Raw genomic sequence first — 144,179 nt, 5'->3', positions numbered from 1 at the left:
GACACACAAAATCATATTGAAATCAAACTGTATATTTCGTAACTTTGCTTTTCTTTTTTCACTTTACAAAAATGTGCTTTTCTTCAGTTTTTCAAAATTTTTAATTATTTTTACTGTGAGTATATATATATATATAAACTTGCCATTTCAGCTTTTTTTTACACGTACAATTCAGTGACATTAATCACTTTCATCATATTGTGCAACCATCACCACTATTTGCTTCCAATTTTTCCATCACCCTTAACAGAAGCTCAGTGCTCCCCAAATGATGACTCTTTCTTTCTCCCTTCCTCCCACCTCTAGTAACCACTAAGAGACTTTGGTCTTTACACATTTGACTGTTCTAGATATTTCATGTAAGAGGGACCATACAATATATGTCCATTTGTGACTTACTTATTTCATACAGCATAATGATTTAAAGGTTCACCCATGTTGTAGAGTGTATCAGGACTTCATTTTTCTTTATGGCAAAGAATTATGTATTTTGTTGTTGTTGTTAGGTGCCATTGAATCAGTTCTGAATCACAGTGACCTTAAGTACAACAGAAAGAAACACTGCCCAGTCTCGTGCCATTCTCACAAATGTTGCTATGCTTAAGCTCATTGTTGCAGCTACTGTGTCAATCTATCTCATTGAGGGTCTTCCTCTTTTTCACTGACCCTCCACTTTACCAAGCATGATGTCCTTCTCCAGGGACTGATACCTCCTGACGACATGTCTAAAGTATGTGATACATAGTCTCACCATCCTTGCTTCTAAGGAGCATTCTGGTTGTACTTCTTCCAAGACAGATTTGTTCATTCTTTTGGCAGTCCATGGTATATTTGATATTCTTCTCCAACACCACGATTCAAAGTCGTCAATTCTTCTTCCATCTTCCTTATTCATCGTCCAACTTTCACATGCATAGGAGGCGATTGAAAACACCATGACTTGGGTCAAGTGTACCTTAGCTTTCAAGGTGACATCTTTGGTTTTCAATGCTTTAAAGAGCTCTTTGTAGCAGATTTGCCCAATGCAATGCATCTTTTGATTTCTTGACTGCTGCTTCCATGGCTATTGACTGGGGATACAAGTAAAATGAAATCCTTGACAACTTCAGTCTTTTCTCCGTTTATCATGATGTTGCTTATTGGTCCAGTTGTGAGGATTTTTGTTTTCTTTATGTTGAGATGTAATCCATACTGAAGGCTGTAGTCTTTGGTCTTCATCAGCAAGTGCTTCAAGTCCTCTTCACTTTCAGCAACAAGGCTGTGTCATCTGTATATCACAGGTTGGTAATGAGTCTTCCCCCAATCCTGATGACCCGTTTTTCTTCATATAGTCCAGCTTCTTGGATTATTTGCTCAGCATACAGATTGAATAGGTACGGTGAAAAATACAACCCTGGCTGACACCTTTCCTGATTTTAAACCACCCAGTACCCCCTCGTTCTGTTTGAACAACTGCCTCTTGACCTATGCACAGGTTCCTCATGAGCACAATCAAGTGTTCTGGAATTTCCATTCTTCACGACATTATCCATAATTTGTTATGATTCACGTGGTCCCCTGCCTTTGCATAGTCAATAAAACACAGGTAAACATCTTTCTGGTATTCTCTGCTTTAAGCTGGGATCCATCTGACATCAGCAATGATATCCCTGGTTCCACGTCCTCTTCTGAATCCGGCCTGAATTTCTGGCAATTCCCTGTTGATATACTGTTGCAGCCACTTTTGAATGATCTTCAGCAAAATTTTACTTGCGTGTGATATTAATGATATTATTCCATAATTTCCACATTTGGTGGGATCGCCTTTCTTGGGAACTGTCATAAGTATACCTCTCTTCCTGTTGGTTGGCCAGGTAGCTATCTTCCAAATTTCTTGGCATAGACAAATGAGTACTTCTAGCACTGCATCCATTTGTTGAAACATCTCAATTGGTATTCCATCCACTCCTTGAGCTCTGTTTTTCACTAATGTCTTCAGAGCAGCTTGGACTTCTTCCTTCAGTACCATTGGTTCCTGCTCATATGGTACCTTCTGAAATTGTTGAACGTCGACCAGTTCTTTTTGGTATAGTAACTCTGTGTATTCCTTCCATCTTCTTTTGATGCTTCCTGAGTCGTTTAATATTTTCCCCGTAGAATTCTTCAATAATGCAGCTCGAGGTTTGAATATTTTCTTCAGTTCTTTCAGCTTGAGAAATGCCAAGAGTGCTCTTCTCTTTTGGTTTTCTATCTCCAGCTCTTTGTGCATATCATATAATACTTTGTCTTCTCGAGTCGCCCTTTGATATCTTCTGTTTAGCTCTTTTACTTCATCATTTCTTCCTTTTGCTATAGCTACTCTGTATTCAAGAGCAAGTTTCAGTGTCTCTTCTGACATCCATTTTCTTTCTTTTCTGTCTTTTTAATGACCTCTTGCTTTCTTCAAGTATGATGTCCTTGATGTCGTTCCACAAGCTGTCTGGTCTTTGGTCATTAGAGTTCATTGTGTCAAATCTATTCTTGAGATGGTCTCTAAATTCAGGTGGGATATACTCAAGGTCATACTTTGGCTCTCATGGACTTGTCCTCATTTTCTTCAGTTTCAACTTGTACTTGCAAAGGAGCAATTGATGGTCTGTTCCGAAGTCAGCCCCTGGCCCTGTTCTGACTGATGATATTGAGCTTTTCCATCATCTCTTCCCACAGATGTAGTCGATTTGATTCCTGTGTATTCCATCTGGCGAGGTCCACATGTATAGTCGCTGTTTATGTTGGTGAAAAAAAGTATTTACAATAAAGATGTCTTTGGCCTTGCAAAATTCTATCATGTGGTCTACTGCATCGTTTCTATCACCAAGGCCATATTTTCCAACTTGCTATCCTTCTTCTTTGTTTCCAACTTTTGCATTCCAATCACCAGTAATTAACAATGTATCCTGATTGCTTGTTTGATCAATTTCAGACTGCAGAAGTTGGCAAAAGTCTTCAATTTATTCATCTTTGGCCTTAGTGGTTGGTGCATAAATTTGAATAATAGTTGTATTAACCAGTCTTCCTTGTAGGCATATGGATATTATCCTACCACTGACAGTGGTGTACTTCAGCATAGATCTTGAAATGTTCTTTTTGATGATGAATACAACGTTGTTCCTCTTCAAGTTGTCAATTCTGGCATAGTAGACCATACGATTGTCTGATTCAAAATGGCCAATACCAGTCCATTTCAGCTCACTAATGTGTAGGATATCAATGTTTATGAGTTCCATTTCAGTTTAAAAATTTTTTTATTGTGCTTTAAGTGAAAGTTTAACAAACCAAGTCAGTCTCTCATAGAAAAACTTATATACACTTGGCTATATATGCCTAGTTGCTCTCCCTCTAGAGAGACAGCACACTCCTTCCCTCCACTCTCTATTTTTTGTGTCCATTAGGCCAGCTTCTTACCCCCTGTGCCTTCTCATCTCCTTTCCAGAGAAGGAGCTGCCCACATAGCCTCATGTGTCTACTTGATCCAAGAAGTTCACTCTTCACCAGTATCATTTTCTATCCCATAGTCCAGTCCAATCCCTGTCTGAAGAGTTGGCTTTGGGAATGGTTCCTGTCTTAGGCTAACAGAAGGTCTGGGGACCATGACCTCTGGGATCCTTCCACTGAAGCCAGCTTGGGGGCTGGGGACATGGTAAAATATACCCAAGGACTTAACTTTTGCTGAGAGCTCCATTCTTCTCTGGTTCTGGAGGTGTGAATAGGCTCTGAGGCTGACTGTTTCTCCCTGAAGAAACTGCTGCTAAACTCTACCACCAGCCCACCACAGCCTGAGGGCTCCTGGCAATTCAGGTCTAGCAAATCCTCTCCACTTCTGAGCCATCTCTCACTCCCCCTGCTGCTCAGTCTGTTTTCTAACTTTGCCTTTGATGTTCAGGGCTCCTAGCTTGTCATATATATAATTGTTTCACTTGTTTTTTTTTTTTGGTCTTTGTTGTAAAAGGGTTCACAGGAAGCATCTGACCACTCTGCCGTCTTGGCCCTGCCTCCCTGTTCCATTTCATTTTTGATGACTTCCAATTTTCCTAGATTCATACTTCTTAGATTCCAAGTTCTGATTATTAATGGATGTTGCAGCTGTTTCTTCTCATTTTGAGTCATGCCACATCAGCAAATGAAGGTCCCAAAAGCTTGACTTCATCCACATCATTAAGGTCGACTCTACTTTGAGGAGGCAGCTCTTCCCCTGTAGTCTTTTGAGTGCCTTCCAACCTGAGGGGCTGATCTTCCAGTATTATATCAAACAGTGTTCTGCTGCTATTCATAAAGTTTTCACTGGCTAAATATTTTCAGAAGTAGACTGCTGGGTCCTTCCTCCTAGTCTGTCTTAGTCTGGAAACTCAGTTGAAATCTGTCCATCATGGGTGACCCTGCTGGTATTTGAATACCAGTAGCATAGCTTCTAGCATCACAGCAACACACAAGCCTCTGCAGTATGACAAACTGACAGACATGTAGGAGACTGTATATAGGTACCACATTTTGTTTATTCATTCATCTATTGATGGACATTTTTAAGTTGCTTTCATTTTCATCTAACACTATATAACAAACATTTCTCCATGCCGTAATATATTCTCTTTCAATGTTATTTTAATGGCTACATAATATTCATATATATATATATATATATATATATACACACACACACATATATATATACTGTACATAGATCAGGAGGCAGTCATTCAAACAGAACAAGAGGATACTGCATGGTTTAAAGTCAGGAAAGCTATGTGTCAAGGTCGTCTGCTTTTATCATACTTGTTCAATCAATATGCTCAGCAAATAATCTGGGAAGCTGGACTGTATGAGGAAGAATGGGGAACCAGGATTGGAGGAAGACTCATTAACAACCTGTGATATACAGATGAAATAACCTTGCTTGCTGAAAGTGAAGAGGACTGCAAGCACTTACTGATGAAGATTAAAGATCACAGCCTTCTGTATGGATTACACCTCAACATAAAGAAAACAAAAATCCTCATAGCTGGAGCATTAAGTAACATCATGATAAATGGAGTAAAAATTGAACTTATCAAGGACTTCGTTTAACTTGGATCCTATGGAAGAAGCAGTTATGAAATCAAAAGATGCATTGCATTAGGCAAATCTGTTACAAAAGACTTCTTTAAAGCACTGAAAAACAAAGATGTCACCTTGAAGACTAAGGTGCACTTGTCCCAAGTCATGGTGTTTTCAAATGCGTCCTATGCATGCAAATTCTGAATGATGAATTTAAGGAAGACTGAAGATGAATTGACGCCTTTTAATTGTGGTGTTGGCAAAGAATATTGAATATACCATGGACTGCCAAAAGAATGAACAAATCTGTCTTGGAAGAAGTATAACCAGAATGCTCCTTAGAAGCAAGGATGGCGAGAGAACATCTCACAGTCTTTGGACATATTGTGAAGAGGTATCAGTCCCTGGAGAAGGACATCATGCTTGCTAAAGTAGAGGGCCAGCAAAAACTAGAAAGACCCTCAGTGAGCTGGTTGACACAGTGGCTGCAACAATGGACTCAGGCATAGCAACGATTGTGAAGATGGTGCAGGACTGGGCAGTGTTTCATTCTGTTTTGCATAGGGTCACTATGAGTTAGAATCGACTCAATGGCACCTAACAACTACAACAAAAACAGTATTTCGTCATGTGAGTATACCAGAGATTATTATACCACTCCCTAATTGTTGGATGCAGGACACCTGTTAGTGCAGTGGTTAACCATTTCATTACGAAATTTTAAGCAAAAAAATCTTTTTTGATGACATGTGTTTTCAGTATTAAAATGCATGCTTATTAATTGAGTGTGCTTAAATTTTTGCTTGGTAATACGGATTCTGAGAAATAAGATCTGGCAATATTATCCACCAATGAGGCAAATGGCACTTTGGCACCACCAATGTATGGGATGACAGTATACCACTGAAAACTAGGTACAAAATTTATTGCCGGCACCTTTCCATTAGGTTACATGGGAAGCCTCTGGTTTTCCAAGTATGACACAGAAAAACCAAAGTAAACCCATCAGAGCTCCCTAGCTATCACAGAGGAAAGCCGTAATTATGTTTGCAAGCCTTATCTCACAGAAATAAAGGAAAAAAGGCAAAACTTTATAAAACGAACACACCCAGGAAGCATCATCTAATAGGCTGTTCATCCTACACAACAATGAGGCTCCAACTCCAGTGTGCTGAGCTTCACGCATTTTAAAAGCAATCCAACTTGACACCAAATGCATTAGAACTGGAATAACACCTTACCTCTGAGGTCCAGGGGCATAAAAAGTGGCTGGCATACAGTTTTACCAAACCAACCAACCAACTAATCAACCAACCAACCAGATCTATTGCCGTCAAGTTCATTATGACTCATAGTGACCCTATAAGACAGAGTAGAACCGCCCCATATGGTTCTCAAGGAGTGAATGATGGATTCAAACTGTCAATATTTTGGTTAGCAGCTGAGCTCTAAACCATTATGCCCCAGGGCTCCAGCATACAGTTTAGGATAACGGTAACTTAAGCAGCTCTGCTGCTAACTGAAAGTTCAGCTGTTAGAACCCACCAGCTACCCCACAGGTGAAAGGTGTGGCAGTCAGCTTCCATAAAGATTACAGCCTTGAAAACTCTGTGGACCAGCTCTACTCTGTCCTATAGGGTGGCTAGGAGTTGGAATCAACTCAGTGGCAATGGGTAATTGTTGGATGACTAGGTCATTTATATAAGTTGTTGTTGTTAAGTGCTGTCGAGTCAGTTCTGACTCATAGCCACCCTGTGTACAACAGAATGAAACACAGCCCAGGCCCACGCCATCCTCATTATCATTGTTACACTTGAGCCCATTGTTGCCCCCACTGTGTCAATCCATCTCGTTAAGGGTCTTCCTCTTTCTGGCTGACCCTCTACTTTACAAAGCATGATGTCCTTCTTAAGGGACTGGTCCCTCCTGACAACATGTCCTCACTTCCAAGGAGCACTCTGGCTGTATTTCTTCCAAGACAGACTTGTTTTTCTGACAAAAAAAAAATTTTTCTGGCAGTCCATGGTATATTCAACATTCTTCCCCAACACCATAATTCAAAGCCATCAATTCTTCTTTGGTCTTCCTTATTCATTGCTCAGCTTTCTCATGCATATGAGGCAATTGAAAATATCATGGCTTGGGTCAGGGGCACTTTAGTCCTCAAAGTGACATCTTCGCTTTTTAACACTTTAAAGAGGCCTTTTACAGCAGATTTGCCCAATGCAATACGTAGTTTGATTTCCTGACTGCTACTTCTATGGATGTTGTTTATGGATCCAGGTAAAATGAAATCCTTGATAACTTCAATCTTTTCTCCATTTATCATGATGTTACTTAATGGTCCAGCTGTGAGGATTTTTGTTTTCTTTATGTTGAGTGTAATCCATACTGAAGGCTGTGGTCTTTGGTGTTCATCAAGTAAGTGCTTGCAGTCCTCTTCACTTTCAGCAAGCAAGGTTATGTCTTCTGCATATCACAGGTTGTTAATGAGTCTTCCTCCAATCCTGATGCCCCATTCTTCCCAATAAGTCCAGCTTCCTGGATTATTTGTTCAGCATACAGGTTGAACAAGTATAGTGAAAGGATGCAACCCTGGCGCACAGCTTTCTTGACTTTAAACCATGCAGTGTCCCCTTGTTCTGTTCCAATGACTGCATCTTTGTCTATGTAAAGGTTCTTCATAAGCAAAATTCAGTGTTCTGGAACTCTCATTCTTTGCAATGTTACCCATAATTTTTTATGATCCACAGAGTCGAACGCCTTTGCATAGTCAAGAAAACACAGGTGAACATATTTCTGGTATTCTCTGCTTTCAGCCAGGATCCATCTAACATCAGCAATGATATCTTACTTTCCATGTCCTCTTCTGAATTCTGTTTGAATATCTGGCAGCTCCCTGTTGATGTACTGCTGCAACTGCTTTTGAATGATCTTCAGCAAAATTTTACTTTCATGTGATATTAATGATATTGTTCAATAGTTTCCACATTCTGTTGGATCACCTTTCTTTAGAATGAGCATAAATATGGATCTCTTCCAGTTGGTTGGTCAGGTAACTGTCTTCCAGACTTTTTGGCATAGATGAGTGAGTACCTCCAGCACCGCATCCCTTTGTATTCTGTCAATTCCTGGAGCCTTGTTTTTTGCCATTCCCTTCAGTGCAGCTTGGACTTCTTCCTTCAATACCATTGGTTCTTGATTATATGCCACCTCCTGAAATGGTTGAACATCTACCAATTCTTTTTGGTACAGTGACTCTGTGTATTCCTTCCATCTGCTTTTGATGTTTCCTGTGTCATTCGATATTTTACCCACAGAATCCTTCAATATTGCAACTTGAGGCTTGAATTTTTTCTTTAGTTCTTTCAGCTTGAGAAATGCCAAGTGTGTTCTTCCCTTTTGGTTTTCTAACTTCAGTCCTTTGCACATTTCTTTATAATGATTTAATTTGCATTCTTGAGCTTGGAAACCCTGGTGGCGTAGTGGTTAAGTGCTATGGCTGCTAACCAAAGGGTTGGCAGTTAGAATCCACCAGGCACTCCTTGGAAACTCTATGGGCAGTTCTACTCTCTCCCATAGGGTTGCTATAGGGTCGCTATGAGTCAGAATCAACTCGGTGGCACTGGGTTTGGTTTTTTCTTGGTTTGGTATTCTTGAACTGCTGTTTGGAATCTTCTGTTCAGCTCTTTTGCGTCATCATTTCTTCCTTTTACTTTAGCTACTCTATCTTCAAGAGCAAGTTCCAGAGTCTCTTCCAACATCCATTTTGGTCTTTTCTTTTGTTCCTGTCTTTTTAATGACCTCTTGCTTTCTTCATATGTAATGTCCATGATGTCTTCCCACAACCTGTCTGGTGTTTGGTCATTACTATTCAATGCATCAAATCTATTCTTGAGATGGTCTCCAAATTCAGATGTAATATACTCATGGTAGTATCTTGGCTCTCATTGAATTATTTTAATTTTCTTCAGATTCAACTTAAGCTTGCGTATGAGCAATTGATGGTCTGTTCAATAGTTGTCCCCTGGCCTTATTCCAGCTGATGATATTGAGCTTTTTCATCGTCTCTTTCCACAGATGTAGTCAGTTTGATTTCTGTGTTTTTATTTGGTGAGGTCCACATGTAGTTACCATTTATGTTGTTGAAAAAGGTATTTGCAGTGAAGAAGTCGTTGGTCTTGCAAAATTCTATCATGTGATCTCTGGTGTCATTTCTATCGCCAAAGCCACATTTTCCAACTACCAATCCTTCTTAGTTTCCAACATTGCGTCACAATCACCAGTAATTATCAAAGCATCTTGATTGCACATTTGATGAATTTCAGACTGCAGAAGTTGGTAAAAACTTCGATTTTCTCATCTTTGGCATTAGTCATTGGTGTATAAATTTGAATAATGTTCTTATTAACTGGTCTTCCTTGTAGTTGTACGTATATTATACTATCAGTGACAGCGTTGTACTTCTGGCTAGATCTCGAAATGTTGTTTTTGATGATGAAGGGGATGCCATTCCTGTTCAGTATGACTATGTGATTGTCTGATTCAAAATGGCCAGTATCAGCTCATTTCAGCTCACTAATGCCTAGGATATTGATCTTTATATGTTCCGTTTCATTTTTGATGACTTCCAACTTTCCTAGATTCATACTTTTTACATTCCATGTTGATTATTAATGGATGTTTGTAGCTGTTTCTTCTTATTTTGAGTTGTGCCACATCAGCAAATGAAAGTCCTGAAAGCTTGACTCCATTCAAAAAAGGTATGTTTCTCTAGAGAAGGGGCAGCAAACTCTGGCCCATAGGCCAAATCTGGTCTTCTGTCTGTTGTTAAAATAGTTTTACTGTGGTAACAATATAAATAACAAAATATTTACCAATTCAGCATTAGAAACTCAGTGCCCCCTAAGCTAGGACCCACCTTTCTCCCCTGCTCCCTCCCAGCCCTGGTACCACTAATAAACTTTGGTTTCTATACATTTGTCTATTGCATATAAGTAGGCTCATACAACATTTGTCTGCCTGTTTTTATAATAAAGATTTATTGGAACACAGCCATGCCCATTTGTTACATATTGTCTATGGCTGCTTTTGCACTATAAAGTCACTATAAAGGCAGCATTTAATAGTTGTTACAGAGACTTCCTAAAATATTTACTACCTGGCCCTTTACCGAAAGAGTTGTGGACCCATTCTAGAGCATCAGATAGATGCCCCTTAGATTACCTGTTAGGCAATGAAAGGGTACACATAGTCTCTATTCCTTTTTTCCCAACTTTTGGATTATTTTTCTTAACACAGTGTTTCTAGCCTTTCTCTACCCTCAGAGGGGACACGTCTGCCTTAGACCCTCTGGTTGTTCGGACTTTGTGATGCCAAATCTATGAAAGAGCAAGGATGCTAGGGTAGGGGTTTTAACAGGGAAATTGGAAGAGAAACAATAGAAATAGCTGTGAGGGAAATACTTTCCTGGTGTTGTAAATCCATGTAGTCAACTAAGGGGTACAGATAAACCATCTCAGATGGCTGGGTTCCTGTGTGAAAGATTCAGGGACTGATTTGAGCTCTTGGCTAGAGAATCTGAGATGGAGACAAGCCACAGGGCACAATGCTCAGTCACTTCTTAGAGCTGAAGTCTGTCAGCAATTCCAAGACCCAGGGATTTTAGCTGTGATTTGGTTTCACAATCAATTCCCACAGACATCTTTCCAATACCACACTTATCCAATTTTTCTCTTAGCTGGTTTCGACTTCTTCCTCCTATTTTAGGTAGATAAAATTTTGCAGTCCTATCTGGATTGCAGTTCATTTCTTTCATTGTTTATTAAATTCAACTAATTTCTTTAGTGTTCGATTCCCCCCTTTCCTTGTTTGTTAATGATTACAATTCTATTCTCATTATATTGATTAAGGGACACTTTAAAATCTCAGCATTCTTTAAGGGTCTTCTTAAAGCAGTAGGTACTTATTGTCTGTGATGGCCTCACCCCACCCCTGTCCCCCATCCTTCCTATCATCCTGAGTGTGTGGTCACTTAGCCCAGCCTTTTAATGAGCCAGAGAGAGATGCCTCTCAGATCCTTTTAGGAGAAACCAGTCGGAGCTTAAGGGGGTTGGAGGTAAAGCACAGGAACATTTGGAGTTTGGTAGAAGATGGCTCCAAAAGGATTTGCCAGTGCCAGGGCAACTCAGCCTGTTTGGTCTGAGAGTAGGAACCGGGCAGCAAAAATGGTACTGTTCAGAGAGCCAGGAGAGGAAAACTCAGTGTATAGGAATAGCAACCACAGGGGCCTCAACATCTAATATTATTGAGCACATTCTATGTGCTATCTCATTCAGAAAACAGGAAGAATCAGGAATGAGCTGCCTCATATTTATATTCCAAGAATTAACAGCCTACTTGTATCTGCACCCATGTGGTCTACCATGCTACCTTCATAACCTCCCCTATGGGCTACTCAACATTTGGCTCCTCAATCCTCCCTTTTCTCTCCTTGCATTGTTATTTTTACCTCTTACTGAATGATTCATTTAAATCTACAAATGTGCTACAACCACTCCCATCTTAGACAAAACCCTCTTTTGATTACACAGCCCCTCCAGCTATTGCTGCATCTTTCTGTTTGCTTCCTCACTCCATTTTTATTTTATGCAAAGGAATCTTGTCTGTACTTATCGGCTTCCTATCCTTGCCTTTCATTCTCTCTTTAACCCACTTTAATTGGGCTTTCATCCTCAAGCTTTGCCCTTACTTTTGTTATGGCCAACAACAACCTCTTCTTTGCTGAACCCAATGGCCAGGTTCCCATTTAACCTCTCAGCATCACTGGACCTGGCCAACCACCTTCTCCCTCACCTACTTTCTCCTGTTGTCTTCTCCCATCTCCTGGTTTTTCTCTCACTGGTTGCTCCTGTCTGATCTCCTTTGATGGCTCCATTTCTTCCTCCCAACCTCTCTATAACTGTGCTGGCCTTCCCAGTGCTCAGTCTTTGTCCATTCTGTCTTTTTGAGCTACACTGTCTTGTTAGGTGGTCTCACGTGACCCATGGCATTGTATGCTTTCTACGTGCCAGTCATCCTGAATCTGAATTTCCCTTGAGATTCAAATTTTATATCCAGCTGACTATTTGACATCTTCACATGGATGTGTAGTTGTTGTTTTTGTTAAGTGCCGTTGAGTTGATTTTGATTCATAGGGAACCCATGTGACAGAGTAGAACTGCCCCACACGGTTTTCTTGGCTATAATCTTTTTTTTTTTTTTTTTAATTCTCTTATCTGATTTTTCTTCAAATATATTAGTGCCAAGTGCTTTATCTTCAAGTTCAGAAATTCTGCCTTTCACTTGCTCAATTCCGAGTTTCTATTAAGTTGTCTACTTCTGTAATTTTATTGTTAATCTTCTGAATTTCTGATTGCTGTCTATGGATTTTTGCAGCTTATTAAATTTTTCATTATGTTCCTGAGTAATCTTTCTAATTTCTTTAATTTCTTTATCTGTGTGTTCCTTGGCTTGTTCTGCATATTGTCTCATTTCCTTTCTGATGTCTTGAAGGATTCTGTATATTAATCTTTTGTATTCTGCCTCTGGTAATTCCAGGAATGCACTTTCATCTAGAAGATCCCTTGATTCTTTGTTTCGAGAGCTTGTTGAGGCGATCATGGTCTGTTTCTTTATGTGCCTTGATATTGACTGTTGTATTAGTTTATTTTATGTTTGCTTACTGTGTCGTAGCTTCTTGCTTTGTTTTGTTTTGATATGCCCAAATGGATTGCTTGAGTGAGTTAGCCTGATTATTTTTGCCTCAGGGGCTCTGATGTCCTGTCTCCCAGATGGCTAGAGCTGTTATCAGGTATATCAGTCTAGGAGTCCATTCACTTTTCTTGTATGAATTCAGCTCAGGTGTCCAGGTAGCTGATCATAAAGTGTGTGGTACATGCTCTGTCCTACAGTCTTAGAGGGGCAGAGGTGATTGGTGTAGGTACCAGTATCTGGTTGCAGCAGGGGGTCACACTCTGAACAAGGCAGGGGGCTGAGAATCATCCCTCACGTGTCTCTGAGGAAAGTGTGCCCCTCCTCCCTAGAGTGTACAGGTGGGCATGCTCTGCAGAAGGACCATGGACCCCCAGTGCTTTTGGTTGTAAGGACTGGGAGGTATGAGTTTTCCTTGGATACCTGTCATGGGTGGCTGGGTGACCTGAGTGGAGCTACTAGTCCTTAGGCCCTTGATGTGGGTAGGCGAGGACCCTGCTTAATAGGCAGTGCAGTGTCAAACATCAAACACCCACCTCTCCACTGCATAGCTGAAATGGTTGGAGTCTGGCAACAAGGGCCTATTCTCCTGAAATAGGCCCACGCAGGTCCATGCAGAGGGGAAAGGTACTCAAAGTCCATGGACCATTTATGCCTGGACAGGAGCCGCTTCTGTCCCAAGCACCCCCAGTTAGTGGAGCTGGCAAATTATCTTTTCCCCCAATTGGAAATTTATTCCTTCTCTAAGGCTGGGAAGATGGCTCTAGGTGCTCAACAGGGCCTATCTCAGGCCCCCAGAAGTCAGCCACTGAAGCCGGCGTGGGAGTGGGGCGGGGGAGGGAAAGTCATGGTAAAATATTCACAAGTACTTAGCTTTTGCTGAGAAAGCCATTCTTCTCTGCTTCCGGAGGTGTTAGTAGGCTGTGCAGCTGGCTGCTTCTCCCTGAGGAAACTACTGCCAAAAGCTAGTACCAGCCCACCACTGCCGCTCCCTGGGGAATGGTGTCTGAGGGCTCCCCGTGATTCAGGTCCTGTGACTCCTCTCCGCTTTTGAGCCATCTCTTACTCCCCCTGCCCCTCATTTCATTTTCTAAGCTTGCCTTTGATGCTCAGGGCTCCTAGCTTGTCATAAACATACTTGTTTCACTTGTTTTTTAGGGTCTTTGTTGTAAAGAGGGCCGTCATCTTGGCTCCTCCTCCCTAATTTTTTCTTCTTGGCTATAATTTTTATGGAGCTGATTGCCAGGCTTTCTCCCACAGAGTCACTAAAAAAAAAAAAAAAAACCAAACCAATTGCCATCGATTCGATTCCGACTCATAGCGACCCTGTAGGACAAAGTAAAACTGCCCCCATAGAGTTTCCGAGGAGCATCTGGTGGATTTGAACTGCTGACTTTTTGGTTAGCAGCTGTAGCTCTTAACCACTATACCACCAGGGTTTCCACAGAGTCACTAGGTGGGTTCAAATCGCCAATATTTTGGTAGCAGCCAAGCACTTAACTGATGTGCCACCAGGGCTCCTGGGTGTGTAGTAACTCACCCAGTGCCACCAAGTTGATTCCGACTCATAGCGACACTATAGGACAGAGTAGAACTGCCCCATAGAGTTTCCAAGGAGCGCCTGAAGGATTTGAACTGCCAACCCTTTGGTTAGCAACCATGTGTAGTAGGTATCTCAAATATAACTTGGCCAAAACAGAACTTTTGATATCCCCTATTCTCACACATCATACCTACTCCTTCCTTAGACTTTCCCATTTTCTTTAAATATCTACATTTACCAAGTTACTCATTCCTTAAACCTATGAGTTCCCCTTGATTTCTCTACTTCTCTTATCTCCCACATTTACTCTATCAGCCAGTTCTGTTGCCTCTGCACACAGAACATAGTCTTCACCACCTTCTCTCCTATATCTTTGTCCAAGATACCATCATCTCTTGCATAGTCCATTGCAACAACCTCCTGACTGGTTTTTCTGCTTCCACTCTTGGCACCCTCTCTTCCTGCCTTCAGGGTCTGCTCTCCATGCAGCAGCCAGAGTGATATTTTTAAACCATATATCAGATCATCCCTTCTATGCTTAAGATCTTCCAATGGTTTTCCATAACACACTTGGAATAAAGTCCAAAATCTTTACATCAACCTCCTACAAGCCCTCCTGAGACCTGCCCCTTGCCTGTCTTTAAGACCTCCTATTCAACCCATCTCCCCCTTGTTCACTGTGCTTCGGCCACATTGGCCTCCTTGCTATGCCTTATTCATGCCAAGCCCACTTCCAACCGCAGGGCCTTTACGCTCTCAGTTTCTTCTTCCTGGCACACTGTTCCCCAGATCTTTGCATGATTGACACCTTCTCTACACTGAGGCCACCTTTTTGGAGGGCTCTTCCCTGACCATCTCATCTGAAAAGGTACCTTTCATTGCATTCACCCAGTTATCCTATTGCCCTGCTTGGTTGTTTTCCTATCACTGATCAGAAGCTGAATCATAGAATGCTACAGCTGATTATTAAACCCCACACACCCCCTACTTTATTAGAGAGGAGGAAAACGAGGTCCTAGGTCTCCCACTTCAGCCTTATTCTCACTTGTGCAGCAGAACTCAATTAGGTGTTGTCACCGCTGTCACCTGACACTCTGACATCAGCTGTGGTCACTCTCAGCTTAATCCAGTCTAATAAACACAGCACCAGACAGCCTCATGAGTAGTAGAAAGAAGGCCTGAGAGATCTGTACTTCCTATTTGTGTTTACCTTTTCCAACTCTCCAGAAGATCAGAACAGCAGGCATCCTACTCACCCCTCATCTTAGGAGGTTACATTGCCCTAGGGTATCGGAATCCTTGGGATACCAAAGGGACAGTGCAAACTTCGGTGCCCAGTGTAGAGCTCTAATGATGTTTGCAGCTCTGGTGGTTTCTGTTTCTTCACTTCCAACAAAATTGAAGGAGACTCTAAACAAATTGTTGGTTAATAAATCCTTAAAAATAATTTTGATGCTAGATTACTGTGTAAGTTTTGGCAAGTAACTCAGAAGGATTTCAAAGAATTGAATGACATTGCTATAATAAAATTCCTTTCATTTCCATTTACTTGTTTATATGTACAAGTTTTCTCATTGCTTACATTTAAAAAATCAAAATAGGAATAGGATCAATGTTGAACCCTCATTGTAGTTATGAGTAATGCATAAATACATGAAATAAATTTTAAAAGCCCTTTTTATCTCATTAAGATACATTGTGAATAAAATCAACATTTGTAATATATTTATGCTTATCTATTTATGCTATTTTGATCAATTGTGTACTAACAATGATTATAATGATAACTCAGTCCAGAAGTATTTTTTTAAACTTGGCACCTTATGGTCACATAAAAATAAAATAAATTAAATTTTGATAGAGCATATATTTTTATTGTTGTAAAGAAGTACCATAGGATGATCAATAAAGTACTTTTAAACATAATATGTATTACATTGGTATAAAATTTCATGGGAGAAATGAGTGGAAATATCAGTTCAAGGAGAAAAAGCAATGTATATTTTCTGACTGTTGAAGAATTTATTCACATAGTTTTTAGATGAATGATAGTAGGAAACAATCTCTATGGTATTGGGATTTCAATGGGTACATTTACAAAGGTGATATAGCAATTTTCTTAAAAAATGTCAGTATTTACAATATTCTAGAAATGATAACATTAGTAATTAGTTATTCAAAATTAAGATGAAAATTTTAGGTCTTAACCTAAAATATGTGTGTGTTGGGGGGGGAAGGTCATAGTTTTTCAAAATTCTTTTATGTAATGTTTAAGCTAAAAGTTTTGAAGACCAAAGTCCTATAAGGACTGGGACCCTAGAAGGAATTGGACTTGCTGCTGTGGTAGTAAGGCCCACAGTGGGTGGGGCATCAGGAGGACATTACTTGAGATGAAGGTCCCACCCCCAAGGCTGGGAGGACACTGAGGCTGAGCCTCACCTGCTTCTTAAGCTACTGAGGACTGATCTGTCTCTCATGCTTGACTTTCTTCCAGATGTTAATATATAGAATCCCAATGCATTTTATTCTAAAACCAAACCATTGTGTGTGTCTAAAAACAAACAACCCCAAACCTGTTGCTGTTGAGTCAATTCCAACTCATGGCAACCCCATGTGTTACAGAGTAGAACTGCCCCATAGGGTTTTCTTGGCTGTAATCTTTCATCCACAGAGTGGCTAGGTGGTTCAAATTGTCAACTTTTGAGTTAGCAGCCAATCACAAATGGCTCGAGCCACCCAGTCTCTTCACATACTCCTATATGTATCTGGATTCCAGATATCCCTCTGCTCCTAGGTCTCATCCAAATCCAACATTCACACCCTCACCAACTACATGGCCCCCTTTAATGGCCAGGTTCTCAGGCTGACTTGCCTAGCATAGGATGCTCAAGTGGTGACTGGGACCCCCTTGACTTCTCGACCCTTGGGTTCCATTCAACAGACGGATGGGGGATTTTATACCTTTTTGTCTCTGAGCACTGGTGGGATTGGGGTTTAGGTGGTGGTGGTGAGGGGCTAGAGAGAAAGAGAGGTATGGGCCCTTTCAGTGGCTGGTGAAGATGCTAAAGCTATGTGCCAGCCACAGTCCCCACATGCCCCTCTGTGTCCAGCTGTCCTGTCTGCCAGAAGGTAAAATGTTCTCAAAGATGTTGAGGTCCCTGACTTGGGAGACAGAGCCTCTGGCCCTTACTCCCCTTGCTTCCTCCACACCAGTCCTTCCCCTCCCAGCCCTGCCTTTCCAAGTAGTCTTGGTCCACCTTCTGCATTTCATGGTTTTATGACAGGCTTTCAAATTGGAATTTGATTGTTTTTTTTCTCATGATTATGTGTGTAAGTAAATACTGATACTCTTATAGATAAGAAAAGCAGTGCTTCTGGACTTCCCAGGAAGACAATCTGGTCATTTGACTGGCTTCGAAACTGCAATTTAGGACACAGGATGTGGGTAAGGTGTGATAAGGACTGGAAGGAGGTTCTGGCTGGGTTCCCACACCCCTGGGCTGGCATCGCACAAGCTCCGTAGGTCATTCTTACCCTGGCTCCCAGTTGAACCAGATATTTGTGGGTAGCTCAGCAAAGCTATAGTAGGGGATAAGGAATGGGTGGGGAGGGGGTCCATTAAGATGCACTGGCTTACTCCTCCACTTCTGACTAGAACACTGTAGCAGCTGCCCATCCCCCAGTCTGTCTTTCAGATCAGATATGCTCCCATACACCACTGCGTCATTTCTCTTCACCCCAACCAGATACTTAATTACTCCAGCCTGAGCCTATAGGATAAGCCACATCTTGCTCCTGTAGAATCTGAGACATCAAGTCAAATTCTCAAGTACTTGTCTCCTACTCTCCAGGTACATGGGATCTTCTTGAAAACTGGTAGGAGTTGTGGTGGTATGGTGTCTTACCTACTGGAGGGTATTTACCTTACCAGATGTTGGTGAGTCAACTAAGTCATGGTGATCCCAGGTGTGTTGGAATAGAATTGCACTCCATAGGTGTCTTAGGCTGAGTTCTCTAGAGAAGCAAAGCAGGTAAACTATGTCTGTGGGTCAGGATGGAGTATTCTCCTAATTCACATGGCCACCAAACCCAAAACCCACTGCCATCGAGTCGATTCTGACCCATAGCAACCCGATATGACAGAGTAGAACTGCCCCATAGAGTTTCCAAGAATCCTCTGGCGGATTTGAACTGCCGACCTTTTGGTTAGCAGCCATAGTTCTTAACCACTATGCCACCAGGGATTCCCACATAGCCACAGGGGCTGGGAAAGCCAAGATAGGCAGGTCAGACAGCAGGGCTCTTGCTCCCAGGCTGCAAAGACTGACTAATCCCAAGATTGGCAGGCAAGATGGTAGGTAAGCTGCCAGCTCAAGCCCCAAGAACTGGAGGTCAGATGAAGAGGAGCCAGCTGCAGGATCCAGGGTGAACAAAAGCTTATGAGCCCTGCCAGAAAGTCCATTTATATTTGATGCAGGCCATACCCCCAAGGAAACTCTCTTTCAATTGATTGGCCACTCACAGCAGATTCCATCATGGAGGTGATCACATGATATCAAATGTCATCATAGAAGTGATCACATCACAACGACTGCTGAACTACATCATAACTGCCAAGCCACTGAGAATCACGGCCCAGCTAAGTTAATAACCCACCCCAGTGCCCTCGAGTCAACCTTAATGTTCACAGTAGGGTTTTTAGTGACTTTTCTTTTGGAAGTGAATAGTCAGAGGCCTCTGTGTGGGTTTGGACTGCCAACCTGTCTGGTTAGCAGCTGAGCTCTTAACTATTTCACCACCCAAGAACTCCTGCTGGAGGGTAGGCAACATTATTTCCCAGCCCATTGAAAAGCAGTCCCAGTACTCAGGGACTTCTGGTTCTATTTCGTGTTCTTGGTCAAATGGGAGAGGGTTCTGGCTCCCACATATTCAAATTATCCGATCTTTCTACTTAGACGTAAGTCATTTTTCTCTTCCAGACCAAGGACACCTAGTGCCAAGAAAGGGAGAGCTGTTATCGAGGAGAGAGCTTGGCTCTAAGCCAGGAGTAGAATAATGCTTTGAAAGTCAATTGTAGTCTTTGGCTCAGATCCAGGAATTGGAACCCTGTCCTTTTTTAACATTTTAATGTAGGGGATTAAAAAAATTATATAAATAATTTGTGAATACATTTTTTTTTTTGTAAAGAAAAATCAGACATTACATAGAAAGCTAAAGTTCCTCTTGATGCTTCCGCACCACTCCCTTTTCATCCTTCCCCAGGGAATCACTATTTTTAATCTGGCAGATATCCTTTCAGAGCAGTCTGCCTTTACGTTTTTTTCCCTTTATGTAAATGGTTCATTCTGTACTTACTGTTCTGCAACTTGCCCTTTTTTCTCAATGATTTGCCTGGATATGGTTCCATTTCAATACTTTCTCCTCTTCTTTCTTTTTAACTTAACCATGATTTACCTATCAATGTCATTAAGGAGGTATCCAGCTTATTTTGTTAAATTTTTATAAACAATGCTTCAGTAAACACCCTTGTATTTATCTTCCTTTGCATATATTATAGTGTTTATTTAGGGAAGACACCAAGTAGTGAAATTGCTGAGTCATGAGGCATGTTAAAAGAAAAAAATCAGATACTCCCAAATTGCTGTCCAAAATGGCAGAGCCAATCTTACCCTCACAGAGGTGATTTGGAATCTGCTTCCTCACAAGATAAGAGACCTTCACATTTTGTCATTCTTCCTGGGATGTTCTTCCTTTTGTACCTGGAAGGGTGAGTGGAATCGTATCACTCAGCCAGGGAAAGAGGACAATCTGTCTGCTAGGGTTCCCAGGGGCTCCTCTGCTTTCTTCCCCAGACCAGCAGTCTGCTCCATACCACAGAGTGGGTGCCCCTTGGGCACCTGCTGGTGACACCTATCCCATCCTTTGCACTGCAGTTATGAAGGAGATAGAGCTAGGAGAGGGGCTCAGCCAGGTCATAGGGTCCCCATATCCTCTTCCTTAGTTTGGAGAGCCACGAGGAAGGAGGAGAAAAGGGTCCTGGGAGTGAGCCATTGGAGACTGGCACAATTCCTTGTCACTCTCCTGACTCTCAACTGTTGTTTTCCTCAGATAAGTCATATGCTTTTTTTTTTTCCTGCCAAAAGGTTTTTAAAAATTATTAACATTTTTTTTCTGAGTAAAAATAAAAAATTAAACTGCCTGTGATTGTTAAAGTTGTGTGTCAACTTGGCTGGGCCATGATTCTCAGTGGTTTGGCAGTTATATAGTCTGGCAGTTGTACTATTTTGTGATCACCTCTATGATGAGATTTAATACAATGTGATCACCTCCATGAAGGGACCTGCTGTGGGTAGCCAATCAGTTGAAAGGGAGTTTCGTTGGGTTGTGGACTGCATTGAATGTAAGTGGACATTCTGGCAAGGCTCGTGGACTTTTGCTTGATCTGGGTTCTACAGCTGACTCCTGTTCGTTTGATCTCCAGTTCTTGGGACTCGAGCTAGAAGCTTGCCTGCAGTCTTGCCTGCCAATCTCGGGATTAGTCAGTCTTTGCAGCCTGGGAGCAAGAGCCCTGCTGTCTGACCTGCCAGTCTTGGGTTTGCCAGTCCTTGTGGCTACTCGAATCAGGAAAACCTCTATCCTGACCCACGGACTTAGGACATTCCTGCCTCTAGAGCCATGTGAACCATTTCCTTGAAATAAATCTCTCTTTATATGTATTTATATGCTTTACTGGTTTTGCTTCTCTAGAGAACCCAGCCTCACACGCTGTCTAAAAAAGTGTATAGAGAAATGTCTTGTTCTTTCCCTTGTCCCTTATTCCTCAGCCCCTCTAACGACTTTATTCGTATCTTATGTATTCTCCAGAATTTTTAAGTCAAATATAAGTATATTGGAGTGTATTGTCTTATTTTTTTCCCACCCTTTTTACATAAAAGTTAGCACACTTTAAACACTGCTCTGTATCTTTCTTTTTTTAGTTATTAGTATATCTTGGAGACCACTCCATACAAGTACAGAGAGTCCTTTCTCATTCTTTTTTTTTTAGCTGCATATTATTTCATTGTATGGATTTCTGATAATTTGTTTAGCTAGTCTGCTCTTGATTGACACTTGGGTTATTTCCAATCTTTTGCTATTACAAATGATGTGCAGTGAATACTTTTGGTCACGCGTCATTTCACATGGATGTATGTCTGTCCATAGGACAAATCCCCAGAAATGAAATTGCTAGGTCAAAGAGTAAGTGACTTTGTAGTTCTTTCAGTTATCAAATTTTCCTCTATAACAGTGGTACTAATTTAAACTCCCGTCCATAATGCTTAAGAGTGAGAGTTTCCCACAGTCTTGCCAACAGTGTGTCATTAAACTTGGATTTTTGCTATTCTAGTAGGAGAATATTTGTATCTCACGGTGCTTTTCACTTGCCTTTCTTATTTTGAGAAATATTAATCATCTTTTACTCTGCCCAAGATCTAACAGCATTTCCTTTTCTATGGACAGCCTGTTCATATCCCTTGCCTGTTTTTTTTTCTTTTTGGGTTTTTGTTTTTGTTGTTTTCTTATGTTTTGAGGGAGCTCTTTATATATTAAGCAAACTATCCCTTTGTCTGGGATATGAGACAAATATTTTCTTTCCCTGGATTGTTTTTGTGTTTTAATTTTGTTTCTGGTGATTTTGTAATGCTGAAAGTTTACTTTTACGTCATTCTTATACCCCCATGCCTTTGTTCATGTTCATTCCTCTCCTGGGAGTCCCTTTCCCTTTTCTTCCTTTTCTCTCTGGGGACCTTCTTCCCATTCTTTTAGGACTGGCTCCTATGTCACCCTCCTCGACCTTCTGTCCTTTCCAGCAGATCTCATCATTCCTCTTGCTGCTACTTTCGTGCTCTCATGTCTTCGCCTTTGCTTGTCATGTTGCCGTGTTTTTGTTTGTACGTACACTCCTCTTCCACCTAGCTAGAAGCGCCTCGCCTTTCTGGCTTCTGTACCCCCAGCTCCTAGCACATAGCATTTGCTTAATAAATATTTGCCAAATAAATGGATAGAGAAATAATTAGCAGCTGTTACCACCAATGCTCATCCCCACCATGCTCTAGCTGATCATTTATTTCCAGGTGAAGCTTATATGCTGAATATCCTTTTATTGAGAAACAGAAATAGAGAGGAGTGGGAAAGCTTGTCTTTGGCAGTCAAGGATGTGTCTAGATACTTGGCAGCACCCTGTAATGAGGAGTAGACTTCTAGCCCCACAAGCAGAGCTCTCTGAGCCCCATTTATGTTTATCCTTCCATATCAAATCAAAGTCAGTAATCAGGCACAGAAAAAATAATTTTTAGAGAAATTTATTTCAGGACCATTGAAGCAGTTCAATCATACTTTTTCATTCATAAATATTTCTATTTAAATAATCCAAGTTTATAATCTCAGCCTCGGTGAAAAGACTTTATATCAGATAGCACACTAGTTCAAAGTAAATTGGTTCCATAGATACTGAAGACTGGGATCATTTCACAGACACTGTTGCTTCTTTCCTTTCCTTGAATTATATTAAATAGATGAACTTACTATTAAATAAATAAATAAATAGGTGGCCAGTTATCAAAAGCTAGGAGTAAAGGACAGAGGGTCTCTTTGAATGTGCAATAGTGTCCGTCAGGCTGGCTTTGAGCAAATGGGAGGGGTAGGTGAGGCCTTCTTAGAAAAAGGGATCTGGTGATTGGCCCTGGGAGGGAAGAGCTAGGGGATCCTCATCACAGGCCTGGCCCTGGGGCACTAGGATAGCCTCAGGCAGCTCCTGGCTGGTGGGCAGGAGACCCTCATAACACCATTATAAGGAAAGCAACTGGCACCAGTCTAGACAACAAAAAAGTTCAGGCTGCAGCCATGCTCCAAACCCCTTCTATTCCCTTTCTGCCAGCCTTAGGGGTTACTCAGCACATATGGACTTTCTGGGTATGACTCTATTTAGGAAGAGATTTCTTCCATGGTGAAGTCAGTGATATCCTGGCCACCTCTGGTATTTCCCAGGAAGACGGGCATTTCTTCCACTTGAGAAGTGCTGATATACCAGTTGGGGTATTCGGCTGACTCAAATTCCAGCTTGTCTTTGACTTGTAGCTTGTTGAAGACAAATCGCTTTTCCATCCTCCTTTTTGGGTAAAGTTTGGGATCTACTGTCTGAAGCAAAATAGAAATAAGAACTTTCGTGAGGGGACTCTGGTAAAGATGTCCTTTAGATCAGCTAGAGAGGAACTGATAAGCAGACTTCAGGAGCAGGAACCAGACTCCTGAGTTATCTTTGTGACTGACTTTCTGTGTGGTTGTTGAGGGAGTAGAGTTTCTGGGTGGTGCAAATGGTTAAGTGCTCAACTACTAGCTGAAAGGCTGGTGGTTCGAACACACCAAAAGGCTCCTTGGAAGACAGACCTGATGATCTGCTTCTGAAGGGTCACAGCCTTGAAAACCCTATGAAGCAGTTCTACTCTGTACATGTGGGATTGCTGTGCATTGGAATTTACTTGATGGCAACTAACAACAACATTGAGGGGACTCTTATTCTTTTCTGAAGCTTAGGCCCAAGTGCTGGGGAGCATAATGTAGGTGGGGTTTAAAAAAAAAAGTAAAAAGCAGGTTAAAACTTCTAGGGCTACCTAGTTTCCAGGGACTTTTGCCATATATTTCTTTATAGCCCTGGCTAAAATGACATCAACTTGGAAACAAATCTTTTGCTGGGAAAGTTGTATGGGGAGAGTGATTTGAGGGATGGAGTGGAGAAGATGGTAGGTGTCCTTTCTCCCTTTAATTGATTAACTTCCCAAAGTATCATCTATCAAATGAGAGCAACCTGAACAATGTACACACCTTCCAATCTTAACATTGTATAATGCATTGGGGAGGTACGATAACAGGACATAATAACATCAGCAAAATGATGTAATTATCTGTAGTGGGAGTGAAAAAAACAAAAAGGAGCCCTGGTGGCTCATGCATTTAACAATTATGTTAAATTTATGTACATTTATATAAATTATCACCTAGACTGGCTCCCAGATTTTCAGGGGAGGAGAAGGAGGTTGCCTTGGAAGTAAGTGATAGAAGGGGGTTCTTTGGAGGACGCCCGAGAAGGACCCTCAGTTTCTGGTACTCACTCACCTCCAGCTGCAGGGTAGGCTTCCCATCATTCATCATACAGGACAGGTACACATTCTTTCCCTTGAGGCCCAAGGCCACAGGTGTCTTCTCTTGACTTATTTCTCCTTGCACAAAGGTCATGGAGAACACGACTGGAGAAAGAAGAGAGGCCTTGTGGTCAGGTACTTAGAGCAGTGCAGGCTGGACCCAACCGCTGAACCCCTATTTCAGGACCAGTACAAGTCAGCATTCTCTGTGGGAAGCCGCACAGTTTCCTCCCACCTAACAGACAAGATCACTTGGTTTCTCACAGAGAATCCCAGGGCTAGTTGGTTGTTTCAGAGTTTCCTCAAAGAAGGTCTGAGGGCTTCTCAGTGCCTCACAACAGTGACAACGAAGAATTAAGGGAGAGCTATCATTTAATTTTTAAATGTTGACGGAAGAAGGAAGCCATCTGGTCACTGGCCAGTGATGTACACATAGGCATGAGCAGAACAGTTTGATAATGCTGATGCAAGAAAAGAGGTTAAGTTGGGCTCCTGAAAGAAATCAGGTACCAGACCTGTTTCCGGAACACAGAGCAACAAATGGGAAGAACACGTGGGAAGAACTTGGAAGAGGAGAAGCTTAGCTGGGTAAAGTGGCTCTGAAGAGAAACATTCATTTTGGTCTTTCTTAGTCACAACTGCCTCTACCGGAGTCCCTGAGGTCACGCCCACTACTCAGTTCTAAATAAACAGGATTGTTCTTGTTCTGACCATGAGCAGGAAGCCTCCCCCACCCCCTCAACACACAAGTGATGTTGCTCTCCAAGGACAGCAGCCTTAGAAGACAGCAGGCTGCTCCTTTCAGCTGCTCCCTGACCCACACCCTTGCACTCAGGCTTTAGCCTTGAAGAAGGTAGGGTGAGAGGAAGGAAGAAAATGGCACAGTGCCAGGCAGATTCCCAACTAGTAGCTCACCAGACTGAAATATTTCCCAGTTACTGTAGAGAGATGTCAGTTCGTGCTTGTCAGTAAAATTTCCCTACAAGGAGCCATCGGATATTGGGCAGGAAGGATGTTAGAGGCAAGGGGGCAGGTTGGGATAGGGTTGGGTACCTTATCTCTTCACAATTCTAGTTTCAACCCCAACAGCAGGAAAAAGGAACCCACAGGCAATTAGGACATGCCCATCAAATGACCTTATTCAACGGAAAAATTGATATTGTACCACCACTAAGTGATTTGGCTGGACAATGGCCCTGGGTGTGCTTGAGCAGTCTAATTTCTCAGTCATGCATCTTACTGAAAAATAAATGTGCTGAGGGAATCAATCTGGCTTCATTGCTAGGGCAGAAGCAAAATTTTGTATGTTCTTTTTCTGTCAATTAATTTTTACTTATGTTGAAAGTTTGCCTTAATCTCCCACTTTGTTGAAAACGTAGAGAATAAGCAAGCTGCCAGGCGCCCAGGAAGGAAAAGCAAGATGTCCCAAGTTACCTTGTCGGTCTATATCCTGTTCATTGAGGTGAAGGGCCTGTAGCTCATAAGGACCAGAAAGCACCAAGCACTTTTGGTCTATATCCCGGAGTCTGCAGTTCAGGGATAGTACAGCTGCATCACACTCATAAGCATCGTCATAGTTGATGGGTTCTGAAATGTGGAGCATGGTAGCAGGCAATCAGAAGGGCAAGTGTGATAACATGAGGCCACAGAATTTGGCTTCTTGGATGACATCTGAGCAGGTATGGCCATAGTTTGATTATAACACTAGTGGGGAGGGAGTTCAGGGTGGGAGGAAAGATGTAAGAACACTGGATCTGGCACGATAGGATGTGGGTTCAAGTTTCAGCTCTGTTGCTGCCTGCAGTAGAGCTGCTCATGTAAAATGGTGATGGTAACAAAGTGGCGATGGTAATTGTGAGACTTGCAGAACATAATGCAAGTGAAGCCACACTGAGAATGATGGACTGATTTGCAAACACGAGTAGTTATCAAGGTCATACTTTAAGAACGATTGCATTTAAAAACCCCAAAACTAGTTGCTGTTGAGTCAATTTTGTCTCATGGAATCTCTGGGTAGATTTGAACCACCAGACTTTTGGTTAGCAGCAAGTACGTTAACCAAACACACTGCTGTCCAGTCAATTCCGACTCATAGAGATCCCATAGGGTTTCTAAGACTGTGAATCTTTATGGAAGCAGACTACCACATCTTTCTCCTGTGGAGCTGCTGGTGGTTTTGAACCACCAACCCTTCGATTAGCAGTCAAACGCTTTAACAACTGTGCCATCAGGGCTCCTTTTGTGCCACCCAAACAAACAAACAAAAATTCCAAACCCGTTGCCATGGAGGCGATTCTGACTCATAGAGACCCTATAGGACAGAGTAGAGCTGCTGGTGCGGCTGGTGGATTCCAACAACCAACCGAACTGCCAACCTTTTAGTTAACAGCTGAAAGCTTATCCGTTATGCCACCAGGGCTCCATTTTCAACTAAGAGATAATTAATTTGGTTTCTAGGCTTCTCTGTTCCACTCTTATCTTTTAAGGGCTTCAGCTTCCAGGGAGTTTAATTGACTATTGAGTTATTGACTGCAAGAAGGAAATAACTGGAAGGCCTACTGCCTCCTCTCAGCTCTCATTAAGTACCTTCTTCAAAGATGAAGGAAAAGAGGTTGGTCAGGAAGGACTGTGAGCAGGGAACCAGGATCGTCTTCAGCTTCTCCACTGCCACAATGACCGATACGACCTGCTTGAAACTCTTGTTGTAGTGTTGCTGGGAGATCTGAAGCCGGATGCCCCCATCTCCTGGAGAGCAGAGGTCCAGGTCTTGGAAGCAGCACTGTGGAGAAACCAAGGGAGTGAATGCATTAAGGTGGTCAGACCAGGAAACTACTGTTTTGACAACAGAGAAGTGTAAGGGGCCTTAGAGATAATCAACCTTCCAAAGAGATAATCTCTCATCTCTCTGTAGCCCAGAGAGGATAAGTGGATTACGGAAGGGCATGTGGCAAGTCAGAGGCAGGCTCAAAGCCAGAATGTGGGCTTTCTGATGTCTTGTATGATATTCTTTTAGAATAATCCTATTTCTATATTGCCTTTTTTATACATGCCACAGCTACACCATGAACTGTTTTATACGGTTTATAACATCTTGCATCTCTAATACTCTAACCTGATGCAAGAAGGATTCTAGGCTCTCAGAGATCACCTAGGTCATGCTCCTTATTTTTCACGTGTGGCCCAAAGGCATGAAGTGACTTGTCCAAGGTTAAACAGCCAGTTAGTGGTTTTCTTTCAACTCTCAATTCATCTTTTTGTTTATGTCATTTACATCTTATTGTCATAAGCCCCACCCCAGGTAACAAAAAACTATCCCACCCTTAGAGTAGACACATGATAATTTTTAAGGTCATTTTCTCTGAGTTACAGAGTTTGACTCAGTGATTAGTGTAGGCTGAATCCGTTTCCTAAAAGGAGAATCAAATTTGCTTTGAAGTCTTGTGGTCCTGGCTGTCTTCCTAATATGAGGCAGCAAACATTGTCACAACTGTGACTTTTCCCTCTTCCCTCCCCATCACGACCACTGTCAGTGAGTGACTTCGGTGGTGTGGGGAGCTGGGTGTGACCAAGTCAACATGCATTGCTGCCTGCACCTGTCACACTGGAAGAGGTAAAAATCATTCCATCATGAAAAACTACAGGAGCATGTTAGCCCCAGACACTTTGAGCTTTTGCTGTCAGAGCCCCTTCATGGATTGGGAGCTATCTCCATAATCTCACCTTCATCTGTTTGGGGCCATCAGGCTCAAAGAACAGGTCGTCTTCATTGTCGCTGTAATAAAAACAGAAGCATTGCTGAGCTGTGTCTCCTAAATTGGTTTATTTTTCCTCCCCTGTAGTCTCCACTGTTAGTAGAAAACTGCAAAGAGCATGAAACTCAAATCTACCTGAAGGCTTCTGGCAAGTTCCATGGTGATATGCATGGAACAGTCTACTGTTGTATGCTTAACGTATCACCATGGAAAAAGGCAAGTACCCCTGGGTGCTCCGTTTTGGATCCTGAGATAAAACCTCCAGCTTAGTGGAGTCTGTTAAAATCTGAATTTACCGTCTCAACTGAGCCAAACTTTGCAAAGGGGTCCCCTGTATCATCATCCATATGGAATCCCTTTTTCCTGTTTGCTGTATGTAGGAAGCGCCTGCAGCACAACATCTGGGAGGCCTAGGGTCCCAAGACTGCATTTAAGTGGGAAATCAGTCTTCAAACCAGGTTAACATGGAACCCTGCTTGCCATTGAAAGAGGCAGTTTGAGGGACAAATCTAGCCTCCAAGCACAGCTAACACTACTCTTGAAAGGGGGGAATCCCGCTCTTGTTATTGGTCTCGGTCTTCCCACTGACCTGTAGTAATTCCTCACATCTCCGAAGAGTTCAGGAACTGCTGCCATGCTGATTCAGAAACCTATGTAAAGAGAAGAGAAAGAGTGGCCAATTGTGGTTGCCAGTCCCCATGAGGTTTATCTTCACATTCGAGTTTCTCTCAGCGTCTAGTATGTGGCAGGTATGCAAAGAAGCAATGTTTGAATGAATGAGTGAATGCATGGAAGAGCGATTCTTTGAGTCTAGAGGAAAGCATTTGTTAGTCTAAACTCAAACCAGGAGTGTATTCGTTAGAAGCTGCCTGAGACTTGGAGCAGAGGCCTTGACATTTGTCTCTCAGGTATCAGCTGCTAGATAAGCAGAATTCATTCTCAGAATATTTCACAGATCATAGCATTACAGTACATCTGGCATTTCTGCAAACAAAACAAAACAAAACAAAACAAAACAAAACAAAACAAAACAAAACAAAACAAAACAAAACAAAAAACCCCAGCTCTCAGGCAGAGAGAGAGAGAGAGACCAACCGACTGCCCAACCGGCCCCCTTAGGACAGTTACCAGTAAGAGTTAAAATCACTATACCTGAGCAACGCAGAGAGAATCCTGGAGTGGCCTCTTGTGCCTCTAAGAGATTTGCTGTCTGACAATTTCTCCCTCGCTGTTTTATTGCCTCTAAAAGCAGAAGTGGATTGCTGAGAAATTTCCCTTTTGGTCAACTGATTTCACAACCAACTGAAAATAAAAGATTGGTGGAAACGTCTAGTGGAGGGGGCTGGGAAATTGAAATAATCCTCTAATACTTGGAAGGGCAAGTGCTTGCAAGTTATGACACATTTTACAAATGTGTCATCATGCAAATTAACACTACTTTTCTGACAACTATTATGCAGATGATGTCAATATTAAAATACTGGGTTTTCTTAGGTTAGACGAATGTTTTAATTTGAGGTCCCTGGGACAAAATGGAGAAGACACAGATAAACACATTCATGTGAGCACGCTCCCTCTCTCACATGTATCCCTCTCCAAATGGGAAGTATGGGAATCTTCCCACCTGGAGAGAGATAAACAGGTCTAAAGAAGTGACAGTGACCCTCCCAGTCTGGATTCAGGGTGCTGTTCCTACTTCTGCAGATCCTGGTAACTGCAGGAGCCTCTGGGGAGACATTGGACCTCCCTTGGAAGAGGCTGGAAACACACAGTTCAGCAGGGATGCTGGAGGGCCTGGGGATCCTTGGAGATAGGCTCGTTTAACCATTAAGACCAGGCACCAGTAACCATAGCCAATCTCATATCAAAACTATAACAGTGTTTGAGAACACTGAAACCATGTGGATTTAAGCAGAGTTTAAGTCTGGATTTTGAAAAAGTTGTGAATAAGTCATGCTTCCATGACCAGAATCCCTTTTTAACATGCAGAGGAGACATTCTGCCTAAAAAGAACTTTTCTGTTAACTGTGTAAAGTGAAGTATCATTTTTACAAGAATATTGGGTAGAGACTATATTTCTTGGCAACTTCAAGAGTTACCAGACTCTGTTTAATCCAGAGACCAGCAGAGTGCCTGCCCCAGGTGGGCCCTCACATTTGTAAAATGAACTAGTGACCAGGCCACAATCAGTGCATGGAGCCAGGAAAGGGGCTTTGTGGAGGTGCTTTGGCATACCTATATTATAGCTCTGCACTGAAGCCTTGCTCACTTTTTGGTTTCCCCAGGAGGCTATGAATTCTTTAGAGCTGGGCCTAGCATAGGGCCTCAGATGTATTCCAATAAAGGTTTCCTGCCTGAATGAGCAGAATTTGACAGTGTTTTCATTCAAAAACATTGGCTTAATGAGCATTTACAATGTTCCTACTGTGTGCCAGGTAGTGTGCTCATCCTATATTGTCCAAGGGAGAAAGATCATGAATTTGACAGGTGAGAGCATTCCAGGCACAAGGGAAATAGGTTCTACTGTGGGGCAAGGATAGCCCGGAGAGCTCGTGCACCAAGCAGCCTTTGATTTTTAATTTGGCCTCCCAGTACCTTGATATTAGGAAGGCATACACAAGAATTCCATCTTTGGCAAGTTGTATGTTCCACAGGGAATCTAAAACCTGAGTCCTGTTTAATGCATCAGTTTCTTGTGATCCCAGAGCAACCTGTTGTACCTTGGTAAGCAATAGTCACTTCCTAACTCAGAGCCTTGGTAAAATTAGATGCCTAGTCCTGGAAAGTTGTTTTATGATGATCTTCCCAAGGCTTTCTCACCCTGGAGGCCCTGTCTGGGTGGCCTGGTGGAATTCTCTGCTTTGCCTCCACAGGATTCACTCTGCAAATTAGCCACTGGTTCCCAAGCCTCATTAGAGGAACTGCCACCTTCCTCAGAGTTTTTGTGCTGAGGCCAGTGAGGCCCGGTGACTTGGTGGCTCTGTAGTCTCTCCTGAAAGGGGACACAGAGATGCCTTCAGTTCATTGGTATGATTAGAAGCTGAGGGAAGGAGAATAAAGTCCAGTGACAGGAAAGAAGGTATGCAAGGGACCCAAAGATTAGCACTGAGTTAACACCTTCTGTTTTGGGACTTGGGATAGGTCAGGAACCTTGAGTTACCTCCACTTCACCATCTTCTAATTGCAGTGTTCCAGGGCCTCAGAATCTTCTAGCTGAAAGGAGCCCTAATGCGTGTCTGGTGGAATATATTGTTGTTGTTGTTGTTAGGTGCTGTAGAGTCAGTTCCAACTCATAGCGACACTATGAGCCACAGAACAAAACACTGCCCAGTCCTGTGCCATGCTCACAAGCATTATTATGCTTGAGCCCATTGTTGCAGCCACTGTGTCAGCCATCTTGTTCAGGGTCTTCCTCTTTTCCGCTGACCCTGTACTCTGCCAAGCATGATGTCCTTCTCTAGGGACTGATCCCTCCTGACAACATGTCCAAAGTATGTAAGATGCAGTCTCACCATCCTTGCTTCTAGGGAATACTCTGGTTGTGCTTCTTCCAAGACAGGTTTGTTCATTCTTTTGGCAGTCCATGGTATATTCAATGTTCTTCACCAACACCACAATTCGAAGGCATCAATTCTTCATTGTCCAGCTTTCTCATGCATATGAGGGGATTGAAAACACCATGGCTTGGGTCAGGCGCACCTTAGTCTTCAAGGTGACATCTTTGCTTTTCAACACTTTAAGAGGCCTTTTGCAACAGATTTGCCCAATGTGATGTGTCTTTTGATTTCTTGACTGCTGCTTCCATGGGTGCTGATGGAGGATGCAAGTAAAATGAAATCCTTGACAATTTCAGTCTTTTCTCCATTTATCATGATGTTGCTTATTGGTCAATTTCTGAAGATTTTTGTTTTCTTCATGTTGAGGTATAATCCATATTGAAGGCTGTGGTCTTTGATCTTCATCAGTAAGTGCTTCGAGTCCTCTCCAGTTTCAGCAAGCAAAGTTGTTTCATCTGCACATCACGGGTTGTTAATGAGTCTTCCTCTAATCCTGATGCCCCATTCTTCTTCATATAGTCCACCTTCTCAGATTATTTGCTCCGCATACAGATTGAGTGGGTATGGTGAAAGGATACAACCCTGACACACCTTTTCTGACTTTAAACCATACAGTATCCCCTTGTTCTGTCCCAAAAACTGCATCTTGATCTATGTACTGGTTCCTCATGAGCACAATTGAGTGTTCTGTCAGTTAGTTGTGCTGTGGGGGCTTGTGTGTTGCTATGATGCTGGAAGCTATGCCTCCAGTATTTAGATACCAGCAGGGTCACCCATGGTGGGCAGGTTTCAGCTGAGCTTCCAGACTAAGACAGCCTAGGAAGGAGGACCTGGCAGTCTACTTCTGAAAAGAATAAGCCAGAGAAAACCTTATGAATAGCAGCAGTGGAATATAGTGGGATCATATATACAAAGACATAAATCACTATTTGAATGTGAATAGCAGATGAAGAAACTAAGACCAGAAGAGGTGAAGTGACTTGTCCAATGTCACAACGTGGTTGAAGTGGCACTAGTATGCAGGTTGCATGAGTCCTAATTCTTTCTGCCCGAGGGAAATTTTGGAGCTGTGGGGCAATGCCCCTTGACGCAACAGTCTTTATAGTTCTGCCACGTCTCATCCTAGCCCTGTAGCCCAGACACAAAACCTGGTCACCCTCCAGATCCATTTCAGGAAGTGAAACCACTGTGTCAAACAAACGGGTTGCACAATATATGTATCAAATCCTGTCTTCCCAAGGAGGCTACGCAGGCTGCAGAACTTCCAATATCCAGCAAGTGGAAAAAGATCTCACTATAGAAATAGTAGAACTGGGGGAGGAGGCAGAGGAGTGATGATGTAGGAGAGGGCGGTGTAGACCCAAGGAAGCAGACCAGGCAGAAGTGGGGAGCTGGCAATACCAAGATGTTATGGGGAGCACAACTTTTGGGGACTTCTTTAGCTCTTGAGTCACTCAAGGTCTTCTCTGCTACAAGTTCTATACCCTGGCAGTTCATTCCTCCATGACAGGAGGTTGGTACATTTTGAGAGCTGCAAGTACCTTGGTACCACTGTATGTCTGACTTCCAGCCTCTCTTATCAAGGCTACACTCACCCCAATGGTCTCCAATCATTTTGAACAAGAAGTGAAGCAGAATAATCATGGATTCATTCTTAAATTATAGTGTGTAAATGTAAAAATGCCTGCTCTTTGCAATGGGCCTGTTCCTTCCTTGTTCACCTTCTTGGTTAGAACCCAAAACAACCAAAACCTGTTGCCATTGTGTTGATTCTGACTCATAGTGGCCCTGTAGGACAGAGTACAATTGCCTCATAGGGTTTCCAAGGAGAAGCTGGTGGATTTGAACTGCCGACCTTTTTGGTTAGCAGCCGTAGCACGCCATAGCTCTTAACAACTGTGCCACCAGGGCTCCAGAACAGAACTAAACAATGGCTGTCCTCACCATTTTCTTTAAACCATATCTCATTCTGGACTTCCTAACATTGTTCTTTTATTATTATTATTTTAATTTTTTGTGCTTTAGGTAAAGTTTATGGCACAAATTATTTTCTTATTCAAAAATTTATACACAAATTGTGTTGTGACATTGGTTGTAATCCCTGCAATGTGTCAGCACTCTCCACCTTTCCCTTTCCACTCCAGGTTCCCCATGTCCATTCATCTAGTTTTCTTGTCCCTTCCTGCCTTCTTATCTTTGCTTTTGGGCAGACGTTGCCCATTTGGGCTAGTATACTTGATTGAACTAAGAAGCACATTCCTCAAGTGTGTTATCGCTTGTTTCATAGGCCTGTCTAATCTCTGGCTGAAAGGTAGACTTTGGGAGTGGGTTCAGTTTTGAGTTAGCAGGGTGTTTGGGGACCATAGTCTTCAGGGTCCTTCCAGTCTCTGGCAGACCAGTAAATTCTTTCTGAATTTGAATTTTTTTCTACATTTTTTTCCTGCTCTGTCTGGGACCCTCTGTTGTGGTCCCTGTCAGAGTGGTGGGTGGTGGTAGCTGGGCACCATCTAGTTGTTTTGGGCTCACGCTGGTGGAGGCTGTGATTCATGTGGTCCGTTAGTCCTTTGGACTAATATTTTCCTTGTGTCTTTGGTTTTCTTCATTATCCTTGGCTCTAGGACTGGGTGGGACCAATAGATGAATATTAGATGGCTGCTTGCAAGCTTTTAAAATCCCAGACACTACTCACCAAAGTAGGATATAGAACATTTTCTTTATGAACTATATTACACCAATTGACTTAGATGTCCCCTGAGACCATAGTCCCCAGCTCTTTGCCCCAGTAACTTGGTCCCTCAGGTGTTTGGATGCTTCTAGGAAGCTTTTATGACTTTGTCTTTGTCAAGTTGTGCTGACCTCCCTGTATTGTGTGTTGTCTTTCCCTTCACCGAGGTTAACACTTGTCTGCTATCTAGTTAGTAATTTCCCCTTCATAACCATTAAAGATTTTTTTTTTCCCTGTGTGTAAACTTTTTCTTGGGTTTTTATAATAGTGGTTTCATACAATATTTGTTCTTTTATGATTGCGTAATGCCCTTCATATTCATCTATGTTGTGAGATGTTTCGGGGATTCTTCATTGTTCTTATTGTTGTGCAGTATTCCATTGTGTGTGTGTACCATAATTTGTTTACTCATGGCATCTGTTCATGGGCACTTAGGTTGTTTCCATCTTTTTGATATTGTGAATAATGCTGCATATGTCTATTCACGTGATGGCTGTTATTTCTCTAGGCCTAACGTTGTTCTTAGGAGCCTGTCACTGCCTTCCATCATTTTCATGGATACTTCTGGTACCTGCATCTGAAGGTAGCATGTCCTGTGTAGCCATGCCTATCTCTCTGTGGATACTTTTCTCCTTTTCTTTCTGCCTTTGGGATTGTTTGGGCAGTTCAATTTTCAGTTTTTAGACTTTCACATTTTCCTGTTAGGGTGTCATCATCTTTGAGCCTGTACTCCCTCTGGGGCTTAAGTACTGAGGGAAAGGAGAGGCCAACTCCAGGGGACACTCTATTCTCCTTCCTGGTCCAGAACGAAGAGGGCTTAGATATATGAGCAGGTAGGTGGGTCTGGTGAGGCTAAAAAGTCTAGGTATGTGGCCCTCAGTGGCTTTTTCCTGCCAGTTGAGTCATTATTCCATCTTTGAGAGGTCAGTGGAACCCTGTATCTTCCTTTGGATCCAGCAGAAAGAGCCCCTGGTTGGGTAAGGTAGATGCCAGGGCTTTCCTCCTCTATAGCTTTTCTCACACATAATGGGTATGAGAGAGCAAGCCACTTATACCAGGGGTCTGGAAACTTTTTCTGTAAATGGTCAGATAGTAAATGTTTTAGGCTTCAAAGGCCATATCATCTATGTTGCAACTTCTCAGTTCTCCTGTTGTTGTGGGAAAGCAATCATAGCCAATACCCAGTTGAATAGGTGCAGATGGATTTGGCTTGCAGGTTGTAATTTGCAGGTCCCCAGCCTTATACTGTATACCATTTCTCTTAGATAAAAATTTAGAAACAATACTGAAAAAAACAAAAAAACAAAAAAACTGCTGTTTATTGAGCACCTGTAAAGTGCCAGGTACTTTTTTCTTGTTATCTTTTTTAGTTTTAGTTTTGACAAAAACCGTTAAGGTAGATAGTATTGGCCCATTTCACCTATGAGGAAACTAAGGCTGAGAGAAGTAACTTATATAAGTTCACACAGCTAATAAATGCTGGAACCAGGATTCAAACATGGGTTAGTTGGATGCAACCAGGTCCTTCTTTCTTCCTTTTAATTGTTACAAGCATTTATTGCACCACTTTTGTCCACCTAGGGACCCCTTTCTCAAGGTTCCAATGATTCTCTAAACTACATTGCTTGGCAGGTTCACATGTCTTGACAGCTAAGCTCCTAAATGTTTCCACATTGTCCTTTTAGGATTTGGATACGGTGTTTGCCCTTGTCTTTTCTCCTTTCCCCTCCTGGTTGTGGCATGCTGTGAGAATTTGCTTCTTTTCCTTCTCTCGGGGTAGCACTGGGACTTTCCAAGCCAGAGTTCTTAGTGATCTCTCTTCCCCTTTTCTAAGTTTCTTCCTTATTCCTCTTTACTTTCTCACCTGCAACTGGCAGCTACATGGCTGGATTTCCTTTCCATTTTCCTCAAGGCGCTGTTATAGCGCTGTCAAAAAAATCCTCCTTGTTTTCTATCCTTAGACTCATAAGCTTTTTTTTTTTTTTTAAGATACTAAAAGAACTTCACACTTAAAATCAAAGGATAATGTCTGTTGTGCCTACCTTCCACTACCCGGTTATTAAGTAATCCAAGGTGATTTGGCTATTTCCTTCCAGGGCTTTGTTAATTTCACTTCTTGGGACACTTCCCCTTGCTGGCTGGAATTGAGTTTTCTATTTTCTGGGAGAGGAAGTTCTCAGCAAGGCCAGTAAAGATTTGTTGGGTGCATTTGTACAGACCTAAGACTCAGGTTCTAAGTGGTTGATCTCCCACAACTACTTAGAAGTATGGAAAGAAGAAGTCTGGTTGGGTAAAGGTACCGTACAAATTCTGGCAAAACATCAATATGCATGGATAGACATTCCAGAATTTTTCAACCTCTGATTTGAGGTTTCTTTCCCTCCGTGATATTAAAAAAAACCCAGTACCGTCGAGTCGATTCCGACTCATAGCGACCCTATAGAACACAGTAGAGCTGCCCCCATGGAGTTTCCAAGGAGCGCCTGGAGGATTTGAACTGCCGACCATTTGGTTAGCAGCCGTAGTTGCAAAAATCTGCCAACACCTCATATGAGGCTGTCATACAAGATCCATTTTTCAAAATAGGTTTTCACAAGTAGTGATGTTTGGTATGATAATCCCAGAAAGGGTTTATCAAAGTTAACTTATGATGCCAGCAAGTGAAAAGTTATATGGTAGAACTAGTAGTGATTTAAAAATATCCTTCTTAGGCTAATTTTCAAAGTTTAAAATAATACAAAAGTATTTAAAGTAAAAAACAAAAGTCATTCATTCTCCTGCCCCACTACCCTCTCTTACTGTGTAAGCCATTCAACCAGGAAGTATTTTCCCAGTCACTGTCACCCCAACAACTCACCCATCCACCCATTCATCACTTACCAGCGGTTCTTCAAACAGGTCATTCTTGAGTGTTTACTGAATGCCTGGGATCTGTAGATTTTCTCCAAAGCTACTGCTACGTTCAAGCCCTCATCCCTTCTCTTGGCCATTTAAATCATCTTCTAATTGATAAGCTTGCTGCCAGTGTAAGCTTCATCCATCCATTTTCCACACTACAGTCACAATGGTCTCTAAAGAGTAAGTCTGCTGGCATCAAGACCTTGATCAGAACCCATTAATGGTTCTCTGCTCCCTTTGCAGACAAGTCTAAGCTGTGGTGCCCTGCTCCTCTCCAACCCTACGCATCAGCCTTTCCAAACTCTGTACACTGCCTTGAATGCAATCTTTTTTCCATCTTCTGTGCTTTTGCACACCTGTTCTTTCTGTTTGGAACCTTCTTCCCCTCTTTGTAGTTTGGCCAACTCCCAGTCCTTCGAGACTCAGCTATACTTCACCTCCTCAATGACAAGTCCCCTCCCCTACTTCTCAAGCTGGGTGGGTGGGCATCCGTCCTCTGTGCATGTTGAGTCCCTAACACCCTCTGCAAACCTCCATCCTTTTGTCTTGTTTGCTGTTAGTGCACCTGCTGCAGGCTGCTGTTGTCTCTCACCTCTGCCTGGCACATGGCAGTGCTCTGTGGATGTTGGTGAACAAACAATTGAAAACCAGGAGTGATCACAGCTTCCACTTTGTGCTCCCTTCCTCTGAGAGGAAAGTGTTTCCTTGGAAAAGAATGTCTTCTGATTAAAACAGAGATTTATCAGAAGCACAATGCCCACATCCAAATGAACTCCTCGGTAAACAGCCCTGTCTGTCTTCAAAGAAAATTGGGTGCAGAGTCTAAGATGGCAGATGTGGAGCTAGCCAAACCCCCAAAGACTCCCAGAATGGGGAGGTTCTTATGGGCTTGATCGAGGGCATTGTTCTCTTGGAAAACAGGAAGAGAGGTGTAGTCCCTGCCACAAAGGCACGGCTGACATCTTGCTTTCCTGGCTTGAGTCTGAGTGGTGTCTACCCGCTCTCCTGGTGCTTCTGAGCCCTTTATAAAGTGCTCAGGGACAGGGAGGTTATTGGAGCTGACACTATAACCAGGAAGAAGCGATTCCCTTGTCCTGTGCCTCATCAGAAATACCTGTGGGAGGTAAATACCTGGAGAAACACTGGCGTTTCTACCATACAGCAATTTAGAGATGTTTCCTGAGGGCTTTCCAGCATTTAGAAATTCCATAAAGATGCAAGTCAGAGATGATGGTGTGTCAGAGAAAGCAGCTTTGGCATGGTTTCAATTATTCACTCACTCACTTATTCATTCATTCAACACATTAGGCTCTCAGTTTGAGGTGTGTGTGTGGGTGTACATGGAGAATGGGGAACAGTGCTTCACTAGACATGGCAACTGTCTTCAAGGAGTTTTTGCAAATACCCATAATTTAAGACTGAATACAGCAAAGGACTGTGGCAGATGTGGAGCTCTGGTGGTGCTAACCAAATATTGGCAGTTCAAATCCACCAAGCTGCTCCTTGGAAACCATATGGGGCAATTCTACTCTGACCTATAAGGTCACTACGAGTCAGAATCAACTTGACGGCAACAAGTAACGAATGGCAGGAGTAGGAGTCCCTGGGTTGTGTTGGGCTACTAACCAAAACTCTTGTGGTTCAGGCCTATCCAGAGGTGCCTTGGAAGAAAGGCCTGGTGACCTGATTCCAAAAGTGCACAGCCATAAAAATCCTACAGAGCAGTTATACTCTGACATATGTGGAGTCACCATGAATTATCATTGACTTGACAGCAACTAGTTTGGTATTTTTGGTGCCAGGTGTATAAACCTGCTGCCAGGGGAGAGGTCACCTGCCCCTGCCCCAGCTCCTCCCTGTACTTGCTGACATGGTCCTTCCTCCCCACATACTTGGGGACATGGCCAGGACAGAGAAGGGAGGGAAATGTGGTTCTGGAAAATTGTGGGCCCTTGTTTGAGGGGTCATTTACTGTAAGTCAGAGCTAGAGCCTGAGAGTCAGGAAAGATGTGAGGCCGGGCCCCACCCTACGCTGAAGAAGGGACTGTGAGAAAGAGTTTGCTGGCCTTGGCAGCCTGGACTGGTAGGTGGAGTCCTCATGAGATATCATCAAAATTTGAAAACAAAGGTGATTCTGCTAGTCCCTTGTCACTCTCCAGATTGGGACCCTGCAAGGAAGGAGAATTCTACTGTCAGTCATCCTGGGGAGTGGACACGCTGGGGGAAGCAAGGCCCTGATGGGGCTGGAGGTAACTTTCTCTATTAGGCCTCCTGGCAGCCAGGGCAGCAACTCTGAGCCTTGGACCTGCCTGGAGCCCTCCCTGGGGAGTGAGCGCGGAGGAGGTGGGAGTGAGCTGCTCCCTGCCACGCTGAGAGTCTCCATGCTGGCAGAGGGGGTGGGCCTGGGCTGTGGGCCAGGCATGGCAGTTTTCCTTCCTGTCTCTCGTCCTCAAACCTTCAGGAAAGCCTTATTGAAGGCAGGAGGGTGGTCTCAGAGATTTAGATTTGCTATGGTGCTGAAACCTGTTCAGCATCATAGCAACTCACAAGCCTCCACTGAGAGGTGGGTAGTGGCTGTGCCTGAGGCTCATTGGCAAAGAATCTAACCTGGCCTCCCACAGGGGAGTGAGAATCCTACCACTGGCGGTGATTAAAGATGGTTGATGGAGACTTAGGAAGCTAGCCATCTCCTTGCAAGTCTCTACTCTCTAACTACTGTGTTAGGTTTTCTCATTGTCCCCCAAACAATGGAAACCCTGGGAAATGTTTCAGAGTCATTTGGTTCAGTGCCTTTGGACAGGAGAATCAGACCCCTGTGACCTGCCCAGCAGATTGTGCTGATCTCGCTGATTGGGCAACGTCCCGCCCTCTCTCACTTCCGCATGGGAGTTCCATCTGAAATGGCTTGTTCTGTCAAGAGAATGACCTTCCCCAACAGACAGTCCTGCTCCACAGGGGCTTAAAGGCAACTGAGACTTCCTGCTCCCCACTTGGTTTGAGCCCTGAGGCCGGTTTATAGCAGAGGGAAACAGCAGCAAGAGGGGCCCCTGGACTTCCCAGGGTGGTGCACCAGCTCAGACAGGTGTCAGACTCCACTGCAGGTGCCCACCTTCTGGCTAGAGCACTTCCCCCACACTGCTGAGTGCTCATTTGGAAGGATGTCGCGGTGCCCCTCCCTGCTCTTGAGGAAACCCAGGCCTCTGAAATTCCCGAATCAGCCCAGGGTCTTCTGTCTTCAGCAGACCTTGCTCAGCTCTGTCTTTAGGAGTTGGGCCTCTGCCTGATTGTCTTTTATTAATGGCTTCATTGACGGGGTACAAGTGGAGTGGGGGGGCAAAAGGGAATAAGCCCTCAGTGTTTTCTCTGAACTCATATAATCCCTACTGGCTTAGCATTGATTGATTGTCAGATCACTTAGCTCTTGTATGAGCCTGTAGACAACTGGATCTCCAGGAATTAGCCAGGCTTTGTGAAACCCAGCAAGTTCCTCGACTCCCTCTTTCCAAAGGTTGATTTTATAGAAGCCTCTATTTTAAAGTGTCAGGGATTCAGCTCAAAATCACTTTGTGCCAGGGCAGGAAAATTTGCTCCTACTTCTTTTAAGTTCCAGTTAGAAAGGGAACAATTCTAAACATGCAAACAAACCCATCACCTCAATACCCAGTGAAAACCTTTTGACTTAGTCTTCCCCAGCCAAGAAGCCTCCTTGTCATTAAGGAAGGGGTTCCTTACCCTCCCTTCCAGACTGTAAGCTCCCCCGGGGCAGCCCAAAATTGTCCATCTCTACTTCTCCTGTGACACCTTGCCTGTGGTAAGCACTAAACAAACGGGCTGAATTATCACTGAATGAAGGATTCCAGGGGACACTTGAGGGAAGGTGAGAAAGACCAGCAGAGGAATCACATACAGTTTTGCCCTTCTCACCATGTCCCCGGAAGTTACTCAACTTCCCAGCCCAGTGTCCTCATATTTACCATGAGGACAGGGGTACTTAACTCTCAGAGTTGTTTTGAAAATAAACAGGGTGATATATGTGAAAGCTCCTAACACAGGGACAGACCCACAGTTGATGCACAGGAAATGTGTTTGCCTCCCTTCCTCCTCCTTTCTTCCCCCCCCAATGACAGTGGCCTCATTTCCACTGCTGCCATTGAATCTCTGAGTTAGTGGTAATCCAACAGGAATTCCCGGTTGGGTGTGCATGTGTACAGATGAAGACTGGAAGGTCTTTCCTGGTAGCATTTACCGATAAAGAGCCTGGGACTGCAGTGAGGATGTGGAATCCTGTTGGAGTTTTTTTCATTGGTTCACTGAGGCCTTTCTCCCATTGGGTTTAGCACACAGGGGCCTGCTGAATTTCCCAGCATCCGTAACAGCTTATCATCACCCATTCTTAAACATTGTAAAAAAAACCAGTTGCCATCAAGTAGATTTCAGTTGACAATGACCTCACTTGTCAGAATCGAACTGTGCTCCACAGGCTTTTCAATAGCGGATTTTTTAAAAAGCAGACTGCCTGGCCTTTCTTCTGAGAGCTTCTGGGTGGACTTGAACCAGCAACCTTTTTTAAAAATTTTTTTACTCTCACACAAAAGCTTATGTACACCTTACTACATATTCCCAATTTCTCTCCCCCAATGAGACAGCCCATTTCCTTCCTCTACTCTCTCTTCGTGCCCATTTCTCCAGCTTCTAACCCCCTCTACCCTCTTATCTCCACTCCAGACAGGAGATGCCAACATAGTCTCAAGTGTCCACCTGATCCAAGAAGCTCACTCCTCACCAGCATCCCTCTCCAACCCATTATCCAGTCCAATCCCTGTCTGAAGAGTTAACTTTGGGAATGGTTCCTGTTGTGGGCCAACAGAAGGTCTGGCGGCCATGACCACCGGGGTCCTTCTAGTCTCAGTCAGACCCTTAAGTCTGGTCTTTTTATGAGAATTTGGGGTCTGCATCCCACTGCTCTCCTGCTCCCTCAGGGATTCTCTCTTGTGTTCCCTGTCAGGGCAAGTCATTGGTTGTAGCCAGGCACCATCTAGTTCTTTTGGTCTCAGGATGATGTAGTCTCTGGTTCATGTGGCCCTTTCTGTCTCTTGGGCTCGTAATTACCTTGTGCCCTCAGAGTTCTTCATTCTCCTTTGGTCCAGGTGGGTTGAGACCAAGTGATGCATCTTAGATGGCTTCTTGCTAGCGTTTAAGACCCCAGATGCCACTCTCCAAAGTGGGATGCAGAATGTTTTCTTAACAGATTTTATTATGCCAATTGACTTAGATGTCCCCTGAAACCATGGTCCCCAAACTCCCGCCCTTGCTACGCTGGCCTTTGAAGCATTCAGTTTATTCAGGAAACTTCTTGCTTTTGGTTTAGTCCAGTTGTACTGACCTTGCCTGTATTGTGTGCTGTCTTTCCCTAAAGTGGTTCTTATCTACTATCTAATTAATGAATACCCCTCTCCCACCCTCTCTCCCTTCCCCCTGTCATAACCATCAAAGAATATTTCCTTCTCTGTTTAAACTATTTCTCGAGTTCTTATAATAGCGGTCTTTGTCCTTTTGCAACTGACTAATTTCACTAAGCATAATGCCTTCCAGGTTCCTCCATGTTATGAAACGTTTCACAGATTCATCACTGTTCTTCATCGATGTGTAGCATTCCACTGTGTGAATATACCATAATTTATTTATCCATTCATCTGTTGATGGGCACCTTGGTTGCTTCCATCTTTTTGCTATTGTAAACAGTGCTGCAATGAACATGGGTGTGCATATATCTGTTCGTGTAAAGGCTCTTATTTCTCTAGGATATATTCCAAGGAGTGGGATTGGTGGATCGTATGGTAGCTCTATTTCTAGATTTTTAAGGAAGTGCCAAATCGATTCCAAAGTGGTGAGCCACCAATCTTTTAGTTAGCAGCTGAGCACATTAATCATTTGCCACACCTAGGGATGCCAAACATTGTTAAGTACCATCCATATAATATTTTCAAACCCTGGTGGAGTAGAGGTTAAGTGCTACAGCTGCTAAGCAAAGGGTAGGCAATTCAAATCTGCCAGGTGCTCCTTGGAAACTCTATGGGGGAGTTCTACTCTGTCCTATAGGGTTGTTATGAGTCGGAATCGACTCGACGGCACTATGTTTGGTTTGGTTTTTTAATATAATATTTTCAGAACTTCTAGGAATACAAAGATGAATTAGACTTGGTCCCTCTCTTCAGGGAGCTTGTTATTTTGAATACAATGAATTAACTTTAGGTGCTAAGGAGAGGCACTCTTTTTGCCACCCTTGTGGCCAGGCACCTCTTGGAATGACTCCATTTCTGCAATCATCACACAGACATCCTCCTCTCTAACCACAATCTCCAGCCTTCCTGCTTTTTCACCCCATACTCTCAAATTACCAATTATTTGCCCTTATCAGGACCTCTAGCACACTGACACATTCCCTCTCTAACTGCCCTTTCTGCTTTTCCTTCCTTATTCATCTAGCTGAGTTTCTACACTCCCTCTCTTCAACCATTTTCTTGCTGGTCTCCTCAGCGGCCTTCCGTTTTTCTTCCATTGTGTTCACTAGACAATTCCCCGGGGTTGGTTGGTCAGCTTCCTCTGCATCTCCATCGGGGCTGCTAGGGGCTGTTGGAGAAAACCATTTAGCTTGTAGATAGGTGCCCCATGGCTATGTTGTTACCATTGTCCACTAGGCTCTTACACTGCCTACCTGTCTTGTGAAGCTTTCTAGCCTGATGTCCACAACAATGATTTCAAATACTTGCCACTCACCTCGAATCCTGATGCCACCACTTTACACATGAAAATAGAAGCCGTAATGTGAGAGCTTCTCAGCATTTTCACCATCCTTCCAACTTGCATCACCACCTGCCCTGTCGTTTCTCTTATTTCAGGAGTGAAAGAGACTCTGCATCCTACCCAAACCCTGCCTTCCACCTAGGCCCTGGATCTCCTGCCCTGTCTTCTCAAGTACCTTGCTGTTTTGGCATCTTTCTTTTCTTCAACCTTGTACTCTCTCCTGGCTCCTCACCAGAACCTCTGGAGTCTTGCTTCTGTAAAACAAAACACAACAATAGGAACAACTTCTTCTCCACCTACTGCTTTGTTTCTCTTAAAAGAGCACCTTCACTTGTTCCCCTCCCACTCCTCAGTCTTCAATGGTTTTGCTTCTTCTCCCATCCCTTTGTCGAAACTTCTCTGACAAATGTTACCCTTGGCTGCCTTTTTCCTGGAGTCTGTGGGATATTTTCCAGCCTCATCCCCTTTTTCTTTAATTTGACTTCTCAGCAGCAGTTCACATTATTGACCATTTTCTTTCCTTCTTGAACTGCATTCCAATTTCCTACCCTAGTTTCTGAAAGACCACACTGGTTTCTCTTTGGCCAATTCTTTCTCAATCTTCTACATAAACTTCTTCTGTTCTTCCCGTGACTATTCTAAACTGAAGGTATTGTTCATTCTTCACTCTTCTCTTTGATTCCTAGTCAGTGAGTGGTCTCACCAACCACCCAGATACTTGGGAGTGACAACTGAGTCTTTCCTTTCACTCACCACTCTACTCTCTCGTTCAGTCATTTACCATGTCTTGTTCCTTTTACCTCCCAAATACATCATGTCTCTGTGATTTATTCCCTCTACCCCTGATGCTGCCCTAGTCTAGACGACCAACCCCTAGACCACCTCCTAAGTCTCCCTGCTCCTAGTTGTGTGTCCTTCCAACCAATTCTCCACCCTGCAGCTGGGGCGATGTTTCCAAAACAGATGCAGGGCGTGGCCCATGGCAGGTGCCAGTGTTTTGCTTAAAGAATGAACAAATGAATGAGTGTTATGCCCCTGTTTAAAATCTGTCAGTGGCCTGCCATGACTCTTGGAATCTAAGCTCCTTCATACAGCTTCATACAGATCCCTCAGGATCTGGCCTTTGTATACTGTTCTTTTTGGCCTTGAATATGTCATGCTTATCGCTCTACCTGGAATACCCTTCTACCCCTTCACCTGGGTAGTTTTTATTTATCTCTTGCATCTCAGCTTCTTGGAGCTTCTCCTGCCCCACTTGCTATACGGTCCCATGTCATTTCCTGCTCCATTTATTATGTAGATACTACACTTCATTGCAATAATTTGCAGTACCAATTTACATGCCCACTAGCAGCCTCTCAGGGTGCTCCATTGCTCCATATTCTTGGAAATGCTTGAAGTAGCTAGGCTTTTAAAGTTTTGATGATTTATTTGGTGGGAGTGGTATCTTACTTTAATTCCTGTTTCCCTAGCTTTTAATGAGTGCGAGCATCTTTACAAATGTTTACTAACAATTTATATTTACTCTTCTCCGAAATGTACATGCTCTTTTTTCTGCTGGATTATTTTTATTTTTCTTATTTGCAGTTCTTTACGTATTATGAATACAATTTTTTGAGATGTATGTGTTGCAAATATTGTATCTCAGCTTGTGACTAGTCTTTTTTACTTTTTAATGGTGTCTTTTAGTGAAGAAAGTTTAACATTTAAATGAGCCCAAATTTATTGATTTTTAATTTATAGTTTATGCTTTTGGTGTCTTAGAAATTATTCCTGTCCAAAGTCATAAGAATATTCTCATATATTATTTTCTAAAAGTTTTAAAGTTTTGCTTTTCATAGTTGTGTCTTTAGCATGCTTAATCAATTGCTTCCTTAGCTAGAGAACAAGCTCCACAAGGGCAGGATGGATTCACCTTGTTTCGAGTTGATTCCAGGGCCCTGTGTAGTGACTGGCACCAAGTAGGGGATCAGTGGGTAACTGCCGAATGAAAGAATGATTGAAGGTATTAAAAAAGTGGTATGGGAGCTCAGAGGGAGGAAGAGATATCCCCGAAGAGATGAAGATTTAGGGTTTAGGTTAGATTAGGATAGTGGGTCTCAATCCTCGTTGCACACTGGAATTACCTGGGGAGTATTAAAATGTACTGTGATTGAGGCTTCATCCCAAGAGATTCTCTTTGATCGGTCTGAGGCATCGTCTGGGTAACGGGAATCAGGTGATTCCAATGTGCAGTCACTGCTGAGAGCCACTGGATTAAGAGATAAAATAAGGCGGTGGTCAAGGGAACCACTTGGGATTGAATTTCAGCTTTGTCATAGACTTGCTGTGTAATTATGCACTCTTTTATTTTAACTTGTTTCTTCGTAAAAAAAAAAAATGGGCATGATAACACCTGCTTCCCATGGTTGCTGTGAGAGTTAAAGGAGATAAGTGTGTTCCTGGAATGTAGTGTCTTAATAATTTGTAGTTTTTGTTTCTTCTTTCTCAAGGAGGAGGTGGCATTTAGCCAGGCCTTGAAGGCTGGCAGGAGGTAAACATGGGGTGGCTGGGAGAGCAGAGCGGTTCAGGTGGGAGGTGTAATGGCTAAAGGTTTGAGGGGGGGAGTGGGGATGGGGTGGGAAGACACGCTGCGACTTGTGGGTAGGCCACTTAGCTCTGAAACAGGGCACAAGACAGTGGTGGGGGATCTGCCAGGAGAGACAGGTGGGGCACCAGAGTGCAAAGGGTGTGGCTTGTCAGTGTTTCCCCACGGACACTGCTGTCCTCCCAGAAGCCCAGCCACACGTGAGGAGTCAAGGTCCTGGACCTTCTCTCTATCTCCACACATATACATACACCACACATGCACACACACACCACACACATGCACCCACACAAACACACTCACGCACATCACACATATGCACACACCCCCTCCCACACACACACCACACATACCACATATCCACACACACACATCACACACACCATACATGCACACATGTACACACACACCTCACACATCACACACACCACACACATGCACATACACACACCACACATGCACACACACACACCGCACACTTACCATCCACATGTACATACAGACACCACACACATCATGCACATCACACACACACCCACGCACCACATACCACGCACACACAAACACACACCCACCACACACACACCCTACATGAACATACGCCCCCCACACACATCAGGCATGTCATACACATACCCACACACACATGCACCACACACACACCACACATGCACACATGCGCGCACACACCACATACACACACCACACACACCCACACAAACACACACACATCACACATACACACACACCCCCTCCCACACACACACCACACATACCACATACTCACGCACCCACGACACACACCATGCATGCACACACGTACCCACATACCTCACACACCACACACACACCAGCCACATGAACATATACACATCACGCACACACACACACCCTGCACACACAGTCACTCTCTGGTTCCAGGAACACAGCAGTGTATCTAGGAAAGGGTCAGCACAGGGTGGCAGTGGGGGTCCTGGGAGCAGAATGAGAGTAAAGGCCCTCACGTGCTGAATGAGGATGAGGGTTTTAGTCTGGGAGGAGGAATAGTAGGGCTTCGGAAAGGCTTGGGAGTGAATAACACCCTACCATAGGACAAGTAGGAGTCTTTTCTGTGAAAAATGGGGTGGAAGGTGGTGGTAGGACAGGCGGCTCTCACCAACTAGGCTTTAGACAGCTTCCTGAAGTGCCAAGTCTTTTACACGGTTTTTAAAAGCTCTGCAGTGGGGTTTTTATCTGGTGTGTGAGTTCATAGGTTATGAGTATAATAACAATTGTGAACTATTTGGAAAAACTCAAGTGAGTGGCTTAGAAGTTCTGTGTTGCTTAGGAGGTGGCTGAGAATGAACTCCAGCTTGTCTCTTTGTCTGCACACCAGACATGGTCACCCGCCTGTCCCAAAAGCATCTTCAATTTAAAATGTCTTAATCGGAGCTCTTGATATTCCTGCCCAACCTGTCCCTCCCCCAGTGTCCCAGTTTTCACTAAATGGTACTCTAGCTACTCAACTGGTCAGGTAAAAATCCTAGGATTTCTCCCTATTCCCTCAAGGCCCCATCTTCTGAAATAGATCCTGCCTTTATAATGCCAGTTATCTCCAGGTACCCCTTCCTGGGACCCCCATCCCTCTTTTTTCCAAACACTCTTCAATTACCTTCAGTGTGTTGTCTACCAAGTCAGGCGTGCACATAAATGCAACCAGGAGATTTTAAATGTAACTGATACCATTGGGTGGATAATTTTCTTCCTTAAACATTTTATGTTTATGTCTGAAAACACACCATCATTCTTCACTTGTCTACTAATAGGCTTTATTAGTTGACAGAAACTGTTGATAACATTAACACTTAGTTCATTGTTTTCAAACACTCGACTTTAATTTTTCTCACTATTGTTTATGGCAGCTATTCTTTGTAAGGGGTAAATTAGTTTTCCAAAACAAACAAATCTGGGGCGTGTCCATGGAGCATGACTCGTAGAGTTATACTCATGGAAGCAGATTCTTGGAGCTATCTCAGCAAGCTGGCTGGTTTGCAGGCTGCCTTGGAGGAAGGTCTGCACTGTGGGGGACCACCGAGATTCGAATGTGTGGCCTTAGCACTGCCTGCCCAGGTGTTCCTTGTTGTCATTTATCCGCCAGACATCAGATTCACAAGGAACTTATTAATAAGCTAGACTGCCAATATGCTGAATTTATGGCGAAGGCCGTATTTAATCAAGGTCATGACTGAATTTGGATAAGCTCAAATTAGGATAAGAGTTCTGACAAATACATAACATACATGAGAACTATGAGACTAAATATTTGAAATTCGGACTTTTCTAGAAAATTTGAATGTGGAACAATCATCGATATGCCTTTCTGAGAACTGTGATCCTGAAGTACCTAATATTCAAAGACAAGGGAAACAAGATTAAGAATAGGATTTCTTTATTGCCAATTTTCTTTCTAAAATCTAGGCTGGTTCTCATCATTTCCTGGATTTCATTCATTCATGGCTCCACATTATCTATTGAAGGAGCACTGGCGGAGTAACGGTTAAGCGCTTGGTTGCTAACTGAAAGGTCATGGTTTGATCTCCTCAGCTACGCGGTGGAAGAAAAACCTGGTGATCTGCTCCCATAAAGATTACAGCCTAGGAAACTCTATCGGGCAGTTCTACCCTGTCCTATAGGGTCACTGTGAGTCAGAATGGTTTTGATGGCGCACAACAACAACCAGATCAATTACTGAATAAATCGGATTACTGCTTTTGACAATATAGTTGAGTAGAGACAGGTTTCTCCTGTCTCAAAAGTGATAGGCCTTGGATAAAATAGACCTTTGAACACATTTCTGGACTCCCAGTGAGGAAAGGACATTTACGAGTATCCCCCTGTGCCCTGACCTCCAAAGTGCACTTAAATCAGAGTGGTCATAAGCAGCAGGCAAGCACACGTCGAAGAGAGGTACCTCTCTGTGATGGTTCAGAGTGTGTGTCAACTTGGGTGAGCCGTGATTCTCAGTATTTATATGTGATCATTCCAATGATGGGATCGGCTGTGAGTTGCCAATCAGTTGGAAGGGAGTTTCCTTGGGGGTGTGGCCTGCACCCGAAAATGAGCAGTTGTTCTGGCTTTTTGCTCACTCTGGATCCTGCAGCTGCCTCCTGTTCATCTGACCCCCAGTTCTTGGGACTTGAACTATCAGTTTATCTGCTGATCTTGGGATTCACAGATCTTCACGGCCTGTGAGTGGAGCCCTGCTCTCCTGCCTGCCGATCTTGGGTTTGCCAGCCCCTGAGGCTACGTGAGTAGGGAGAAGCCTCTATCCTAATCCACACACTTAGGATGTTGCAGTCTCTACAATCGCATTAGCCATTTTCTTTGATATAAATCTCTCTATACATTTATATGCTTTACTGGTTTTGCTTCTCTAGAAAACTCAGCCTAAGTTATCCTCCCAGGGAAAATGCTTACACCAGCACTGAAATTGATGGGCCTTCAATTAATGGGACCAGTGGCAAGGTGGAGGCTAAACTTGAGGGGCTCAAATCAATCCAGGGCATTTAAAGGGTGCTAAATGGGTTCTGGAAACCCTGGTGGCATAGTTGTTAAGAGCTACGGCTGCTAACCATAAAGGTCAGCGGTTCCAAACCACCAGGTCCTCCTTGGAAACCCTATGGGGCAGGTCTACTCTGTCCTATAGGGTCCCTATAAGTCAGAATCAACTTGACGACAAAGGGTTTGGTTTTTAAATGGATTCTAGGTTGTTAGCACCCCCAGCCTCCTAGCAGAAGCTAAGACAAGTCCCCTCTGGAGGCAAGCACCTCAATTCAGCCATGAACCACAGTCCTTATAGATTAAGATCAGCCATTTCTGAGCTCACAGTCCTAGTCACCGAACACATGGAGTGACACAAGTGAAAGTCAACAGACATGACAAACAATAGTTGGAACCCTTCAAGACTTCAACTGTTGCATTTACAGAATAAGAATGTAACCTCCACAATAGCAAACGTTTATATAGTACTTCCATGTACCAGGCCCCGTTGTAAGCAGTATACATATTGTGCCAGATATTGTCTCAACTCTGCACCTACCCTCTATGCCTTTCTAATTTGCACCAGATCAAGAGGTGGGAAAAGGGAGCACCTATTGTACCCTTGGCAGTGCCTCTGGCAGCACCAGCAGAAAGGGCAGCAGCAGTGGCAATCCAGGGAAGTGTCAGCTCTTGCAGCAGTCTCCTGGCTGTGGGACTTAGATAAGCAAGGTCCCTGAAGGGGCAGTGGCCAGCTGATGACCACAGACTCCTGGAGTAGCTGCCCAGCTTTGTGAAGGCAGAGCAGTGCTGGCTCAAAGGAGCCTCGATCTCTGCAGGGGAAGTAGATTTCTACTGGTCAGTTCCTGATCTCTGGGTCATGCTGCCTTCCCTCTTTTTTGGCCCTCAAGCTCTTCCGGTAATTTTGTAACCGAATTTCCTGTATTTAAATTTCTCTCTGATTGAAATATCCAGACTGGTTTCTGTTACCTGATGGGACGTTGTCTGATACACATGTAATAACTCATTTGATCCTCATCTAACTCTATCAGGGAAGTATGACAATTATCCCCATTTTACAGATGAAGAAATGAAGGTGCAGGGAAGTCATTCACTTAAGGTCACACACCTGGTCAGGGAAGGTGCTGGAATATAACATACAACATAACCAGGTAGGCAATGTTTAAAGAAATAAAAGATGGAATTAAAAAATAAAATCAGGTAGGTTTTAAAAAGAATCAAACAGATCTGCTATATTTAACAATATAATTGTTGAAATAAAAAAACTTGGTCAGTGCATTAAACAGCTGAAGAAAGAATTCGTGAACTGGCAGATATATCTGAAGTGCTTAATAATGGTTGACTTAAGTTGCATTTTGTTTAAATGGGCATATTTCATATCTAAGTGACTTCTGGCCCACTGCATTCTTTTTTTCTTGTGTAACCAGGGGGTGAGAAAGATCAAAGGCAGGGCTCTGCTATGTGAAAGAGCATGAAGCCTTCTGTTGGGTGCTAAAACAGAGCATGGAAAGGTGCAAACCAGAGCCTTCTCCTTTCAGAACAATATGAGAACACAGAACTTGTCATGCTCAGGTGAAACAGTGGCTTGCCTGCACTGATCACCCAAATAAGGGTTTGCCTCCCACGTAGGGAACAGAAGACAGGAATTTTGTTGATGCAGACTCTTGATAATGTAGCCAACACTCAGAGAATTTTTATTATGTACTTTTTTAAAGAATTCTGTGTTGTGTTCTCTAATATTTGATGTATTTGGTGGTTTAACTTGATTTTAGGAAGATCAAATGTTGGAGATGTCCTCTTAAATGAGGTCTTTGATATTAAAAATGTTATTTTGAAACAACAAATTATTTCTGGCAATAATTAAACAGCACAGTACTTGTTTTTTAAGGCCCATCCAAGATTATGACAGTAAAACTATATCATTTATATGTAGAAAAATGCTTATCTTTCTAGCAAGATATGAACCTAGTTTACCCCAATAATGAGGTCAAGTGATTAAGGTGTAGTTTACCAAGAAGGTGGGTGAGGCAAAATGTTCTCTGTTTTACCCTGTTGGAAATCATCTTTACCCATCAGGAGACTGTTCCAACTGACCCTAACTCTTGTGAGCAGACTTAAGAGTTAACCGCAATTAACATTTTTCAGGAAGGAAACTTTCCCACATCTTAGATGGACTGTTGGTTGAGTCACCTGATAGATCTATAATTTAGGGAGAGTAGGCTATTACCTTTACTGGTTTGGCTTCTTACAAAGCTATGACTAGTCTTGTTGTAAAACAGCCTGGATTCTTCCTAATATTTGGGTTGTATAGTGCTGAGAAGTACTGAGTCACTTAGAACTTAGATACAACTGACTTAAATAGCAGCTCAGTAAAAGAGGGGAGGGGAAAAGAGGAACCAGGATGCTAGAGTGGATGCCAAGCTGTGCACAATATGGTGAAAGCGAATCTTAAAGAAGAGGAGTGTGCATTTATAGGTCCATGTGAAATATACTATGATAAGCATTCGGAATATGAATTTGAGTAAGACATGGTCTCTGATCTCAAGGGGCCCATTTTTTTTTTTTTTGGTAAGACAGATAAAAAATTAATAATTATGATAAAGTGCTACAAATGCTCTGATGGAGGTATGTGCAAGGGACCAAGAGGAAGACCCGATGACTGGGTCTGGGAATATTAGGAAACACGTTCATGAGCAGCTGGGACTTGTATGAGTCTTAAAGGAGGAAGTGTAGATGGGAGTGTGTGGGGCGATGAAGGGGTGGGGATGGAGGTGGGAAGCTCCAGGCAAAAGCAAGTTAGGGAGGCTCTTTGGAGGCAAGTAATGAAACTGGAAAAGAAGGCAAGGATAGCACACCTTGTGTGCTAGATAAAGGAGACTACTCTGGAGGCAATGGAGGTATGCACCAAACAATAAGATTTTCATTTTAACAAGCTTATCCTTGCGGTGTGGTAGAGAAAGGGCTGGAGTTAGACCAGGCTTGAGGCAGGGAGACTTGTTGACAGATAGTCTAGACAGTAAGTGACAAGGCCCTGAAATAAGGCAGTGGTGGTGGGGATAGAGTGGCCGGAAGAGAGCTGAGATATTTCCAAGAAGAATCAGACCGGATTTGGTGACAATTTGGATGCCAGAGGGGGATGAGGAAGCAGAGTTGAGGATAATACTGAGACTTCTAGATTGATCCACTGAGGTGTTGTTGTTCAGTACCACCTGGAAACCAGGGCATGATGAATTTTGTTAGCTTGTTTTGAGGGAGGCAGTGATGTGAGATGAGTTAATGAGTTAAATTTTGTGTATGAGTTTTTGATATGCTTTTGGGATTTCCATGTCGAGCTCTCCAGTCAATGATTGAATATGTCCATCTGAGACTAAGGAAAGGGAAAGAACAATTTTGCTGGAGACGCAGAGTTAGCGGTGGAGGTTGTATCTTCCAGAATTCAGGAAGAGTGGCTGAATGGAGAGGGTTCTACTGTGGGGAAAAAAAAAAAAAACTGTAGGAGCTGGGAATAAATGCCTGACCTCCCATTCCTTCTGCTTCTAATTTCCTAACAGTTTCTCCTGCTGATTAACCCAAACTGAAAGCCAGTTGATGCAGTCCGTATAGTTCAGCCACTAGAGACCCAAGCAGGATGGAGCAGGGTAGAGAGAGGATCTGGAGTTTCAAAAGGAAAATATCCAGGCACAACCAACATCTGAGGACATGTATGACAAGAATTGTTAGTAAAGGAGACTGAGGAACCAGAGAATCAAAAGAAAAACCAGGAGATAATGTTGACTCAGGGAGCAAAGGAGAAGAAGAAGTAGAAGTGGCCAATGATGCCCAATTATGCAGAGGTCTATTGAGACATGGGTTGAGTCCCTGGAATGTGGCAATTGGGAGGCCTTCACAAAAGTAGTTTCAGTGGAGTGGTGTGAACAGTAGCCAGCCAGATGTAGTGGGTTAAAAAAATACAAGTGATTTTCATTTTGGGCAATATAAATGACTAGTTTTATACAGCGATTTCTCCTAGTAAAAAACAATGCAAAAATCTGGATAAATTAGTTTTACATAAAAATATTTCTTAAAGCATGACTGAGCTGATGAGAGAAGCATTTAGAGATGCAATGAGAAAATTATCCCCAGTGGAGGGTGAACATTGGAGTTGGCAGAGAGAGGTTAGTTTGCTACAAAGGAAGCACAGTTAGAATGATAGCAGCCTCTTCAACAGTGGTAGTGAAAGTCAAAAAACAGTACAATAATATTTTCATGGTGCTGAGAACAAATGCTGTCAGCATAGAGTTGTGCAACTATATTTTAAGAAGTATCTTTTAAGAACAAATACCAATGTAAAGATGTTGGTGGTAGGAGAATTCATACCATCAGATCTTCATTAAAGCAACTTCTAAGGGGTGTACTAAAAGGAGGGAAAAGTGACCCCAGCTGGAAGATCTGGGATTTAAGAAGGGATGTTAGGGAAAGAAAATAGTCAAGGATTGGCTAATGCTAAACAAATAATGACTGCTTAAAGCAATAATATGTCTAATGTATGAAGCTAAAACAATTAAGAGGGAACTATAATCCTGGGCAACAGTAGATTTTAAGAAGGAGAGAGACTGGAGTTAAAGCATTCTGAGGTTCTTTATTGTTTGGGAGGAGGTGAAAACATTGACTAACTTTAGATGTTGTTAATTTAGATATGATGTTAAATATTCTGTGGTGTAAGCACTAAACTACAAGAGAAAAAGTGTATAATTTCCATACTAGTAAATGAAACGTTAATAGAATAAGGAAAATAAAATAAAGCAGCTCAAACCATCCAAGAAATGGCAAGGGAAGAAGGGTGGGGAGAACCCAGAAAAAGCAAACAAATTGTACAAAATAAGATGGCAGAAATAAACCTAAATATGTTTTAAAAAAGTGAGCTAAACTTGTTAGTTAAAAAACAAAGATTGTTAGACTGGATTAAAGAAAATACAGCTGTATTTTATGAAAGTGATGAAAACAAAATGATGAAAAGAATATATATTAGTTAACTATTAAACAAGATTAAGCCATTGATTAATAAGAAGAAATAAGCATTAAGACAAATAGCATCACCGTACTAGAGATAAATAGTGCCACTCATATGGAAAGAGCCAATTAGCAGCAAAGATATAAAATTCTAAATATGTATGCACTAATAACATACAAAAACACATAAAGCAAAAAAGGACAGGTCCGCCAGGAGCCATTGGCAAACCCACCACTGTCTGTCTTTCAGTACTTGATAGGCCATACATCCACACCAGTGAGGAAACAAAAGCTCGATCGGATGGACATATGTGGAATGTGGCATTCCATGGCTGGAGCAAGCCACTTTTTGTGAAATGAGACAAGAATCATGGTCTTGTAGAATTTGTTAGGAGTGAATGTGGTAAGCTACTTAGGACACTTTGCACAGGAACTTGTAAGTACTTGATAAATACTGTTGTAATTTTTCCCATAAGTAAGATGCCACTGGTAGATCTTTTGTGCCCAAATTGAAAACAAATAAACAAATAAAGCCCTGTCCCTCTGAGGGTCATTGACAGAACTCCAGAGGACAGATCTGAATGAAATACTCAGAGAGATGGCTGAGGGTGCTGAGGCTGGAGGGATCTGCATGATCTGGCTAAGACAGGCAAGATCAAAGAGGAGTGGTAATGGGATTGAACAGACTCAGATTGTAATATTTCAAAGTGAAATTAGGGTGGTTCTAAGTATCTCAACAAAAGCAGGATTAATTAATTAAGGATTAATTAAGGAAAGCAGGGTAGAGAGAGTTGAGGAAGGCCATCTGAGGGAGCTCTGTGTACCCACCTTATGAACCACTGTGCCAGCTTGGACAGCAGTCCACAGAGACCAGAAGACTGAGACAGGCACATCTCATCCTCCTTCCCTTGTATCTATGTTGCAGGAAAATTTGCCCCCAGCCACCAGGGCCAGGATCATGCCCACATAGTTAAGGCCCCTTAGGGTCATGGAGCAGTCTGTGGAAGACAGAGTCTTTAGAGACTGTATTAAAACTTGTGGTGCTGGGCAAGGTATTGTTACCATATCCCAAGTATGACCTGAGGAAGAGAATGTTCATAGGTATATCCCACCCAAGATTATAGAGGCTTCTTCAGCCTCTTGATGGATGTTTTCCTGTATTTGTCTTTCTGGGCATTATCTCTCCAGGCAGCCTGTGAGGCTCAGCACGACCTACTGAGTTATTCCAGGTCTTTCAAATGATAGGGTCTTAGGAACGAGAGTGTAAACATGGCCCTGGTGACACGTGCTTAGGAAATGTTTAAAATTCTCCCCAGAGAGATTCTGGAGGGGAAACAATGGGCATTTCCACAATTCCAGATTGATGTAAAAGGATGACATGAACAGTGAGTTGAGAGTGATTCATATTGGGTCCAGGTTTCCAACTCTGCCCAGTCCAGACAGATCAGAAGCACAGAGCATCCTGTATGAGAGCCTTTGTCTTCTTACTTAGGTCCTTGTGAAATGGCCCCAGATTGTTGGGTCACATTCTGAGGACCAGCTTGGGGAGATGTTCCAGGCTTCTGCTCTGATGTTTGTGCAGGTGGCACAGCACTGGCTAGCTGCCCGCTCTGGGCCAATCCTACCATCAACCCCACGTGGCCGTCTGTGGGGCATCTCACTTTCGGAGCCCAGCCCTTGTAGTCATTTTAGAGCATGTCACCAGCCGTGGAGGCTGGGGGGTAGCTTTTATAAAGTTTATTTAGGGTTTTACTTTCCTTGAACAGCTGTACTTGAAGTTTTTCTTAGAGCAGACGAGCTAGCTAGAAAAGGTAACAACTGTTCAGTTGGTCAAAGGATCCGGGAGGTAGGGGCAGGTGGAAAGGTGGAAAAGTGAACATATGTAGTTGTCTTGATCATCTAGGGCTGCTATCACAGAAATACCACAAGTGGATGGCTTTAACAAAGAGAAGTTTATTCTCTCACAGTCCAGTAAGCTAGAAGTCCGAATTCAGGGCATTGGCCCCTCTGCCGGCTCTGGAGGAGGTATCCTTGTCATCAGTCTTCTCTTGGTCTGGGAGCATCTCAGTGAAGGAACCTCAGGTCCAAAGGACACGCTGTGTTCCCAGCACTGCTTTCTTGGTGGTATGAGGTCCCCCTCTCTCTCTGCTCACTTCTCTCTTTTATGAATCAAAGAGATTGGTTTAAGACACTAATGTGTGGAAAGAGATGGAGGCCTAGAGTTGTGGTTTGGAGATGTGGGGATAGACACGTGTGGAGTGTACGGTGAGAGATGGCAATAGGTAGAAAAGGACGTGCCCATGTAAGAGACTGAGAAGGAATGGTCTGCAGGTGGGTAGATGGATGAGTGGTGGGTGTGCATGTGTGCTGTATCCTTATATACTCTGTAAACTCTTTAAAAATACAACCAGTGCCCTAACCTGCTTCTATATGCCCCAGCACAGAGCTGACCCACTAGTGGGTGAGAAAGAAAACGCTTGCCTTTGGATGTTAATATTGACTACAGGCATCATAGGAATCCCTGGGTGGTGCAAACGGTTAATGCACTCAGCTGCTAACTGAAAGGTTGGAGGTTCAAGTCCACCCAGAGATGCCTCAGAAGACAGGCCTGACAATCTACTTCTGAAAGGTCACAGCCTTGAAAACCCTATGGAGCAGGTCTTCTCTGCACAGGTGGGGTTGCCAAGAGTTGGAAATGACTTGATGATAACTAACAACTAGTCCCAGAGTTTAAGGAGCTTTGGACCATGTGCCCCTTTGCCAAGTTGGTTGGGATATGCCCAAGAGCCTAAGAACTGGCTTGTGGGACGAGAGTAAGGGCAGGAACCAGAGCCAGGAAGATAACGGGCTGGACAACAGAGGTGGGAGTGTGGTTTGGTGGTGATGATGGGGGTAGAGGTGTTGGGAAGTCACAGGACTCCAAACCTAGTGGGCTTTGGTGGCCTGGCCGAGTTTCTCTGCCTCTTGACTCATCTTGGGCTCTGCACTTGCAGATGACTGAGCACCTGGATCTCAGCCATTTCCACAGCAGGTGTGAGGTTAAAGAACATTACACCTGCCTTATTTTGTTAGGCAAGACAAGACAAGACAAGTCTGAGTCTTGCCAGGAGAAAACCTGAGAACAGGCAACAGACAGACTGGCTGAAGACTTACAGACAGTTATTCAATCACATTTGTTTTTTACAGGAGTCCCAGCCAAGGAGCCCTTGGTGACAGATAAAATGAGACAGGAATTGAAGGCTGCCTGTGAGTCAGGCCATCACTGATGCTGAGGGGTCAAAAGGTCTTAGCAGCCTTTTAGGCCGGTGTCCTAGCCAGTGCTGGATTTTCCCTGCAGCCTGTGTCTGAGCTCAGCCCGTAAAGAGTGAGCTGGCGAGAAAGGCCTATTGCAGAGGTTACCACACACTCTCCCAGGAATACAAGCAAATGACACGCAAGCATGCACAGGAGGACGCTCAGTCACTTCCCCTTTCGCCACCAGGACGACGTGCTTGTGTCATGTGGGAAAATGGGTTGTACTTTTTATGTAAAGAGAAAGGACTTGAGGCACCCACCCATCCCCTGACACTTCCCCCAGCCCTCTTGCCACTGACATGTCCTACTATTCCAAGGCTGGACTTTACAGCAAGCTTGGACGTTGCCCACCAGCAACGTTCTCTAACTAATGTAGTCTCCCCACCTTTTTTCTGCCCTTGCAAGTGAAGGTCCCAGACTGAGGCAAGACACAGGGCCATTTGGGTGAACCAGTGGAAGACAGCATTTCCTTTGGGATAGGGGAGGGATCTTTGTGTCATCTGAGTCCCATCCCCATTTGCTGGACTTGTTCCCAAAGATGGGCATGCTGTTGGGGAGGCTGAGTGGCAGATTAAGGAAGAAGCCCTACCTAAAGGGTGCAAACAACCTTCCTGACCAGAGAAACGTCCTGCCTTGACTCATGTCCTGTATGTTATATCTCTGTTGTATTGAGTCATCTCTGTTTAATCTCACAAAAAACCCCTTTCCTATGACAGAAGAGCCCGGGCCTGTTACTTTCAGTTTATGCAAATTGGACAAGAGGGATGAAGAGTTCATCCTGACCACCCAGGAGGAGATGGGTAGACACTAGAGCTAGGATTTGACCCTGGATAGCTGGCACCTGAGAAACTCCCCTCTATTCTGCATCTTGTCTGCTTTAGAAATGGGAGCCAGACACCAGGGCTAGTCTTATTGCCTCCAGCTGAAGGCACAGGCCTCCAGTCTTTGGACAGAAAGTTCTTCCTGGGGCAAGCTCAACTCATCCCACATCATTACCTTAGCACCCCACAAAGCAGCTGTGGTTAGGAGGTATGGGGAGGGGAGAGGAGGCAGGGCAGTTTACCCATGTGAGATTGGTCACTACAGACTAGTAAGTAAACATAAGTAAACTCATGTTTACCTTGCTTACTGGGTGATCCGTCCCTGTCAGGGACTGTAAATTTGAAAATAGGCTTTGATTCTAGAGGAAGGTGCTGTGGTTTGACAGAGAGACAGATGCCAGCCATATCTAGAAGCAGAATCTTTGATGCAGTGAAAAAAAAGTGAAATTGTTTCCTACAGATGACCTGGTAAGCAAGGTAAGTATGGTGCTTACCTTGCCTATTGGATAATCTGCCCAGGCCTGGAGGGAAGGTAAAAACAAGAATCGCCAGACACAGGCCACTTAATGAGCACCAGTCATATGTCCAAATTAGAATCGCGAGAATAATGGCATAATCGAAGTTAGTGAAATGGATCAGTGACCTAAATATAAGAGCTAAAATCATAAAACTTATAGAGGAAAACGTAGGACCTTGGATTTAGCAATGGATTCTTAGATAAGACACCAAATCACAAGTAACAAAAGAAAAAAAAAATAGATAACTTGGGCTTGATCAAAATCAAAAACTTTTGTTCATAAAAGGACGTTATCAAGAAAATGAAAAGACAGCCTACAAAATGGGAGAAAACATCTGCAAATCAGTTATCTGACTTGAGTTAAATATCCATAGAGCACTCCTAAAATTCAACAATAAAAAACCCATTAACCCATTGCTGTCGAATTGATTTTGACTCATAGTGAAGCTGTAGGACAGAGTAGAACTGCCCATAGAGTTTCAAAGGAATGGCTGGTAGATTTGAACTGCTGACTTTTTGGTTAGCAGCTAGCTCTTAACCACTGTGTCACCAGGGCACCAACAAAATGGCCAATAAACATATGAAAAGATACCGCAATGGATCAAATTATGTTCCTCAATAATATGTGTTCTAAATCCTAACTTCTATGCTTTCGGTTATAATCCTCTTTCGGAATGACTTGTCTTTGTTACGTTGATGTAGCAGGGTTAATATAGAATGTATCTTGATTCAATCTTTTTTTGAGATATAAAAAGAGATTAAACAAGCAGGCAGAGAGAGATAGGGTAAGATAGATGCGAAGATACATGGAGATCTCCAAGGAACCAGGAAGCAGAAGCTGAAGATACAAGGACTTTAGTCTAGAGCCGAGAGAGAGAAAGCCTTCCTTGCAAGCTGGCACTCTGAATTTGGACTTCTAGCTTCCTAAACTGTGAGAAAATAAATTTGTTTCTTAAAGCCATCGACTAGTGGTATTTCTTTCATAGCAGCTGTAGGTTACCAAGGCAGGTGTACAACATGATTAGTTATTAGGGAAATGCAACTCAAAGCAACAATGATGTATTACTTCATCTCCACTAGGTGACTATTTAAAAAAAAAAAGAGGGAACTAACAAGTGTTGTGAGAATGTTGGAGAAACTGGAACTGTCTTCCATTGCTGGGGGGAATGCAAAATGGTACAGCCTCTGTGAAAAAGTTTGGTTGTTCCTCAAAATGCTAACCATAAAATTACCCAGCAGTGCCATTCCTAGGTATGTACTCCAAAGCATTCAGAACAGGTGCTCAGATACACACAAATGCATTGCAGTACTCACACCAGCCAAAAGGTGGAAACAACTCAAGTGCTCATCAACAGATGAATAGATGTCTATACATACAATGGTATATACATACAATGGAATAAGATTCAGCCATAAAAAACAATGATGTTCGGATACACGCAAAAACATGGATGAACCTTGAAAACATTACTTTAAGTGAAATAAGCCAGACTCAAAAGGACAAATATTTTACGATTCCACTTATATGAAATATCTAGAATAAGCAAATTTACACAGATAAAGTAGATTCGAGGTTACCAGGGATTTGCTTAATGGGTGCAGTTTCTGTTCGTGGTGATAAAAACTTCTCGGAAGTAGCTAGTGGCGATGGTTGTGCAACATTGGGAGTGACTAATGCCACTGATATGTACACTTAAAATGGTTAAAACAACAAAGTTTATATTATACATATTTTACCACAATAGAAAAAAAGTTAAAGAAAAAAAACTCCCAAGTAGGTTTCAGGCACTGTGTTGTTGGGGCCTCCATTGAGGGACGCCAATGATAAAGGAAGATTTAAGGAAACCGAACACTCTGTATCCAAAACAACGCCAACATCTGGCTCTCTTGTGTTGTTCCTGGAGAAGTTCAGGGCTGGTTTCTCCTGAGGTTCTTGAGGTTCTCTGGGCTGAAGCTCTCACCTCCATACGGTTTCTTGGGGTCAGAGACTGCTTTAGAATTTGCTTCCTCATGCTAGCTACCCTGGGAACATGCTGGACACACTGGAAATCATAAATCAGGTGAGTGACTGCAGCGTAGGAGCGGCCCACTGACCTGCTACACCTGGCAAGTTGGAAATTGTTTGCATCATAATTTAAATGGCTAGACAGGAAGGCGTGCTTATCCACAGAAAAATCGATGCTTGTGGTTTGGTATTTCTTTTTTTTTTATGTTGTTAAGGCAGTAGTTTCAACATTCAAAACATGTTGTTAGTTGCCATTGAGTTGGCTCAGACTCATGGTGACCCATGTACAGCAGAATGAAATGTTGCCTGGTCCTGTGCCACCTTCATGATTATTGGTATATTTGAGTCCATTGTTGTGACCATCATGTCAACCCATCTTATTGAGGGTCTTCCTCACCTTCGCTGGCCCTCCACTTTACCAAATACGGTGTCTTTCTCCAGTGATCATCCCTGCTGATGACTTGTCCAAAAGAAGTAAGTTGAGGTCTCAGATAATATTCTGTGATCCATAGGGTTTTCACTGGCTAATTTTTGGAAGTAGATTGCCAGCCTTTCTTCCTAGTCCATCTTAGTCTGGAAGCTCCTCTGAATCCTGTCCACCATGTGTGATCCTGCTGGTATTTGAAAATAACAGTGGCATAGCTTCCAGCATTATAGCAACTTGTAAGCCACCACAATACAACAGACTGACAAATAGGTGATGGATTCAAAACATACATATGTTTCATTTTTCTGATTTATTTAGATATTCCTGCCACTAATTTTGTAGCTAGTTTTTAACATTAGGAAACAGAAGAATTATTTGATTATTTTAATAACTAAAAAGTTAGATATTTCTGAAGTAGCAGAGTATACAGTAAAACCTGTGAAAGCCAGAACTTGTGAAAGGCAGAAACCTGTCAGAGAAGGAAAACTCAGATATTTTCCACTAACAGAGAGTGATAGAAAAATGGTAAGGCTGCATGTAGCCTGTAAAAGGCGGCAAACTTGTAAGACCTAGAAAAACAAGGCGGTCCTCTTGAGTTCCGGCTCTCACAGGTTTTACTGCAGAATTTTAGTACTGGAAGGGCTTGCAGGTGTCCATGCCCCACAGAGCAGGAACCGCCTCTGAGAGAGGTGGAGGCATTTGCCCAGAACCAGAACCTCTCAGCTGGGCCAGAAGGAGGCTGGGCTCAGGCTCTTCATCAACAACAGCACAGCACCTCACTTTGCAGAACGCTTTACTGCTGAGGTCTTTTATGTGCCTTACACCTCCAATTCATACATTTGATAGTTATTGACGACTTGCTAAATCCTCCTTAAAACATTACAGCCCTTTTGCCTGTGTCATTTGTGGCCAGGTGAGCAATCTCAGCATTCTGTTCAGATGAGCCTACCTTTTCATTTTCCGAGTATCTAATGTAGGCCTCTCCAATGTGCTACACTGGGCACAGCAAGAGCCTCCTTGAATCGTTACCTACAAAGTGAACCAGACAATAGTAGCTGCCAGGCATTGGACATCTGCATGGCAAACACTCTATTGACACTTTGTATGTATTATTTTATTTCATCCTTACAATAGCACAAAGCACTGGCTGTTACTATCCTTCCCTCTCTTCAGGGATATCATACAGGCTTATAAGAGTTAAGTAACTTGTCCAGGTTCCTACAAATAGGAAGTAGTAGGGTCAAGATTTGAATCTGGGTCTCACGTCTTCAACACTTGTGCACATCCTTACAGTCTTCTCAAGCTTTGACTTTCTCTTTTTTTTAATTGTGGAAAGTATATAGGTAACAAAACATCTGCCATTTCAACGATCTTCATATGTACAACTCAGAGATGTTATGCTCATCGTATTGTTCAACCATCACCCCTAACCATTCCTGGAGCTTTGACTTTTGACACTCGTAATATCCACAGCAACATATCAACACTAAAACATAAGGAGAAAACATCACAAGCAAAATACACTAAAATAAAACCCTGGTGTTAGGTCCACAGGCCTCTCTTGTTGCCGAGAAACGGAATATGGGCAACTGCTCGATGTTCTTCTGCACTTTCCTGGACCTCAGGACACAGACCGTGTCTGTGCTTACATAGCATGGCCTCTGCCCAGACCCTTCTTGCTATACTTCTGCCATCTCTCCTCTCTGTAAGGCTTGACGCTTCCTTGGGGTCATGTGGGAAGTGAAGGGCAAGTCCCCTCCACTCTCAGATTTCTAGATGGACCTGGGTTTTTGTCATCCACCCATGCCAGGACCCAGACTGGGGAGATGAGGGTAGTAGGACCAGGACTCTCCTTAGGCCCTCTTCTTCTCTGAGCTTCTTCTTTCCCCACTGGACAACCCATTCTTGTCTAATGGAAAGGCTTGTCTGGTTCTTATACACACAGTCGCAGCTTTGAAGGGTCTAGGTTGGGGTGAGGCAACTGTCACATGGAATCAAAATTACCCTTGGAAATCCCATAGGAAGCTGTCACATTGACACTGTCACTCTCCTTGAGTCATAAACAAGTTTTTCCTGGAGCCATTTTAAGAGGCTGGAGGTGGAGGGAGTAGCTTGGAAAGGACAGAAGAAAACAAGTGGTGTATGAGAAGGATAAATCTTAGTTAAATTTCCAAATTTTATCCTGCCACCAAAGCATCTTTTTCCCCATTGTTAGATTTTGGATACTGGTTGCCATTTTATCAGCTATTTATCCACACAGAGAGGTAAGCCAATAGGAAGCAGTGAGCGAGAGAAATTCTCCATACCGATGCAGTGGTTAAGAGATGAGCAAATATTGTCTTGGCTCTAGGCCGATTTAAGAACAATGAGTTTGAAACAAAGCAAAGCAAGTCTCCTGGGGCTGAGAAACAATTGCTTTGCTGGAAAGTGTCAGCATTCAGGCCCTTGGATGAAAAGGTAGAAAAATCTATAAAAATGAGTTTGTCATGAACATTTTCTTCTTAAGCATACACGGGCATTTCATCATTAAGTAGGCATGCTCTGGAGGCTGGAACGGAGGCTGTAACAAACAGAACCTGTGTTTACTAGAAAGCTGTGTTTCAGAAGGCCAAGATGCAAATCCTGCAGCGGCCACGGCCCAGAACTGGCGTCTCAGACATGACCAGAGCAACTGGTCACTAGCTGGGGCAACAGAGACTTTCTCCTGCCACCCAGTGGCCATATGCCCACATTGCAGGGGAGCTCTTCAGCGATGCTGAGTTGACTCATGTGTTCCATAGGGTTTTCAATGGCTGATCTTTACGAAGTAGATCACTAGGCCTTTTTTTCTGAGGCACGTCTGGGTGGATTCGAACTTCCAACCCTTTGGTTAACAACCAAGTGTGTTAACCATTTGTACCACCCAGGGACTCCTAGGGCCTCTTATGTTGTTGTTAGTTACTGTCGAGTCGATTCCAACTCATGGTTAGGGTAGAACTGCTCCATAGGATCTTCTTGGTTGTAATCGTAACAGAAGCAGGTTGAGAGATCTATTTTCTGCTGTACCACTGTGTGAGTTTGAGCTGCCAACCTTTAGGTTAACAGTCAAGCACAAACTATTTGTGCCACCTAAAGGCCTAGAATCTATTACAGACTTTAGTAAAATTAAACTAAACTAAATAAAGAAATAGAAAATAAAAAAAGATGTTGCAAGGGAATTTGACATTTGCTTGTGTTTTAGCTCCCTGTCAAGTCGTTGCTTTTATAAGTAGTGTTTATATGCGAACACTATTTTAAAACCAAAGACACATTTTTAGATGTGCCCTGTCTGTGAGTATTAAAAGATGGTTGTTAGGAGATTTTCTATGACTCATATTTTGGGGGTAAAATGAGGAATTTTTTGTGTCTAGAATCTAGTATTCTAGAATGCTCAAAGAACCATCCCTGATGGAACCGAAGACCTGAGGCGCAGCCTTGGATCGGGTGAACTTAACTGATATCATTGAGACATGTGAGTTTGTGTCAAAGTGACAGATGAGGTTGAGGAAGAGGATGATAGCTCTCTCTTTACACTCCTGAGGAGGAGTTAATGGTAAAAATGAAACAAATACTTATTTAAAAATTGAACTCAGAAACCACAGCATTAAATGTTTCCACTGATAATCTGTATCCTGAGCAAATAAACCAAGAAGCTGGACTATATGAAGAAGAACGTGGCATCAAAGTTGGAGGAAGACTCATTAACAACCTGCGTTATTCAGATGACACAACCTTGCTTTTAGAAAGAGAACAGGACTTGAAGCACTTACTGATGAAGATCAAAGACCACAGCCTTCACTATGGATTGCACCTCAACATAAAGAAAACAAAAAACCTCACAACTGGTCCAATAAGCAACACCATGATAAATGGAGAAAAAATTGAAGTTGTCAAGAATTTCATTTTGCTTCAATCCATGATTAACATCCATGGAAGCAGCAGTCAAGAAATCAAATGACAGATTGCATTGAGCAAATCTCCTGCGAAAAGCCTTATTAAAGTGTTAAAAAACAAAGATGTCACTTTAAAGACTAAGGTGCACCTCACCCAAGCCATGGTGTTTTCAATCACCTCACATGCACGCAAAAGGTGGACAATGAATAAGGAAGGCTGAAGAAGAATTGATGCTTTTGAATTATGGTGTTGGTGAAGAATATTGAATTTACCATGGACTGCCAGAAGAAAGAACAAATCTGTCTTGGAAGAAGTACAACCAGAATGTTCCTTATAAGCAAAGACGGTGAGACTGCGTCTCACATACTTTGGACATGTTATCAGGAGAAGGACCTCATGCTTGGTAGAGAGTGACAGAAAACAAGGAAGACCCTCAAAGAGATGGATTGACACAGTGGCTGCAACAATGGCTCAAGCGTAACAGTGATTGTGAGGATGGCTCAGGACTGGGCAGATTTTCGTTCTATTGTACATAGAGTTGCAATTGACTTGATGGCACCTAAGAGCAACAATTGATAAATGGGAATGTTTTCCAGAATCAGGAGCTTTTTAATCTGCATTTGGACATGGTCTTTCATGATGCCAGAATGAACAATGGATGACAAATAATGTCTTCCTTTTGAGCACCCGCTTGGGACTGGGTCACTCCTGCACTTGGAATTAGAAAGCTTGGATTTGAGTCCTGACTTCCTGTGGTACTTCTGAAGAAGATGCTTAAATTCCATTTCTTTCCTCTCCTCCCTCTCCTCCTTATCCTTCTGTTTAAGTTTTTTTTTTTTCCCCATAGAATTTTTCACAAAATTCAAACAATACATAATTTGTTGAAGAAAAGCTCTAAGTTCCCTTCCATACCTCCCCTCACTACCAAATGCACTCCCTCTTTCCAGGATAACCATGTTATCAGTTAGTTGGCATCTTTCTAAGTTAACCCTCTCCTTTGCATGTATATGTACATACTTGCACACTATTTGTCATTTTCCCCCCGAATGGTGTCACACTTATCCATATTATTGTCTTTTAAAATCAACTTTACTGAAGTATAGTTTACATACAGTAAAACATACATTTTAAGTTTTGATAAATGTACCACCTGTGTAAATAATACCCTAATCAAGTCATAGAACATTTCCACCCCTCTCCCCAAGAGTTCTTTTTTGCCCCTATGCAGTCAGGCCTACGTCCCAGCCCCCAGGCAATCACTGATTTACTTTCTGCCACTATAGCTTCAGTTGGCCTCTTCTGGAATTTCACATGAATGGAATCATGCATTATGTAGTCTTTTTTGTCTGGCTTCTTTCACTCAGCATGTTTCTGAGATTCACCCATTGTGATGGTTAAGGCTGTGTGTCAACTTGGCTGGGCCATGATTCTCAGTCGTTTGACAGTTATGTAATGATATAGTTTGGCAGTTACGTAATGATGTAGTCATCTTCCCTTATGTGATCTGATGTGATCAGCCAATCAGTTGTAAGGGGATTTTCCTCAGGAGTATGGTCTATATCCAATATATATATATATGGATATTCTGGCAAAGCTCACTTGCTTGCTCTGGATCCTGCATCCAGCTTGTCATCATCTGACCTCCAGTTCTTGAGACTTGAAACAGTGGCTTGCCATATTGCCAGTCTTGGGATTTGGCAGCCTTGGTAGCCTGTGTTCCAGTTGCCTGCCGTCTTACCTACTGATCTTGGGGTTAATTGGCCTCTGCAGACTGTGAGCCAGCAGTCTGCCTTCTTAATCTGCCGATCTTGTATTTGTTAGCCTCTGCAGCCCGTGAGCCAGCAACCCTGCTGTCTGACCTGCTGATCTTGGGTTTGTCAGCCTCTGCAACTGTGTGAGTCAGGAGAAGCCTCCTACCTGATGCCTGACTCACAGACTTGGGACTTGCTAGCCTCTACAACTGTGTGAGCCATTTCCTTGAGATGAATCTCTCTCTATGCTTCACTGGTTTTGCTTCTCTAGAGAACCCAGCCTAGACATCCATGTTACACTTATCAGTAGTTAATTCCTTTCTATTGCTGAATAGTTTTCCATTGTATAGCAATACCTCAATTTGCATATCTGTTCCATTTGTTTTGTTTCCAGTTTTTAGTAATTATGAACAAAGCTGGTATGAATATTCATGTACAAGTCTTTTTGTAGCTATATATTTTCATTTCTCTTGGTTAAAAACTAGGAATAGAATTGCTGTGTCATATAGTAAGTAAGTTTTATAATGGAATGTGCAAAGACTTGGAGTTAGAAAACCAGTAGGGAAGAAGATGCTCAGCATTTTTCAAGCTGAAAGAACCAAAGACAAAATTCAAATGGATGAATGGGCATAATCCCCACGTGTGTCAGTTTGCTACCTTGTGATGGCTTGCATGTTGCTGTGATGCTGGAAGCTATGCCATCAGTAATTCAAATACCAGCAGGGTCACCCATAGTGGACAAGTTTCAACAGAGCTTCCAGACTAAGAGAGACTAGAAAGAAGAGCCTGGAGGTTTACTTACAAAAAATTGGCCAATGAAAACATGAATAGTAGAGGAACATTGTATGATATAATGCCAGAAGATGAGCCCTTCAGGTTGGAAGGCACTCAAAATATGACTGGGGAAGAGCTGCCTCCTCAAAGTAGAGTCGACCTTAGTGATGTGGAAGGAGTTGAGCTTTTGGTACCTTCATTTGCTGATGTGCCACATGGATGGAGTTAAGCTTTCAGGACCTTCATTGGCTGGTGTGGCATGACTCAAAATGAGAAGAAACAGCTGCAAACATCCATTGATAATCAGAATGTGTAATGTATAAAATATGAATCTAGGAAAATTGGAAGTCTTCAAAAATGAAATGGAACACATAAAGATGAAGATCTTAGGCATTAGTGAGCTAAAATGGACTGGTATTTTCCATTTTGAATCACACAGTCATATGATCTGCTGTGCTGGGAATGAAAAAATGAAGAGGAATGGCATCACATTCGTTGTCAAAAAGAACGTTTCAAGATCTATCCTGAAGTACAATGCTGTCAGTGATAGGATAATAGCCATACGCCTACATGGAAAATCAGTTAATAGGACTATTATTCAAATTCACACAACCACCACTATTGCCAAAGATGAGGAAATTGAAGACTTTTACCAACTTCTGCAGTCTGAAATTGATCAACTGTACAATCAAGATAATTACTGGTGATTGGAATTCAAAAGTTGGAAACAAAGAAGAAGGAACTACAGTTGAACAATGTGACCTTGGTGATAGAAACAGTGCCAGAGGTAGCATCATGTAATTTTGTAAGACTGATGGCTTATCCATTGCAAATACCTTTTTTTCAGCAATATAAACAGTGACTATACACATGGACCTCACCAGATGGAAAACACGGGAATTAAATCGACTACATCTGTGGAAAGAGATAACTGAAAAGCTTGATATGATCAGTGAGAACAAGGCCAGGGGCTGACTGTGGAACAGACCATCAATTGCTCAGAGGTAAGCTCAAGTTGAAGAAAATTAAAACAAGTTCACTAGAGCTGTAGTATAACCTTGAGTATATTCCATCTGAATTTGGAGACCATCTCAAGAATATATTTGATGCGTTGAGCACTAATGACAGAAGACTGGATAAGTTGTGGGATGATATCAAGGACATCATACGTGAAGAAAGGAAAAGATCATTAAAAAGACAGGAAAGAAAGAAAAGACCAAAATGGATGTCAGAAGAGACTATGAAACTTGCTCTTGAATGTAGAGTAGCTAAAAGGAATGGAAGAAATGATGAAGTAAAAGAACTGAACAGAAGATTTCAAAGGGCAGCTTAAAAAGACAAAGTAAAGTATTATAATGAAATGTACAAAGACCTAGAGTTAGAAAATCGAAAGGGAAGCACACACTTGGCATTTCTCAAGCTGAAAGAACTGAAGAAAAAAGTCAAGCCTCAAGTTGCAATTTTGAAGGATTCTATGGCCAAAATATTGAACAACACAGAAAGCATCCAAAAAAGATGGAAGGAATACATGGAGTCATTGTATCAAAAAGAATTGGTCAATGTTCAACCATTTTAGGAGGTAGCATATGATCAAGAACTGATGGTGTTGAAGGAAGAATTTCAAGCCGCACTGAAGGCATTGGCAAAAAACAAGGTTCCAGGAATTTATGGAATAACAGTTGAGATGCTTCAACCAATGGATTCAGCACTGGAGGTGCTGACTTGTCTATGCTGAGAAATTTGGAAGACAGGTACCTGGCCAACTGACTAGAAGACCTCCATATCTGTGGCCATTCCAAAGAAAGATGATCCAATAGAATGCAGAGATTAATATCACAGGCAAGTAAAATTTTGCTGAAGATAATTCTTAAGTGGTTGCAGCAGTACTTCAACAGTGAACTGCCAGAAATTCAACCCAGATTCAGAAGAGGACGTGGAACCAGCGATATCATTGCTGATGTCAGATGGATCCTGGCTGAAAGCAGAGAATAGCAGAAATATGTTTTACCTGTTTTTTATTGACTATGCATTGGACGGAAACCCTGGTGGCATAGCGGTTAAGTGCTACGGCTGCTAACCAAAGGGTTGGCAGTTCAAATCTGCCAGACGCTCCTTGGAAACTCCATGGGGCAGTTCTACTCTGTCCTATAGGGTCGCTATGAGTCGGAATCGACTTGACGGCACTCGATTTTTTGGGGGGATGCATTGGACTGTGTGAATCATAACAAATTATGGATAACATTGCGAAGAATGGGAATTCTAGAACACTTAATTGCGCTCATGAGGAACAATTCCTTCATGGGATTATTGTGAGGGCCATATGACAGACAGGATGTGAGCGTGAGTCTGGCTCAGGGTATGCCTGCCACGAGCACTCAGTGATGTGTGATGTGCTTGCGTGGCCCCTGCTGGCCAAGCTCTTGCTTTTCCTAAAAGCCTTGGGGAGATCAGGGTTGTCAGCCTCTTAACAAAGGTCAAAAGAGGCACCTGGAAGGTTCCCAGGCACTTAAACTTCCCTGCCCTTTTCCATCGCCGGATGTGTTACCTGCTTCTCTTTGGAAAGACAGAGGCCTTCCTCGCTTTATCGCACCCCATCCTTCTCTGCTGCTTGGCCATGCCCATCGGTTCACCCTGTCCAAGAACCTCTTCTGAGTGGGCAGAAGTGACACAAGAGAGGCTTGAGCCTGGCTAGGGGACTTCTGCCCAAGGTGGATTCAGAGACAATGAGGTTGACACATGCCGTAGGGATTTAGCAAATTCTTGCAGATTAATGGTATTGAAATTTTTCCTCTGCATTTTCTCATCCTGCCTAATACTAGGTGGATATTAAAGGTCTTACAATGAACTCATGATCAAATAAATTTTGGAATGCTGGATTAAATAAACATGGATCATGGGATGTAATATTGAAGCAACTTTTTGTCTCCTATGATACCTTCAAATGTTTAAAAATTAGTTTTGAGATGTAATTTACATATCATAAAATGTATCCATTTTAGGTATACAGTTTGATGTGTTTTTACAAATGTATTAATCCATTGTAACCCACGCTTCCATAGAGATCTAGAACATTTCCATCTCCCCAGAAAGTTTCTTCCTGCCCCTTTGTAATCAGTCTCCCTTCTCTGCCCCTCCAGGCAATGAATGCTCTGATTTCTATCAACATAGATTAGTTTTCCTTGTTCTGGATTTTCATATAAATGGAATTGCACAGCACACAGTCTTTTCTGTTTGTCTCCTTTTGCTCAGCATGATATTTTTGCAATTCATCAATGTCGTGGTATGTTAGCAGTTCATTCCTTTTTATTGTTGAGTAGCATTCAACCACATGGACACACCACATTTGTTTATCCAGTTTGGCTATTATTAATGATGTGGCTGGATCTAAACCTACAATTTTGCTGCTGTTTTTCCTCTGTCTCTTTCAGTTTTTGTTCTTCTGTTGATCTTTCCATCTTATTTTGGGTTAAACAAAACAAAACAAAAAAACTAAACCCATTGCCGTCAAGCCGATTCTGACTCATAGTGATCTCATAGGACAGAGCAGAACTGCTGCATAGAGTTTTCAAGGAGCACCTGGTGGATTTGAACTGCCTGCCTTTTGGTTAGCAGCTGCAGCACTTAACCACTACGCTGCCATGGTTTTTCTCTTTTGGGTTAAGTGACTATTTTTAGTGTTCTATTTTATTTCTTCTATTGTTTCTTTGCCATACTTCTTTTTCTTAATTTTAGTGGTTACTCTGGTGTTATGCGCCTTTGAATTTAATAGTAATATGCTTCCTGTTCCTATATGACATTTCTGCTGCTTTTAGGGAATTCAAGAAACCCTGGTGATTTAGTGGTTAAGTGCTACAGCTGCTAATCAAAAAGTTGGCAGTTTGAATCCACCAAGTGCTCCTTGGAAACTCAATGAGGCAGTTCTACGCTGTCCTGTAGGGTTGCTATGAGTTGAAATTGACTCCACGGCAATGGGTTTTGTTTTAATGGGTTTTAGGGAATGCATAGTCTCAACCCACAAATTATAGTGTCTTTTTCCTTGTTCCTGCTCTGTTCCCAAGCTACTGAAGATGCAAAGACAGCACGTAAGGAAGGAGCAGAAAATAGAGTGGAGTTTAAGAGGTGGCTGAAAAAAATTGACCTGCAGTTCCCATTAGCTTGAAGTTCAGATAACACTAATTAATTTAAAGAACAAATGTGATAATTTTATAATTAAACTCTGACATATAACACATTTTTGTTTTCCAAAACCAAAATGTCAGAGCCATAAAAGGTGCTAAATGTGAGAATTGGATATGTGCTATGATTTCTCCCGTGATTTCCATTTTCTCTTCATAAATGAAAAACTAGAAATTGCCCCCCAAGATTTTAAAGTTCACACTAACATCCTTTCTACACCCAGCTCCGCTTCGTTCCACCATGCTGTCAGTTGACTTATCCCCTCCACACCTGTCCACAACTGTCATATTCTCTCATCAAGGTTCCTGCAGTGGCAAGAAAGCAGCCAGGGCCTCTGGAGCTGAGTCCTCAGGCTTTTCCAGGCTCCAGAGGACGTTGTCTGTCTGGAGAGAGCCTGGCCAGTGCTTCCTGAGACCACAGGTCTCCAGCTGTATGATTTTGGGCAAGTCGTAGAGCTTTTCTGAAGTTTCTAGAAGGCTATTTCTATTTGAAACAGAAACATTGAAGGGCTCTACATCTCAGGATTAGTATGAGCATTACAGAAAGACAGTACGTGAAGAAACACTAGAGCACAATTAACTGAAAATGAAATTCAGAGGCTCTGGCCAGGCAAGAAGCTCTGCTCCTGGACATCTGGCATCGCCCAGTCTGCTGGGGCAGAGGCCTGGAGCAGCTCTCAGAGTGGCTCCAGCCACAGCTCTCTGGGCTGCAGAGACCACAGACACGAGGGAAGGCCTCAGATAGAGGCCTTGGCCCCTTTGTCTCTGGCTTCTGGGATACAGACACTGCTCCAGGAACCAAACACAAGAGCATAAAAGCTTCCAAAAAGACATAAAACAGACAAAAAACCCAAACTTATTGCCATCAAGTCGATTCTGACTCATGGCAACCCAATGTGTTACAGAGTGTAACTGCCCCATAAGGTTTTCTTGGCTGTAATATTTTATGGAAGCAGATCTCCAGACCTTCCTTCTGCAGCGCTGCTAGGAGGGTTTGAGCCACCAACATTTAGGTTACTAGGTCAGTGCAGACCCCGGCTAGATGAATGTTTACCTGGACAGATGAGGCATGGGGTCTGTTGCTTGCAGAGGAAGGAACAGAGGTGGGACAGAGGATGGGAACAGGAAAGCTTTTGAGTTCTGCTCTTGCCATGATGCCATGATGCTTTGTGATGGTCGTGGGCTGACCCTCCACCACAGAAATGCCGTAGAGACAGGTGGCCATGGCCCTAGCCACTGGTGGCGACGGAGCAACATTAGGGCAGCATGATGGCCCTTGCACAAAATGAGGCCTTTTAAATGTGATCAGCCAAGGGGATGAGGTACCTTTGTGATCCCAGGAAAAAATTCTTAGACGTTCTCTCTAGAGATTTTCCCTCATCTGTGTTGTATTTTCACATCCAGTGGCACAAAGAATGAATGAAAAACTGGGAGTAAGTTCCTGGAACCAATTCATGGATGAGGGAACAAGGCCGCTCACAGCTGCCAGAAGATAAAGGGTGTAGGTCCCAAAGGCCAGTGCCTGGTGTCAGAAAAGATGGTCAGTGAGCTGGGGACACACGTCATTTTTGCCCGTGTCCCGTGAAGGGCAGCGGCCTCTGCCCGGTGTGGTCTCCAGGGCACTGGCCTCCCCCACAGGACAGGAGGTAAGCGCCTGATAAGGAGAAGGAATGCCTGCTGGCATGGGCTGCCTGTTTGTATTTTTTCTGTTACCTACATGTCTCTGCCAAGTGCTATGTGAACACCTTTAAGGTGGAATCACTCTTCGAGGTCTGAACTTTGCATAAATAGCAGGAGAGTGCGTGTGAGAATGGCTGGGATTTAACTGGGCCAGCAGAGCTGTCTCATAATTCTTGTAAAACTATGGCTGGATGTCTCATAGCATGGGTGCCACTCTGACTGTAGGAGACTGGTCTGGAAATGAGTACCATTGTAATCCTGCTGCACGGTCAGTGGGCATACCTGAGGTGTGAATCAACCCGATGGAGCTAGTCATGCGGAGCCCTGTCTGGTGCTGTGCAGGTATCAAGGAAGCAAAAGCTTTCCCCTCCCCTACACATACACAACATACGCACAAACCACAAAACATACACACCCACACAAAAACATACGCATCCACAACACATACAACACACATGAAACACATAAAAACCATACACACACCAAAAAACATACAGACACACACACAAAACACGTACGCACCAAAAAACCATACACACACACACAAGCTTCCAGCCTGTTAAAAAAGCAGAATGGTGATTGCCTCTGTAATGAGTGTTTAGAAAGGTGAAAAAGATTATCCAATAAATTAGATTCCTTAAAAATCACTGTAATCAATTGACCTCAACCCACCTGGAGCAAATGAGAGTGAAGAACACCAAAGACATATGGTAAAGATGAGCTCAAGAGACAGAAAGGGCCACATAAACCACAGGCTACATCAGCCTGAGACTGGAAGAACTAGATGGTGCCTGGCAACAACTGATGACTGCCCTGACAGGGAACACAACAGAGAATCCCTGAAGGAGCAGGAGAACAGTGGGATGCAGACCTCAAATTCTGGTAAAAAGACCAGACTTAATGGTCTGGCTGAGATTAGAGGGACCCTGGAGGTCATGGTCCCTGGACCCTCTGTTAGCCCAAGACTGAAACCATTCCCGGAGCCAACTCTTCAAACAGGAATTAGACTGGACTATGAGACAGAAAATGATACTGGTGAGGAGTGAGCTTCTTGGCTTAAGTAGACACATGAGACTATGTGGGCAGCTCCTATCTGGAGGGAAGATGAGAGGGCAGAGGGGGACAGGAGCTGGCTGAATGGACACGGGAATACAGGGTGGAGAGAAGGAGTGTGCTGTCTCATTAGGGGGAGACCAGCTAGGAGTACATAGCAAGGTGGGTATAAGTTTTAGTATGAGAGACTGACTTGATTCATAAACTTTCACTTAAAGCACAATAAATAAAAAAAAATTACCATGAGATGAAAAACATAAAAGAATATATAAAATGAAATACATATATCCTTGGAACTAGCAATTACGTTTAAAGGATTTTATCCTAGAGAAATAATCAAAGATACGCAAAGGTTTAAATCCAAGTATAATTGACACAGTATTCTAGTGTAATAATATAAAATAAAAATACCCCAAATGTTCAAAACTGGTGATTAGTCAAATTATGGTTCATCAACATGCAACACACAAGTTAGCTGCCCATCCTCTTCTTCAGCCTCCCACGAACAATTAAAAAAGTAAATAAATAGCATCTGCTTGTGCGTCAGTATTGGTAAGGATTGCCAAACCTACTGAGACTTTGTAAGGGGCAACAGAAGAGAGTTTACACTGACTACGCCACACCACAGTACATAGCAACCCTATGTAGGCTTAGCTTTTCCTTCTCATTTCCCTTCTCCAGCTTGGAGCCACTGGGTCCCTGTACAAGTCCGCTTTGCACCCACGCCGACACGGCACCTTCCGACTGATCTCCACCTTCCCTGTCCTGGAGGGCTATGGAGTGCTGCCCTCACACTCGGTGTCTCCTTCATTCCAGAACTCAGCACAACAGAAATGCCTGCAGTTACTCCAATCCAGTCTTCTTAGAAGACTGATTAATGGCCATTTTTGCTTTGTTTTTACTTTATCGTTTCCTTTGCAACCTTATCCCCACCCCAAGAGGTATATCAAGAAATTCTCCAAAGATAGGTCTCCTATTTAATAGAGAAATCAACAATTTTTATTCTAGCCAGCAAAGGAATAACCATAACATTTTCCCATGTCTTCAGAAATACCTTGCAGCAATTAAAAATAATGTAGAAAGGTACTGATGAAATAACATAGTGTTCGAGAGATATATTATTGAGTAGAAAAGGCAAGATACATTGTTTAATAGGAAAGACATGTTACAAAATAATTTCTCATGCATATGTGTTTAAACAAAAAATTCTTTTTTTTTTTTTTTTTTTTTATATGTGCATGGGAACAGAGTAGAAGATGAGACCTCATTCCTTAACCACGTTTAAGAGATGGAGCTGTTACACCTTCAGGAAGACCTAAGTTATAGTCCTGTCTTGCCTATAACTTGGTATGTGATCTTGGGTAAATTGCTTAACCTCTCTGAACTGCTCTGTCTTTTGTCTGAAAAGTAGAGAGAACAGTACCTACCCACTGGATTATTAAAGGATTAGGTGAGATAACGAAAAGTGCTTAGCTCAGACCTAGCATGATGAGAGTGCCTTGGTTGATTTTTCTGGTGGTGGTTGCTCCTGTGCTGTTGTTGGACTGGTGGTGTGGTCGAGGAGCTATTATCTTAATTGGTTACGTGGGTTTCCTTCTGAATTGACCAGCTGTTTCTGGCATTGTGAAACACTGACATACATATGAAGTGACAAGAACAAATGTAATGCAAAATGCAAGAAAATGCAAGTCAATAGCCCACGAATTGTAGAGAGAAGCTGGTATTTGGTGGGCTTGATCATGGAAGGCTTTCGGAGGTGCTTTGCAGGACAACTTTGAAGAAGAGGGAGATAGAAGAAGGGGGTGGGAGGTGTTAGCGATACCTGGGAGTGCTCCTGGAAGAAGACATGAGAGGAGAATATGCTTCTTTGGGACACAGAGACCTCCCCTGCCTCAACTAGGATTGGGGTGAAGAGCCATCACGAGAACAGAGGACTACCCTGAACCTCCCAGTGGCAGCATAGCTTGGATCCTGTGTCCTTGTTTTCCTTTCATTCATGCCTGTTTCCTACACCTTCGCTGTCAGGCTGAACTGCCAGCCACACTCTACCTCAGGCACCCTAAAATGTGCTGAATGGATGGGCACAGTCCTTAGCAGAGTGACACTACCCTGCAGGAACTTGTTCATACCCTTGGTGTGAAAGATGGCAGGCAGTGAGCGGTGACTGATAACCTAAAATGCTACCAGTGGCTCAAGGAATGAATGCTGCCATTATGTTTATATATATACTTTCAAACTGAGTATTCCAAATGAGGAACAGGCCTGGCCCCTCCAGATCAGGGAGCATAAGGACAGAAGGCAAACAGAGCTCCAGGGTTCCAAGACAGAGGCACAGATCACGGGACCTCTGGCCCAGGTAGGCGGTCCTTATTTCCAGCTTGAGAGGCCAACTGACGTGGATGCCGATGTAGCGTAGCCTCTGGCCACCTGCCTTACTTCTTCTGCAACTAGAGGCATGTCCCTATGGATTTCCTGAATTTCTAAGTGTCATCCCTGAGACCTGCCCAGACCACCTTGCTCTCTTTCCCAACAGCAGCCTGATGCCTCCCAGGAGGGCTGCTCCCAATAAATAGTGCATTGCTGGAGGGCTGAGGACACTTGCAGACCCTAATAATGCCAGCACCATTCCCGAAGGCTTGCAAGACTGATTTCGGAGTCTAGAAAGTACTGTTTTTTAAAAATAAATTTTGGAACCTAATATTTTGGGCATTCTTAGGTGGAAATAGATGGATCTCACGTGTCTGAATGCACCTTTTTTGTTTCTTTTAGGGAGCTCTGTGGAAGCCACCTGCATTTATTTGATTTGTTGTTGTTAGTTGCCATTGAGTCAGCCTTTGACTCATGGAGACCCCTATGCTCAACAGGACTGGCCTATTGTGATCCATATGATTTTCACAAATAGATCGCCAGGCCTTTCTTCCTACTCTGTCTTAGTCTGGAAGCTCTGCTGAAATCTGTTCAGCATCATAACAACACGTAAGCTTTCACTGACAGGTGGGTGGTGGCTGCTCTTGAGGCACATGGGGTGTACTGACTGGGAATTGAACCCAGGTCTCCTGCATGGAGGGCAAGAATTCTACCACTAAACCACTACTGCTCCCATTTATCTTAATCTAGGTGGCAAATTCCATAAGCAGCTCACAGGGATATCTCCAGGTCCTCTGGCCTGTGGGTGTCATTCTGTTCTCTAGCAACCCCACCAGTGTCTTCTCATATCTCTTGTTCTGATGTGGCTACCGAATTCTCCGTCTTCTCAATGGCTACCAGTTCCCTGTGTCCCTTGGTTTGCCCCCAAACTACAAAGGCATTGTTATTTCATGGATTCACGGGATACAGCTGAACAACAAACAACTTAAATATTAGGTATCCTTGCTTTGAAGACCCTTCAACTCTACCCACCTCCCAGAACTTCCTGATGGTCACACTCCTCTCTGTTAGCGTCCTTGCTGTCAAGCCCTGAAGCCCTTCCTTGTCATTTTATCTTTTATGAAACAATTTAGTCCCTCTGTTTTACTCTCAAGCCATCTGTATAAAATGCCCAGCTCTGCAGCAACTTTAACAGTGATGTGACCCTTGAAAAATCACTTAACTTCAGGTTTTTCTTCTGTGAAATGGGAATAACGATTCTTGCTCCACTTCCTCACTGTGTTGTCCTGAACTCATGTAGTGATTTGTAAGTCATGACGTGGTGTGCAGAATCAGAGGGTGCTTATGGACATCTCTCCTCCAACCCCGTCAGTGAAGGGGATGGTACGTGTCAGCCCTGCCCCAGGACATGAGGAGTCGGGCCTCCTGGGGCCTTTGAGGGGGCCCCATTTTCACAACAGGAAACTGCAGAGAAACTGCCTTTGTTAGGGTAAGATTAGACTACAATAGGGGGCGGGCAAACTTTTCTGTAAAGAACCAGATACCAAGTGTTTTAGATTTTGCTAGCCAGACAATCTCTCTAGTAAACACTTGACTCTGTTGTGGCCTGAGAGCAGCCACAGTGTGAAAACTAGGGCGTGGTCTGTGTTCAAAAAAACTTTACTCTCAAAAACAGTGAGCCAGATTCAGCCCTTGGGCTGTAGTTTGCCACCTCCAGAACTCGAGCAATGTGCTTTGAACTTTTCCATTTGATTTCATTTAAAAAAAAAATTTTTTTATTGTGCTTTAAGTGAAAGTTTAAAAACCAAGTCAGTCTCTCTTACAAAAACTTATATACACCTTGCTATATACTCCTAGTTGCTCTGCCTGTAATGAGACAGCACACTCCTTCCTTCCACTCTCTATTTTCGTGTCCATTCTGCCAGCTTCTGCCTCCCTCTGCCCTCTCATGTCTTCTCCAGACGGGAGCTGCCCACATAATTTCATGTGTCTACTTGATCCAAGGAGCTTGCTCTTCACCAGTATCATTTTCTATCCTATAGTCCAGGCAATCCCTGTCTGAAGAGTTGGCTTTGGGAATGGCTCTTGTCTTGGGCTGACAGAAGGTCGGGGGACCAGTCTCAGTCACACCATTAGGTCTGGTCTTTTTACGAGAATCTGAGGTCTGCATCCCACTGCTCTTCTGCTCCCTCAGGGGTTCTCTGTTGTGTTTCCTGTCAGGGCAGTCATGGATTGTAGCCGGGCACCATCTAGTTCGTCTGGTCTCAGGCTGATGTAGTCTCTGGTTCATGTGGCCCTTTCTGTCTCTTGGGCTCATAATTACCTTGTGTCTTTGGTGTTCTTCATTCTCCTTTGCTCCAGGTGGGTTGAGACCAATTGATGCATCTTAGATGGCCGCTTGCTAGCATTTAAGACCCCAGATGCCACTTTCCAAAGTGGGATGCAGAATGTTTTCTTAATAGATTTTATTATGCCAATTGACTTAGATGTCCCCTGAAACCATGGTCCCCAAACTCCCGCCCCTGCTACATTGGCCTTCGAAGCATTCGGCTTATTCTGGAAACTTCTTTGCTTTTGGTTTAGTCCAGTTGTGCTGACCTCTCCTGTATCGTGCGTTGTCTTTCCCTTCACCTAAAATAGTTCTTATCTACTATCTAATTAGTGAAAAGCCCTCTCCCTCCCTCCCTCCCCGCTCTCATAACCATCAAAGAATATTTTCTTCTCTGTTTAAACTGTTTTTGGAGTTCTTATAATAGTGGTCTCATACAATATTTGTCTTTTTGCAACTAATTTCACTCAGCATAATGCCTTCCAGATTCCTCCATGTTATGAAATGTTTCATGGATTCATCATTGTTCTTTATTGATGTGTCGTATTCCATCATGTGAATATACCATAATTTATTTATCCATTCTTCCATTGATGGACACCTTGGTTGCTTCCATCTTTTTTCTATTGTAAACAATGCTGCAGTGAACATGTGTGTGCATATATCTGCTCGTGTAAAGGCTCTTATTTCTCTAGGATATATTCCAAGGAGTGGGATTGCTGGATCTTATGGTAGTTCTATTTCTAGCTTTTTAAGGAAGCACGAAATTGATTTCCAAAGTGGTTGTACCATTTTACATTCCCACCAGCAGTGTATAAGTGTTCCAGTCTCTCTACAACCTCTCCAACATTTATTATTTTGTGTTTTTTGGATTAATGCCAGCCTTGTTGGGGTGGGATGGAATCTCACTGTAGTTTTGATCTGCATTTTTCTAGTGGCTAATGATCGTGAGCATTTCGTGTATCTGTTAGCTACCTGAATGTCTTCTTTAGTGAAGTGCCTGTTCATATCCTTTGCCCATTTTTTAATAGGGTTATTTGTCTTTTCGTAGTTGAGTTTATGCAGTATCATGTAGATTTTAGAGATCAGACACTGATCAGAAGTGTCATAGCTAAAAACTTCTTCCCAATCTGTAGGTAATATTTTTACTCTTTTGGTGAAGTCTTTGGATGAACATAGGTATTTGATTTTTAGGAGCTCCCAGTTATCTAGTTTCTCTTCAGCTTTGTTAGTAATGTTTTGTATACTGTTTATGCCATGTATTAGAGCTCCTAGTGTTGTCCCTATTTTTTCTTCCATGATCTTTATCATTTTAGATTTTATATTTAGGTCTTTGATCCATTTTGAGTTTGTTTTTGTATATGGTGTGAGGTATGGGTCTTGTTTCATTTTTTTGCAGATGGATATCCAGTTATGCCAGCACCATTTGTTAAAGAGACTGTCTTTTCCCCATTTAACTCACTTTGGGCCTTTGGCAAATATCAGCTGCTCGTAAGTGGATGAATTTATGTCTGGATTCTCGATTCTATTCCATTGGTCTATGTATCTGTTGTTGTACTGGTACCGGGCTATTTTGACTACTGTGGCAGTATAATCTGTTCTAAACTCTGGTAGAGTGAGGCCTCCCACTTTGTTCTTCCTTTTCAGTAATGCTTTATTTATCCGGGCCTCTTTCCTTCCATATAAAGTTGGTGATTTGTTTCTCCATCTCATTAAAAAATGTCATTGGAATTTGGATAGTAATTGCATTGTATCTGTAGATGGCTTTTGGTAGAATAGATATATTTACAATGTTAATTCTTCCTATCCATGAGCAAGGTATGTTTTTCCACTTCTGTAGGTCTCTTTTGGTTCCTTCAGTGGTGTCTTGTAGTTTTGTTTGTATAGGTCTTTTACATCTCTGGTAAGACTTATTCCTAAGTTTTTTATCTTCTTGGGGGCTACTTAAAATGGTATTAATTTGGTGATTTCCTCTTCAATGTTCTTTTTGTTGGTGTAGAGGAATCAATCTGAATTTTGTATGTTTATCTCATATACTGATACTCTGCTGAACTCTTTTATTAGTTTCAGTAGTTTTCTTGAGGATTCTTTAGGGTTTTCTGTGTATAAGATCATGTCATCTGCAAACAGAGATACTTTTACTTCCTCCTTACCAATCTGGATGCACTTTATTTCTTTATCTAGCTGGCTAGGTCCTCCAGCACAATGTCGAATAAGAGTGGTGATAAAGGGCATCCTTGTCTGGTTCCCCGTCTCAAGGGAAATGCTTTTAGACTCTCTCCATTTAGGATGATGTTGGCTGTTGGCTTTGTATAAATGCCCTTTACCATGTTGAGGAATTTTCCTTCTATTCCTATTCTGCTGAGAGTTTTTATCATGAATGGGTGTTGAACTTTGTCAAATGCCTTTTCTGCATCAATTGATAAGATCATGTGGTTTTTGTCTTTTGTTTTATTTACATGATGGATTACATTAATTGTTTTTCTAATATTGAGCCATCCCTGCATACCTGGTATGAATCCCACTTGGTCATGGTGAATTATCTTTTTGATATGTTGTTAAATTCTATTGGCTAGAATTTTGTTGAGAATTTTTGGATCTATGTTTATGAGGGATATAGGTCTGTAATTTTCTTTTTTTTGTGTTGTCTTTACCTGGTTTTGGTATCAGGGATATGCTGGCTTCATAGAATGAGTTTGGGAGTATTCCATTCTTTTCTATTTTCTGAAACACTTTTAGTAGTAGTGGTGTTAACTCTTCTCTGAAAGTTTGGTAGAACTCTGCGGTGAAGCCATCTGGGCCAGGGCTTTTTTTTTGTTGGGAGTTTTTTGATTATCTTTTCAATCTCTTCTTTTGTTATTGGTTTATTTAGTTGTTCTACCTCTGCTTGTGTTAGTTTCGGTAGGTAGCGTGTTTCTAGAAATTTATCCATTTCTTCTAGGTATTCAGATTTGTTAGAGTACAGTTTTTTGTAGTAATATGATATGATTCTTTTAATTTCAGTTGGGTCTGTTGTAATATTGCCCAACTCATTTCATATTCGGGTTACTTGCTTCCTCTCCTGTTTTTCTTTTGTCAGTTTGGCCAGTGGTTTATCGTTTTAGTTAATTTTTTCAAAGAACCAGCTTTTGGTCTTGTTAATTCTTTGAGTTTTTTTTTTTTTTTTTCTGTTCTCTATTTCATGTAATTCTGCTGTAATTTTTATTATTTGCTTTCTTCTGGTGACTTCGAGACTACGTCCTGAATTCTGCTTCTGCTTCTTGGTGGAATTCATGGCAGGGGCAGGGCTTTCCCCTGCTTCCCAGCACAGTGCTGGAGAGTCTTCTGTTTGAGCCAGGCCTGGGGAAGCTCTCCCTTACCCTGCCCCAATCCAACCCTTCCCCACAAGGTCCAGCCCTCCTGCTTCTTAGGGACATAGACTGCCACAGCTGGAGGAAAAGGTGGGAAACATGTGGCTCAGAGTGGTAAGATGCAGCGTTGTCTCACACAGCTAGCTGGTAGCAAAGCCGGGATGGGATAGACGCTTCATACCAGAGAACAAGGCTTGGGTTTTCTTCTTCTCTATGTTTTATGTGCTGTAAATGTGGAAAAATTGTTTGGGTTATGGCTGGGGTTTCATTCAGGCACTTCTGAAACTTGATGTTTCATCAGGCAGAATCCTCCAGATTATGTCCAAAGTAAACGTGGGCAATGGATACTATGTCCCTGAATTAAAGCAACGCACGTATTCCTAGTAAGTAAAGACTGTAGGAAGTTATGCATTAAGACACAGAGTTAGCTCTATTTTGTCGCCATGTCCCAACATTTTTGACTAGAGAAGTTGTTTTTAATGCCATTGTTCTTTCTCTGCCCCAGTGTTTCTCAACACACACAAAAGAAGAATTAGAGAATTAAATGGACCTGATGCCCCTAAATGACTATCTGTCACTACAGACCTGGCCAGAAGTCCCCTGGAGCCAGGCCTGAGCATCACCTCCGTGAATTCTGCCCACTCATGTAAGACCCCTGTGTGAACTGATGGGCGTGGGCGAGGGGGTGGGGGATGGTGCCTGCTTCTGGGCCCTCTGAGGGGAGCAGGAGAATCATATACCGTGGACATAGAAGGGTGCGGGGCAGAGCTGAGGCTTTTCCTTTGGTAGAAGCAAGTTCCATCAGGGAGAGCCTATAAGAAATAGGAGCCCAGAATGGGCCTCCGCCTTTCCAGAGAGGGGCAGGTAACGCATATCTGGTGAGTGGCACAGGGCAAGAAAGGTTCTGAATCTGGGAATCTTCTGGATGCTTCTTCTGACCATTGCCAAGAGGCTGGCCACCCTGACCTCCTCATGATGCTTGGAGCTTAACTCATGAAAAACAGAACTTGGCCAGTAGGGGGCACTCAGGGAAACCCAGTCACTGAGTAGTGACTCAGTGAGTCAGAACCTTTCTTTCTCAAGGCTACCAGGTGAACCTCACAAGGATATTATTAGTATTACCACTTTTCAAGTGTGGAAACTGAGGCATGGAGAGGAGGTTGCCTACCCCAAGTGACACAGGTAGCAATTGACAGATGCTGGAAAATGCCTGCCTGCCCAATCTAGGTTTGTCTCCCTATCACCAGTCTTTGCATGTAACAGTCAGGAGACCTCAGCTGGAGTCCCTGCTCTACCACAGGCTAATGTGTCAATATGGGCTTCACTTTCCTCATTGGTACAATGGAAGTGAGGACCAAAACAGATAACGTGCATAAGCGTGCATTGCAAACTCTGGTGTTACTGTTGTTGTGTCTATTGTTGGTGGTGTTCTTGCATTTATTGTTGGTGCTGTTGCCATTGCTACTGTTGCTGCTGTTGGTGCTTTTATTGTTTTTGATCCTGTTGTTAAAGGATTGCTGGCACCTGATCTGCACTGAGCCTTCTGTGGGTGGAAAGAACAACATAGATTGTTTGGGTGTTTTCTGATTTCTCCTTGTCAGGGCTGTGACTTTCCTCAAATATGGGAGCAGTGGTCCTCAAAGTGGGGTCCTCAGACCAGCAGCAGCAGTATCTGCAAATTTGTAGGAAATGCAAATTCCCAGGGCCCACTGCTGACCTCTTGCATCAGAAACTCTGGGGGTTGGGGCCCAGGGGTCTCTGTTTTACAAGCCTTTCAGGTTATTGTAATACACAGGAAAGTTTGAGAACCACTATCCCAGAAAAAATAATTGCCAGTATCTTAAATCACTTTCACATCTACTATGGGCTTGATATGGAAGTTTGAAGGAAAGATTTGGGGTCTGTCTTAGTTATTTAGGCTGCTATAACAGAAATACCACAAGTGGGTGTCTTTAAAAAACAGAAAATTACTTTCTCACAGTTTAAGGGACTAGAAGTCTGAATTCAGGGTGCCGGCTCTAGGGGAACACCCTTGTTCCTTGGTTCCTTGGTGATCTTCATGTGGCATGACGTCTATCTTCCCCATTTCTGCCTCTTTCTCTGTCCTAATCAGCCCTTTTTATGTCTTGAAGGTGATCAGCTTAAACACACCCTACACTGATATGGCCTTTTAACATAACAAAGAAAACCCATTCCCAAATGAGATTGTAACTAGAGATATAGCGGTTAGGACTTACAACACATATTTTGGGGGACACAATTCAATCCATAAAAGGTTTGGTGTAATGAGCAAGACACCAGCTCAGAGGTCACTGCATTAGCCTTAGTGTGAGGTGATGAAGGCCTAAATCAGGGTGTGATAGGAGGGAAACAAAAATCAAAGGAGGGAAAAGATTAAGGAATACTTAAGAGGTAAAAAAACCTCAATGCTAGTGCTAGAAATGCAACTTCTGAAAACTGCATGTCCCAAACCAAGGTGACCAGAATCTCAGAGGGGTGGAGTCTCGAGTTGCAATAGTGAAGGATTCTATGGGGAAAATATTAAAGGACAAAAGAAGCATCAAAAGAAGATGGAAGGAACATACGGAGTCACTACACCAAAAAGAATTAGTTGACATTCAACCATTTCAAGAGGTAGCATATGATCAGGAACCAATGATGCTGAAGGAAGAAATCCAAGATGCACTGAAGGCATTGGTGAGAAACAAAGCTCTGGGAGTTGACAGATTATCAGTTGATATGTTTCAACAAACGGATGCAGCGCCGATAGTGCTCACTTGTCTGTGCCAAGAAATTTGGAAGATAGCTACCTGACCAACCGACTGCAACAGATTCATATTTATGCCTATTCCCAAGAAAGGTGATCCAACTGAATGTGGCAATTATCGAGCAATATCATTAATATCATATACAAACAAAATTTTGCTGAAGATCATTCAAAAGTGGCTGTAGCAGTATATTGACAGTGAACTGCCAGAAATTCAGGCCAGATTCAGGAGAGGACATGGAACCAGGGATATCATTGCTGATGTCAGATGAATCCTGGCTGAAAGCAGAGAATACCAGAAGGATGCTTACCTGTGTTTTATTGACTATACAAAGGCATTTGACTGTGTGGATCATAACAAATTATGGATAATGTTGTGAAGAATGGAAATTCCAGAAAACTTAATTGTGCTCATGAGGAACCTGTACATAGATCAAGAGGCAGTTGTTTAGGACAGAATGAGGGGATACTGCATCATTTAAAGTCAGGAAGGGTGTGCGTTGGCTTTGTATCCTTTCACCATACTTATTCAGTCTGTTTGCTGAGCAAATAATCTGAGAAGCTGGACTATATGAAGAAGAACGAGGCATCAGGATTGGAGGAAGACTGATTAATAACCTGCGTTATGCAGATGACACAACCTTGCTTGCAGAAAGTGAAGAGGACTTGAAGCACTTACTGAAGTTGTCAAGGATTTCATCTTACTTGGATCCACAATCAATGCCCACAGAAGCAACAGTCAAGGAATGAAAAGAATAATTCCACTGGGCACATCTGCTGCGAAGGACCTCTTTAAAGTGTTGAAAAGCAAAGATATCACCTTTAAGACTAAGGTGTGCTTGACCCAAGCCATGGTATTTTGCATCGCATCATAAGCATGTGAAAGCTGGACAGTGAATAAGGAGGACCTAAGAAGAATTGACGCCTTTGAGTTGTGGTGTTGGTGAAGAATGTTGAATATACCACGGACGGCCAAAAAAGCGAACAAATCTGTGTTGGAAGAAGTACAACCAGAATGCACCTTAGAAGCCAGGATGGCAAGACTGCGTTTTACATATTTGGACACGTTGTCAGAAGGGATCAGTCCCTGGAGGACATCATGCTAGAAAAAGCGGAAGGCCCTCAATTAGATGGACTGACACAGTGGCTGCAACAACGGGCTCAAGCATAACAATGATTGTGAGCACCGCGCAGGACCCAGCAGTGTTTTGTTCTGTGGTGCATAGGGTCGCTATGAGTCAGAATCAGCTCCACAGCACCTAACAACTTAACAACAACTACTTTACCAAGCAGTATGTCCTTCTCCAGGGACTGATCCCTCCTGATAACATGTCCAAAGTATGTGTGATGTAGTCTCACCATCCTGCTTCTAAGGAGCGTTCTGGCCGTGTTTCTTCAAAGACAGATTTCATTCTTTTGGCAGTCCATGGTATAGTCAATATTCTTCTCCAGCACCACTATAAAGATGGTATAACTGACTGAAATGTGCTCTAGAGCAGTGCTTCTCAAACCTTCGTGTGTTTGACCTAGAGGTCTTGTTAAAATGGATCCTGGCTCAGTAAGTCCGGTGGAAGGGTTGAGATTCTGCATGCCTAACAAGCTCTCAGGTGATGCCGGGGCTGCTAGTCCATGGACCACACTTTGAGTCCATGTGTTAGATCATTCCCGGGGAGCCTGTGTGAATGAGTGAATGAACTGGCATGAATTAATTAAGGCCAGGTTAACTGAGGTGCTAAAATATGAATATTGAGTTGAAGTGAAATTCACATCTCTGGAAGGTCTGAAATAATGATTTTACATTTACTTTTACTGCCCTAAGATTGTTCCCTTTCGAATGGTTTGGAAGTGAATTGAGTCATCCAGGAGTGGATCTGGAGGTTGTTGTGTGATTAGGAGCCCTGATCCAGCTTTCTGTTCCCTTCAATTCTTTAGACATGCAGTGACTTTCCAGAAACTTGTCCTTTAGACGTCCCATGGATTATCTGCCTTGATATCCTCTGCTTAGCATATTTTTTTTTTGAGTGAGGGAGGGACTCAGGGATTGAAAATAATAAAATGTCCGGCCTGGTAGTGAGAAGCCCTTATGTTAATATGACAGATTTTATTTCAAGATATCCTAATACATAACCATTTATGTATTCTTGAAGTAAATCTCACTGGGAACATGATACATTTTTTAAAGTGAGACTTGTTTTTTTGTTTGTTTTGCTGCTGTGCAATCTTTGTCAGCTTTTGGTATCAAATTTTGTATTAGGTTCATAAAAAGAGTTTGGGAGTTTTCCTATGCTCTGGAATAGTTAAGTAGCACTGAAATGAGGTAATTGCATTTTGATAGGACTTTGTGTTAAAAAACTCCCTGGGCCTGTGTTTTCTGGGGAGAAGCTCATCAACTTCTTTCTCTGTTGCTCCTTGGGAACTTGGGCATATGGGCTTTTTATCTCTTCTGGGCTATTTTGATAAATTATATTTTCATAGGAATTTATTCATTTAATTCAAGTTTTGCACAGAGATGATCAAAGTAGTCTTTTATGATTCTTTTAATTTCCTATTTTGTTCTTTCCATTTCATTCTTTTCCCCTTTGGTTCATTTTGTCTTTAATGTTTTAAGTCAGAGGCTTGATGTTTGTTTTCTTTTCATCAAGGTAAGTCTTGAAGACCTTGAATATTCCTCTGAGACACAGCTTTAGCTATATCCTGTGGCTTCTAATATGTAGTCTTTTCATTATACTTATTTTCTAGAAAGGAGCCCTGGTGGCACAGTGGTTAAAGCGCTTGGCTGCTAACTGAAAGTTCGATGGTTTGGACCCACCAGCCGCTCAGTAGGAGAAAGATATGGCAGTCTGCTTCTGTAGTTTTAGCTTATATACAACCTCTTTAACCTAAAAGTTGTCTAAGGGAAAATGTTTTAAATTCCTATTTGAAGAACCTTTACATTTTCTGATTTTCTTATTAATTTCCGATTTTAATTACATTGTGATCAGTGAGTGTTATCGGTAATCTAACTCACTTTGTTGTTTATTGTCTTCTATGTCCTTGCTTGATCTACTATATTGTTCACTTGATCCGACATGGATGAAGAGAAGTTACTTAAAGTCCTTTACTACTGAAATATTCTGTCCGTTTTTCTGTGTATATATTTTATTGTACTTTTGAAGGTTTACAGAACAAACTAGCTTCTTATTAAACAGTTAGTACACATATTGTTTTATGGCATTGGTTAACAACCCCATGACATGTCAACACTCTCCCTTCTTGACCTTGGGTTCCCTATTACCAGCTTTCCTGACCCCTCCTGCCTGAGGGTCTGATTCCTGCCTTCTAGTCCTTGCCCTTGGGCTGGTATGCCCCTTTAGTCTCATTTTGTTTTGTGGGCCTGTCTAATCTTTTGATGAAGGGTGAACCTCAGAAGTGATTTCATTACTGAGCTAAAAGGGTGTCCGGGGGTATTAAATTTTTATTTCTAGTCAGACCCTATAGTAATATGAAGGTTCCTAGGTGGGACAAACAGTTTACGCTCAACTACTGACTTAGAGGTGGGCAGTTCGAACCCACCCAGCAGTGCCATGGAAGAAAGGCCTGGTGATCTGCTTCCATAAAAGTTATAGCCAACAAAATCGTATGGAGCAGTTCTACTGAGTAACATGAGGTTGCCATGAGCTGGAATTGATGGCAAAGGGCTTGGATTTTGGTTTTATAGTAATGTAAAATGCCCCATCTTTGTTTTGTTCAATGCTTTGGGGTCTGAGTTTGGTTTTCTCTAATTTTGTCAAGCTCTCAGCTTTTATTTGCTTACGCTTTTCCTTTGACAATCATTTCACCCTTTCGAAATCACTTTTTTTCAATTGTGTTTCTTGTTTATAACACAGAGTTTTGCTTTGTGATCCAGTCTGAAAATCTTTTTCTTTTGATACAGATAAGCTCATTTACATTCAGTAGATAGCTCTATTAGACTTTGTTCGGACACACCCATGCCAGCTGCCATTAAGTCAACTCTGACTCATGGCAACCCCACGTATGTCAGAGAAGAACTGTGCCCATAGGGTTTTCAGTGTCTGATTTTTATTGTTTGCATGTAGATTGCCAGGCTTTTCTTCTGAGGATCCTCTGGGTGGACTCGAACCTTCCACCTTTCAGTTAGCAGTGAGCGTATTAACAGTTTGCACTATCCAGGGATCTACATATTTATTTATATATTTGTTTTTAATAGTCTTAAAGCATTTTACTTCTTTATATGTAGTTCTTCCCTTTTAGGAAAGTTTGTGTTTTTGTTCTAGTATTTATAATTTTATTTCTATAGCTATCAATCAGTCAATCAATCTTTGTGTAATAGACTTATTCCTCTATTTTTTTAGACAGTATCTATTAGTACCTTACTTACAACAAAAATTAGCATTTCTCTACTTTACAACTGTTCTTTATTTTCTCCATAACTCAATTGTATTGAAAATTATTATTTTTCATAGGGGCTATGTTTATACAATTAAATATTCCTATACTTTAATTACTTGATTTGTCAGGTTTAAATGCTACCCTTTGACTCCCAGCTATTGTGTATGAGGCAACCAGTGAATTTACATTCACATTCTTTCCTCTGCCTCTTTCCAGTTGTTACTGATTGCGTCAGTTCTCCTTTGTCAGTGAGCATAATATCCACGTTCTAGTCCAGCACCCTAGAACATTTTTTTGGCTCTTTGTTCTACATTTGAATATATTAAATAGACCCTCATCCTGCTCGCTGGAAACCCTGTAGGGCAATTCTGCTCTGTCTTATAGGGTTGCTATGAGTCGGAACCAACTCAACGGCAATGGATTTGTTTTTTTTGGTTCCCTGTAATATGATTTCTTGTCATCATTGGGTTGTCTGAAATTTGTCCTTTAGTCATTTCCTCAAGAAAGTTACTGAGAACAATGTTCTCAGAGGTTACATATTTTCAAACCCACTTGTATGTAGTCTGGCTGGCTATAAAATTTTTGGCTAACAGTTCTTTTTTCCTTGAGTACATTGTAGGTGTTGTTCCACGTCTCCTGGCGTTGAATGTTGCTTGGAAAAATCTGAACTCAGGCCCTTTTTGATACAGCTTGGTCTTTTTGTCTGGCTACCCAAAGAAGGATCTTTATCTTTAAAGTCTTTAGTAGGCTGTGTCTCATTGTAGATCCTCCTGGATTCATTCTCCCTGGTGCATGACGTGTCCTTTCAACATATAGATTTAAAAATTTAGGAAGTTTACTTGAATTTTCTTTTTGAACATTCGTTTGGATTTTTTTCTTTGGAGACTTCAATTATGTGAATAACAGATTCTTTTACCTATCTCCTGTATTTATTATTTTCTGTCTATTGTTGTTGTTAAGTGCCATGGAGTTGCTTCTGACTCATAGCAACCCTACGTACAACAGAACAAAAGACTGCCTGGTCCTGCACCATCCTCACAATCTTCGCTATGTTTGAGCCCATTTTTGTAGCCACTGTATCAATCCAATCCAATGCTTTTAAGCTCTTTTAATTTCCACCTCATTTTATACACTTTAGTCTTTTCTAACCACTTTATTGTTATTTACTGTAATTTTCACAGTAACTAAACCCTCTTGAGCTCCTCCTCATTTTTAATGCTTCGTATTTGTTTCCCCCCCGAGTCTCCTCATTTCTCCATTCATCCCTTTTTGTTGTCTCAGCATCTCTTCACTGAGTTACTGCATTTCTATTTTCTCATCTACCTTCTTAGATGCCACCATCTCATTAAGGTTTTTTTTTTTTTTTAATTCAAGGCAAAATATTTGGTCAATATTTTATCTGGTCAATGGCAACAATTTTTTGGGGAGAAGGAATGAATGTTCTATGTGTGATAGTAGGGTTTTTCAGCCTTTTCCTTACATTTTCCCTCTAGTATCATGTATTGATACTGGGCTGGTTACTTTTTCTTAGTTGTCATTGAAATGACCATGTATTTGTCATTTTCCAAGGAAAGAGACAAGGTGCTGTTTTGCAACTGGGCTATTAGTAGACATGATGCCATCATTCCAGATGCTACAGAAACAATAGATTCCCAAAGAGTATTAAATTAAAAAAGTGTTCATCGTAAATTTGTGACTCAGTAGATGTTAGTATCATACTCAGTTAACACTGATTAGAATTAATGAAAAGAAATGTATGGAAACACATTTTTTACTTTGCAAAGAAGTACCAAATGAAACTCCTGGACACAAAATATTGGTAGTGGTAAGTTAGTACTTTGAAACTAGTAAGATATTGAAGACCTGGCTTAAAACATTAGAGAAAAGACAAAATGAACCAAAGGGGAAAAGAACGAAATGGGAAGAACAAAATAGGAAATTAAAAGAATCATTAAAGACTACTTTGATCGTCTCTGCAAAGCTTGAATTAAATGAATAAATTTCTGTGAAAATATAACTTATCAAAATATCCCTCAAAAGATAAAAAGCTCATATGCCCAATTTCCCAAAAAGTAACAGAGAAAGAAGTTGATGAGTTTCCCTCAGAAAACACGGGCCCAGGGAGTTTTTTTAAACACCAAATCCTATCAAAATGCAATTACCTAATTTGGTGAGGTTGCAATGACAGAGAAGTATAGCATTCTATTTGTTAATAATAGAAAAAGAAAGAGCTATAAATTTAAGGAATGATTGTGCCCTTGAAGGACAGTTTAAAGAAATCAAATCATCTACAGTAGTTGTAAGAAAGTTTCTGTCAATCAGGAAAAAGTGACAAATACTTTTTCACCACTTACTACCATGTACTTGTGTGAACAAAGCTTCTCATTGAGGTGACAGTCAACACTGGGAGAAAATTTTTGGGAGCTATATAAAAAAAAAATTTTTTTTTATATATCCAGAATATATAAAGAACTCATAGCCCTTAACAACAAAAAGACAAATAACCCAATTAAAAAATGGGCAAAGGGCTTGAATAGACATTTCACCAAAGACGAACTACAAATAAGCACATGAAAAGATGCTCAATTTCACTAGTTATTAGGGAAATGCAAATCAAAACCACAAGGAAATATCATTTTATGCCCATTAAGATGGCTATAATTAAAATAATGGAAAATAACAGGTGTTGGTGAGGGTGTGGAGAAACTGGAAGGCTCATATATTGCTGGTGGGATTGTAAAATGGTACAGCCACTATGAAAAAGATTTCCATGGTTTCTCAAAAATTTAAAAATTATATGACTCAGCAAAGCAGGAACACAAACAGATACTTGGACATCAATGTTTATTGCAGCACTATTCACAATAGCCAAAATATGGAAACAACATAAATATCCATCAACAGATGAACGGATGAACGAAATGTGGTACATACATACAATGGAATATCACTCTGCCATAGAGAGAAATGAAGTCCTAATACATGCCACAACATTGATGAACCTTGAAAATACTGTACTGAGTGAAATAAGTCAGTCACAAAAGGGCAGATATTGAGTGATCCAGCTTGTATGAAATACCTAGATTAGGCAAGTGTATAGAGAACAACGTTTACCAGGTGGTAAACTTAGAGGTTACCAGGGGTGGGCAGGAAGGAGGAAGATAAAGTGAGCCATCGCTTAGGGGGTCACTAACTTCTGTTAAGGGTGACGGAAGAACTTGAAAATGGGATAATAGTGATATTTGAACAACATAGTGAACTTAATTAATGTCACTGAATTGTACACATGAAGAATGCTGAAATTTGTTACATATGTATTTACCATAATAAAAGAAAGAAATTTGAAGACAGAGATCATTGTCAAAATAGGCTTGATCAGAAGGCTGTAGCCATTTCAGGCGTAAAACCTATTTTGAAATAATTATGCTAACAGAAGCAAGCTCAAGTCTCTCACTAAAAGTTTTGAAAAATTTTATTTGGAAAAAATGCATATTAGCTCAATATTTAATGATTTCCATAATACTTTGTTTTTTGTTTTATAATATTTTAAATGTTATATTTATCAATATAATAAATATTATATTAAACAATAAAATAAACATTTAAATAAATAAAATATAATTATAAATATTATATTTATTAAATATAACAGATTCATTTATTTTAAATAAATTAAATATAATTATAGGAAGCATTAAAAATTGTAAATACTATAATATGTAGAGTAACGTATTTTCCACGAAGCTTATACTGATCTCTCTGAATCCCCTCCAGTTTACCTGCACGCACTGCATAAATACTATTGTCTTTTCATGTTGAAACAAGAGAGAAAAGATGGGGAGCACTGAACTTCAAATCTGGAAACTCGGTCCTATGGCCTTGAGAGCAGTGGTAAGGACCTCTTTGTGTGAATTGGTAAATTCCCTGGACAGCAGCATTGAGCAGAAGGAGCAGATGCGGTGATGTTAACTACCGAAGACTCAAGCCTCGTCCCCAATTTTCTACCAACAAGTAAACCCAGGAGTCTCATATGATCCTATGGGGTGGTGGAGACAGCCCTAGTGACAGCTGAGAGTTACTTTCCTTGCCACAGGCTGGTGGGTGTGGGGGACTCAGTGAACCGATTTAATCTTATTTTGATAAATAAATGAATGTGACATTTCTTATGCCTGAATGTAAAATGCAGAGGCATTACAATGACTTAAATTATCATTGGTAGGATGAGGCACAGGTAGATGGCAAGGCATCAGAAAATCAAGTGCCCTGGTGTGTCCACAGTGATTTTATAGATGATGGAGTCAGCTGGCTTCTCCTAATAGTTTTAGAGAGTATGCACGAGGAAAAGAAGAAATCAAAAACCGTAAAAGTCCCACTGAGAACAAAATGGACAACAGGAAGACTTAGTGGCAGAAGGAGTCCCTCACTTCCTAAAGCTACAGGGGGAAATAACTGAAAATGAAGTCCGGTGCTTGCTCCTAAGTGTTACAGTCTTGCAGCACCAACACATTACTTAACCTGCCAGATCTCTTATGCTAAGGTAAGGGCACTGATGGTGAAGGAGTGGAACTCTGAGACACAAGAGCAGACACATACGAGATTGAGAACTTTGAACTTGTATCTGCTTCTGAGCCTCCAATAACAGCTGGGGTAGACAATCAATCCCCTTTCCCTTCCCACTGCCTGTGAGGGAGCCTGCATAGATTTCAATGATTGCACCTAGGCCAGTTGTGTCAGGAGCAACTGAAGGACTCAAAACATTGACAGAGACATACAAGGCCTTCTCTGAAAGAGCAAGAACTAAACGCCAAAAGAGACCAAGGAAGATGGAATATAAGAGTCGATTGGGCTAAATCTGTTGACAGGAGTAGATTTATCTAGGATTCAGGTTATAATAAATTGGCTTGAGCATCTGGAAGTGCTCAGTTGAAGCCTAGATTCAGTGGTGGCCAACAGTCCTTAGTGTGAAACACTGGAATGTCCCTGGCATAATGTAGAGTAATGGTTTTCAAACTTGGAGCTTTAAAAGATACTGACTGATGCCTAGGCCTCATCCCATAGAAATTCTAATTTAAGTGGTTTGTGTTGCAGCCTAGAGATAGGGATTCTAAAATCTCCTCAGGTGATTTTCATATGCAGCCAAGGTCGAGAACCATTGCTGGGCTGGAGGCTCAGGAGATGATGAGAATGTTGGAATACATCTATTATGTGCAACCTGCTCAGCTGTGCATTATTCATAGCCTCCAGAATGCTTTGGTGAGGGGCACAGCTGCATCTTGAAAAGGCTGTCATCTCTAGGCTGGAGATAGTGGTAGGGGATACAGCAATGGAATTGGGCTTCCAGCTTTGAATGGTAATGCGATTGGAGACTAAAAGAAGCCAGGTAGTAGAACTTATCATCAGAGACAAGTTGGGTGCAATTACCACAATAATTCACAGGGACAGAATGGTTACCAGAGTATTTTGAACTTCAGGAATCTGTGGCAATGACTAATTCATTGTAGGAGCTCTAGAAATAAAATAGATGGACGAGGATCTAAGGTACTTTTTAACATGCATGGGAGGAAAATTTCTAGGTCTTGCAGGCAGAAAACCTAACTTGAATTGCTATAGTGGGGATTCTTGTCTTTTAACCCAGTTTCTAGATCTAAGTAGAATTACAGACTTGAAGCCCCTTGATTGAGGTGAAGGCCAGGTCCCTTTGAGGAACAACTAAGCACAGTGACCACAGGTGTATATTAGGAATCGTCCCAGAGAGACTTGTGGCCATTTTCCAGAGGGATTGTGCCCTGGAAGAGAGAAAAAGCCTAGGCCTTATAGGGGTTTCATAATCTGGCTCTGAACTAATGCTAATCCCCAGAGACCCAAAATGCTGTGATGGTCTATCATTCAGAGTAGAGAATTATTAAAGTCTAGAGACAGATGGGCTGTGGGTCTGAATCTGCCAGAAGACCCAGTTTGAGATGATTTCCTCAGTCTCAGAATATACAGTTGGGATAGATAAACTTAGGGCCTGGCAGCATTCCCACATTGGATTCTTTCTTATAAAATGAGGACTGCTATAGAAAGAAAGGCAAAGTGGAAGCCCCTAGAATTCTTCCTTACCCTCTGCCAAGATAATAAACAAAACAATACTACATCTCTGAGGGAGTTACTTGAATTAGTGCCATCATCAGTAACTTAAAAGATGCAAGAGTATTGCTTCCTACCACATCCCCACTTCATTTACCCTTTTGACTGGTACAAATGCCACATGGATTATGGTGAGTGCCAGTAGATTGTTACGAATTCAATCATCATGTGAAGTGAATTACAGCTGCAGTTCTGCTTGTGGTGTCTTTGCTGGAGCATATCAGCACAGCCCCTGAGGTTCTATTAATCTAGAAAATACTTTTAAGCCCATACTGATCAGCAAAGGTAGCCAGAAGCAGTATATCTTCACATGCAAACCCTACAATACTATATTGCCTCATGTCTGTATAAGCTCTTCAATTCTCTGTCATAATACAGTCTTGGAGACCTGGTATTAATCTATTACATTAATGACATTATGCTAATTAATCTGGTGGGCAAGAAATAGTAAACATTTTAGACACCTTAGAAAGAGAAACCCCCCAAAATTCATTTTTGGTAAAATTTCCATGGGTCCAATAGTCTAAGGGAAACCCTGGTGGTATAGTGGTTAAGAGCTATGGCTTCTAACCAAAAGGTTGGCAGCTTGAATCCACCTGGTGCTCCTTGAAAACCCTATGGGACAGTTCTACTCTATCCTGTACTGTCACTATGAGTTGGAGTCTACTCTATGGCAACAGGTAACAGGTAATAGTCTTAGACACTTCAGAATATCCCCTAAAAAGTAATAGAAAAATTGTCACACCTTGTACTGCACAGCATGAAAAAAAAAAAAAAAAAGCACAATGCTTGGTGGACCTTTTTAGATTTTGAAGTCAACTCATGCTACATTTGGGCATACTCTTTTGGTCCATATACTGGGTAAGTTTCGATGAGTCCTAGAGCCAGAAAATATTCTGGAGAAGGTCCAGGCTAGAATATAAATTTATTTGCCCCTTAGGCCTTATGATCTAACAGATTCAATGGCTTCTGAAGTGCTTGTGGAAAATAGAGGTGCTGCATGGAGCTCTTGCAAGCCCAAGGGAATATTAACGGAGTATTGGAGGGAGGCCATGCCCTCTTCTGTCTTACTGAAAAGCAGCTCCTAGGTTGCTACTGGTCCATAATAGAAACTGAACTCCTGACCACGAGACGCCAAATGACTACTCAATTTAAACTGCCCACATGAACTTGGAAGTACATGATCTTCTAAGCCATGAAATTGGGCATGCACAGAATATTTTGTTATAAAAAGAATGGTATATAAGAGACCATATCTAAGCAGATACAAAAGGCACAAGGAAATTGCATAAACCAGGTGGCCCAGATTTCCACAGTATCTGCTTCTATAACTTTGCCTCCTATTCCTCAACCCAAAGTTATAGTCTCATGGGGAGATCCCTATTAACAGAGGAGGAGAATAAAGTACAGGTCCTGTTTATGTATGGGTCTACATGGTATCCTTGCTCCAGTTGTAATTAGATGGCTAATGCACTATAGTCCCACTCAAATGACCCTGAAAAACAATGGTGAAGGGAAATCCTTCCACAGGATAGAAGAACTTGAAGTAGTAAATTTGGTTGTTCATTTCATGTTGCAGGATAGTTGGTCTGGGATACAGCTATGCACTACTAGTTTATGGGCAGTGGCTAATGAATCCGTTAGCTAGGCAGGGATTTGGAAAGAAAAGGATTGGAAAACTAGGTATAAGGAGCTCCATTATATGGATAAAGCTCTCAGAATGGACACAGAGGGTGAAGATATTTGTATCCCAAGTAGTTGCCTACCACAGGTATGTACTGCTGAGGAAAAACAAACAAACCTGTTGCCATTGAGTCAGTTCCGACTCTTGGTGACCCCATGTGTTACAGAGTAGAATTGTTCCATAAAGCTTTCTTGGCTGTAATCTTTATGGAAGCAGATCACCAGGCCTACCTTTTGTGGTAACACTGGATGGATTTGGACTGCCAACCTTTAGGTTAGTAGTTGAGCAAAAACCATTTGCGCTACCCAGGGAGCCACTGCTGGGGAAGATCTTCATAAGTAACTGGATGTCAGTCTTCCCTAGTCATTTGTTTGTTTGGTGGCTCCATGTACAAAGTGGTCATGGTGGCAGGCATGGTGGCTATATATGGGCTTAGTTGCTTGACTTCCCCTCATTAAGGCTGATCTGGTTATTGCCACCAATGAGTGCCCAAGCCACCGTTGGCAAGACCAGCATAAACCCCCCTATAAGGGCCCGTTCCTTAGTGAAACCAGCCAGTTACCTGGTGGCAATTTGATTACCTCAGACCATTCTATCATGGACGGGCCAGTGCTTTGTTCTCAAAAGGATACGTATGCATTTTGCATATTTATTTACCCATGGTACTTCTGCCAGCAACACCATTTGTGGACTTACCGAATATCTTTATCTAAAGTGTCCCACATGACGTCACTCCTAACTAGGGGATGCATGCTTTCAGAAAAGGAAGAGTGGCAGCAGTTTCACATCCTTGAAATTCATTGGTTTCTCCACTTGCCCCATCATTCTGAAGCTGCCGACTTGAAAACTTGGTAGAACATTGGAATGAATTACTAAAGGCTCATGTATGGTTGCAGGTGGAGCACAACAATCTGAGAGGGTGCTGTCTTACTGGATGTAGTATATTCCTTAAACCACTAGCCAATATATAGTGGTCTCTCCCCTAGGACTGGAATGTACAGGTTCAGGAAACCAAGAGGTGGGATGAGAGCAGCCCCTCTTACTCTTGCACTTTCTGTAGGATTTTTTTTTTCTTCTTCTTCTGTGACCTTAGGCTCAGTGAATTTGGAGATTCTAATACTCAAAGGAGAAATGCTCCAATCAGCAAACACAGTCATGGATCTGAGGAACTGGAAGATGAGATTACCCCTGGCCATTTTGTCCCCTCTTGCCACTGAATAAACAGGCAGAGAGGGATTGTTACTGCCTGAGGTGATTGATCCTGATTACTCAGGCAGAAATTGGGTTGCTGTACTCGGTGGCTAAGGAGGGATGATTTAGAATACATGGAATCTACTCATTGGAGGTTCCCTGGAGCATGTCTACTACTTGCCTAGTAGTTCTGGTTGATGAAAAACTGCAACATCCAATAAAGAAGAGTATCAAGGACTCAGATTCCACTGAAACAAAGGCCTCATTAGTCCTCAGGGTAAAGAATACCATCCAGCTGAGGGACAGGCACAGAGGATGGACGTGAAGTGGGTGATGGAAGACGGTAGCTATGATTACCAAATTAGAACTTGTTGGTAGCTATAAAATCAAGAAGTGTATCAGTTAACTGTTTCCTCCTCAGCCCTGCCTTTTCCTCTATCCACCTTATATGAATAACACTGGGAGTGGATAAAACAATAAATTTTGCATGGGAGTGTGACCATATTGATGTAACTTGTGATGATCAGAAGCTAATGTCTGTGTATATTTTGCTTGTGATGGAGAGCACAAATTTCTCACCCTTTGAGGATGAACATCACCTGAGGAGCAAAAGGTGTGGAGTATACTGAATAGATTCCAGTTACCCCTCAAGATCCACTCTCTACCCGTTTCTACCAAATTTCCTTCTATAGGAGGCTGACTTGCATTCATGGGCTTTTGGGTCCTGGTTGCCATCTGGCTTCTGGGTTGGGCCAAAGGGGAGAATTGAAAGAAAATTGAATGGGAAGAGAGTGAGGTAAGGGCAGTTATTACCCTGGTTCCTTCCCTGTGGGATCACCACCGGATGAATTTTTGTTTTGTTTTTTCTTTTTTGAGGAAGATCGCATCTCCAATCTAGTGACCCTCTCTACACAATTCTCTCACCCTGGATTCTGGTACCCATTCCTTCCTCTTGTCACTTCAGGCTTATGGATGGCAAGGGTTGTACCCCACTATTGCTAGCCATGGGATTCTACACTATACTTTGGGATTTCCCTATCCTTTGCCCACATCTCTGTAAATAATTCCTTTATTGCATTTACCTCACACTGCCAAATTTAAATGTGCCATCTGCTTCTTGTTAGGATGCTAACTGACCCAGCATGACTCCTGAGTTCGCCCAAACAGACATAAGGGAAAGGCTTTAATAACTGTAGAAGAGACTTTCTTCTACAAGACAGAAATGACTGAGCATGTAATTCTGATCGTCTTATAGCCTTGAAGGAACCTGGCCTTATGTAGTGAATGTCAAGAATAAAAAGAATTCTAATCCTTTCTGACATCACAGAATTATCAAATCAGCAATCTTGATCTGACACTACACAGGGAAGGAACCAGAGTAATAACTACTTTTAGATTTCCAATTACTTGATCCAGGAAATATTTGTATTATTTCAGCCACTTTGAATTAGGTTTTTCCAATTTTTAAAGCTGAAAGTAACTGATAGATTCTTATAAGCAGAATTGCTGGATCAAAGCGTATACACATTTAAATTTTTAATAATAGTTCCTGCAAGATTGCTTTCCAAAAGTGCTACACAGATTCACATATCCATCCACAGAATAAGTGAATCTGTTTCCCCATACCATTGCCTATCTTCCTTTTAATCTATGGGTGGAAACTGAATCTCCTATTGCATTGATTTACATTTTGCTAATTACTAGTCTGGTTAACTATAATTACTTATATTTATTGGATATTTATATTTTCCTATGTATGTACTGCTTTTTATATCCATTGCTCATCTTTCTGTAGGATTTTGTGTTTTTTTTTTTATTGATCAGAACTGGTTAAAAAATTTTGTATTATCAATTTTTTACTTGTCAGATGTTTTGCAAATGTTTTCTCCCGGGTAGCTTGTCTTTTAGCTTTCTTTCTTGGTTAGTATTTTCTGATTTTGCCCCAAACTAAAATTCTGATGGCATTCAATTTACTATCTTTTCTTTCCACGGCTTTTGCATTTTGTATGATGTGACTCATTGGGCTACAGGCTCTCTGTCATTGCTTCCATGTCCAGGATTTTTAAACTTTGAACATTTTAATCTATAACACTGCTTTAAGCATTGCACCATGGACAGCCCAATTAAGATTTTTTTTTTTTTTTTACTTTAGCTCTTTTGTTGTTGTTTTTGTTGCATGTATGTTTACAATTGATCAATAGCTGCTTCAAACTTAGAGACATAGGACTTTATGATCGTCCTGTATGGTTAGGTTCTTGTACCTTAACTTTTTTTAATGCTTTGTTTTATTTCTGGAATGTTGGTGAGTAATTTGGTGGTGATTTTGTTCATTTTTGTCCTTAGTTTCACATGGGGGAAAGGGCATTGTTAAATAGCATGTTGCTCCATATTCTAAAAGTCTGGGGTTTAGTGGAGACCGGCTTTAAGACGTGATGGATCAATCCAAAGGAAAGTGGCCTTGGATAATGAGCTTGGGAATTTTGGAGGAACAGAGGCCTTTGGACATAATCCAGCCACACCGTGCCACCCACATTGGGTAAAGGCTGTACCACAGAAGCTGCCCCAGGAATTTCCTTGGCATTTGTCCAAGTCTACTAGAGTACAAATGGACACATTCTGGTCTTGGTGGTTCATGGTACACACCGTGTTGTTCCATCAGTTCCCCTCAGGTGAGTGCCAGTTCTTTTCTTTTGGCAATCCCAGGCCAGACTATCCGTTCTGTTTGTAGGTAGCCCTTGGTGCAGACTAATCTACACTACACAGTGGCTTTGGTCCTCTTTGGAACTCCAGAGAAGCTAATGAGAACCCTGGAAGAGAATCCTATATTGAGAGCTGGGAGTTGCTGGTTCTAGGCCTACTTCTGCTACTAACTTGTTTCTGTGTATTTGGCAATTATGCAGCCAGAAAATCTTTCCTGCTTTATGGCCCCCTCTGCTTTATTAGTTGTTATTGTCAGCCTGATTACATTAATATGATGTTATGAAGATTATGCATCTATGAGCTGATTCTGGAGTTCTAGTGTTGATAAGCGATTAAGCTCTCCCCTCCTCCCTGGCTTCCATTTGGTGTTGTCTGACTTATTAAGGCCATGGTCATGTTAAGTGAGAAAACTAGGAGGACTTGTTACCAAACAAGTGTGGATGGTAATATCTTAGAGCTTGAAAATTGGAATCTGGACTAAATGATTTCTTAAAATTACTTTTCGTATCTAAGATCTTTGGACTTACGAGTACTTGCCTGAATTCAATTCAAGCCACACCTAAGGTGTGCATATTGTTATTGTTCTACATGGCAGTTAGACATTAATAGAATCTGGCAAAACTAAATATAATCTGGGTTATGTTTACATAGTAAAACCACATTCTTTAGTTTTTATAACCAGCATCGATATTGATAGTTTTCTCAAGTACACCTAGGGTGTCATGTGATCCTAATATCCATCCCTTCCACTCTCCAGACAAAAGTTCTGGGTCCATTTCTTCAGTAAATGGGCTCTCTCTGCCCATCGATTATCAGCCTCAATGGTTCAGTTCTCCCATTTTATCACCATCAGTCTTATTCCCTCCAATTTCTCTGAAGCTCATTTGCGCTAAAGTTTAAAAGTGGGACTATCAGAATGGATGCTGAGTGCTGGAAGTGCTGGGAAGTACTGGATTCTTTAAATAGGAATGGTCAGGACCAAGTGAAATAATAGGCTGAGGCTAAGGAGGACAAATGCCACCATAATACATAGGTTTCTGCAATCTTCATCTGGGCAGAGAAAATTCAAGATATATCCAATGGTTTTTGAATTAATGAAAATACAGCTGGGTTATGTCTTTTGGGTCCTCTGAGCATCTCTGAAGTGAACCCTCCCCTTAATCAACCTTAGCAGTCCCAGCACCTGCCAGACTACACTCTCCTCTCAGAGATCTGAGCATCTGTTATGTAAAGGACCCCTCTTTAGGTCTGGACACCAGTCCTATAAGATACTGCTTCAAGCTCCTTGGTTCTTTTGTTCCCTTCTTGCAGTTGTTACTATCTGGGGTACCTCAGCAATTCTGTTTCACTTGTAACCAATTACCTCTATTCAGGTACCTCTGTTTGCACTTCCTAGTGTGGGTTTTTCTTTCTAGACCAGATCCTGACTGAAGCAGAGACCTAAGGGATTTGGGAGCCAGGTGATGGGAAATTTTAGATGCTACTGAAAATTTTATTATTATTTTTTTAATTGTGTGGTGAGCATCCCAAGAAAGGGGATATGTTGACTAAAACACAGTGAAGGGTCTCTACAGCTGGGCAAAGGGGACTCAAGTGAGGTGACGTTGGCTGAGCCTAGTTTTGAATAAGGGTGTGTCTGAATTCATTGTCACACTCTCTCTAGGGTAACAGAAAAACCAGAAGCCAAAAGTGATTAGATTTGGTCCCTAACAGGAAAGAACCACACTCCTTCAGAGGCCAAACAGGAGATGGAGGTGAACAGTATGAGAGGTTGAACAAGGAGACTCTTCAGGACTGGGAAGACGAGCTCATGGATGGGTGTGCCTAGAAGATGTGTCTTGTTCTTTGCACTTTATTTTCTAGATAGAGAGGTAAATATGAAGCTATAAGAGCTTCTAGTCTACCTCCTGAAATTCCCTTCTCTCGCCTGAGTAAAGTTAACTTGTGCCTCTAGCAAATTTTTATACAGTGTTAAGCAGACAGTATAGGGGTATAACAGAATCAATACAAATAAACAAAACAAAACAAAACTTCTACCATTTATGGAGTGCCCACCATGTGTCCTGCATTACTAGAGCAGAGGGTGGGGATATACTGGAATCTGGGACTTAGTTTTTAGAGAACTCACTGCCCACTTTGTTAATACTTAGGCAATTCTGGAGCCCACTGAATTGGGGGGGTACCAGGGGTCAGACTTGTCTCAGTTAAGGATATGTTGCTTAGTCACAAGAGGTAGCTCTCCAAGGGGATGGAAATGCATCTTTGAGGGGCTGAAAGAGTGTTATGGAGGGGTATTTTTCAGCCTAACTCTCCATCCAGGAGTAGCCCCACTTGGAGTAGTTGAGTGGCTGGATGTATCACGTGGCTCTTACCTGGAGCACACAACTAATTTTGTTTTCACGGGACCTCCTTAGCGAGACTGTAGAAGTAAGGCTTCCAGTCCCAGGAGATAACAGTGTCTGTCATAAGGGGCCTGGCATTCTCAGTTATAATCCTAGAGTGTTGTGGCAAGAGAACTGAGCTCTGGGAAAGTCCCTCAGTCTCCCCTTTCTGACAAACTGGGACCTGTCATCATCTCTGTTTCCTTGTGGCTGATCTTGTGCAGTTTGACCCCGCCCTTATTTCTCATGCAGCCCAGACAGGTCATACTCGTGCTAATGGTGTGATTTCTTCCCCTGAGCTTTACAGGATCTTCTGGCAAGAGGAACTGGCCTTCTTTCACGTTGTATGGTTGTCACACCTCACCAAAGAAACTGGAGCCTCCCCGTGCTCTCCAGATAAATGACCCACACACTGTCAGAGCCTGTCAGAGCTCTTGGAAGCTGCTGGAGCTGCAGTTCAGTCCCCTGGACTTTTGATACGGATCCTTCCTTGTCAGGTGCAACAGATAGCTGGAAAGTCCCCTGAATCTGGACCTTTTTCTCTAGCTATGCTTCAGGACTCGACCACACCAGGCTGGCTCAGTGGCTTGTCCTGTGAGGGACTAGCTGCTTCTTTTGAGGAGTTGGTGGGATCCTGGCAGAGCTGCGCTGGCATGGGGCCCTTCCCTGCTCACAGGTGGAAGCAGCTGCTGACAGAGGGAGGGTCTCTGGGAAGAGGAGACGCTGGCATCAGGTGGTTGTGGGGTATTTCAGGTCAAAATCGGGCGCAGCCTTGGAAGTGCTAAGGAGATAATCTTATTGGATGGATTCCTGGGTGAAGAAAAATTCTACCTGGTCTCCTCTCCTTAAGGCTGCTTGAGGTTTTGTCCCAGGAGGGTGACTCAGATCTTCTGACAAGAGATTTGCGTCAGGCCAGGCTTTCCATTACCCTGTCTAGAATGAGGGCCTTAGGAACAAGTGTTCTGGGAAGGTCTTGGAAATGTCTCCTGAGGCCCATCTTACTATCTCTGTCTTCACAGGTGCTGAGACAACCCCACCATGACAGACATTCAAAAAAATCCTGATCATGGACAACCCCGTCGACAGGGTAATGTACTCACAGCTGCCTTCTCTGGATACCCCAGAATTTTCTACCCCTCCCTGTATATGGGAAACCCTGGCAGCATAGTGGTTAAAAGCTACAGCTGCTAACCAAAAGGTCAGCAGTTCGAATCTACCAGGCGCTCCTTGGAAACCCTATGGGGCAGTTCTACTCTGTCATATAGGGCTGCTATGAGTTGGAATCAACTCGATGGCAATGGGTTTGGTTTTTTTTTTTTTTTTCTCTGTATATGACCCTTACAACTTGGTGCTCTCCATTTCCCACTGGGCTTCTGGGGAGTGGGGACAATTCTTTATTCACTGCTCTAGTATCAGTCTATAGCACAGGGCCAGACACAGAGTAGTCATCAAAAAAGTGGCTGGGCCTTAACATGAGTGTGCTGTGGGGATGCTTATTACCCTCTGTCTTGACAGGTTCCTTTTGTTAGACCAGTTACTGCCCTTCATAGCCCTTGCCTTTCTCACTAGAGCTCACAGCTTTACTGGAAAGAAAGGCTGGGCTGGTGGGCCATGTGAGCACTACCAGTCTTGGTGTGTAAACCCCAGGCCTTCCTTACTGAAGAAGGGCCTGTATTAGATTTTCTTTTTCCTGGCATCCAGTAAAGCAACTTTAATGACCATGTCTCTTTATTATGCCTTTCCATTAAAACAGTGATGGTTAACCCTCAGAATGGGACTATCTTAGATTTGAATCACCAGGTGTGGGTTCTTCAGAGTCAGACCCTTGTGGCAGTTCCACGGAGTGACAGTGTGGTTCCAGGTAAGCGGTCATCCTATGTCATCTCGTAGAACTAGCTGCAATGCTGGTATCCAGCCTCTAGTTAAAGTGGGGCTTTACAATGGGGCCCACCTGGAGGAGGGAGGGTTTTATAGCTGGAAATGGAAGTGAACGAGAGGTTTGTCTTAGACTAAAGAAATTGGAGATGGTAGAAGAGCCTCCTGGGGAATAAGAGAGCTGCTTTCAGTGTTTGGAAAGTCTATCCTGTGGAAGAGGAGCAGCTTGTTCTATGTGACTTCAAGGTCTCTTAAAAGGTGCACAGGTAGTCCCCAGCTTACAACATATTTGAGTTAGGACAAACTGCACTTACAATTTTTTTTTTGTACATTTTATCATTAATAATATGTACTGCATACAATGTTACAACTCATAATTTGCTGATGTTATCATTCTCATACCAACCCCCCAAGACAAATAAAGATTGAATTTATAACGATACTGATAGTAAAAAACAACAACAACAATAATAAAGGTGTTCAGCTTACGTCAGAATTGACTTACAACAGAGCTGATGGAACAGAACCCTGTCGTAAGTCAAGGACTACCTGTAAATGGGTGGATACTACAGGTAGGCAACTTTCAACACCATGTTAGGCAAAACTTGTTAATTAATGGACAGGACTCTCCAAAGACGAAAAAGCCTGCCTGGGTTGGGGAGCTCCCCTCTTCAGATGCTCAAGTAGAACTGTGATGATTTCTAGGACATGGACTGCCAATGGTTGGACTTTTTATGTTTGTTCCATTTCCTAGTGCAGTGATTAGCACATGGTGCAAATGGAAGAATGATTGAATACGGTGGTTAGACATTTGGTAGGACCAGGGTAGCAGGGGTTATACTCTTAAGGTGTCTTCTAGCCTTGGTTGGAAGATATTACCCTGGTAAATCAAAAGATCTTTCCTTGACTTCAAAAGGAAACTGATAATGTCTTCTCCTTTTAAACCTATAGTCACTGTCACTCTTATCCCGTGCAAGTATCCAGAGTCTTTTGAGCAAGACAAAGGGACTCCAATTTATATGGGAATAAAGAATCCAGAGATGTGTCTGTCTTGTGAGGATGTTGGAGGGCAGCCCACATTGAAACTGAAGGTAAGTAACTAAAGAAAAAAAAAAAGCAAAAAATGCCTATTCCTTTTACAAGAAATTTCTTTTGTAGAAAACCTAATTTTAGAATTAAGAAAAAAAAGTACTCTCATTTTCCTCAGCATATTTATTTCCAGCTCCTTTCAAGCTATGTGTTTGCAATAGCTTTTCTTTTATTTATCCTGCCCCTCACTAGTTGAGAACTCTTGCTTGGCTGTCTTCACTTCAGGAACATTCCCAAGCATTGTTTCCTCAAGTATATTCACTTTCTTCGTTCTGCTTTATCTCTCCTTTTGGAATTCCTATTCATCAGCCATTGAATCTCGCTTCTAGATCTCACTCCAATATTCAACTATTTTTTCCTACTTTCCATCCTTATATTATTATTTTTGATATGTTTTAGGAGAATTTCTTGGTTCAATCTTTCAGTTCATGATTAACATTTTCAGCCTTGTCCTGTCTGCTAAATCATCTTTCTACTGCACTTTCTTAAATTTCAGTTTTTACTATTTTAATTTCCAAGTTCTCTAGTTGATTCGTTATATAACTGCCTGTGGCTTTAAAGAACAGAAATTTATTTTCTCACAGATTAGGAGGTTAAAAATTATCACTCTGGCTACTAGATGAGAATAGATTGTAGGGGACAAGGTTAAAAGTTGTGAAGGAGGCTTTTGAGGATATCTAGGTGTGATTTCATGGACTAGAGGGCAGCAGTGGAGGTGGGGAGATGTGGAACAGATCCTGGATATACTTTGAAGTTAATGCCACAGGATTTGCTTACAGAGTGAAGGTGGAATGTGAAAGTAAGAGAGGGGTCAAGGATGGCTCTAAAGATGGAGTCTCCATCATCTCCAACAGGGTGGAACAAGCTTTTTTAGGGAAGATCAGGAGTTCAGCTGGGACATGTTCAGTCTGAGAGGTCTGTTAGATATCTAAGTGGGGAAATGTCAGGCTTTAAAATATACAAATGTGGAGCTCAGATAGAAAAGTGGTCTGAGGTTTGAGATATGAATTTCCGAGTTATTTAGATGGTATTTAAAGTCACAAGGCTGGATAAAATCACCAAGCCAGTAAAAGTGAGTAGATAGAAAAAGTAAGTAGTAGTAAACGTAGATCTTAGGACGGAGCCTTGGCATTTCAACATTAGGGGTTGGGGAGAAGAGGAGGGGCCAGCAAAGTGCTATGAGAAGAAGCAGCAAGGAAGGTAAGAGGAAAAGTAGTTGAGTGTGGTATCCTGGAAGCCAAGGGAGGAAAGTGTATGAGGTGTCAAGTGCTGCTGACTGACTGGTCAATAAGATGAGGACTGAGAATTGCATTTTCAGGTCTGTCCAGTTTGCCAAGTCACCCTTCTGTTGTGTTCTAGTCCTTAGACAAGGAGTGAGAATTCACCATTGCATTTGGCAGTGTAGAGGACATTGGTGATCTTGATGAAAGCAGCATTGGCGCAGTGGTGGGGTCAAAAGCTTGGATAGAGTTAGCTTAAGAGAGGAATTAGAGAAGTTAGCAAATACGGGCAGCTATTTCAAGGAGTTTTCTGCAAAGAGGAACTGGTGGTGAGTAATCAAAATGGTTATTTTTTTTTTAAGATGGTAGAAATAAGAACAAATGTTATGCTGATGGGAATGATTGACTAGAAGAAGCAAAATTAATGGTGTACGGGAAAGAAAGAATGGCTGAAGGAATGCCCTTAAGTAGGGGAGTGCAGATGGGATTTGTTACCCAGGTGGGTGGACTGGCTTCAGTGGAGATTGAGCATGGCAATTCTGTTTGGGGCAGTGAGACATGGGTGAGGGTGAAGATGCTGCTGGGGGCACATGTAATGGTGCTGTTTGTAGAAGTTCTCTTTTAATTGTTTCAATATTCTCAGTGAGTAAAAAGTTGAAAATGAGGATGAGAGAGGAGATACTGGTGTTTGAAATAAGAAAAGTGTTCTTTCATTTATTAAACAGTAAACAAATGTCTATTGTGTAGAAAACCAGGAACTTTTCTATGTGTTGAGGAATATAGTGATAAACATTCTGACAATAATTATACAATCAGTAGATAAACATGCTAAGTTCAGATGGTGATTGGTACTACTGTAGAAAGTAACCTGGCAAGGAGAGAGTGATGGTTGTTGGTGGTGGTATTTAGAGGTCTACTTTGGCTAGGGTGTTCAGTGATGTTCTATTGGAGGAAGGGACATTTGAGCCAGACCTGAGTAATGGGAAAAAAGGCTGTCATGGGAAAAAGGAGAGGCAACGTCCAGATGGAGTGAGGGCAAAAACCAGGACCCTCGAGGCAGGAACACGTTGATCTCTTGGAGGGAAAGAAAGAAGATAGGTGTGGCCGTAGCACAGTGAGCATGCAGGACAGTGGTGGAGGTAAGTGTAGCAAGGTAGGCAAGAGCTGGATGTTCTAGACCCTGCAGACTTTGTTAAGAAGTTTGGATTTTATTGTAATTATAATAGAAAATCATGGAAGAGTTTTAAACCAGGAGGTAACACGATCTTATTTTTTATCAACTTAAAGGTTGCTCACCTGCTTTGTGGAGAATAGATGGTGGGTAAATAGAGTAGAGTCAAGGAGAACAATTAGAACACTATCACAATCATCCAGGCAGTGGCCTGGATTAGGGTTTGGCAATGGGGGTTGCAAGAAGTGGCTCAATTCATCAAGAAATTCCCAAATATTTTGGAAATGGTCCTCAGGACTTGCTGCTGACTTGGATGTTAGGAGGGGGGTCAAAGAAAGAGATGCCAAGGGTGAGTCTTGGTTTTTGACTGCCCCCCAAAAATTGAGTGGATTAACTGGAAGTCATTAATTGAGTAAAGGAATTCTATGGGAGAACTCCTCTCACCCAGTGAGAAAGAGAGCCAATTTATGGACCATCCCTGTGTCTCTCTGAAGATTTTGCTTACACATAATTTACACTTATTTTACCTAAATATATAATATATACTATAAAAATATTCTTGTATATGCAATATAGAAGTCATCTCTTGAATCCTTTATTTACTATATTCCTTTTGGTGCAAGTCCCTTGATTTGTTAAGGCCTGTTGTGTCTTTTTCATGGCATTGACCTTTCCATGTTCGGTCAGAGAGTCCACCTGGCTGTCTTTTGCCATGGCAGTGGTCTTGTAGGGGGATGCATGTTCTTGAAGTTTTGGTAAGGAAGGACCTTGGCGTACCTCTTCAAACTTGTATCTTCTTCCTTTTCTAAAAGATCCCTTTAGCCTCTTGTGCAAGGAGGGTTCGTTGTTCAAATGTGCCACTTGTTTATTCACCTATCCCTCGTATCTTCTCCTATGTTGGCTCTGGATTTGAGAGTATGTGCTGGGAAGGTGAGATTTTGTATGTGCTCTCTCTGCTGCTCTTTTGAAATATGTTTTCCTAGGCTTGCACTACTAGATGGAGAAGGCTTTCTCCAGCTTTGGAACATTTACTGGTTGTGTGCAAGTAAATTGGAACAACTCCAACAGCTTCTGATTCTCTTCTCGTGTATTCCCTCTCACATTTCAGGTGGAGAAGATACTGGATTTGTACGACCAAGCTGCACCTGTGAAGCCCTTCCTCTTCTACCATGACAAGAAAGGCAGGACCTCCACCTTCGAGTCTGTGGCCTTCCCTGGCTGGTTCATCGCCTCCTCAGAAATAGGCCAACCCATCTTCCTCACTTCAGAACTAGGGAAAGCATACAACACTGAGTTTGATTTATCTATAAAGGCTTGAACTCAGCCTGGAGGTGGCAGCTTCGCCAGAGATCTTTATCTTCAATCTTCTAATTGCCAGTGTGTTTTCATCTTTATTATTTCAGGGTTGATTTCACACCCATACCAAGAGGTGAACAGGGCTGCCATTATCATCTCCTTTTGTAGGTGAAGAAGAAATAATGACTTCATGGTAACTGAGGAATAGAATGTGGGCTCAGAACCAGGAGGGATGGAACGATATTTGGTTCTCCTCTCCAGCTGAAGTTGTCTGGATCATAGTCATCTATACTAGTGACTTTAGGACCAAAAGACCACGGGGCCTTCTCCTGAGGTGTATATGAAGAAACTTCAAAGCTCAAAAGAATCTTACCCAAGATTGTGTAACTAGCAGACTAGCATGAAGGTGATCTTTGTTTTTGTTTTGTTTTCTTTCCTTTTTAGATTATATCTTCTGTAGTCTTTATACTTTATATAGTTGCCAGTGTTTCTCAATGTGTGTTATATATCAAGACCTTTTAAAGGAAAATAATTCTTGTGTTAAATTAAATTATTTTTGTCCCAATTTTAATGTATACACAAAGCCAAATATTCATATGTTTATATAAAAACAAAGACAAAACCGATGTAAAATGAAATAAAATAAAACAAAACATAAACTAAAATTAGCAGCAGTAATTGAATGAGGCCATCACAGTGGTTAAGCCTGGGACTGGGGCTTTGCTAGAGAGTAAAGGGATTTGTCAGTGGTGATAGGATGGAGGCAGGGAATTAAGCACCTGAAATGACACTGCTGTTCGACAACTCTCTTTATGGTCTCGCAGCCTTGTTTTCTCCCGCTGCCTCTAGTCTTTTCATTTTAGGCATGCCTGCCATCCACATATTCCTTTTAGAAACCACTGTAAATTGCCTTTTAGGGAACAGAGAGCCTTGCTTTCCTACCAGTTATGCTTCAGATGATGTATTCTGATGAAATTTTGAAAGTGATTTTGGGTGTAATTGTAGAGAGAGGTAGCTCGGATCTGATTCTGTATACAATAAGTTTTTCTACAGTTGACTTCAAAACTACTAATGTAGAAAATGCTTGTTTGCTTAAATACATTCTACAAAATAGCCAGAAAACCAAAAACCAAACCTGGTGCCATCAAGTCGATTCCAACTCACAGTGACCCTAAAGGACAGAGTAGAACTGCCCCAGAGGGCTTCCAAAGAGTGCCTGGTGGATTCAAATTGCCGACCTCCTGCTTAGCAGCCCTAGCTCTTAACTACTACGCCACCAGGGTTTCCTAATAGGCTCCACTGCAACAGGTTCTACAAAATAGCCCTCATTATTAAAAAAAAAAGTTTTCTTTTTTTTTCTACTTTAGGAAAATCAGACTGCATACTGTTAGGAATACCAGTAAGCAGTCTGCAAGCATCAATTTAATGCAGCGTCTCTTGATTCTTTAACGTTTTCTTCTGCAGCTGAATGTACTTCTAGCACTACAGTTTTATTAAGATCAACATTAAAATGGGCATCTAAGCTAATTAGTTCTGGAATATCAAATAGAAGAATTAGTCATTGAATATTTACTGTTATACTCACTGCTAATAAATGGCAGTAGGCAGTTACATAGACAGTTGGGATCTGATGACACATTTATTATGACAGGATTGTGGCCCTGAGTGCTGTAGAGCGTCCGCCTCCCACCACTGGCTGTGATTATTCAGTTCTCCCTCCTCCTTGCCTGCTTTGAAAACCTTTTTCATGCAGGACACTAGGACACCTTGGACTGTGACTTGGCACAGATGTGAGTTCAAACAGAATCTCAAATACGAGCTCATGTGGCTGGCCTTGGGGATAAGGTGGTCGCTCTGATGATCCAGGGTAGGCTCTTATTACATGGTTAGAGTATAATCAAAATGAAAACACCAAGTTACAATAATCTCATAGGCAGCTTGTGGAACCGAGACACAGACTTCCACGGACCCTGGTTTACACATCACATTTGACAGATAGTGCACTATGCCCTGGCTTGTGAAACCACAGAAGGCCTCTGTGGGTGGTGTTACCCTTGTTTTCAGTTGGTTGTCCTGGTCCACAAGGAGGCCTGGTGGTGCAGTGGTTTAAAAGCTCAGCTACTAACCAAAAGTTTGGCTGTTCAAATCCACCAGCTGCCCTGCGGAAGAAAGATGTGGCAGTCTGCTTCCATAAAGATTTACAGCCTTGAGAACCCTGTGGGGCAGTTCATACTCTGTCCTATAAGGTCACTGTGAGTTGGAATCAACTCGAAGGCAACAGGTTTGTTTGCTTTTTGGCCTGGTCCACACCTAGTTTCTACACTTTTGCTGTACCAAATGCTGTTGAGTTTGACTAGCATGATCTCCAGGCCATTGGAGAATTTGGTTCCTTTTGATCTTTAGCACCTGGGTGCTGTAGAGGCCAGATGCACCAGCAGTGGGGCTTTTTGGATTCTGGAGGGAAGAATAGTCCTAGAACCCCACCTCCCCCAGCTACCACCAATTGAGGATTAAGATGCTGAGAGGGATGTTGCTCTGTGGACCTGCTCTGGAGCTGATCTCTTCTGGCACTGGGACTACTGAAGGACAGCAACAGCTTCCTGAAGTGTGGACCTGAAGATGCTGCCCTGTGTCTCACGGACAAATGGATGTTTGCCCCCAGGGCCCGTTAACAACAGTTACAATTAGTAATTCTTCATATCAATGAAACGTTACTTTTTATTTCTTAGACTTGTTGAATTTTTTTTTTAATTCCTATCAAAGTAATATATACTTATGGTAAAAACAAAATTCTCTTGCCCCAGTCCTATTTCTACAAGTCAATCACTTCTAACTTCTTTTTAGCTATTATTTCTGCTTTTTCTCTGCATATGTCTAGGTATATGTTTTACTTCTATTTCCTGAATTACAATTTTATGTAGTATCTTTTCTACCAGACAGATGTCATTTGCATCTCTACTGGACAACAATTATAGGCTCTTCATTCGTTTTCTACAAGTCAATGATAAATACACCAGACCAAACCAATTGCCATTGTGCCAATTCCAACTCATGGTGACCCCATATGTTGCAGAGCAGAACTGTTCCAGATGGTTTTTCAAGGCTGTGACCTTTAGAAGGCAGATTGCCAGGCTTTTTTACCTAGGTGCGTCTGGGTGGGTTTGAATTGTCAACCTTTCAATTAGCAGCTGAGAACTTAACCATTTGTGCCAAGCAGAGACTCCTAATAACAGTCAATAGCAAATAGTAAGTCAAACAAAATTGTATTTCCATAGAGAATGTGGGTCTGTTAGACAATGCTGTCATTGAAAAGGTATACAATCATGTTTTTGCCTTTTTTAGTATTTGGGTAATTTTTCCTAATGACGTGATCTCCTTCAGCTTTTTCATTTTATTGGTGAGGAAAGGGAGGTACCTGAAGTGGATGTGACTTGCTGAAGGTGACACCAACATTTTGTAATAGGACTAGAAATAATGGCACTCTTGCTTTTTGGTCTTTCAGTTCTGACTCCTGGAGTTGGGATGTGATGAAACATGGTGTAAGAGATCAGCAACGATTACCCAGAGCAAGATGACAGAGCAAAAGATGAGCTACCTCACTCCTAAAATTAGGGCTGTCCTTATCTGGCAGGGTGACTTACCCAAGGTGGGGCACCCCAAGCCACCCAAGCATTGTTCTGTAACGATGCAAGTGCTGAAATGTATTGTTACCCATATTTCCCAAACTGGAAGCAACATCAGAATGACCTGGGGTGTGTGCTAAAAATGCAGGTGATTGAGCCCACCCTGATCTAACAAATTAAAACCCACCCCCTTGAAATTCTAAATTATCAGCTTTAATGTTGGGATTGAATCAATTTTTTACCAAGGACTTTAGGGAATGCTGATGATTACTTAAGCTTGGGAAATACTCTTCTGGACCATCCCAATGGAGTTTCGTGTGTGAAAAGACTCAGACTAATCATGCTTGAGATGACCTGTGTGTTTCTACAGAAATAGGTACATAACATACTGTTTACTGATTTTGTTGATGTTTCCTTCTCTAGGATTGTTCTCTCTTGAGTGATTTAGCAGTGAATTGAACAAAATGCCTTATATAAAAGTGTTTAAACCCTCAAGTATAATTTCACAATAGCCCAAAGCTGGAAAGAACCCAGATTTTCTTTGACAAGAGAACGGATAAACAAATTGTGTTATATTCATAAAAATAATAATATCATCAATAAAAGGACATGAATTACTAATAGAGATTCAACTAGATGAATGTCAAAAATATTATCAGAGGAAGTCAAACAGAAAAGGAGTACATATTGTATGCGTTCATTGATTGACATTCAAGTAATCTGTGGCGGTAGAAACTAGGACAGAGGTTTATTTGGCAGCAATGAGGACAAACAGAAGATCCTAAAAGCTGTGGAGAACTAAAACTGTCACACTCAACGGATCAAAAAACCACAATGACTTTGCACTTCTCTGTAGCAATACAGGAGTTAGAAATCAATGAAGAAGTGGTTTCCAAATTCTGAAGGAAAGTGGTTTCCAACCTAGAATTCCACAGCCAATCAGTTAAGTGAAGAACAGAATAAATGCATTTTCGTAAAAGCAAGACTGATGATTTCTTATGTACTTTTACTTAAGAAGCTACTAAAAGGTGTGCTTTGCCAAAACAAGGGCTTACTCTAAGAAAGATGAAAACGTGGACTCTCGGAAACAGGGGACATTACCCCAAAGGGAGGCAAAGTGAGCCTGCAAGATGGTGGCAAATGCAGATTCCAAGAGGTCAGGCAGAGCGAAGCTGTTCAGGAAGTTATTCAGTTTACTATATGCCCTAGCTGTCAATAGTGCTTGCATAGTTATAATAATATAAACTCTGTATAGTGATCTATCTGAAATTATGATGTAAATATTTTGTGAGGATTTGTGGATGGATGGATGTGTGCGTGTGTTGGGGGGTGTACATGTGCGCATGCACACACATGCAGTAGGGGCCAGGTGGGTGTGAATGAAAGATCCAAAACTTGTCTTTCGTAGAAGGATGTCCATTCATAATTCTAAAAGTGAAAAAATCAAGATGTAGCAACATATTCATGGTATTTAGAGATATGAAGGCAAATATCAAAAATAAGCAGTTAAAAGAGTTAAAAGTGGTTGTCTTCAAGTAGCAGGAAATAATGACTATTCTGTTTCACAGCAAGCTTTGTATTCCTCATTGGATTTTAAAATTACGTGGAAGTAATTTTGATGAAACTTCAAAAAAAGTGTATGGTTCCATATTGGTTAGTCTGTGACTTTAAGTGGCAAGATGGCATTTAGCTGAGTACACGGGCTTCCAGGAAGAAAGATTCCATGTATAGCTGTTTTCCTTTCTACACTGAAAGCCTCCTCTTCCATTTGAGTTGGAAACCAAATCCGGTTCCCAGGCTTCAAGGGAGTGGATACATTCCATCCACAGGGGGCAAACAGAAGAGGCCAGGTCTTGCGAGCGTTACAATGGCGATCCTTCTGCCTCCATACCATGGTATGAACCAGCTTATTACAGAAGTGGGCCACTAGGAGCTGGTGAGGTCTGGGCCAACATGGGCCACAACTAGGTGAAATATTTTCTCTTGGAAATGGAAAGATCAGAACCAAGAGGATTGGGGAGTATTTTATATAGAAAGCTCAGGCTCTGTTCATGGTTTCTGCAGAGATGGTGTTTTCAAATACACCAACAGTTGTCTAATGTTTAACATTTGAATTTAAAATAATTTTTCTTTATCAGTAGTACCTTTTCCATTTATTTAGCCGGTGGGTTGGAGGCCATAAATTGAGGAAACAGCCCTTCGTTTTCTGCTTGGGAAGGATGTGCCATCACTCTGAGTACAGGACTTCACCTTGAGGTTGCCTCGGGTTCGGACCCAAGGCTGTGGAGAGGGAGTGTTTTCATTCTTTACACATCCATGTCTATGGATTTTAATATCTGGGTATTTACACTTAATACATTCCTAAAGGATTTTTTTTTCTCTCTGTAAAATTTGGATAAAAGATTTTCTGGCTTTTAGATATGACTGAAATTATTTTTTTCATCTTTATTACTGATGTGTCTGATTTTTTCAACCTTTTAAATAATTAATATTTTAGTTTATTGTATCTTGTTTACTTTTGCGTATTTTTTAAAAGTTGTCACAGAATTATTCTAAATTACAGAATTTAACAACAGGATTAAATTATGGTAAACCCTAATAAATGATAGACATTGTTGTTATGTTGTTTTTCTTACTTCTGTGAAATTCAGGGAATCTCTTCAGGACCTACTTTCTCTTTATAGTCAAAATAAATATTGAGTAGGTATAAAGAAATATTTGTTTAGAAATATTTATTTAGAAATGTATGAAGCATAAAGAATAAAAGAGACCCACACGAACTCATCGTCAAGCTGAAGAAATAGAACCAGGACCTTTTGACCCCCATATGCTCATCTTCCAGTTTATCCCTTCCCTCAGACCTAACTGCCACCCTACATTTGACAGTTATTATTCCCTTGCATTTTGTTATAGTTTCAGCACATATGTATATATCCCTAAAATATACATTGTTTAGTTTTGCCTATTTTTAATCTTCATGTTAATTAAATCACACTGTATGTATCCTTTTACAGCTTGTTTTATGTTCTTGGAATTCATTCACTGTGATATATAAGGTCAGGTGCTCTGAGGAGAAGATGCCAAGGTGAAATTAGACGTGCAAGAGATTTATTGGGAGAAACACCTATGAAGGACTCAGAGGTGAAGGATCAAGAGAATGCAGGGAGAGTCTTTGGACTGTAAATCAGGACTGACATTAATGATAGAAAGAAGGGAAGAAAGGAGGGCTGAGTAGGAAGGGTCTTGGACTGCACTACAGCTGAGAATCTCTGAGAAAGTCTCCTCCAGGCCAGTGGGGAGCTCGAGAGCAAAGCTTGCACAAAGAGGAGTCTCACATCACGAAGAAAGGCCTGGCTCTAGTACCCTACTACGTTCAGTCTCATTGGCAGGCAGCAGTCCAGGGAGAGAGCAGCCTAGGCAGGAAGAACGCAGTGTATCCAAAGGTGTGGCAGCTGCAGGCTATCTGACATCCTTTTTGTAATATGCTGTTGTTAATGAATTGAATTTTGTCCCCCTAAAATACACTGTTTCTTTTTAAATTATGCTGTAAATCCTAACTTCTGCTTGTGGTCATGATCCCGTTTGTGAATGGAAGGTATCTGTTATGCTAATGAGACAGGGTTAGGTTATGTGGGTCACTAAGGGTAATAGTGAATGGTGCCACTCCTATTTTCACTCCTTGGTTCCTGGACTCATGAATCTTGGCTATGGGAGAAACAGCACCATATACTAAACTCTGCTTTAGAGCATATATCGTTTCTTGGAGGTCATTGCCTCAGCCCTGCAAGGTATTGCCACCTGGCTGGTACTATAATTGTGTCTTTAGAAGGCCATTCCATAGTTCTATCAAGCCAGATGCTTCAGGATGATGAGGAACATGATGAGGCCACTGAATTCCATGAGCATGGGCCCATTGCTGCACTTAATTTGCTGTGAAGTGAGTCTCTTGATCTGAGGCAATGCTGTGTGGGATAACATGATGGTCTCGTGGACAAGGCATTCTGGAAGTCCACAGATGATAGTTTTGGCAGAAGCATTGCGTGCAGAGAAGGCCAATCTATATCCAGAGTAAACGTCTATTCCATTAAGAACAAAATGCTACTTTTTCCATGATGGAAGTAGTGCAGTGTAATTGGCCTGCCACCAGGTAGCTGGATGATAACCTCAAGGACTCGTGCCATATCGGTGACTCAGTGTTGGTCTCTGCTGCTTACAGATTGGGCACTCAGCATTGGCTGTAGCCAAATGGGCTTGGTCAGTGGAAGTCCATGTTGCTAGGTCCAAGCATAGTCTCCATTCCTGCTATCATGTCCACTTTGTTCATGAGCCCATTGGGTAATGATAGGAGTGGCTAGGGAAAGAGGATTTCTAGTTTCCACAGAAAGATTCATCCTATCCTCTTGATTGTTAAAATCCTCCTCTGCTGGGTCACCCTTTGGTGACTAGTCACTTGAGACACAAGTATCTTCACTTCTTTGGTCCATTCAGAGAGGTCTAGTCACATACCTATTCCCCATACATCCTTGTCTCCAATTTTCCAATCACGTTCCTTACAAGTCCCTGACCATCAAGCCAAACCATTGGCCACAGCCCATGAGTCAGTATACAATTACACATCTGGCCATTTCTCCTTCCAAGCAAAGTGAACAACCAGGTGCACTGCTCGAAGTTGTGCCCACTGGTAGGATTTCCCTTCACCACTGTCCTTCAGGGAGATCCCAGAAAGGGGTTGAATTGAAGCTGCTGTCCATTTTTGAGTGGTTCCTGCGTATTACACAGAAGAATCTGTAAACCAGGCATGAGTTTTCTCTTTCTCATCAACTGCTCATAAGGAACTCCCCATGAGGCCATAGATGCAGACTGGGAGATGGAAGGTAACGTGACAGGAGTGGAGACCATGGACATTTGGGCCACTCTCTCGTGCAACTTACTTGTGCCTTCAGGTCCTAATTGGGCCTGGTTTTGTATACACCACTTCCATTTAGCGATGGAGTGCTGCTGTGAGCACCCAACTTTATGGCTTTGTGGGTCAGACAAGACTCAGTTCATGATGGGCAGCTCAGGCTGCATGATGACTTGTTGGCACATGATTAAGTGTTCAGTCTCTACTAAGGCCCACCCAGTAACAAGCCAAAGGCTGTGTTTCAAAAGGAGAGCAATTATCTGCAGAGGGTGGCAGGGCTTTTCTCCAAAATCCTAAGGGTCTGCACTGTGATTCACCAATAGAGGCCTGCCAAAGACTCTGAAGAGCTTCTTTATCTGCCACTGACACTTCGGTATCATTGGATCAGTTGGATCATATGACCCAAGTGGCAGAACCACTTGCATGGCAGCTTGAACCTGTTGCAGAGCCTTCTCTTTTTCTGTGCCTCACTCAAAACTAGCAGCCTTTTGAGTCACTTAATAAATAGGCCACAATAGCACACCCAACTAAGGAATATGTTGCATCCAAAATCCAAAGAGACCCACTAGCAATTGTGCCTCTTTTTAGATACGGGAGGGGCCAGATGTAATATTATCCTTCACTTTGGGAGGAATATCTCGACATGACTCATGGACCCCTAGAAATTTCACCGAGGTGGAAGGCACCTGAATTTTTGTCAGATTAATTTCCCACCCTCTGGCACACAAATGTTTTACCAATAAGTCCAGAGTCACTAACACTTCTTACTTACTAGGCCCAATATGCATAATGTAGTTAAAGTAATGGACCAGTGTAAAGGCTTGTGGAAGGAAAAGGTGAAAAAGGTCCCTGTGGACTAAATTATGACATACGGCTGGAGAGTTGATGTAGCTCTGAGGTTGGAGACTGAAGGCAAACTGCTTCTGGTAGTCCTTCAAAGCAGGAATGGAGAAAAAGATATTAGCCAGATCAGGGGTTGCATACCAGTACTAGGAGAGTATTAATTTGCTCAAGCAATTAAATCATATCTGGAACAGCAGCTGCAATTGGAGTCATCACCTGGTTAAGTTTTTGATAATTGCCTTAGTCATCTAGTGCTGTTACAACAGAAATACCACAAGTGGATGGCTTTAACAAAGAGGTTTTTCTCTCACAGTCTAGTAGGCTAGAAGTTCAGATTTGGGGCATTGGCTCCAGCTGAAAACTTTCTTTCTCTGTTGTCTCTGGAGTGAGTCCTCTGTCATCAACCTTCCTCTGGACTAGAAGCTTCTCAGTGCAGGAACCTCAGGTCCAAAGGACGTGCTCTGCTCCCAGTGCTGGTTTCTTGGTGGTTGAGGTCCTCATGTCTCTCTGTTCACTTCTCTCTTTTATATCTCAAAAGAGATTGATTTAAAACACAATCCAATCTTATAGATTGAGTCCTGCCCTGTTAACATAACTGCTGCTAATCCAAACTCGTTAACATCATAAAACCAAAAACCAAACCCAATGCTGTCATCGTCGTCGTTGAGTCGATTCGGACTCATAGCGACCCTACAGGACAGAGTATAACTGCCCCATAGAGTTTCCAAGGAGCACCTGGCGGATTCAAACTGCTGCCCTTTGGTTAGCAGCAGTAGCACTTAACTACTACACCACCAGGGTTTCCCGTTAACATCACAGAGATAGGATTTACAACACATAGGAGAATCACATCAGATAACAAAATCGTGGACAATCACACAATACTGGGAATAATGACCCAGCCACATCGACAGATATTTTGGGGAGACACAATTCAATCCATGAAATTCTACTCTTTGACACCCCAAAATTCATGTCCTTGCCACATGTAAAACTCATTCAGCCCATCATATTATAGCAAAAGCATTAAATCAAGTCCAAGTCCAAAATCCAAAAATTCTACCTCATCTGTGAAATTTGGAATAGAAGTTACCTGCTTCCAGAGTACAATGGTTGAATAGGCACAAGCTAGATATTTCCATTACAAATGGAAGGGATTGGAGGGAAAGAAGGGATAATAGGCACCAAGCAAGTCAGCAGAACACATTACATTAGCCCTCAAGGCTCTGAAAATAATTCTCTGTTCTCTGAGATCATTTACACAGTGGTTCTGCCTTCCAGACTCTAGGTATTGGTCATACTCTCTGGATTCTTAGAGGAGGCCCCTTGGCCCTGGACTCTGCCTTCCAGGCCCACTGAAACAGCAACTCTTCTCCCTCAGCTTTAGGCACACCGTTCTCCTAGTCCATCTGAGTGACGACTCCACCCTTAAAAACTCCAGAGGACATGGCTCCACACTTTAAAACTGAAGCAGCTCAAATTTCTGTGTTTCTTGTTTCTTCAGATTCTGCTTCCTGGTTTCTTAGCATCTTGGCCCTTATGGCCTCTCTTCCTGTGTCTGCCCTGCTGGGGCAAGTGTTGCAAAGCTCTGTAGCTCCACCAATAAGTGCCTGGAGGCAACCTACTCTGCTAGTAAACTTTGGCAAGGAGGCACTCAGCTCTCTTGCTCCATGGGTCGGTAAGCCTCACTCCTCCATTAAGCTTACCCCACTGCGCCAGAAAGCCTCCTGCATGCAGGAACTCAGCTGTCTCTCCATGGGTCGGTTCCAGTGCTGTCTAGCTCTGGTCTCCTGGCTCTGCTGCTGCCATTTCTCTGCTGCTGCTTCTCACCGTCTGCACCGTCCTCCAGTGTAACAGCTGTTCTAATTTCCGCTTGAGTCCTCACCAGAATTGTCTTTGATGTCCATAATTCCACCAAAAATCTCTCCAAGGCAATCCAAGCTTTTACTGTTAGGCAATTTAAAATTCAGATCAGGTAAATATTTAGTAAATTTCCTGTCTTTTTCACTCCTACGAACATCATGACTAAGTAGCCAACACCGTAGGTCAAATTATGCTGATTACGGCTGTTCATTATGGTAACCATGCCCACTTTGTCTTTTTCAACTGAGGGCTGCCACTTGGCTTCTGCCACCATGGAGTCTAATCAGCCCCATTGTAGTTAGGTGTTTTAATTCAGTCAGGGCAGCTTCCACTTCAAATCTGACTTACATAAAATAGCAATCAAGGTAGCCTTCAAGGATGCTGGCGCTCCCATCACAAATTTGTTCCTCACTGTTGTGGTAAAGGCTGTGTCCTCTGATCACTCCAAGTGTGGGTCTGCGGGTCTAACCTGATAAATCCACTCTAACATGCCAATTTCCCTAAGCCTTTGGATATTTTTTTCTACACTATGCCAAGGCAGATCTTGTACTTCAACTTGATTTAGTGGAGGCCACTGTAACATGGTTCAGGAACACAACCAAATGAACTATTAGATCCTTTACTAATCTCTTGAGTTGAAACATTGAAATAAGAATCTGTTCAGTGGGCCCATATCAATAAACCCAGGCTGACCCATCTTTATATTCCTTGCACCATCATCCCACTCCCTTAAGAGCCATTCCCACACATGTTCCCCCAGGTTTCTGTTTGTACATATTAGAAAAGTCAAGTAGTTCTTTAGGAGTGTAGCATCCCTCTTCCTGGGTCATACTTTGTACTTCATCTTTTGGGGCTCGCTGGAACTTAAGTTTGGTTATAGGTCTAGAAGCCAAAATGGGTGGTGGGGATGTTCTCTGACAATGTTCAGCATTGTAAGGCATCTACCTCGGGTGATGCCCCAGGAAATGACTCAGACAAAGGCTGTTTAGACACAGCTGGGTTAATCTCATCAGATTGGTGTGGATGGGCCAATGTTTTTTCTGGAGAGTGAGGTTTAGCAGACAAAGATGGAGTAATCTCTTCAGTTGGGAGTGAGAAGGTTGGTTCTGTTAGCAGGAGTGAGTCAGGGAAATTTAGGAGCTCAGTGTCCCCAGCTTCCTGATTATCTGCCTATATGTCCCCATCCCAAGTTTCAGGATCCCATTTTTTCCCAATCAATGCCCTCACTTTAACCCAGACACCATTCGAGGTTGGGAACTCAGTTGGTGTTGTAATTCAGTCACTGTTATGATAAGATTCTGGGTTTGGTTTTTGGCAATATCAGCTCTGTTACTACCAGAAATAATGCTTTCTTTCAAGGCACAAGTGGAAATTTTGATGTCATTTATGCAGCGCTTGACCTTTGACTCTGAAGCCCTGAGCTCATCTCTTTCTTTCACAACTTTGTCTAGACCAACCAACCGGATTTCTTATACTTCTCATTATGACAAAATTGTAGAAAGGTATCAAACATGCAATCACCCTGCGTTTCACCAATACCTGACCTATTGGTAGTGATATTTTGCATATTTTTATTGCCACCTCACACCATGGATTAGCAGTGCCCTCTTTACTACTGAAAGCAGAGTCATCAATGTCTTTATGACTAATCAGACTTATGAACAAATTTAGAAAACTCATCTTTACAACTTTGTTTCCCTAGAACGGCTCTTGGTACCAAATGTCTTAGGCTGAGATCTCTAGAGAAGAAAACCAGTAAATCATACAAATATATATATATATATAGAGAGAGAGAGATTTATATCAAGGAAATGGCTCTTGCAGTTGTAGAAGCTGGAACATCCCGAGTCCGTCCGTCAGGCTAGCAATTTGTCCCAATTCACGTAGCCACAGGGGCTGGTGAACTGAAGATCTGCAGACAAGACAGGAGGCAACTGTTAGCTCCTGTCCCAAGAACTGGAGGTCAGATGAACAGGAAGTAGCTATAAGACCCAGAGTGAACAAGAGCCCACAAGCCTTGCCAGAAAGTCCATCTATATTGGATGAGGCTACACCCTCAAGGAAACTCCCCTTCAAGTGATTGGCTATCCCATCATGGAGGTGATCACATTATATCAAATCTCATCATGGAGGTGATCATATCATTACACAAATGCCAAACTACATCGTAACTGCCTAACCACTGAGAACCATGGCCTAGCCATGTCAACACTACAACCTTACCACCATTCATTCTAAATTCATCTTATTGTCAGCATCACCTTGGCTCATCTTAATGACTTTTCTGGTGATGTGTACAACCCCCTCATCCCTTAGGGGTCTGACCACTTGGTAATCACATCTTTCTTAGATGGAAATTGCTGCATACTTTCCTTCACAGTTACAATTAGGCAAGGGATTATCAAAGGATTCCCAGTGTACCATCTGCCTTTATGTGTAAAAACAGTTCAGCTTTTTCCTGCATACGCTGCATTCTAAAGGATGGCATTTCATCTCTCCAGAGTATTGCCACTTAGATACACTTCAATTGTACCTTCAGGACAGCTACTTCTGGATGGTATGGTATGTGATACTACCAGTGGATCCAGTGGTGCAGTGCAGTTGGCTTATATTGGTTTGCAAGAGTCCATTGTTATATTTTCAAGAATTTTGTGAGCCAGCTGGTAGCTTAAAATTTCTTTAGGCATGCAAGAGATTTATTGGTAGAAACACCATGAAAATCCACAAGTGCTACAAATCAAGGCTTTTGTTTTGGTTGTTTTCTAGAGATCCAGCTGTCAAACATTCACCAGTACACCACTGGAATGTGGGTTCAGTGGTCATGGATTGAATCTGGCCTCACCTTCACGGTGAAGCTAGGTCCCTGGTTGGACACTACGTTATGTGGAATTCTGTGCCTGTAGATTAGGCATTCCAAAAGCCACTGGAGGCTCTGTAGGCAGGAAAGAAAAATCCAAACCCAGAATATGTATCTACCCCTGTGAGGGTAAACTGCTGCCCTTCCAAAATGATCAATTTGCTATCATGAGGCCATTTGGTCTTCTTAAGGAATAGTCCATATCAGGGGCTCAACTAGTTGGTTGTGATGTCATCCTTGGTAGTTGTGAATGCATTCCACTGGACCCATATGTAATCCCCATTTCTGCCACCATAGCCACTCTGGTCATGTCCTTATCATGTCAGTTCTGGGCTAACTGATGGCAAAGTTTGACTAACATCAACTAGCAGAGTTCATTTTGTTTGCTTGCTTGTTCAGTGATTCTGCATTCTGTTTGGCATTAAGATATAATACAAATATCTTCACACTTTGTGCCCCCTCCCACATGTCCATCCACATGCCTCTATGCCGTGTGTTCTTATCTTTCTGGCACTGGACCAGCCAAGCATGCCGTTGGCCACTGCCCAAGAATCTATAGATATTCTCCCCTCGTGTCATTTTTCTTTCTACAGAAAGAGAATGACAAGTTACACCACTCACAGCTCCCCTCATTGAACATTTTCTTCTTCATCGTCTTTCAAGGACACTTCCATGTGGTGAAATGCAGCTGCCATCCATTTTTGGCTTACAGTGAAATATTGAGCTGATACATACATAAAGCAGGAGTCCCCGGGTGGCACAAATGGTTAAGTGCTAGGCCACTAGCAGAAATGGTGGCAGTTTGAACCCATCCAGAGGTGCCTTGGAAGACAGGACTGGCAATCTGCTTCCAAATGATCACAGTCTTGAAAGTCCTGTGGAGCAGTTCTACTCTGCACACATGAAGTAGCCATGAAACAGAATCAGCTTAATGGCAACTAACAACGATATGTATAAACCAAGCTTGGAACTTTTCTCATCATTCATCAAGTCTTATGGGACCCCCTGTACAGAAGCATACTGGTGCAACTGTGATGGATGTTCCCTCTGGTCCTGCTTGGGGTCAATTCTAAATGTATCATTTCTACATTACAATGACTGATGTTTGGGCATGTCTGACATTATAACTTGACCATCTGACAGAACTCAGATCATAATAAACTCTTCTGGATGGGTGGTGATTTGGCGCCTCATCATCAAGCATTCTGTCCACGCCAGAACCCAGTAACAGGACATGAGCTGTGTCTTAAAGAACATATAATTCTCTGCTGTAGAGGATTTTCTGCTTGAAGCATGTCTTTTATTATTCCCTTTTAGTGAGCCTCTGCTCATGGTGAACTCTCAGTTTTTGTCTGAGAATGTTCTTTGTCTTTGGAAAGAAATTTTTCAGAGTGTGGAACTCCTTTGGAAGTTTTTTCTTTCAACGCTTTGAGATATCATTCTACTGTGTCCTAGCTTCCATTGTTGTTGTCGAGAGGTCATTTTTCGGTCTTTTGCTCCCTTGAAGGTATAGGTAGTTGCCTGTATTTGAGTTATAATGAACTGCACTTAAGACCATCTGTGGGGTTTTTTTTTTTTTTTTTTTAACATCTTATCATTAGTAATATGTACTGCATACAATGTTGTGGTGCATCATTTGCTGATATTATCATTCTCAGATGTTCACTCACAGATGTTCAAAGACAAAGATTGGGTTTATGAAGATACTGATAATAAAAGGTAATAATAATGAAAACTAAAAAAAAAAAGTCAGATCTGACTTATGACAGAGTAGTTGGAACAAGACCCCTGTCATAAATTGGGGACTACTTGTACTCTTTTTACTATTTGTTGCCATTTTATCTTTGTTTTTGGTTCTATGCAGTTTCATAGATGTGCATTACTTTTTATTCACCTTATTTGGGCTTTATTCTGTTTCTTAAATCTGTGAAATGGAGTCTTTATTAGTTTAGAAGAAATTTCCAGAGACTCTGTCTTCAAATAATGCTTCTCCCCATTTCTCTCTCTTCCAGTTAGACCTTCTCATTTTATTCTCCATATCTTTCACATTCTTTTTTGTATTTCCCATCTTTTCTGGGACTGGGCTGCATTCTGGTTTTTTTTTTTTATTATTGTGGTGTGTATATGTAACAAAACATTTGCCGTTTCAATATTCTTGACATGTACAATTCAGTGACATTGTGTTCATCATGTTGTGCAGCCATCACCATTAGCCACTTCCAAAAATTTCCATCGCCCTTAACAGAAAACCAGTGTCCCTAACCAATGGGTCACCTGGAAAAGTTACCTGCCCTGGAACCACTAATACACTTAGGTCTGTACATACTTTCCCATTCTAGGTATTTCATATAAGGGGAATCATTTAATATTTGTTCTTTTGTGACTGACTTACCTTCTAATTCATTAATTCTCCCTTCTGTCTGTCCAGTCTTCTGTCAAATACACCTATTCGTTTATTTTATTTATTGTATTTCACATTTCTTGAAGTTCTGTTTGTCTCTTTTTCAAGTCTACCACTTTTCATAGTTTGCTGTTCTAGGATAATATTTTCATGTTTGCTTTTTGTTTCTTGAACATGGTTAGAATAGTTTTAAGCTCTGTGTATAATAATTACAAAATCTGAAGGCTGTGCAGTTATCTTGTGTTTTGTTCTGTTTCATGTGACTTTAATGTATATCTGTAATCTTTGATTCCTTGTGGCTTGTTGTCTTTGAAAAATGATTTGAGTGGTGCCCTCTTCTTTGCTTTTACCAGGCATATTAGGGGTAGTACTATTTTGGCCTACATTAAGCCAAATACAGTTTGAGAGTTCGTGGTTCATTCAAGCTATATTCGCAGGTGCAAATCCTTGTGAGTACTTGTCAATGGCCACAGCTTTCTAGTCATGAATTATTTTCTTTAAATATTTCCCTCTCTCACTTTGTTCAGTACCAACACAGCCCACTACATGGTCCCCAGAAACTGAGAAGAGAAGAGGATGAGTCTAGATCTGGTTTGCTTGTGTCAGTCAGTCTCTGAGCCCTGATCTCTTTCTTTTTGTATTGGTATGACTATAGTACAGATCATGGGTGTGTGTTGTATTAGCACAAGACATAAGGATGTGTCATGGCTTTAATTCCTTTATTTCAGGTTCTGATTTTGTAAGACTGAGGTGGGGTCTGAGGTTTTGCATTCCTGACAAGTGGTGGATGATGCTGATGCTGCTTGTCATGGGCCACACTTTGAGTATTAAGGATGTACACAACAGGAACAACTCCGCCTAATGACTTGGACACATGCGAACAACAGCCAAAGGGAATGGCATGACTTGTGCTATAGGAGTTGTGGAAGTGAGGGTATTAGACCTTGGCCTGAGTAGTAAATTATATATTTGGATGGTCAAAGAGATGAAATACCAAGGGAAGTCCAGTCTAGCTAGCTGAAAACAGTGGGGGGAGGCAGTATATCTAGACTTTATCTCTGTGAAGTTCTTGTGGGACAGTCTTGCAGAGAAAGAAGTTTCCTCCCTTGTAATTGGCTCACTGTCCATTCTCAGGAGCAGCCAACCACCCCTTGGCTGTAAAGGATATAACCTACACTCTACAGAGAGATAAATGCAGGCTATCTGATACCACTAAAGTGCCCCTCACCTCCTTTAATGGCATTATGAAATAAGTGCCTAGGACACATGGAACTCCAAGTATCTAAGGGATAAAATGAGGAATCTGAAAGGACCCACATCTTCTTTGCTTGTGGTCATGAATGAATTTGCATTAGTATGTGCAATATCCATACCAATGTGTCCTGGCTGTTTCCTTCTTTGTACCTTATGGCCGGACCTTGGACCCCTCTAAGATATCCTAAAGGGTCTAGACCTCTGTAGGGAGGGTGGTGGAGTGATTCATAGCTTTTGGACTTTCTTCTTGGATCATGGAAACAAATCCATGCTAATGGGTTCGTGGGACAGCTCCTCCTCAAGGACATAGCTTGATTTTGAATCCAAGTTTTGGCTCAGGGACACCTGCTACACATTTAAGTATTGGCACTTCGATTCCACATTCCTGAAGGGAATGGCTACCCAGGACAAGATTATAAAGGCCTTTTGTGTCCTGCTTACAGTGAGAATCTCTGAAAAGGGCATAGAGTGCAAACAGGAGGGTATCCTCATGTGGCCGGGTAGGCTGATGATGTAGCTGCCTGATGAAGTGGCAGATTTGTTGGTAGTCATAGAAAAAGGGCTGGCATAAATAAACAGAGTGATTTGTTCCAAGTAGGAGGAACTTGGCAGTTAAAGCCCTTCAGGAAATAAATCAGAGAGAGAGGACAGAGGGAGACCTGGGGTCCGATTGCATACATAAGGCTCTTACTATGTCAGTTGCACCAGGAATCTATCACATACTGGAGGCTTTGCATACTCTTCTTTAACTCATGGAACAGTCCAGCAAGATACAATTCCAGTTCATGGAAGAGTCCTCTGAAGAATCCAAAGGCACATAGTCTGAAAGTTACAAAGCCTAATTTTGAACACACATCATTGAATACAAGTCTCATGCTTTTGTACACTAAGGTAATAATAACTACTATCTTAGTTTGAATTCTCCCAAAGGCAGACCCTGGGTGCAAGGAGCTTGTTTAAGAGGTGATCCTAGGGAGCACATGTAAGAAGTGGGGAAGTGAGACAGGGAAAGGAGGAAAGCCAGTAAATGGAATGTTAATGAGCCAGTTACTGTTGTGGGTAACTGCGGCTCCATCCCACTGGGGACCCTTTGAGAAACCCTGTGGAACATGCCCTGGCATTGTCCCACTGGAGTATAGGAAGCTGGGACATTTATCCATCAGTCTCTTCCTTCCTTGGTTGAGGTTGGCCTCTGAGATTCAAGTCATGGAGCTGTGAAGCTGACAGGTACTGAGAACTCTGAGGGGATGGGGTGGAGCATCAACAGCGTTGTCTTGACTACCCTTTGTGGAAGACGTAATGAGAGTCAGGCACTGCAAGATCAGAGCACTGGTGGGTCTGGGAGCCAGGCTGCCTTCCCCACTGAATCAGCTTAGTGATCTAGAGTCCACTGAGGGTCAGGGTGCCCAGGATCCTGCCTTGCTTCAATGAGGTTCCCTTGAGCGGTGAAACAGAACATACAGTGGCTCTGAGAAGCTGAGGCAGGGTCTACAGGGGTCAAATTTTGCCTGGCTTGAGACTGGCAGAGAATATGGTGACTGCGGAATCAGGGGCGGTCAGAAGCTACACAGATCTTAGGGGATTCGTCCCCTTCTCAGTCTACCTTTTCCCTGTTGGAGAATCCCACTCTTAAGAATATTCCAGGGTATCATTTTGAGGAACCAGAGCCCAGTCATTGACCCTGGGACAGTCCCATAATGTTTCTTTCATCAAGCTAAGTATCTGTGACCATTTCCTGGTTGTTTCTCTTAAAGCCTGAGCATGCTCTTCCTCTGGGTGTGTAGACAAGTCACAACTATGCTGTAGTTGATCTTTATTTACGTAAAGGCTTGCTGGATCCTCTGTACCAGGAACTAGTGAATACTCATAGTTTTGGGCAGTCCCAATTCTAGTAAGGCAGAACCTCCTTCCTTGTTCATGTGGTTAAAAGGTCTGGCACTGTTAGAACCTGTCAGAGCATAAGAGATCAGTAGAAGTCCTAGTTTAGGACTGCAGGGACATGGAGTTCTCTATAAAGACACTGATGGCATAGCCTGTAGCTGGGAAGTTGGCTGACCACTGATCTTCTCTTGCTTCTGGGTCTCTAGCCTTGGTGCTCCCTGTTCTCTTCAGGCTTTGGGTCTAGGCTGGACAGGATTCATAGGTACCTTTGCTTCTGCTGGGAGTTGGGTTGGCCCAAGAAGTTGAGGAAGCAAGGTAAGTTCTGGGGAGTGTAGATTCTGACTGGTGTCACTGTTGCGTTGGTCATTAGCCCTTCCTCTGACTTAGGGCCAAACTGTGGCTTAGGGCTGACTCAGATTCTCTCCTGTGCCAATCTGAAACACAACCACCGTAATGGATACCCGCTTACCATCAGGTAATTATAAACTCCTCATGGAAAGGCAAAAACTGAAAAGGAGGAATATTCTATGCTCTAGTCCTCACATATTTGCATTTTGATTTTCTCTATAGTATTATCCAAGGCAGAACCTCTCTTGGGGAACATTCAGGACATTAGTCATCAGGTGTGGTTCTTTCAAGACCAGACCCTCACAGCAGTCCCAAGGAAGAACTGCATGGTTCCGGGTGAGTGGCCAAGGTCTATAGGAGGCAGCCCCTTTGGCCAGTGCTGTTGTGTGTTTTGTGCTGAGCTTTTTTCTACTGCTAGATCAGAGCACTGGTGCATCTACAAGCACCTGAAGAGGAAAGCACCTCACAGGCAACAATGGTTGTTCCGTGACTATGGTCATAAAGTCAGAGAATACTCAAGGGGGCATGACTGGGTAAAAAAAAAAAAAGGTAGCCTGTTGAAAATGGGGGAATACGTTTCCTGTGGATCTTTGAGAGGTAGGACTAAGACAAAAAAGTAGAATCTCAAGGCAGGCCAGTTTTGACTTCATCAAACACTGATTTTGCTAATGAAAAGAGTTGTCCAAAGGTGGAATGTGTATCTGGGAAAGGTGGTGAGTGGCTGCTCTATGGGTGTCCATTAGTTGATTTCAACCTCAGTTACCTCATTCAAAGATGCTGCTGACACCATTCTCCTTTCTCCACTTCCTGTTCTCAGTCACTGTTACCTTAATCTCATGTAAATGTCCAGAGACTCTTGAGAAAGACAAAGGAAATCCCATTTACCTGGGACTGAAAGAGCCAGAGCTCTGCCTGTTCTGCGAGAAAGTCAAGGACCAGCCCACGCTGCAGCTTAAGGTGAGTGTGGAAAACAAGAATGTTGTCAAGGTCTGACTAGGAGAGAGGAGCCCGTTCAATTTACAAAGAGCACATCTGATAGAAATCTAGACTTTAGAATCTATTAAAAGACATTTTACTTATTAATCTCATGTGTATTTATTTTTGGCTCTTTTTTGGGTTGCACGTATTGTGAAAAAATAAGAGAAAATTACAGAGAGTATTCTGAAACCAACCTGCTCAAACCCTTTTTTATTTTATTTACAAAAATAATTTGGCAAGGAGGAATATATATATACATATATATATATATATATATTTTATAGTAAGACCAGTGAGGACATTTTTTAGCAGTTAATTATTATAAGGTGATGAGCATATTAAAATACTTTTTGGACAAAAGTAGTTTGCAATTTTAAGTAAAAATTCTTTGTAAGAAAGATTTTAATAATTGCAGTCTATTATTAAAAAATTTTATAAGTTATGTGAAGATAACTGTTAAACCAGGCATCTGTACATTATAGGAACCCTGTTGGCCCTTTTCAGTAAACAAGCCTAGGCAGAAACTCAATTTGATGACAAGACATAAAACAGTGCATCTTAACCTGGGATGATTTTGCATCCCAGGCACCTGGCAATGTCTGGAGACAGTCTTGGTTGGCATAACATGGGGTGCAGTGAGGAGTGGTACTGGCATCTAGTGGATACAGCTCAGGGATACTGCTAAATATCATATAATGCACAGGAGGGATCCCCACAGCAAAGAAATAAACCAAAAATCAAACCAAACCCATTGCTGTTGAGTCAGTTCTGACTTAAAAAGTTCTGACTTATGTGGCCCAAATGTCAATCATGCCGAGAATGGAGAAATCTGACAAAACAACTATAGTTTTAATTCAAATTTTATTCTGTTATATAAATATTCTCTGGGCTACTCCATTTCTAAGGAACAGCTAATGGCTGACTCAAAGTTTTATATTGTCAAACCTTTTATGCCAACAACTTCTGATTTTATTAAGAAGCATTGGAATTTGTGGCCTAAGTTTTCGACCATGATGTCAACATACATAAAACTATTTGGGGCTTGTTATTTTAAATTCCACAGTGCAGCTTACTGTAATGACCAGGTAAGGCTATCTTGGACACGAAATGGCAGTGTATGAAGATGATAGAACAATTCAACAGTCATGTTTCTCCCTGGGCCTCCTTTCCACCCTTCAGGAACAGAACATAATGGATTTGTACTATGAAAATGAGCCTGTGAAGCCCTTCCTCTTCTACCACAGCCAGAGTGGCAGAACCTCCACCTTTGAGTCCGTGGCCTTCCCTGGCTGGTTCATCGCTGTCTGTTCCCAAGGAGGTTGCCCTGTCATCGTTACCCAAGACGTGGGGAAAACATACATCACTGATTTTGTTTGGTCTGTACTCTATTAAGGTCAGTGTGGATTTGGAGGCTACTGCTAGATGCAGAGAATCTTGTCCTTGTTTCCTCCATTCTGTTGATGCTTCTGAGATGAACACTATTGTATTGACCCTTTCACTAAGGGATGAATTATCTGAATGACCTCCAATTATCCAAATAGAAACTAGGTTAGATGAATTTTAAGGAGTCAAACCTTGGCCCAGAATAGGAAAGGAGAATCTGTTGCTGGGCTTTTTACCCAAAGGTATCTTGCTGTCCCTGCATTATGTCCATAAACAATATATATATATATATACACACACATATTGCTGATCAGTTGCCATTGAGTCAGTTCTGACTCATGGTGACCCCATGTATGTCAAAGTAGAACTGTGCTCCACAGGGTTTTCAATGGCTGATTTTTTTTAAAGTAGATTGTCAGACCTTTCTTACAAGGTACCTCTGAGTGAGCTCAAATCTCCTACTTTTTGGTTAGCAGCTGAGAGGTTAACTGTTTGAACCAACCAGGAACTTCTAGTGTATCCGTACTAGTGACCTAAGTGCTGGGCCAGGCTCTGTGTCCTCTCCTAGGGTGCATGTAGAAAAATACTCCACAGAAATTTTGGGACTTGCCATGACCATGTTTCTAATTAAAAAAAAAAAGAAAACATAAAGAAAGCTCTACTTAAAATACTTGCTAGTAATATTTCAAATAAGAAATGAGGATGATGGCTCTTTCATTTTAAGTCCTGGTCTCTGGATTTCAGATATGCTGGTCTGTGGTATTGCACCCTTCCTGTTATAACAAGACCGCTTGGATCCTGAGAGGAAGAAGCAGACCCAGAAGTTCAATCAAAAAAGAAGTGACCAGAAAGAAAGCTATATCTCTCTTGGGTTTGACTTATGTCTCAGTGAAGTTACATATTCTGGCACTGGTTTGATCGAAGAACTGCTGCTGTTTATGAATCTTTGAACTAAACTGTTATCAGTAGATCTCATGAATAGTTAAATTTTTGAAATAAAAAACATTTGTCCTCTCAGTTGCTCTGTTCTGAATGGAATGACTTTAGTGGAATATCAAGGTCATGAGATTGACTCACTGCATTTATAGAGCTTTACAGTTAGTAGACCAGATTCAAGATGCGCCTGACCCAAGCCATAGTGTTTTCAGTCTCCTAATATGCATGTGAAAGCTGGACAATGAATAAGGAAGACCGAAGGAGAACCAACACCTTTGAATTATGGTGTTGGCAAAGAATATTGAATATACCATGGACTGTCAAAAGAATGAACAAAATCTGTCTTGGAAGAAGTACATCCAGAATGCTCCTTAGAAGCAAGGATGGTGAGATTTCATCTCACATACTTTGGCCATGTTATCAGGAAGGACCAATCTCCAGAGAAGGACATCATGCCTGGTAAAGTAGAGGGTCACTGAAAAAGAAGAAGACCCTCAACAATATGGATTGATACAGTCAGTGGCTGCAACAATGGGCCTAAGTATTCCAAAGATTGTGAGGATGGAGCAGGACCAGGCAGCGTTTCATTCTGTTGTATATAGGGTCACCATGAGTCAGAACTGACTCGACGGCACCTAACAACAACAACAACAAAAGCAGATTCACATGAAATCTCTCATTTCTAAGGATAAACCAGTAGGATTGTTGGGGAATGTGGTATCTTCCTAAACTCAGCTTTCGCCAGGCCTTACTACTGGGCTGAGTGGTACAAAAAAAGGAAAATATAAAAGCAAAAGCTAAATAAAACAAAACTGATTCAACTGAAAAATATACAAAAGATGGCATGTTAAGTTCAGCATACCAATGATAACAATAAATGTGAATGGGTTAAAGTTCAAAATTTAAAGAGAAAGACAATCAGATGACTTGTCAAACCACACACACACTCACACACACACACACACACACACACACAAGCAAGCCTAGCTATATGCTATTGTTGAGATACATGCAAAGGAAAATAATCCAAAAAGGTTGAAAACGTAGGAACTGATGAAGATATGCCAGGCATATGTTACCCCCTAAAAAAAATAGTTGAAAACATCTTATTTCATGGACTGTAGGATGCCATGGATTGTAAGACACAAATTTATTTATATATATAACTGCTAAGAAAGAAAGAAAAACAAAACAAAATAACCGTGAATAAAATTGACTCAATACTTTCTTAGACTTATTGGAAGAGCTCTTTTATAATTATTTAAACACATACATTTTATAATTTGGAGCCTTGGTGGCGCAGTGGTTCAAGTGCTTGGCTGCTAATCAAAAGGTCAGGGGTTCAAACCCACCAGTGATACCGTAGGAGAAAGATGTGGCAGTATGCTTCCTTAAAGATTTACAGCCTTGGAAACCCTATGGGACAGTTCTACTCGGTCCTACAGGGTTGCTAGCAGTCAGAATCAACACCATGGCAGTGGGTTTTTGGTTTATTTTGTAATGCAGTGGTCTTTTTCATTCATAGTAAGGCAAGTGTAAGTGAGGTGAGTTGGTTACAGTATTCCTAGAACATCCTCACATTTTGAATATGATTCTGCTTAATCATTTGATGACTCAGAACCATCCATGCTTCTGTTTCCACATGACACCCTTTCTGTGCCAACGAGAGTGCTAGTGAGCAGAATTGTTTTAGACAAGTTTTCTGGAAGTTATTCCAACCTGCTGACCTTCGTTTCACAGTTTTGATGCTGCTGCCTATTTTCTTTTGTGTTGGTTTTGACACATAGGTTGTGTCAATGGAAGGTTTGTCAATAAAATCCAGGATTCATATTTCCTCCCTAAATGGTTTTTTGATAATTTGTTGAATGAAACATCAAAGGGATGATGTTTGTCCCATCGGTTGTCAGGAAGAGCAACCATCTTTGCACTGCAAAGGCAATGACAAACATGTCATGGCTCTCACCTAGCTGGCAGTGATTGTAAGATGCTATCGAATGTAATAAGATGCATCCCAATTTCAGAGACCTTAAAAGGTGAAAATACATGTTTTAAAAATGAAAAAATATTGGTATGTATGTCTAATGAAGAGCTCAAGAAAAACACCAATAATGGGTCAAAGATGAGTTTCTTATTTGGATAAAAGGTATGGACTGACAAGAAGATATGACAGTTAAGAACTATTAGGTACCAAAAACTTAACATCAAAGTAATTTAAGCAAATAATATAAAAACAAAATAATTTGATAAAAACCACAATCATAGTGAGATAATTTAATACTCCTCTCTCAGTAATAGATCAAGTAACAAAAAAATAGGAGTTTAAAATATATAAAGTAAATAATTAACAAATTTCAGTTTATATATAAACCTATATTCTATATAAACACTATAACATTAATAATTATATTTATATACAAACATTTTTTATTTTCCTGATATGTGAATATGCTATACTCTACAGTATTACATACCACACACAAACGTACTCACTAATGAGTTAGTTTCTTATTAAGTAATTGATTAACTGGTGTTTTAATACAGAAATATCGGCATATTACATATTTAGGACTGTTTTGGTGATATCTGGGCTGTTGGTTGAGTTTTTTATGGGCTAGCAATGCATTATTATTTTCTCCATTTAATGTAATGGAACATATGATCTGCGATCTGCAATTTTGCTGTCCAACGTGGTTTGCAGGACGGAGCAGCCATTCGAGTTTCTGCTTTTTGAGTTGCCCGTTAACCTCATTTGCCCATTTTCTTTTCCTGTTACCTTTGTATTTATCTTTTTTCTTGTTGAATTGTAGAAGGCCCTTATATTTTAAGTTTTAATTTATTATTGGTTTTAGATGTTGTGTATATCTTCTTTTGATCTGCCATCTGTTAACTTTTTTCTGTGATGTCTTCAATAAGAAATGATTAAAAAAAATTTAATGTGGTAGACTATATATAACAAAACATTTGCCATTTCAACCATTTTTATCTGTATAATTCAATGACATTAATTATGTCACCACGGTATGCAACCATCATCACTATTCATTTCCAATTTTTTTCATTACCCTTAACAGAAACGCAATACCCTTAGGCAGTAACTCTCCATTTCCTTCGCTTACCTGCCTTTGGTAACACCTAATAAACTGGTCTCTATGTATTTGTCTGTTCTAGATATTTTACATGTGAGATCATATCATATTTGTCTTTTTGTGTCTCACTTATTTCACTCACATGTTTTCAGTGTTCCTGTATGTATCAGTGCTCATACATGTATCAGAACTTGATTTCTTTTTATAATTGAATGATATTCCATCAGATGAATATACCATATTTTGTTTATCCATTAGTCTGTTGATATACACTTGAGTTGTTTCTGTTTTTCTTGGTTATTGTGAACAATGCTGCTATGAACATTTGTGTACAAGTATCCATTTGAGTCCCTATTTTCAAGTCCTTTGAGTATATAGCTAGGAGTTGCTGGGACCTATAATAATTCTGGAAACCCTGGTGGCATAGTGGTTAAGAGCTACAGCTGCTAACCAAAAGATCAGCAGTTGGAATCCACCGGGAGCTCCTTGGAAACCCTATGTGGCGGTCCTAGTCTGTCCTATAAGGTCACTCTGAGTTGGAATCAACTCTATGCCAATGGCTTTGGTCTTGGTTATAATTCTATGTTCAACTTTTTGAGGAACCGCCAATACTGTTTTCCACAGCAGCTGCACCATTTTACAATCTCACCAGCAATGAATAAGGGCTCCAATTTCTCCACACCCTCACCTACACTTTTTATTTTGACTTTTCATTATAATAGCCATCCTAGTTTTTTTTTAGTAGGTATAAGCGGTATCTCTTTGTGGCTTTGATTTGCATTTCCCTAATGACTAATGATGTTGAGCATCTTTTCACGTGCTAGTCAGTCTTTGGTACATCTGCTTTGGTGAAATGTCTATTCAAGTACTTTGCCCATTTTTCTAATTGAGTTGTTTGCTTTTTTGTTGTTGAGTTGCAGAAGTTCTTTATGATTCTGGATATTAAACCCTTATCAAATATACGTTTTCCCTCAATTTTTTCCCAGTCTGTAGTTTGTTTCTTCACTTTGTTGATAAAGTACTTTGAAGCACAGAAGTTTTTATTTTGATAAAGTCCAATTAATCTATTTTGTCTTTTGTTTCTAGTGCTTTTGGTGTCATATCTAAAAATCCATTGTCAAAAACTAGGTCCCAAGCATTACTTCTATGCTTTCTTCTTACACTTAGGTGTGGATTCATTTTGAGTTAATTTTTGTATGTGGTGTGAGGTATGGGTCTAATTTCATTTTTTGTATGTGGAAACCCAATAGCCCCAGCACTATTTTTTGAAGAGACCATGCTTTCCTTATGAAATGAACTTAGCATCTTTTAAAAAAATCAATTGAACTTAGATGTATGAGTTTATTTCTAGTCCCTCAAATCTATTCATTGGTATATATGCCTACCCTTAGCCCCGTCCCGTACTGTTTTGATTACTGTAGCTTTATAGTATGTTTTGAAATTAAGAAGTATGAGTTACCTACCTATTTTGTTCTTTTTCAGGATAGCTTTGGCTACTTGGGGTCTCTTGTAATTCCATATAAATTTGAAGATCGGCTTTTCCATTTCTGTAAAGAAGGGTATTGAAACTTTGAGAGGGACTGTGTTGAATCTATGGATTGCTTTGGTAGCATTGCCATCTTAATATTTAGTCTTCCAATACATTAATATGGGATGTCTTTCATTTAGTTAGGTCTTTAATTTCTTCCAGTAATGTTTTATCATTTTCAGTTTACTTTGGTTAAATTTATTAAGTATTTTACTCTCAGATGCTATTGAAAATATAATTATTTTCTTAATTTCCTTTTCAGGTTTCTCATTGGTAATGTATAGAAACCCAAATGATTTTTAATCCTACTACTTTGTTGAATCCATTTATTGACTCTAGTAGCTTTCTTGTGGATTATTTTGGATTTCTAAATATACTGGATCATGATATCTGTAAATAGAGATAGTTTTACTTCTTCCTTTCCAATTTGGATGTCTTCTATTTATTTTTCTTGTCTTACTGTTCTGTCTAGGATTTCCAGTACAATATTGAATAACAGTAGTGATAGCGGGCATTCTTATCTTATTTCTGATCTTAAGGGGAAAGCTCGTCATCTTTCTCTATTGAATAAGATGTTAGCTGTGAGTTTTTTTTTTTTTTTTTTTTAAATAAGTGTCCTTTATCAGATTGAGGAATTTCTCTCTTTTCCTAGAGTGTTGAGTGGCTATATCATGAATGGGTGTTGGATTTTTTCAAATGACTTTTAAACATCAATTGAGATGATCATGTAGTTCTTTTCCTTTATTCTATTAATGTGGTATATTATATTGACTGAATTTCTGATTTTGAATCACTCTTGAATTCCTAGAATCATGCTTTTAACACGGAGTTGGATTCAGTTTGCAAGAACTTTGCTCAGAATTTGCACTTATATTCATAAGGAATATTGGTTTGTCTTTTTTTTTTCCCTTGAGCCTTTGACTGCCTTTGGTATCAGGGTAATGCTGGTCTCATAGAATGAGTTAGGAATTGTTTCTTCCTGTTCTAATTTTTAGAAGGTTTAAGAAGGATTGTTTTCAACTCTTCCTTAAATGTTTGGTAGAATTCCCCAGTGATACCCTCTGGTCTAGGGCTTTTTGTTATTGTTGGGAAGTTTTTGGTTACTGATTCAATCTCTTCACTTGTTTTGGGTCTGTTGAGATTTTCTCTTTATTCTTGAGTCAATTTAGGTGGACTAGGAATTTGTCCATTTCACCTAAATTATCTAGTTTTTTGGCAAATAATTGTTTATAGTATTCTGTAATGATCCTTTTTATTTATGTGGAATAGGTTGTAATGTCACCAGTTTCATTTCTTATTTTATTTATTTTCATCTTCTCTCTTTTTCTTTGTCAGTCTCATTAAAAGATTGTCAATTTTATTGATCTTTTCAAAGAAGCAACTTTTGGTTTTGTTGACATTCTGTTGTTTTTTAAATTTTTTTTTCATTTATTTCTGCTCTGATCTTTGTTATTTTCTTCCTTCTGTTAGCTTTAGAATTAGTTTGTCCCTGTTTTTAGCTCTTTAAGTTGTATCGTTAGGCTATTGATTTGGGGTCTTTCTTCTTTTGTAATGTGGACATTTATTGCTGTAAATTTTCCTTTCAGCACTGCCTTTGCTGCATCCTATAGGTTTTGGTATGTTATGTTTTCATTTGACTCCAAGTATTTTCTGATTTCTTTCTTTACTCTTGGTTTTTTAGTACTATGTTATTTAATTTCCACATATTTGTGTATGTTTTATTTTTCTTATTATTTTTTGGTTTCATTCCTTTTGTTATTATTTTCTAGTTCCATAGTTTGTATGATTTCAGTGTTTTTAAATTTACTGAGACTTGTTTTGTGACCTAGTATATGGTCTATCCTAGAGAATGAATCATGTTCACTGGAGAAGATGTGTATTTTTCTGTTGTTTGGTGGAGTGTTCTACATATGTGTGTTAGGTCTAATTGGTTTATAGCGTTGTTCAAGTCCTCTATTTCCTTACCAATCTTCTTTCTAGATATTCTATTAAATATTGAAAATGGTGTATTGTTCTTTCTTTCAGTGTTTGCTTCATGTATTTTGACGGTTCTAATATTATAATTGTCAGAATTTATTGACTACTCTTTTATCATTATATAATGTACTTATTTTTCTCTTATAACAGGTTTGTATTCAAAATTTATTTTGTCTGATATTACTATGGCGACAGCACTTGGTTATCATGGATTATTCTTTTCTGTCCTTTTACTTTCAGCTTGTTTGTGTCTTTGGGCCTAATGTATGTCTCTTGCAGATAGCATATGGATGGGTCTTCTTGGTTTTTTTTTTTTAATCCATTCTGCCACTTTCTGCCTTTTGCTTGAAGCATTTAATCCATTTGCATTTAAAATATTTACCAATAAGGAAGTACTTCATCTTGTTGAGTATCCCTTATATGTTACACTTAGCTTCTCTCTTGCAGCTTTCAGGATTCTCTCTTTATCTTTGGTTTTCAAAAGGTTGATTATAATTTGTTTAGGTATGGATCTCTTTGGGTTTATTTTACTTGGCATAGGATGAGCTTCTTGGATTTGTGGATTCAACCCCTTCACCAAATCTGGAAACTTTTCTGCCATTATTTCTTCAAATATGTATACATATTTTGCCCTTTTTTTTCTTTCTTCTCCTTCTGGGATTTCTATGATACATATGCTGATTCACTGAATGGTGTCCCACAGTTCCATTTGTATTTGCTCACAAACTGAATAGTATACTGTGGTAACTATGGAAATCTGATTCTTCTTCCCCAAGGATTACAATTATGTGTGTGTGTGTTTTCCTAATCATCAAAGATTATAATAATCCATATGCTCAGCAATCTTCTCTAACTGTTGTTGAAATGACTGCCCTCCAAAAAGTGTGCATCTCAAAGACCCTGATGCAAAGCCTGTATCCTCTGCTCCATATTTTTCTCCCATTCTATCCAAGACTAACTATTGTGACCCTGGTCAGAATGGTCAGTGGGGGTAGCCAGGCACCATCTAATTCTTCCGGTCTCAGGGTAGATGACGTTGCGGTTTATGTAGACTTGTTTCTTCTCTGAGCTTTAGGTTACCTTCTTACTGGTTTGCTCCAGGCAAGCAGAGACCTGTAATTGTGCCTTAGATGGGTGCTCACAAGCTTTTAAGACCCCAGATGCTACTCACTTCACAAGGATACAGATGGTGATTTTTGTGAACTATGTTTATGCCAATTGACTGAGTTGTCCCATTAGACTATTGTCTTAAGCCTTCAAATCCAGAAAACCAATCATGAAAAATGTTTGGTTATGTCTGAGGAGTATCTATGTTTTTGTCTTCAATTAATATATGTATTTACATGTATTTTTATAGATACTTCTGTGTGGAGCCCTGCTGGCACAGTGGTTAAGAGATTGGCTGCTATCCAAAGGGTTGGCAGTTCGAATCCACCAGCTCCTCCTTGGAAACCTTATGCAGCAGTTCTACTCTGTCCTATAGGGTTGCTATGAGTTGGAATCGACTTGACAGCAATGGGTTTGGTTTTAGGTTATTTTATAGATATAAAATAGTGAGAAATTCTATCTGTTCTCACCTGTGTATATTCCTCTTCCTGTTCTGAAGGAGATTTTTCTTGTACTTCAGGAAGAAAAACAAACAGCAGGATACAGAAGATACCTGATCCTCCTATTCAGGGATTGTTGCTTTTACTTAATGTAGGCTGTAGTTGACCGTTTGTTTATCGCCATTTCCAAGCTACTTTTTGTAAAGTGCGCATTACAGTTCTGTTATCCCTGCAACCAGTCAGTGGCCTGACAGATTCCACTAGAGGGCACTCTGGATCTTTGAATTTGTTGGCAATGACACGGCACTTAGAAAAGGCTGGTATCTCCAGACTTGTTTGAACCTTTCAGAATGACACCAGGTCAACCCATCTATACAAAGAGTGAAACCCCAAAACCTTGGAGGAGAAGGTTCCTGCTAGCTGCCCTGGCACCAGCTAGCCACTGCTGTGGAGACAGGGGGAAGAAGAGTAGGAGGATGGCAGCATTTAGCTGCTTACACCACCATGTTGCCTTGATCAAGAAATTCTACCATCAAATCAATCATTGATTTTTGACTTATGGTTTGTGTGATTGGATTTTTTTTTTTTTAGTCGTTTGTTAAAAACAACAATAGACTTTACTCAATTGTATGCCCAGTCTTACTTCTTGCCTTTAAAAGTTTCTTAATGAGTAAGAAAGCAGTAGCAACTCAGGCTTGAATCCTTAGAAAAGATAGAAAGGTGTTCAGGCACCTGACAGGGCAGTACCACAATATGCTGCTTTCATTTCATTTATTTATTTATTTTCAACTATTTGGGGATTTCACCTGCCTTTTTTCCTTTGACAGCTCTAAGCACTCTGATCTGTATTGTGGTTATCATTTCTACTACGCCAGGAAAGACGACTTTAAAAGGAATGGCTTTTCATTTATCATCAAAAAGAACATTTTGGAGGTGGGGCTAAGATGGCTGACTAGGTAGAAGCTACCTCGGATCCCTCTTGCAACAAAGACTCGGAAAAAACAAGTGAATGGATCACATACATGACAATCTACGAACCCTGACCATCAAACA

The 144,179-nt window shown here is 41.7% G+C and overlaps 3 protein-coding genes across 11 annotated transcripts; 2 read left to right on the top strand and 1 right to left on the bottom strand.

The window, feature by feature from the left end:
- Positions 1-22,670: 22,670 nt before the first annotated feature.
- Positions 22,671-29,499, bottom strand: IL1B (interleukin 1 beta). Its single transcript, XM_003417396.4, has 7 exons — positions 29,427-29,499; positions 28,864-28,924; positions 28,243-28,294; positions 27,109-27,301; positions 25,957-26,109; positions 24,497-24,627; positions 22,671-23,521 (listed from the first exon to the last, which is right to left on the bottom strand). Exons 2-7 carry the CDS (start codon positions 28,908-28,910, stop codon positions 23,309-23,311), a joined length of 789 nt encoding a protein of 262 aa, XP_003417444.1. The 5' UTR covers positions 28,911-28,924; positions 29,427-29,499; the 3' UTR covers positions 22,671-23,308.
- Positions 29,500-61,799: 32,300 nt separating this feature from the next.
- LOC100675786 (interleukin-36 gamma-like) lies at positions 61,800-117,761 on the top strand. 6 transcript variants are annotated; one of them, XM_023557025.2, is made up of 7 exons: positions 61,800-62,063; positions 77,029-77,127; positions 105,375-105,564; positions 106,087-106,154; positions 106,821-106,928; positions 107,894-108,033; positions 111,531-117,760. In XM_023557025.2, the coding sequence occupies exons 4-7, from the start codon at positions 106,106-106,108 to the stop codon at positions 111,738-111,740; spliced, it is 507 nt and encodes a 168-aa protein (XP_023412793.1). In that variant the 5' UTR covers positions 61,800-62,063; positions 77,029-77,127; positions 105,375-105,564; positions 106,087-106,105; the 3' UTR covers positions 111,741-117,760. The 6 variants fall into 6 exon arrangements, with proteins under 6 accessions (XP_023412793.1, XP_064124895.1, XP_023412794.1 ...); XM_064268825.1 differs by lacking the exon at positions 77,029-77,127; XM_023557026.2 differs by lacking the exons at positions 61,800-62,063; positions 77,029-77,127 and adding an exon at positions 104,453-104,557.
- A 13,426-nt stretch (positions 117,762-131,187) lies between these two features.
- Positions 131,188-138,836, top strand: LOC100675503 (interleukin-36 alpha-like). 4 transcript variants are annotated; one of them, XM_023557024.2, is made up of 6 exons: positions 131,189-131,658; positions 131,749-131,818; positions 131,914-132,027; positions 132,509-132,648; positions 133,849-134,062; positions 134,797-138,836. In XM_023557024.2, the coding sequence occupies exons 2-5, from the start codon at positions 131,797-131,799 to the stop codon at positions 134,059-134,061; spliced, it is 489 nt and encodes a 162-aa protein (XP_023412792.1). In that variant the 5' UTR covers positions 131,189-131,658; positions 131,749-131,796; the 3' UTR covers position 134,062; positions 134,797-138,836. The 4 variants fall into 4 exon arrangements, with proteins under 4 accessions (XP_003417498.1, XP_023412792.1, XP_023412791.1 ...); XM_023557023.2 differs by having other exon boundaries at positions 131,190-131,605; positions 131,731-131,818; XM_023557022.2 differs by having other exon boundaries at positions 131,190-131,658; positions 131,731-131,818.
- Positions 138,837-144,179: the final 5,343 nt, after the last annotated feature.

This window comes from Loxodonta africana, chromosome 15 (assembly GCF_030014295.1).
Source record: "Loxodonta africana isolate mLoxAfr1 chromosome 15, mLoxAfr1.hap2, whole genome shotgun sequence".
Taxonomy (NCBI): Eukaryota; Metazoa; Chordata; class Mammalia; order Proboscidea; family Elephantidae; genus Loxodonta; species Loxodonta africana.
The sequence above is the reverse complement of the archived record's forward strand: the minus strand, read 5'-3'. Positions and strand labels throughout refer to the sequence as shown.

Bases quoted from the DNA above. Each gene is read 5' to 3' on its own strand.
- IL1B (XM_003417396.4), bottom strand. From the start codon at position 28,910: ATGGCAGCAGTTCCTGAACTCTTCGGAGATGTGAGGAATTACTACAG. The intron at 27,302-28,242 runs GTGAGATTATGG...GTTTCTCCACAG, and splicing joins ATGGCCCCAAACAGATGAAG to TGCTGCTTCCAAGACCTGGA. The intron at 24,628-25,956 runs GTAACTTGGGAC...TTCTTTCTCCAG, and splicing joins ACAGGATATAGACCGACAAG to TCGTGTTCTCCATGACCTTT.
- LOC100675786 (XM_023557027.2), top strand. From the start codon at position 106,106: ATGACAGACATTCAAAAAAATCCTGATCATGGACAACCCCGTCGACAG. The intron at 106,155-106,820 runs GTAATGTACTCA...CCATTAAAACAG, and splicing joins TGGACAACCCCGTCGACAGG to TGATGGTTAACCCTCAGAAT. The intron at 108,034-111,530 runs GTAAGTAACTAA...CTCACATTTCAG, and splicing joins AGCCCACATTGAAACTGAAG to GTGGAGAAGATACTGGATTT.
- LOC100675503 (XM_023557024.2), top strand. From the start codon at position 131,797: ATGGATACCCGCTTACCATCAG. The intron at 132,028-132,508 runs GTGAGTGGCCAA...TCCTGTTCTCAG, and splicing joins GAAGAACTGCATGGTTCCGG to TCACTGTTACCTTAATCTCA. The intron at 132,649-133,848 runs GTGAGTGTGGAA...TCCACCCTTCAG, and splicing joins AGCCCACGCTGCAGCTTAAG to GAACAGAACATAATGGATTT.